The 144,179-nt window shown below is 44.5% G+C and overlaps 2 protein-coding genes across 2 annotated transcripts; one reads left to right on the top strand and one right to left on the bottom strand.

The window, feature by feature from the left end:
- Window positions 1-504: 504 nt before the first annotated feature.
- On the bottom strand, window positions 505-61,553 carry lrrc75a (leucine rich repeat containing 75A). The gene is made up of 4 exons (XM_060848274.1): window positions 60,707-61,553; window positions 29,915-30,043; window positions 12,033-12,145; window positions 505-3,144 (listed from the first exon to the last, which is right to left on the bottom strand). Exons 1-4 carry the CDS (start codon window positions 60,956-60,958, stop codon window positions 2,412-2,414), a joined length of 1,227 nt encoding a protein of 408 aa, XP_060704257.1. The 5' UTR covers window positions 60,959-61,553; the 3' UTR covers window positions 505-2,411.
- Window positions 61,554-80,379: 18,826 nt separating this feature from the next.
- Window positions 80,380-120,379, top strand: crk (v-crk avian sarcoma virus CT10 oncogene homolog). Its single transcript, XM_060848276.1, has 2 exons — window positions 80,380-81,553; window positions 112,386-120,379. The coding sequence occupies exons 1-2, from the start codon at window positions 80,771-80,773 to the stop codon at window positions 112,521-112,523; spliced, it is 921 nt and encodes a 306-aa protein (XP_060704259.1). The 5' UTR covers window positions 80,380-80,770; the 3' UTR covers window positions 112,524-120,379.
- The last annotated feature ends 23,800 nt before the right edge of the window (window positions 120,380-144,179 follow it).

A 144,179-nucleotide genomic window follows, 5' to 3' on the forward strand; every position in this document is an offset into this window, starting at 1 on the left:
CTGTGATTTGAGTAGAGGCGCAGTTAGTTTCTCATGAACAGAATTTGAAGTGGGTTCTGAAAATTGGCCATTTTTCCCAATATTTAATTGTAGGGCATTTACAAGCAGGCAGTCCTGGATATCGGATATGATTCTGGCAGTGGGGAAATGGTAAGGGACTCAACATGGCAGGTCTGGGGGTGAGCTGGGAGCTGGGGAATGAGCTGGGTGCTGGGGGTGAGCTGGGTGCTGGGGGGTGAGCTGTGAGCTGGGTGTGTGCTGGGTGCTGGGGGTGAGCTGGGTGCTGGGAATGAGCTGGGTGCTGGGGGGTGAGCTGTGAGCTGGGTGTGTGCTGGGTGCTGGGGGGTGAGCTGGGGGTGAGCTGGGTGCTGGGGGTGAGCTGGGTGCTGGGGGTGAGCTGGGTGCTGGGGGATGAGCTGGGTGATGGGGGATGAGCTGGGTGCTGGGGGATGAGCTGGGTGCTGGGGGATGAGCTGGGTGCTGGGGGTGAGCTGGGAGCTGGGGGTGAGCTGGGTGCTGGGGGATGAGCTGGGAGCTGGGGGTGAGCTGGGTGCTGGGGGTGAGCTGGGAGCTGGGGGTGAGCTGGGAGCTGGGGGTGAGCTGGGAGCTGGGGGTGAGCTGGGTGCTGGGGGTGAGCTGGGGGCTGGGAGTGAGCTGGGAGCTGGGGGATGAGCTGGGAGCTGGGGGTGAGCTAGGTGCTGGGGAATGAGCTGGGTGCTGGGGGTGAGCTGCGTGCTGGGGGTGTGAGCTGGGAGCTGTCTGTGCACGTGGGAAGACTAACAGTTTGCTTTCGGATGATGATGTTGCTGAGGTTCAGTGTAGATGGGAAACGGAACCAAGGAGAGATCCCTGGGGTGGGGACAGCAGAGAGAACGGGGTGGGAGCAGGAAGAGACGCAGCTGCAGGCTCCAGCTCTGACCAGATCGAGGAGGATGGACCTTCTCGCTGCCCAGGCCTGCATTCATTGTCCAGAAGGCAGTTAGGAGTCAGTCTCATTGCCGTTGGTCTGGAGTCACGTGTGGGCCAGACCAGGTAAGGATGGCAGCTTCCTTCCCTAAAGGACATTAGTGACCCAGATGGGTTTTTCCTGACAATTAACAACGGATTCACGGTCTTCATTAGATTCTTCCATCCACATTTTTTACTGAATTCATCTGCTGTGGTGGGATTCAAACCTGGGTCCCCAGAACATTAGCCGGGTCTCTGGTTTAATCGCCTGATGATAATACCATTACGCTGTCGCTTCCCCTAAGTTCTGCTAAGAGCCATTTCAGTGCAGTTGCAGGGACAGAAATCTGGATTAAAATATGGAATTCTGGGAAAGGTAAGTCCAAATTTGGGAGGTTTTGATATGGACTGAGGGGGAAAGATGGGGATGTTGGAGATGGAGCAGTAGTTTTTAAGGGTGGGGTTTGAAACGAACAGGGTCAGTACCTGAGGAGAGGGAATAGTCTATAACTCAGCGAACATTAAAAGACATTTCTACCGACTGAGGGGTCCGAACTGATAAAGCACAATTTGGGTAGTGTAAGTACCAAATCTGTAGAAGGAGGGGTAGAATTATCATTGTGTCAATTAACCAAAGGTTAGGAATTTAAATTGAAGGAGAAATGAATGAAGGGAAAAGGAAGGACACTGAACGACAACAGCTTAATAAAGAAAATCAGGAAATATTATGCTGGGTGAGAGATTTATTAAAAGCAGGGTCTCTCTCTGGTTTTGCAGTTTATTGAGGCTGTATGAAGCTCTATTCCCTATGTCACTGGTAACATCAACCAAGATGGATGCTTCTCTTCATCGTGCTGGGGATCTCACTGGGCTACATGCTGTAAGGAAGGCCCAGCTGGTGTTTTAATCCGAAAGTAGGTGTCAACATTGACTCAATGTCCTGGAAATGGGAGGCAGCTGAGGCAGAGTTTAGAGGGGGAGGTCCTGGGAGGGTTTGAGGCTGTCATAGCATTGACTGCCTCCTCAGTAACTGACACTCACCACTGTCAGGATCAGGACAGAGAGCATCCATTGGCTGGGAGACAGTGAAACACCACCCTCACCTGTTATCCACCAACCCTGGCCATTCTCGGCAGATTCAGTTCCAATGACAGTTCCTGGTGTCTGAGTTATTATTGATTACAGAGAGTGACCTGAAAGGAAGGCAAATATTTTTAAAAATGAAACAGAAATGTGCAGGTCTCTAATAGAAAAGCAGTAACTAACAGAAAGTAAGTCCTGCACTGGTTTCTGAGTGACAGCATGTTCCAACACATTGGCTTCATCTTGAACCGAATCCCATCACAGTTGCCTCCTCTCTGTCACCTTGCTCTGAATCTCCCAGTTCCGTATTTCTGGGCCTTACAGATGTTCTACCTGATGTGTCCTGGCCAATGAAACCACCCCATGTCTACAGCACGTTGTCAGGTTTGATTGGCCGGTGAGTCACCTTCAGTGTGGATGGTCTCTTCATTGCTCATGGCCGCACCGGCCTGGGCCTGAAGGGGAAGTGTAGGTCCCTGTGGTGACCCCATCCCAGCCTGGGCCTGAAGGGGAAGTGTAGGTCCCTGTGGTGACCCCATCCCAGCCTGGGCCTGAAGGGGAAGTGTAGGTCCCTGTGGTGACCCCATCCCAGCCTGGGCCTGAAGGGGAAGTGTAGGTCCCTGTGGTGATCCTGTTCTGTTGCCCGGACTTTCACAAGGGTCAGCGTCAGAGCTCTCCAGGTCACTGCCTTGGCTCTCCCCAAACTCCAAGATGGTAGGCAGGTTGCTGTGCTTGGGGCTTCGCCTCCGCAGGTTGACCAGGAAGGGCTGAGGCAGTGAGTAGATATCAACATTGTTACCCAGGTCAATCCAGGTGATACTTGGGAACTTCTCCAGGTCCTTCAGTGTTTCTGTTAGCTCCCTCAGTATGCCCCTGGTTAGCTTGTTCCCGTTCAAGGACAGGCTGTTGAGATTTGGGAGTGAACTGAGGGTTGGCAGTAGTTGTAGGAAACCTTCATCGGTCAGTTCAGTGAAACAGAGCTCCACGTTGCTGATCAGCTCCTGATTCTGCTGCAAGTACACAACCGCTCGGTCAATATCCCTGGGCGTCAGGGTAATTCCAGACAAGTCCATGGTCTCATTGGCTGGGCTCCTAGACAGGACAGCTTTCAGACTGGAAAAAAAAGATTGGCAATCAGGAAATGTGAGGGGAAACCATGCATCCTGTTCAAGGAGCCAATAACTAGGTCAATGGATTAAGTGAAAAACTATTGGGAAAGTATTGGGCCGCATCAGTAGGTGAATTGGCCATGCTAAATTGCCCATAGTGTTCAGGAATGGATAGGTTAGGTGTATCAGTCTGATGTAAATGTAGGGGAATGGGTCTGGATGGGTTACTCTTTGGAGGGTCGGTGTGGACTTGTTGGGCTGAAGGGCCTGTTTCCACACTGTAGGGATTATATATCTATGTCATGCACGTTGAGAGACAACAAAATGCAGACGCTGGAATCTGAAGTAGACAGGCAGAAGGCTGCAGGAACACAGCAAGCCAGGCTGCATCAGGAGGTGGAAAAATCAATGTTTCAGGTGTCAATCGTCCTGAAGAAGAGATACACCTGAAATGTCGACACCTCCACCTCCTGACGCTGCCTAGCTTGCTGGTTTTTTCCAGCATCAAGCACATCACCTAATCTTTCCTGTCACAGACTCTCCTCCCCCATTTGAATGTAACGTAACTGTAGTGGGGATAGCTACCAATCCTGATCCAAACAGCAAAACACTATGAAGCTTTCTCCTAATCACTACCACAACACCAACCCTTCAGATATTGGATCCCTTTGCATTACAACAAGACTGGTTCCCAATATGGAGGCAATGGAGTGTCAATGGGAAGTGATCATGTCTTATTGATGAAGGAGGGGGAAACCAACCACACTGAATCCACACTCAGTCCATCTGGAGGCCAGAGCCAGGTCAACTGACCTATCATTGGACAACAGAACACAGACCCAGACTTTAGATTAGAGTGGTGCTGGAAAAACAAACAGGTCAGGTAGCATCCGAGGAACAGGAAAAACGACGTTTCAGGCTAAAGCCCACTCTAATCTAGACTCTGATTTCCAGCATCTGCTGTCCTCACTTTTGCCTTGAACACAGACCCAGGAGCAGCTGAAAACATTATTCAGAACCAAATGGGATTTGAAGTGGAAAAGAATGCTGCTTATTCCCTACAATATCAGGCCAGGAGCAATCAGCCAGAAAAGGGTTTCTCTGGTGGGACAGAAAGTGAGGAGCGACTGCTTACTCCTGGTGACCAGATTATGTCTGATCTGTGTTGCATTTTTAATTCCACTGTTTTCCAGATATATTGATGAATCTGACTAGTTGGTTCACACAGACATACTGCTCCAGTGTTCCTCAGTGGACAGTTTCTTTCTTGTTAACTTAGTTTGGAAGTGTGCACTTTTGTTACTCAGCCATGGCCTGACTCACATATCCAAAACCCAAGGAACAAACAGCTCCTGTAGGAGCTTCCCACAGTGGCAACAATACCCAGGGTTCGAGAAAGAGAGAGAGAAAGAGAGGGAGAGAGAGAAAAGGAAAGAGGAAAAGAAAGAAAGAGAGACTTTGAACTGAGGCTGGATTGACAACTGAAAGAGGGTGAGTCAGTGAGTGAGGCTGTACATAGCAACTCTTAATGATATTCTCTCCAGACCCATACCTGAAGTTGTTTCTGAGTCAGGGTTCAAATCTCACTCCAAGGTTTGAGTGCATAAAAACCCCACAGTCCTCCAGGGCCATGTGGGGGGGGGAGCACTGCACTGGTTAAGGTGCTGGCTCTCAGGTGGACTCACCTGATCTCACCTGTGGGTGTAAACGGTCAGGTGGATGCACGAGATGCCTTGACTCTAAGCAGAAGATGAACAAAGAAGATCTTGGTTCTCTGTTCTCCGAGCCAATACTCAGCCCTTAATGAACATTACCAAGACATGGATTAATCTCACCATTATCACACTGTTAGTCACATTGAGAATTTCAATATGTTGGCAGAATTCATGTTAGTCTGAGAAACTGACAACCTGAAGCAGAGGTCCAGGGTGAGGGTATGGGTTTAGGGTGAGGCTGAGGGGTGGAGGGTGGGGATGAGGGGTGAAGGATGTGGTTTGGAGTGAGAGATGGGGATGAGGAATCGGGGGAGAAAGCCAGACCTAATGGAACCCACGATGAGGGAGCAGCTCAGGAGATATCACAGGAGTGAACTGGAAAGAGAAAGATGGACACTTGAGTGCATCATTGTTAACATTAAAACCTGTGTGAAACATATCCCATGAAATAAAAGTTAGCCCTCACCAACGGGAATGCACCAAGATTGAATTTTGGCACAAATTCAGATCAATAAAATGGTTAGGTTTTCTCTGTTGTGAGACACTCCTGCTCTCAGTGCCTGCTAACAGATACTGATGAAGGGCTTATGCTCGGAACATTGATTCTCCTGCCCCTCTGATGCTGCCTGACCTGCTGTGCTTTTCCAGCACCACACTCTTCAACTCTGATCTCCAACACCTGCAGTCCTCACTTTCTCCTGCTAACAGACACTGTCTAGAGTCATAGAGCCCTACAGCAGGGAGACCGGCCCTTTGGCCCTAACAGGTCCATGCTGACCAGAATCTCCATCCACTCAAACCCCATTTCCCTGCACTTGGCCCATATCCTTCCAATCCTTTCCTATCCATGTATTTGTCCAATTACTTTTTAAATGTTGTTAATGTACCCGCCTCAACCCCTTCCACTGGCAGCTCCTTCCATATACGTACCACCCTCTGGGTAAAAATGTTGCCCCTCAGGTTCCCTTTTATTCTTTCCCCTCTAACCTTAAACTGATACCCTCTAGTCCTTGATTCCCCAACCCTGGGAAAATGACTGAGTGCATTCACCCTATCCGTGCCTCTCATGATCTTACATATTTCTATAACAGCCCCCACTCAGTCTCCTACCCTCTCCAGCTTGTCCAACCTCTCCCTGTAACTCAGACCATTGAGTCCAGGCAACATCCTTGTAAATTTCATCTGCACTCTTTCCAGTTTAATAATATCCTTCCTATAGTAAGGTGACCAAAACTGAGCACAATACTCCAAGTGCGGCCTCACCAACATCCTGTATAACTGCAATATAACTTCCCAACTTCTATACTCAGTGCTTAAAGTCTGGTTGAAGATTTGTAGCTCGAGTGTCCGTTGTGGTTCTGTTCACCGAGCTGGAAGTTTTTGCTGCAAGCATTTCGTTCCCTGGCTAGGGAACATCATCAGTGCTATTGGAGCCTCCTGTGAAGCGCTGCTTTGATGTTTCTTCCGGTATTTGTAGTGGTTTGTTCTTGCCGCTTCCGGGTGTCAGTTTCAGCTGTAGTGGTTTGTATATGGGGTCCAGGTCTATGTGTCTGTTAATGGAGTTTGTGGATGAATGCCATGCCTCTAGGAATTCCCTGGCTGTTCTCTGTCTGGCTTGTCCTATGATGGTAGTGTTTTCCCAGTCAAATTCATGTTCCTGGTTGTCTGAGTGTATGGCTACTAGGGATAGCTGGTCATGTCGTTTTGTGGCTAGCTGATGTTCATGGATGCGGATTGTTAGCTGTCTTCCTGTTTGTCCTATATAGTGTTTTGTGCAGTCCTTGCATGGTATTTTGTAAACTACGTTAGTTTGGCTCGTGCTGGCTATTGGGTCCTTTGTTCTAGTGAGTTGTTGTCTGTGCCCATACTCAGTGCCCTGACTGATGAAGGCCAATGTACCAAAAGCCTTCCTCACTGTCCTGTCTACCTGGGCCTCCACAGAGAATCATGCACCTGAACTACAAGCTCCCTCTGTTCCACCACAATCCTAACGCCCTACCATTCATCATGGAACTCCTACTTTGATGTGATGCAAGACCTCCCAATTTGAGGGGTGTACTGATCGGACACTGATGTCACAGTGTAAAAAACTTGAAAGAACTGTGGATGTTGGAAATCGGAAACAAAACTAGAAATTGCTGGAAAAGCTCAGCAGGTCTGGCAGCGTCTGTGGCCAGAAATCAGAGTTAACATTTCAGGTCTGGTGACCCTTCCTCAGAACTGAGGGTGGCTTGGAAAATGTTGCTTTTTATGCAGAAGATGGGGTAGGGGAGGGGGGAAGGAGTAAATAATCGGGAGGGATAGTGTCCAAAAAGAGAGAAGAACAGTCGAACAGACAAAGGAGTGGGTAACAATCTGGTTGGGAGGGCGAGTAGCTGTTAATGGGGACTAGAGTCGAAAGTGTGGTGCTGGAAAAGCACAGCAGGTCAGGCAGCATCCGAGGAGGAGAATCGACGTTTTGGGCAAAAGCCCTTTCATCAGGAATGAGACTCGGAGCCTCAGGAGTGGAGAGAGTAACTGGGGAGGGGGGGTGGGGGGGTGTGCTGGGAGAAGGTAGTTGAGAGTGTGATAGGTGGATGGAGGGGAGGGTAAAGGTGATAGGTCGGAGGGGAGGGTGGAGTTGATAGGTGGGAAGGAAGATGGACAGGTAGCCCAGGTCATGAGGGCGGTGCCAAGTTGGAGGGTTGGAACTGGGTTAAAGTGGGGGAGGGAAAACGAGGAAACTGATGAAATCCACATTGATGCCCTGAGGTTGGAGGGTCCCGAGGTGGAAGATGAGGCATTCTTCCTCCAGGCATCGGGTGGTTAGGGAGTGGCGACGGAGGGGACTGTTAGTGACTAACGGTAGACAGTGTCACTATGTTGTTTGTCACTTTGAAGAAACCCCCCGACTTTTCTGGATGTATGGGATAATAAAAGGCCTGCTAACATTATCTACATTCAGAATTGTTTTGATGCTGCGTTGCAGTTTGAGACTGGTGGGTCTGTATGCTGCTAACCCTCTCCTGTTCCAGGGGACAGATTGCCCTCATTGTTTGATCAGTCAGGGGGGATATTCCCTGGATATTGAAGGGCAGCTTTCAGTTCAGCTTCTCTGGAACATCAGGGAAAGGGTGAACTGTGCAGATCCTGTTGTGTAAGTTGAAACTGGGTGTAATGATATAATCAGGTCTGAGTCCAATCTGGATGCAAGGTTGAGACTGAAATTGTTGGCACTTTTCTGTGTCAGGCTCTGAAATATATTTGCACTGAGGCTGGGGTCAGGGTGGTGAGACAGGAGAAGAGACTGGGGATGAGGGGAATGTGTTTATTAGAGCTGAGTTTACCCTCTCTGCCTGGGCATTGCAGCAGTTTCTAATGGAGTGCTGGAACACAGGGACCTCAGATACAAGGTGGCAGAATAAACCGAGGAAGGGGAGTGTACAGGATCCTGGCGTCATGAAAGAGGAACAGTGTGCAATAGGGAGGACAGGACAGTGTATCACGTTGTTTTAACAGCAGGATGGGATTTGGGAAACCACAGCCCATACCATACCCTACCCTTTAAAGATACTGAGCCCCTCTCACACTCCCTACCCCCCAGATGCTGGGCCCCTCTCCCACCCCATGGCCCCTCTTAGAGCCCAGACCCTTCTCACACTCCCTACACCTGGTACCCCGGGCCCCTCTCCCACCCTGTAACCCCCCCCCCCAGACCCATCTCCCACTCCCTACCCCCCCAGACCCCGGGCCCCTCTTACACTCTATTCCCCCCTGACCCCATATCCCCTCCCACCCGTACCTCCTCCAAGATACTGGGCTCCTCTCGCCCCCTGTACACCCCCCAGATCCCGGACTCCTCTCCCACCCCGTACTCCCCAGACCCTGGGTGATGACATTCCTTCCTCCCATGTGGGACACTGTTTCGGGTTGCAGGTGACACTAAGATTGGTGGATAGTGAAGGGGACTGTCAGAGAATGCAGCAGAATATGGGCAGATTGGAGAGTTGGGCAGAGAAATAGCAGACAGAGTTCAATCCAGACAAATGTGAGGTGATGCATTTTGGAAAATGCAATTCCAGAGTGAACTGTAGAGTAAATGGAAAAGTCCTGGAGAAAGTTGAAGTACAGAGAGATCTGGATGTTCAGGTCCATTGTTCCCTAAAGGCAGCAACACAGGTCAGCACAGTGGTCAAGAAGGTAGATGGCATGCTTTCCCTCATCAGGTCATGTTACAGTTGTATAGGATTTTAGTTTGGCCACATTTGGAATACTGTGTACAGTTCTGGTCGCTACATTTACCAAAAGGATGTGGATGCTTTGGAGAGGATGCAGAGGAGGTTCACCAGGATGTTGCCTGGTATGGAGGGTGCTAGCTATGAAGAGAGGTTGAGTAGATTAGGATTACTTTCATTAGAAAAATGGAAGTTAAGAAGGGACCTGATTGAGGCCTCCAAGATCATGTGAGGTATAGACAGGGTGGATAGCAAGAAGCTTTTTCCAAGGGTAGGGGGACTCAATTCCTGGAGTCAGGAGTTCTAGGTGAGGGGGAAAGGTTTAGGGGAGATATACGTGGGAAATTCTTTACGCAGAGGGTGGTGGGTGCCTGGAATACATTGCCAGTGGAGGTGGTGGAGGCAGGAACGATAGGGTTGTTTAAGATGTATCGGGACAGCTACATGAACGGGCAGGGAGCAGAGGGATACAGATCCTCAGAAAATAGGCGACAGGTTTAGATCGAGGATCTGGATTGGCACTGGCTGAAGGGCCTGTTCCTGTGCTGTAATATTCTTTGTTCTCTATGAAAGTCCGTCGCGGTTCCTGCTTCAGAGAGGTAGCTTTTCTGAGGGAGGGATTCTTGTGGGAGCAGGGAAAGAGGCTAGACCCTGGAGTGTCCTGGGGGAGGGACTTTAAAGGTGATTGTTATTGGTTAAACTGAGTTTATTACTTCTCCTGCAATATGGTATAATGACGGAGAGGCCCGTTTATAATTCCCAGACTCTGTATAACACAAAACAACCAGATTTTTATTTCCAAATTTGTCCTGATGAACCACCCGTTGTTGCAGTCTGGAGCTGAACCCAGGTTGAGAAAGAGGCCGCTCCAATGTCACCGCCTCCCCCCAGCCCTCAGGCAACAGGGATTTAGTAAAGACCTACTTTCACTCAAATCATTAAATGTTTTGTTGATGACGAGAGGATTGGGGAGCATTGGTCTGGCCACTAACTGGATCTCTGTGGAATTAATTCATCATTGAAATCAGAGTGAGTCACGCAGTTCCATCCACACACCAGCGAGTCGTGCTGGGAATGAGCTCTGTTATGCTGCTCCAGCCTTTTAATCATCACCAGCAGCAAAGGGGCCAGGCCTGGCTCTAACACAGGAACAAAGCTCCTTGTGGATCCAGCTCCCTCAATCATCTCCAGACCCTGCAATCCAATTCCATGGGAGTTCAGAGTCTGATCCAAGAAAATGTCTCTTTTCCTTTCCAATGTGTCGAAGAAGCTTAGAATTCAGAGTGGCTGTGTTCAAACTTGCTTTCATCATCCGGGTGTCGCTGCCAGGGATGGCTTTTAATACCAGTCTCAAGTTCTCGTTTTCCTCACTCAGGTATTTATTGTCTGGCCCTAGAGCCCAGTGAGAAGGTGATGATGAACTGTCTTCTTGAAATGTTGTCACCCTGGGGTACAGAAAACCCCACAGTGCTGCTATTAGGGAGGGAATTCAGGATTCTGGCCCAGTGACATTTTAATGGAACACTGCTCTGATTCCTAGTCAGGATGGCGATTGGCTTGGAGGGGAATTTGCAGGGACTGGTGTTCCCATGTACCTGCTGCCCTTGTCCTAGAGGGGGTGAGTTTGGAAGGAATCTCAGTGAGATGTTACAGTGTACCCTGAGGTGGAGGCAGAGGATTGAGTCCATTAGAAGATGGCTGTCCCACCTCAGAGAGCCTCCTCCCTCTCACAAACCTGGCAGCATCCTGCTATCAATGCCCCTGTCCCCTGGCAATGTTCTGTCTGTACCCACACCCCAAGGACCCAACATCCTCCACCTTCCAGAGAGAGCCTCACCACCACGCCTCCCCACCCCCAGCAGCCAGCTGCCCTCCACTCAGGAACACTGCTTACTGAAATGTTAATCTCACCAGATAAGATGATTAAATGAGCAGGTCAGCCGAACGACTGAGGATTAGTCTCAGAATGTTTCTCCTCGAGTCACAGACTCTCTGAGTTCCAGTAAATCCCAGTCAGGAGACAAGCTGGTCTGGCTCCAATTTGCTGTGATTCATTGGGCACAACGCTGCCAAAGCAGATTGGTCCGTAGGAGCCCTTAATCCCTTGGCAATAATCAACTCAAAAATATATCCTTCTCGAAACAAATGCAGTAAACAGTCAAGTTTATAAAACACTTCATTACATCCCAGAAACACCTCCATCCACATGACACACAATCCCCCAGCTACAGGGTTGAGGCTCCATCTTGGGGTTTATAATCCACACAAGCATCTCTCTGCCCATTACCAAATCCCTCTCCTCAACTGCAACAACAACCTGCATTTGCATAATGCCTTTTGCATGGCAATACTTCCTAGCTGCCCTCAGCTGTGTATCTCTCTTCAATTTAAATGTTTCTGCGCATGTAGCACCACACATTGAATTCTTACGTTGTAAACAAATGTGGTATCTACTTTGTACACAGTATGATCTACCAAAAGCAGACGAGGACCTTGCTAAGATTTTAAAATATTGACTCAGTAAAGATATTAATTATCGATGTTAACACTGAAAATGACCATAACTTTAGTTACAGCCCTGTTCCCTAGGATTGGAGTGTTACATACAGTGGTGGGTGGCATTGAGGGCTATGGGGGAAAAGGTGGGTGGGTGTGGATTTAGAGATTCAGGGAAATGGGGTGTGGATTGAAAGATTCGGGGAGGTGGGTGTGGATTGAGAGATTTGTGGAGGTGGGTGTGGATTGAGTAATTTAGGGAAGTGGGGTGTGGATTGAGGGATTCGGGGAAGTAGGTGTGGATTGAGGGATTCAGGGAGGGGGTTGGTTAGTGGGGATTGAGGGGTACATGGTCATTGAGGTTGTGGGGAGAGGGTGGGTGGGTTGGGTGATGGGCTATGTGGAGAAGGGTGTTTGGGTCAGACAGGACAGCAACACGGTGTTGTAACGCTCTGAGATTGAATTACCAGGCTTGGGGTTTCCGTTTCATGAGGCCCTGAGGTCTCCACTGCGAGTGGGGGCTGAGGTGGTAAGTCAGCTGTCTGCAAACCTTCTCCATGGCTCCAACAGCGTCTCCTTCCTGAAAACAATCACACGGTCGAATAGTCAACAAGGGAGCAACTCAACAACTGCCAATGTACAGGCCAGGGACTTGCTGGAAACAGAGAAAGAGAATCCCAGTGTGTCATCTGAACATCTCTCCCACTGAAGCCTGGTGATGCTGGAGTTAATTGGGCCTGTCAAGAATGAGGCCAGTATGTTGGTGAGACTATAGGATGCAGAGATGGGTAAACAGAGTTATGGATGGATCAACTGTAATCTTTGTAATACATGTATCTTCTTAGTTTTCTGTATTTTTGATGGTGGACTAAAATGGAAAATGATCAGTTTTAACAAGGCAACGATTGTTGAAAGATTACTTTTGTAAAAGCAAGTAGCTGTAAATGCTGTCCACACAGCTATTTGTCCAAGCAGCAGGCGACAGTCTCGTTTATCATAGAGTTAGAGAGCCACATAGTATTACAGCACAGTAACAGACCCTTTGGAACAACTTTCCAAAACTCAACTAGTCCCACTTGCTTGTATTTGGCCCATATCCCTCTAAACCTTTCCTGTTCATGTACCTGCCCAGGTGCCTTTTAAATGCTGTAATTGTACCAGCCTCCACCACATCCTCTGGCAGCTCATTCCATACACATAGCACCCTCTGTGTGAAAAAGTTGCCCCTCGGCTCCCTTTTATATCTTTCCCCTCTCAACTTAAAACTATGCCCTCCAGTTTTGGAATCCCCTACCTTGGGCAAAGACCTTGTCTGTTTACCATATTCATGCCCCTCATGATTTTATTCACCTCTATAAGGTCACCTCTCATCTGCCGACGCTCCAGGAAAAAAAGGCCCAGCCTATTCAACCTCTCCCTACAACTCAAACCATCCAGTTCTGGCAACATCCTGGTAAATTTTTCTGCATCTCCCAAATTTAACAATACCCTCCCAACTCCTATACTCAATGCTCTGACCAATAAACACAAGCATACTAAACGCCTTCTTCACTGCCCTGTCTATCTGTGATGCCACTTACAAGGAACTATGTACCTGAGCTCCTAGGTCCCTCTGTTTGACAACACTCCCCAGGGCCCGACCATCAACTGTGTAAGTCCCACGCTGGTTTGTTTTAACAAAATGCAGCACCTCACATTTATCTTAAATTAAACTCCATCTGCAACTCCACTCCTCAGCCCATCGGCTCATTTGATCAAAATCTTTTTGTACTGTTAGATCACCATCTTCACTGTCCACTTCACCATCTATTCTGGTGTCATCTGCAAACTTACTCACCATGCTTCCTATATTATCATCCAAATAGTTTATAGAAATGACAAACATCAGTGGGCCTTTGGCTGGCAAGAGGTATCTGTTCTAAGGGAAGGTGACAATGATACGGCCGGCTGACTGTGCTGGCTCACAGGGAGGTGTACGGACTGGGCGTGTGAATGTTCAGATCAGAGGAATTGGATGTCAAGAAGAGCAGGAGCTGTGTTTCTGCTCTGTAGTAAAACGTATCTCCAGCCTGAAGGCAGGTATTTATTTCCCCTCATCATTTGCTGTAAGCTGTGGCTCTTAATTAATAATTCATGGTCCATTACAAATGTGAACCAGTCACCCTGTGCCTCCTGCTAACAGGTGAAAGCATCTGGAGAGGGAAGATTGAGAAGCAGCAGCATCTGATCAACAAAACAACAACTTTTGAGTCATATAGATATACAACACAAAATCAGACCCATCGGTCCAACTCATCCATACTGACCAGATATCCTAAATTACTCTAGTCCCATTTGCCAACATTTGGCTCATATCCCTCCAAACCCTTCCTATTCATATACCCATCCAGATGCCTTTTAAATGTTGTATTTGTACCAGCCTCCACTACTTCCTCTGGCAGTTCATTCCAAACACGCACCACCCTCTGTGTGAGAAAGTTGCCTCTTAAGTCCCTTTTATATCTTTCCCATCTCACTTCAAACCTATGCCTTCTAGTTTTAGACTCCCCTACCCCAGGGAAAAGACTTTGTCTATTTATCCTATCAGTGCCCCTCATGATTTTATAAACCTCTATAAGGTCACCCCTCAACCTCCAACACTCCAGGGAAAACAGCCCCAGCTTGTTCAGCCTCTCCCTGTAGCTCAGATCCTCCAACCCTGGCAACATCCTTCTAAATCTTTTCTGAACTTCCGATAGGAAGGAGACCAGAATTGCACACAATATTCCAAAAGTGGCCTAACCAACCTTCTGTACAACATGACCTCCCAACTCCTGTACTCAATACTCTGACCAATAAAGGAAAGCATACCAAACGCCTTCTTCACTATCCTATCTACCTGAGACTCTACTTTCAAGAAACTATGAAACTACACTCTCTTTGTTCAGCAACACCTCCCCAGGACCTTACCATTAAGTGTATAAGTCCTGTTCTGATTTGCTTTCCCAAAATGCAGAACCTCACATTTATCTAAGTTAAATTCCATCTGCTGCACCTCAGCCCATTGGCCCACCTGATCATGATCCCATTGCAATCTGAGGTAACCTTCTTCACTGTCCACTAACCCTCCAATTTTGGTGTCATCTTCAAATGTACTATGTTCACATCCAAATCATTTCTATAAATGATGAAAAGCAGTGGACCCAGCACTGATCCTTGTGGCACTCCACTGGTCACAGGCCTCCAGTCTGAAAAACAACCCTCCATCACCACCCTCTGTCTTCTACCTTTGAGCCAATTCTGTATCCAAATGGCTAGTTCTCCCTGCATTCCATGAGATCTAACCTTGCTAATCAGTCTCCATGGGGAACCTTGTCGAACGTCTTACTGAAGTCCAAATAGATCACGGCTACCCTCATCAATCATCTTTGTTATTTCTTCAAAAAAACTTAGTCAGGTTTATGAGACATGATTTCCCACGCACAAAGCCATGTTGACTATCCCGAAATCAGTCCTTGCCTTTCCAAATACAAGTAAATCCTGTCCCTCAGGATTCCCTCCAACAACTTGCCCACCACCGAGGTCAGGCTCACCGGTCTATAGTTCCCTGGCTTGTCCTTACCACCCTTCTTAAAGAGTGGCACTAAGAAAGAAAAGGTCGAGGGGTGACCTAGTAGAGGTTTTTAAAGTGATGTGAGGGTTTGACACGGTAGATTTATACTGGAATTGAATGCCCTCCTGTTTGGAAGTGAGGGGTCACAGGTCAGAGAGGCCCAGAGGTAAACCTTGTTACCCTTCTCAGTGAGGGGAGTGGGGGTTTGTTTGAAGAACTCGATATTAGAAATGAGGAGGGGGGGTGGTAAACCTGCTGCAAGCAAACAGCATCCCCACATGTCCTTGCTGGTGTCCCCCCCCCCCCGGACCACCGCACCGTGACTCCCACTGTCCCCACCTGTCCTTACTGGTGTCCCCCACCCCCCCCCCCCGGACCACCACACCGTGACTCCCACTGCAGCCTGACTCACCTGTGGCCTGGGTCCCTGGCAGGAGCATTACTGGCAGCTGTGCCTAGACCTGCTGGCACAGTGAGCTGCCAGCCACTGGGGAGGAGGGGATATCGGCTATGGGCTCCCTGATCCCAGGGAATGGCCCCACTGCCCCACTGCAAGCCAACCCAGCAAGTGGGAGGGAGCAGTGAGATTTCTGTCTTTCATCCACCTTCCAGAGAGGAATTCTTTCCATGTGTGGGAAATGTGAGATCATCAATAGAAAATCGTCATCAATATATCTAGTTGGGAATTCAGGAGGAACCCCTTTCCCTAGACAGTGCCGAGAATGTGGAACTTGCTCTCACATGGTGGAGGTAAACAGCATCAACATATTTAAGGGGAAGCTGGATGAAGGAGAAGGCATTAGCAGGAGATGCTGATAGGCTGAGACAGAGAGGGTGGTCGGAGAAAGCCTATGTAAAGCAGAAACATCAGTCGGCAGCAGTTGTGCTGAACGGCCTGTTTCTGCGCTGGAGATGTTCTGTAAAGTTGAAGAACAGCACTCCCTCTGTGCCTCGGTTTCGGTCTAAGCTGTCATTTAATGGGTTAGCTCGAAGTCAAAAATCCCAGTCCCAAGACTCGAACATATAACAATCTCAGTACTACGCCAAGGGAGAGCTAAATTGTTGGAGCTAAATTGTTGGAGTTACTGTCTTTCACATGCGATGTTAAATTGAGACTCCAGCCAGTCTCAAAAGCAGAGCAGGACAGTTGTCCCTAGTGGTTTAGCCAGTATTTATTCCAAAATCAATCTCACTAAAACAAAACATATGATCTAATTGTGATGATATTGGTGTTTGTGGGAGTTTGCTGTATACAAGTTGGCTGTCACATTCCTTCATTGTAAAACAAGGGTACTTCTGAAGGATTTGCTATACACACAGACTGCCCGTAACTGATGAAACTGGGCAGTATTCACTTTGAACCTGACCCAATGAAGGGGGGACAAAGAGTGCTCCTGGGTTAGGAAGGCCTTTCCTGTCCCAGACAGCCTTACAAAGCCTAATCTGAGAGAGAGCTGTACAGTTTATACACTCCGACACCACAATAAGGAGGGATTCAGCCCATCCTGTTGTGCTGCTCCTGAAAGAGTTCTCTGTGATACTCCAATTCCCTTGCTTTTTTCCCATAACCCTATCAATTTCTTATTTTTAAGCGTTTATTGAATTCCCTTTTTAGTGATTCTGCACATTCCAAATCACCATGACTAGTTTCATAAAAAAATATAATCCCTACATCTCCATCTGGTCATTTGTCCTCAATCCTTATCCTCTGGTTCCTGACCCCCCACTGACTGGGATAAGATTCCTCCTTAAGTTCTCTGTCAAAAACCCTCACCCTTTTGAACACCTTGGTTAATTCTTCTCTTCTATCTGAAGGTGAATAATCCCAGCCCCTCCAGAGTCTCCAGGTGACTTTACACCCTCATCTCTGAGTGCCCTGAAAATATAAATTCATTCACAGAGTAAGCTCAGATCCATGAAACTGGGTGTGAGCTAATTGCAGGGGATTGCAATTGCTTTGGTCTATAGTTCAGAACAGAGAGCTGTCTTATCACAGCGACATGATAACATCAGCTGGTTTGGATCTCAAAATGACTCTTTGCTGCTAGGCTTTATGCAAATTATCCAGCTCTCACTGGTGGAGTTTAGAGTTCTGGAAAATAGGCAGCTTGCTCTGTTAAACCAGCTCTCCACAAATTAACCAAAATTTTATGTTTTCAAGAGTTTCACCTTGGGGAGTCTCTGCGACCACACTCACAGACCTGACTGCTCTCGGTTTTATTTAAGAAATCCTGCTGATAACTTTTGCAATGCCCTTAGGGTCTCACACAGACTCCAAGGAGTTGTGTTGCTCTGTTTGGCCTGAGTCTAAACAGACATTTTGATAAAATTCTTCAGATACTCAATGTTCCCCAGAGAGTTAACCATCTCTCCGACAACACTGCCTGCAATTCTGACCACATCATAAAACATTCACAAATGTAATTAACCTTTATTATGCTGAATAAATGTGACTCTGTACAGTTACATAAAGGGTGACTCTTACCATAAATAAACGGCACTACACAGACACACACAAAGACACAGACACACACACCCTTTCTCATACATAAGCTCTCTCTCATATGCTCACACTCACACCCACACATGTACCCTCTCACAGACTTATACCCCTTTCCAATCACACTCACACACACACTCTCTCACAGACACTCATAATACTTCCCCCACCCCCCACCCCACCCCCATCCTCCCAACTCACACAGCCAAATATAAGTTTGTGGGGTGAATTTGGACTTGCAGAATTACATTTTATTTTGCTCAAGAACTGCATGAATCCACGTAAGATTCTGTAAATCCCTTTTTTATATTAGAATCAGTCTGACCATTGGGGCACAGACAGCCTCACACAGGGAGCTCACACCTTCAACACATTATCTGGGCCAACATGGTATCTCTTGGTAAAGCTCACTGGAGAATGTAACTCTTTAAAAAAAAAGCTCTGGGATTTACGTATGAAAGAACTGAAACTAACAAAATCATTCTAAAAGATGAGAAACTTAACAAACAATCCAGGTCTTTTTTAAAATATAATTTCAGTTGCAACACACTGTAAACCTTTGCAATAAATTCTGTGTCTTACGATCTTATTCTCCACAACCACCTGATGAAGGAGCAGCGCTCCGAAAGCTAGTGCTTTCAAATAAACCTGTTGTTGTGTGATTTTTAACTTTGTCCACATATAGACAATGATGCTGTAAGGAATAAAGCAGCCCATCCATCAACTTTGACACTGCTCCCTTCATCACCAACACACAGTGGGAGCTGTTTTTGTCTATTCATTCCCGGGATGTGGCCGTCCACTGGCCAGGCCAGAATTTATTGCCCATCTGTAATTGAGCAAAGGGCAATTAAGAGTCAACTACATTGCTGGGGATCTGGAGTCACATGCAGGCCATAAGGTCAGCAGCTTCCTTTCCTTCAGTTTTTCTGACAATCAACAACAGTTTCTTGGTCATTAATTCCAGATTTTTGTTGAACCCAGGCCCCCAGAACGTTGCCTCAGTTTCTGGATTAATAGTTCTAGTCGTAAGCACTCGGACAATGCCTAGAGGAACAAAGGTACATGGGAACATCCACCATCTGCAAGTTCCCCTCTAAGCCACTCACCACCCTGACTTGGAAATATATCAGTGTGTCAAAATCCTGGAATGCCCTCCCTAATAACATTGTGGGTATCTACATACAATAAAGTCTGGGCAGCTCACCATCAGGGGCAATTAGGGACAGACAAAAACACTAGCCCATCCAGCGATGCCCACATCCCCTGAACATCATCATGAGGACAAGGAACCAAAAGCTTGGTCAATGAGATAGGTCTGAAGGAGCATCTTTAAGGACATAGAGGCTGAAGTTTCGAGGTGATATTCCAGAACTTAGGGCTGTGGCCAGGAAGGATGTTGGAGATAAATTCATTACTAGATGTCAGATACACAGTCCACCGATTCGAGACGGTGAAGGGATTTGGAGAGGTGACCTCAACCTGGAATGATTAAAATACAAACTGATGCTGTGGTTTCCAATAAAGCCTCTAATGTTAACCATTAATCTTCATGAAAGGGAAAATCATTGTCAACTTTGATAAGAAATTAATCTAGGGACTAAAAACAGTGAGTCGTGGTAAATGGTTGTCTTTGAGACTAGTATTCTCTATGGGTCAGTGGTACGGCCACTGCCTTTTCTCATGACTGACTTGGGTCTTGGGAAAAGTCAAGATTAGAGAGTGGTGCTGGAAAATCACAGCAGGTCTGGAAGCATCCGAAAGAGCAGGAAAATCGACATTTCGGGCATAAGCCCTTCATCAGGAATGAGGCTGGAGATATAAAGTCTTGGGAGACAGAGTAACATTTCAAAATATGTCAATGTAGCAAACTTGAAGGGGTGACACAGTGAGGGTGATACCAATTGACTGCACGATGCTGACAGAACGGACAGACAAGTGGCAGATGGCATTTAATATCGAGAAATGTGAGGTGACTTGTTTTGGAAGAAGGGATGGGAAGGTTTAGTAGTACAGGTCCACTGAGCATGCACGGGCAGGACTTTGGTTGCGTGTGTGTTAATTTTTAATGATGCTGTATTGAGAGAGAAGTTATCAATTATTGTAGGATTTTGGCTTCATCAATAGAAACATTGAGTATAGGAGTAGGGAAGTGATGCTGTTCCTTTATAAAGGTTTAGTTAGGCCACAACCAGAATGGTAAACAATGAACAAAGTATAGTACAGCACAGGAATTCACCCTTCAGCTCACCAGGACTACACCTAGACAGTACAAGATGCCTCTGTAAACTAAAAATCTTTTGCCTCTATGCAGTCCATATCTCTCTACTTCCTGTCTATTCATATACCTGTCAAGATGCCTCTTAAACATTACTATCAGGTCACCCCTCAGCCTCTGACATTCAAATGAAAACAAACCAAGTTTACCCAATCTCTCCTCTTGGCTAATATCCTCCAAACCAGGCCACACCCTGGTAAACCATTCTGTATCCTTTCAAAGTTTCTACATCCTCCTGGTAATGTGGCAGCCAGAACTGTACACAATATTCCAAATGTGGCTCAACTAAAGTTCTATACAAGCTGCAACATGACGTGCCAGTTTTTCGACTCTGTGCCCTGACTAATAAAAGCAAGCAAGCCATATGCTTTTTTAACCACCTTATCCACTTGCTTCCAGTTCTGGACACTACACTTTCAAGGATGTAATGATTCTTGAGAGTCTGCAGAGGAAATTTACCAGAATGATTCCTGACGTGGAGGGGTTGCGGGAAGATGACTTTAACTATAAAGTTAGGTTGTCCCTCTTTGCAGCCCAGGAGATTTAAGGGAGATTAGACAGAGGGGTCCAAGATTGACATGCTTTGGATAAAGTAGACAAGGAAGCTCTGTTCCCAGTCACTAACAGCACTAGGGCTGGGAATGTGGTTTATAAACTCGGTTCCCATTCACTAACAGCACTAGGGCTGGGAATGTGGTTTATAAACTTTAAATAACAAATGCAGGAGAACTACGAGAAACAAGTGTTAAAGCAGCAAGTGTTAACGACCTGAAACCTGGTTGGTGGAAACAGGGATGAGTGTTAGATTAGATTAGATTCCCTACAGTGTAGAAACAGGCCCTTCGGCCCAACAGGTCCACACCGACCCTCCGAAGAGTAACCCACCCAGACCCATTCCCCTACATTTACCTCTGACTAATGCACCTAACATTATGGGCAATTTAGCATGGCCAATTCACCTGAGCTGCACATCTTTGGATTGTGGGAGGAAACCGGAGCATCCAGAGGAAACCCACGCAGACACGGGGAGAATGTGCAAACTGCACACAGACAGTCACCGAGACTGGAATCCAAACCTGGGACCCTGGTGCTGTGAGGCAACAGTGCTAACCACTGAACCACCGTGAGTGTTGCTAAAAGACATGTTTCATCTTGTGCTCCTCAGGGCAACTTGCAAGAATACCAATTCACGGGGAAAGCAACATCTGTACTACAGGAGAGGAGATGTTACCAGTTGGCTCTGATGGGTTGCCATACAGAACGGATCAGTTAGGATTGACTGCTGAGGTTTGGTTAGATTGACTCTAGTCAAGGCATTGCCTCAACATGTGGACAAGCAAGCAGCTGCCACCCTGTTTTGTAGAGTGGCAGCTGATACGGTGCATGTACGTATTCTCTCTGGCTGTGAACAATGGGGCTCTGTTTGAACATGTGCCTTTAGTACAAAAAGGTGTGCCACACTGAAACCCCAGCTGGCAATCAAAATTTGGTTCCAGTGTAATTCGTAGCTTATGATTATTTAGCAAGTGCTGTCCAATCACAGAAACAAGTCAAATGTTGAACAGTGTTTTTGTGTTGTGTGAGTGTGGTATGGAGGTTAGTTACAAACAGCTGAAGAGGATATGATCTGCCAATCTTTGGGACGTATGGCCTACCTATCAGGCACCACACTGGCATGGAAATTCAAATGGGAGATTTGACGTTTCGGGCATAAGCCCTTCTTCGGCTTATGCCCGAAATGTCGAATCCCCTGTTCCTTGGATGCTGCCTGACCTGCTGAGCTTTTCCTGCAACACATTTTCAGCTCTGATCTCCAGCATCTGCAGTCCTCACTTTCTCCTGGAAATTCAAATACCATCTTATTGATCATGTGACAGGCAGAATGGCAGCATCTTACTAAAAGTGAGCACCAGTCCTGCTGCTGCATTGTACCAACATGAAACAGCTCGCTTCACCGTAATACACTGTAATAACTGAACAAAACAGGTGATAGGTATTTGTCAGGGCAGTATCTCAATCAATTAGTCAATCTGTCTGAAACAAAGCTTGACAGTTAACTGTCAGTCATTCCAAACCAGTGCATTCTCTATGGCAAAGCCTAAACTAATTTGCCAATCATTTTAAGGGCTATAGGGATGAAGCAGGGAAGTAGGACTGACTGGATTGTTCCACAGAGAATCAGCATACACTCAATGGGCTGAATGGCCTCTTTCTAAGCTGTAAATGACTCTATACCTCTGGGACACTGGATAGATGAGAAATTGGGGGACACCTGGGACAGGTGAGGGGGGATACCACAGGTAATGGTGTGGGAGCAGGAAGAGAGGCCATTGCATCTGACTGTTGGCTGTAATCAGATGGATATGAATGGATGAGTGTTAGATTAGATTAGATTCCCACCAGCTATAGACCAGTGAGTGGGGAGGTGGTGGAGAACGATGCTGTGGTCACTGCGTCAGGCAGGATGGTCAGCTGCAGTATTCACGCTGCAGTGATCAGATGTTTGCAGCAGCTGGAGATTTCTGACATTCCCTAGCCACTGATGTAGCTGTTCAGGAATGTGTCTTCATGTTTAATGCTGGGGATCAGTCTATTTCACAAACTCTCCCAGGGGCGTATGAAAGGAGGCCCAGTGTCTGCACGTTCCAGGAGATTACTCACACTCTCGGGGCGGGAAGGAATTACTAATCAGGGCCAAAGGAAGGTCACATTCATTACCAATCAACTCATCAGTGGACAGTTTAGTAGTTTATTTATGAAACTTAAATTGAGGACTGTGTGTGTGTTTGTATATGTATAATGGCATGTCTCTGACTGTGTCTGTGTACCTCTGTGTGTGTGTCTGTGTACCTCTGTGTGTGTGCACGTGTGTGCGTGTCTGTGTACCTGTGTGTACCTCTGTGTGCGTGTGCGTGTCTGTGTGTTTGTGTGTGTCTGTGTACCTGTGTGTATGTGTGTGTGTGTGTCTGTGTACCTCTGTGTGTGTGTACCTGTGTGTGTGTGTGTGTGTGTGTGTATGTCTGTGTACCTGTGTGTGTGTGTACCTGTGTGTGTGTGTGTCTGTGTACCTCTGTGTGTGTGTACCTGTGTGTGTGTGTACCTGTGTGTGTGTGTGTCTGTGTACCTCTGTGTGTGTGTACCTGTGTGTGTGTGTGTGTGTGTGTGTGTCTGTGTACCTGTGTGTGTGTGTACCTGTGTGTGTGTGTACCTGTGTGTGTGTGTGTCTGTGTACCTCTGTGTGTGTGTACCTGTGTGTGTGTGTGTGTGTGTGTGTGTGTCTGTGTACCTGTGTGTGTGTGTACCTGTGTGTGTGTGTGTCTGTGTACCTGTGTGTGTGTGTACCTGTGTGTGTGTCTGTGTACCTGTGTGTGTGTGTACCTGTGTGTGTGTGTACCTGTGTGTGTGTGTGTCTGTGTACCTGTGTGTGTGTGTACCTGTGTGTGTGTGTGTCTGTGTACCTCTGTGTGTGTGTACCTGTGTGTGTGTGTACCTGTGTACCTCTGTGTGTGTGTACCTGTGTGTGTGTGTGTCTGTGTACCTCTGTGTGTGTGTGTACCTGTGTGTGTGTGTACCTGTGTGTGTGTGTGTCTGTGTACCTCTGTGTGTGTGTACCTGTGTGTGTGTGTGTGTGTACCTCTGTGTGTGTGTACCTGTGTGTGTGTGTGTCTGTGTACCTCTGTGTGTGTGCGCAATAGAGGGGAAATCAGAGGGGGCTGATAATCAGTATCAATTGAACTGTGCCCTTAACTGAAAGAGCAGTCTGAGTGAAACCAGGGCCATCTTGGGAAGAGTGTATAAATGGGGGAAGGGAAGAAGCAGACATTGAGTTTCCTCTCTGTTCTGTCCATCTCTCTCTCTCTTTTCCCATTTGTCCGTCCATTTATCTGTCTGCCTGCCATGGAATCATAAAGCACAGGAGGCCCGTGCCAGCTCTCGGACAGAGTTACTGAGTTCACCCCATACTTCTTGATCTTTTCTCACAGCCCTGAACTCTGTCTTGTTCTCTTCCTCTCCACATCTCTCCCTCTCTAGTTGTGCATATCTCTCTCTCTCTCTCTCTCGCCAGATCTCTCCTTCAAGTGCAGAGCTGAGAGCTTCCACATGTATTACTTTATAACACAGCTGGCTATTGGCCAAGCATTGAGAAGCTCAAGTGCAGCACTTTACCCGATCAGTGGCCTCACAGTAATGAATAATATGAAGCCTGCAGCCAAAGACCATTCCAATGACAGCAGGCATCAACTCATTAACATAGAATTCAGAAAACAGCCAAATCAAAAGGAGATTTTATTCAGAAAGGTACTTTTAATATTTCTTCAGAAGCAAAAAGCTCAAACCCCCAGGTGAACATTACACTGCCTCACAATTGCAACAACCTCCTCTCCATATTTACTTTGATATTCAGCAGTTAATGTCATGATTGCAAATACACAGTAATATCCCACAGCATCGAGGTGATTTACTGCCTGTTCTTCAGTGTAGATTGCAGGAGGAATATTGGCCACACTGCGTCCCTTCAGTTATGTCAGGACAGGAGGAGGCCATTCCAAATCCACGAGAGCTGCTCCCACACAATTAAAGTTTACCCATGCCATAACTCCACTTCCCCATGTTGGGGTCATAGCTCTCAATACACTGAAGCAGAAAGATCCATCAATCTCACTCTTGAACAGTTGAGACAACTGCAGCTTTCCGAGGGGTTCACAGGTTCCTGTCCCCTGTGGGTGAAGCAGTGCTTCCTGACTTGTCCCTGAACAACCAGGTCCTCAGTTAGGTGTAGCCCTTTTTTTGTCACTCCCACTGCTTGCTGTAAGGTATTGCATCTAATCAGTTATTCAGAAACTGCACAATTATTGTGTCAACCTCCCTGTACCTTCAGCAAAGAACTGTAAGAATCTGGAGCAGAGGTAGGTACTGCAGATGCTGGAGATTATAGTCAACATTAGAGTGGTGCTGGAAAAGCACAGGCAGCATCAGGCAGCATCCGAGGAGCAGGAAATCGATGTTTCGGGCAAAACCCCTTCATCAGGAAACCCTTCCAAGAGTGGGCACTTTGGAGGAAGAATAGAGTTGTGGACTATTTTCTAAACAGGGAAGGCTTTAGAAATCTGAAATACAAGAGGAATCCTTGTTCAGGATTATCTTAAGGTTAACATGCAGGTTCAGATGGCAGTTAGGAAGTCCAATGGAATGTTAGCATTAATGTGAGAGGGCTAGAATAAACAGCAGGGATGTACCACCCAGGCTGCTCAAGTCTCTGGTTAGAGCATTTGGAATATTGTGAGCAGTGTTGGGCCCAACATGTGAGGAATGATGAGTTGATGTTGGAGGTGATCCAGAGCAGCTTTATGAAAATGATCACGGTGATGAAGGGCTTATCACATGAGGAGCAGTTAAAGGCTCTGGGTCTATACTTGATGGAGTTAAGAAGGATGGATGGGGGGGGTGGGAATCTAATCGAAACTTACTGAAAACTGAGAAACTTGGATACAGTGCATGCAGAGAAGATGCATTCACCAGTAGACATAAGCTGAAGAAGGGCTTATGCCCGAAACGTCGAATCTCCTGCTCCTTGGATGCTGCCTGACCTGCTGTGCTTTTCCAGCAACATGTTTTCAGCTCTGATCTCCAGCATCTGCAGACCTCACTTTCTCCTTCACCAGTAGACACCTCAGATTGAAGAGACAACTCTTTAGGGCGGAGATGAGGTGGAATTTCTTCAGAGAGGGGTGAATCTGTGAAGCTCATTGCTGCAGAGGGCTGTGAAGGCCGGGTCATTGAGTGTACTTAAGACAGAGACAGATAGATTCTTGATTAGTAAGGGGATCAGGGGTTACAGGGAGAAGGCAGGAGCATGGGATTGAGCAACATACTGAATGATTGAATGGCGGAGAAACTCGATGGGCCGAAAGGCCTAATTATATTCCTATGTCCCGTGGACTTATGATCTGACTAACATCTTTCTTTAAGACCCTAGGATCAGGACCACCAGGATCCTGGAGATTCATCAACACACACAGGAACACTTCCCTGGCAAGTGAAACTTTCTGGAGTTCTTCTCTCCCTTTCATTTCCTGATTTACAGTTAATTCCAGGATGTTACGTGTATCTTCTGTAGTGAAGACTGATGCAAAATCTCTGTTTCATCTGCCATCTCACTTTCCATTGCTAATGTCCGAGACTCACTTTCCATAAGTCCAGTGCTTGTTTTATTAACTTATTTAGAATATCTAGAAAACTTTATTTGTTTGCCATACTTCTAGCCAACTAGCTCTTGTACTCTATTTCTCCCCCCTCTTAATAACCTTAAATTTCATCCTATCGTAAATTTTTCTAGTTCATTTAAGTTTTAGCAGGTGCTAATCCTCCCCTTAGAATTTGGGGGCAGCTTTGGGGGTGGCACGGTGGCTCGGTGATTAGCATTGCTGCACTCTAGCGCCAGGCACCCAGGTTCGATTCCAGCCTCGGATTGTCTGTGTGGAGTTTGCACATTCTCCCCGTGTCTGTGTGAGTTTCCTCTGGGTGCTCTGGTTTCCTCCCACAGTCCAAAGATGTGCAGGTTAAGGTGGATTGGCCATGGGAACATCTCGTGTGAGGTTACAGGGATGGGGTGGGTATGGGGGGGAATGGTGTTTGGAGAGTTGGTGAAGAACTGATGGATCAAATGGCCACAATTTGCACTGTAGGGATTCTATCATTCTGTAAATGTTTTATCCTCATTGTAATGTATGTGTTCTATTCTGAAATACCCTCATAGCCTTTGAATCTAGTTAGCTTTCAATCTGATTTACCAGGTCATTTCAGATGGCTCTACTTTCATGCCCTTTCTTAAAGTTGAAAATACTAACCTTGGGCCCAGTCTTCTCTCCCTCAAACTGAATATAAAATTCAATCATATTACAATTGCTGCTACTAGGGTGCACTTTCATGATGGGGATGTAAAAGCAAACCTATCCCATTGCACAATACCAGCTCCAGTGTTTAGATTAGAGTGGTGCTGGAAAAGCACAGCAGTTCAGGCAGCATCCGAGGAATTCCTGACGAAGGGCTTTTGCCCGAAACATTAATTTTACTGCTCCTCGGATGCTGCCTGAACTGCTGTGCTTTTCCAGCACCACTCTAATCTCGACTCTGGTTTCCAGCATCTGCAGTCATTGTTTTTATCTAGTTGACAATACCAACTCCAGTCCAGCCTGTTTTCTGATTGGTTCCAGAGTTTGCTATTCCAAGTTCCTCACCTCAGCCACCTTTACCCACCTGATTGTTCCAGTCTATGTAGAACATAGAAAAGTACAGCACAGACAAGCCCTTCAGCCCTTGATGTTGTGCTGGCCTTTTATCCTACTCTAAGATCAGACTAACCCACATCCCCTTCATTGTACTATCTTCCATGTGCCTATCCAAGAGTCACTTAAATGTCCCTAATGTATCTGACTCGACTACCACTACTGGCAATACATTCCACACACCCACCACTCTCTGTGTAATGAACCTACCTCTGACATCTCCCCGAAACCTTCCTCCAATCACCTTAAAATTATACCCTCTCATCATTGACATTTATGCCATAGGAAAATGTCTCTGGCTATCCACCCTGTCTATGCCTCTCATCATCCTGTTCACCTCGATCAAGTCACCTCTCATCCTTCCTCACTCCAATGAGAAAAGCCCTAGCCCCCTCCACCTTTCTTCATAAGACATGTCCTCCAGTCCGGACAGCGTCCTGGTAAATCTCCTCTGCACCCTCTCTAAAGCTTCCACATCCTTCCTATAATGAGGTGACCAGAACTGAGCACAATATTCCTAGTGTGGGTCTAACCAGGGCTCTATAGAGCTGCAGTATAACCTCGCGGCTCTTAAACTCAACTCCTCTGCTAGTGAAAGTCAACGCACCATACACTTTCTTATCAACATTATCATCTTAGGTGACAACTTTGAGGGATCTATGGATATGGATCCCAAGATCCCTCTGTTCCTCCACACTGATAAGAATCCTGCCTTTAACCCTGTATTCTGTATTCAAATTTGACCTTCCAAAGTGAATGACCTTTTCCAGGTTGAACTCCACCTGCCACTTATCAGCCCAGCTCTGCATCCTGTCAATGTCTTGGTGCAACCTACAACAGCCCTCCACACTATCCACCACTCCACTAACCTTCCTGTCATCAGCAAACTTACTAACCCACCCTTCCACTTCCTTATCCAAGAAATTTATAAAAATCACAAAGAGCAGAGGTCCCGTACCAATCGCTGCTGAACACCACTGGTCACCGAGCTCCAGGCTGAATACTTTCCATCTACTACCACCCTCTGTCTTCTATGGGCCAGCTAATTATGTATCCAGACAGACAGACCTCCCTGAGAGTGGTGCTGGAAAAGCACAGCAGGTCAGGCAGCATTCGAGGAGCAGGAGAGTCGACGTTTTGGGCATAAGGCCTTCATCAGGTTCTTGATGAAGGGCTTATGCCCGAAATGTGGATTCTCCTGCTCCTCGGATGCTGCCTGACCTGCTATGTTTTTCCAGCACCGCACTCTCCTCTGATCTCCTGGACAGGTTTCCCTGTATCCCATGCCTCCTTACTTTCTGAATGAGCCTACCATGGGGAACCGTAACAAATGCTAAAATCCATGTACACCACATCCACTGTTCTATCTTCATCAATGTGCTTTGTCAAATCCTCAAAGAATTCAATAAGGTTTGTGAGGCATGACCTGCTTCTCACAAAGCCATGCTGACTATCTCAAATCAAACTATGGCTTTCCAAGTAATCATAAATCCTGTCTCTCAGAATTCTCTCCAATACTCTGCCCACCACTGATGTAAGACTGACTGGTCTGTAACTCCCAGGATTATCCTATTCCCTTTCTTGAACGAGGGAATAACATTTGCCACCCTCCAATCATCTGGTACTACTGCAGTAGACAGTGAGGAGGCAAAGATCATCGTCAAAGGTGCAGCAATCTCTTCCCTCGCTTCTTGTAGTAACTTTGGGTATATTCCATCTGGCTCAGGGGGTTTATCTGTCCTTATTTTTTATCCTATATATAGTTTCATATCTTCCATTCTCATTGATGTGCCTTTCTGACAATCTCAGGTTAGAGGAATGTCCCAGGGATTAGAATTCGACTGGATGGAGCTCTGAGTAAAACTAAATTAGTTTATGATGTTGGTCCCTCAAGATTAAGAATGCATTCCCTCGCCATGGGTCCCCAGACAGCACCTTCCAAACCCACAACCGTTGCCATCTAGAAGGACAAGGGCAGCAAGTACATGGGAACACCACCCTCTACAAGTTCCCCTCCAAGCCACTAACCATCCTGGCTTGGAAACAGAGCACCATTCCTTCAGTGCTGCTTGGTCAAAAACCTGCAATTCCCTCCCAGAGGGCATTGTGGGACCACTTTCTGAAGGTGGCCATTGCTGCTGAGAAAGCAAAAAACACAAAGTTTCAGACAAGAAACAAACAGAGAGAGAGAAAGAAACTGAGAGCGCGAGAGAGACTGAGACACAGAGAGGGAGGGAGGGAGGGGGAGGGGGAGAGAGAGAGAGAGAGAGAGAGAGATGAGAGACAGTGATTTGAGTTTGGCATGACTGTACAAAGAGAGACACAGAAACACAAACTGAGAGAAAGACAGAAAATGACATTAACACAGAGAAGTCCTTTTTTTTGATGTTGGTTCATAAGCTGATGTTTTAGCTCTTGGAAAGAAAGCAATGGAAGGTCTCTTGGCCTTAGCTCAGCTACTGACAATGCTAGATTGTAGGCAGCTCCCCCTCACCTCTCAAGGTGTGACTGACAAAAATCCCATCTTTATCAAAAGCCACATGTCCTGAGGTTCTGCAATGTGATGGTGAAGCAATCACAGCATTTCACCTCCTCCGCCCAAGGGATGACCCCTCAGTTCAGCTACAGGTTGACTGACAGCTGTGAACTCTGGGTCGTGTTACTCAGCAGTATGAAGAGGGGGAATCCCTTACCGGTTTGGGGCAGTGGATATATCGAGCGAGGCTGATGATCAGGTCGTGAGTGATGGGATCTACCAGATTCCGGAAACTGGCATATCTGCAGAGGACATCATCCAGTGAAGTTGACTCCATTCCTAAATCCTGTAGCAGAACAGACAAAGGAACAGTAAGAAGGGAGATACAGTTATATCATCTCATTCTCAAACTTTGGACATCACAATGAATTTACAGCCATACTTTCTGAAGCGTGTTCATTGTTGGAGATACAGTCATTGATACTGCACAGCGAGCTCCTGGAAACTACAGTCATAGGATCGCTGTGTGATTTCAGCTCAGAAAAAGGCCATTCACTCCATGATGTCTGTACTAGTTTAATGCAACAGCAACTCAGCCAATCCCGTTCCACTATCTTTCCCAGTAGTCAATGTCTTGATCATCCATTTTAATCAATGTTGCTCAGTCCTGTACCCCCCCTCTGACACGATAACTCTCCACGATCACTGGATTCCTTCAGTTCTGGCCTTTGTGTGTCGTTGCTTTTCCTTGCTCTAGTTTTGAAACATCCTCACAATAACTTTGGGTGGCACGTTGGCACAGTGGTTAGCACTGCTGCCTCACAGCGCCAGAAACCTGGGTTCAATTCCCGCCTCAGGCGACTGACTGTGTGGAGTTTGCACATTCTCCCCGTGTCTGTGTGAGTTTCCTCCGGGTGCTCCGGTTTCCTCCCACAGTCCAAAGATGTGCAGGTTAGGTGAATTGGCCATGCTAAATTGCCCTAGTGTTAGGTAAAAGGGGTAAATGTAGGGGAATGGGTGGGTTGCGCTTCGGCGGGTCAGTGTGGACTTGTTGGGCCGAAAGGCCTGTTTCCACACTGTAAGTAATCTAATCTAATCTAATCTAAAGAAAACTTTCTGAATCAGACTCTGATCTTCTAAGGCAAGTCTTTAAAACCTACTGAGGGAATGCTGCACTGTCAGAGCGTCAGTCCTGAAGGAGCGACAATACTGAGGGAATGCTGCAATGTTATAGCATCACTCCCGAAGGAGCGACAATACTGAGGGAACGCTGTACTGTCACAGCGTCAGTCCTGAAGGAGCGACAGTACTGAGGGAACGCTGCACTGTCACAGCGTCAGTCTTGAAGGAGTGATAATACTGAGGGAATGCTGCACTATTAGAATACAAGGACATAAGAAATAGGAGCAGGAATGAGGCATTCCTCTCAACATCTCCCCTTTCAAGCCCCCTCAGAATCTTGTATCTTCACTGAGGTCACCTTCATTGTTCAAAACTCCGGTGAATACAGGTTGAACCTGTTTAGCTGTTCCTGATAAATCAGCTCTTTCATCCCAGGAACCAGCTGAGTGAATCTCTTTGAACTGCCTTCAGTGTCAATCGATCCTTTCTTGAAAACTATATACGCTCCCGGCACAGCTCACCAACACCCTGTCTGTAATAGTGCTTCACCCATTTTAAAGTCCAACCCCTAGGAATAAAAGACAAAAGTCCACTTGCCTTCTCAATTACCGGCTGCACCTGCAAGCTTTGTGTTTGAGGTGTGAGAAAGCCCAGAGGCCTCGATGCTGCACCGTTTTGGAGTCTCTCTCCATTTACATAATAGTTTGCCTTTTGGTTCTTCTCACCAAGTGCTTTACCTCACACTTTCTGACATTTAACTCCACCTGCAACATTTTTTTTCCTTCTCACTCAACCCATCTATATCCCTCAACACCAGGTTATAGTCCGAGTAAAAAATTAGGTCTGCAGATGCTGGAGATCACAGCTGCAAATGTGTTGCTGGTCAAAGCACAGCAGGCCAGGCAGCATCATTTGGAAGCACTCACTTTCGGAGCGTTGCTCCTTCATCAGGTGGTTGTGGAGAATAAGATTGTAAGACAGAATTTATAGCAAAAGTTTACTGTGTGATGTAACTGAGATTACATATTGAAAAAGAATTCGTGGGGTGAATTTGTACTTGCAGAGTTACATTGTACTTTGCTCAAAAACTGCACGAATTTATGTAAAACTCTGTTATCTCACTTTTTAGATCAGAATCAATCTAAACATCATGGCATAGACAGAGAACACAGGGGGCCAACACCTTCAGCATATTGTCTCGCTATCACCGTTGTTAACAGCTAACCCGAGAATGCAACTTTTTAAAAAAGGTTTTGTGATTTACACATGAAAGAAGTGAAACCAACATGGTCATGCTAAAAGATGAGAGACGTAACAGATAATCAAGGTTTTTTCATTGTATAATCTCAGTTACATCACACTGTAAATCTTTGCTATAAATTGTGTCTTACAATCTTATTCTCCACAACCACCTGATGAAGGAGTGTCGCTCCTAAAGCTAGTGCCTCCAATTAAACCTGTTGGACTATAACCTGGTGTTGTGTGATCTTTAACTTTGTACATCCCAGTCCAACACAGACGACTCCAAATCATATCTATATCCCCTTGTACTTTACTTACATCCTCACCACAACATGCTCCCCACCTATTTTTTACATCATCAGCAAATTTACATACATTACACTCTGCCTCTCCTCTTGTGTTCGGAATACAGATAACACTAGTACGGATCCTCCTGGCTCTGCACAGAAAAAAGACCCATTAATCTGGATTCTCTGCCTTCTGTGTTAACGAATCCTCACTCCATGCTCATACTTACCCCCAATATCGTGAACTCCCACCTTGTGCAATAACTTCATATGGCACCTTATGGAAATGCCTTTTGGAAATTCAAATACATTATATCCACTTTATCAACTCAGCATGTATCTTTAAAGAACTTGTCTGGCAAATTTGTCAAACATGATTTCCCTTTCACAAAACAATATTGACTGTGTTTAATTGTTTTAAGTTTTTCTAAATGACCGCTATTTCTTCCTTACCAATGGATTCCAGCATTTTCCCAATGATAGATGTTAGACTAATTGGCCGAATGTTTCCTGCTTTCTCTCTCTCACTCTTCTTAAATAAGGCAGCACACCGCATTCGCAGTTTTCTAAGCTGCTTGTGTTAGGTACTTTACCTGGAGATTCTTAAACACTTGATGTAACTGCAACATGCCAACTTCTGTGAACAGCCAAAATTTTAAGTACAACTTGGAGAAACCCTTAACACACTTTGCAGTGCCAAGTGATTGCCCAGAACAAAAGAAATATCCTTCCTTTATGCAAGTCAGTAACGCTGACAAGATAACTCCCAGCCATTGCCCCACAGTCACATGGCACTCAAGCCACAATGCAGTGATCGCATCATTTCCAGAGATAATGTCATTAAATCATTCCTTAATGACAAGACCAAGTGTAAATTGTATTTTCTTGTAACTGTAGGGTGTGGGCAGAATTTTAACTGCAATGTTCTGACTGATTCTGAATGGGGAATGACGGCTCAGAATGGCAAAAGGTGGGAATGTAAATTCCTTACATTCTACCTGTAGACAGAGAAATACCACCCAACCCCTGGGACATCCAATCTTCTGCAGGCCAGTAGAGCAAATTAACCCTTTAATATCTCACTGGAACCATCCCAGAATCCAGTTAGGAATATTTTGACCAATGCCTCCACTCTCTCTGCAGCCACTTGATTTAAAACCCTTGGATGGAGGCCGTCAGATCCTGACAATTGTCTGTCATTAGTCCCATTATGTTTGTCAAATACACAGGAGCGCCGCACTGTTAGAGGGTCAGTACTGAGGGAGTGCCACACTGTTGGAGGGTCAGTACTGAGGGAGTGCCACACTGTTGGAGGGACAGTCCTGATGGAACGGTGCATTGTCGGAGGGTCAATATTGATGGAATACCGCACTGTCAAAGGGTCAATATTGAGGGAGTGCCACGCTGTTGGAGGGTCAGTGCTGAGGGAGCACCGCACCATCATACTGACAGTGGGGGGTGAAATCTCTGCTGAGCTTCTCTTTATATGTTAATAATTCAACAGTGTGGCTTCTAATTTCAAAGCCAGATCAGAACTGTTGCACAAACAGGAAATCAAAGGAGATGTGTAAGTACCCCAGCCGCTAATCGTTAGACTAATTGCTGGTCCTCAGGTGTGCAGTTTCCATCTTTTAATTTCCCAGGGGTTTTTGTACAGTGAGGAAAACGTGCAGCCACACCCCATGGATGTGAGGAAGGAAAGGATGGCCTTCAGCAGTGTACACCACACATTCAGGTAAAAACAATGACGGCAGATGCTGGAAACCAGATTCTGGATCAGTGGTGCTGGAAGAGCACAGCAGTTCAGGCAGCATCCGAGGAGCAGTGAAATCGACGTTTCGGGCAAAAGCCTTTAATCAGGAATAAAGGCAGTGAGCCTGAAGCGTGGAGAGATAAGCTAGAGGAGGGTGGGGCTGGGAGAAAGTAGCATAGAGTACAATGGGTGAGTGGGGGAGGGGATGAAGATGACAGGCCAGGGAGAAGAGGGTGGAGTGGATAGGTGGAAAAGGAGATAGACAGGTAGGACAAGTCCGGACAAGTCATGGGGACAGTGCTGAGCTGGAAGTTGATGAATTGCTCAACCTCCTCACGGGAGCACGAGGTGGCGCCAATGCAGTCATCAATGTAGCGGAGGAAGAGGTGGGGAGTGGTGTTTCCCTAGCTCCCAACGCCTCATCTTCACCATGGATATCCATTCCCTCTACACTCCATCCGCCATGACCAGGGCCTCCAAGCCCTCCGTTTTTTCCTCTCTAGACGTCCCCAACAGTACCCTTCCACCAACACTCTCATTCGTTTGGCCGAACTGGTCCTCACCCTTAATAATTTCCCCTTTGAATCCTCCCACTTCCTCCAGACCAAAGGGGTAGCCATGGGCACACGTATGGGCCCCAGCTATGCCTGACTCTTTGTTGGCTACGTAGAACAGTTGATCTTCCGTAATTACACCAGCACCACTCCCCACCTCTTCCTCCGCTACATTGATGACTGCATTGGCGCCACCTCATGCTCCTGCGAGGAGGTTGAGCAATTCATCAACTTCACCAACACATTCCACCCTGACCTTAAATTTACCTGGACCATCTCTGACACCTCCCTCCCCTTCCTGGACCTCTCCATCTCCATTAATGACGACCGACTTGACACTGACATTTTTTACAAACCCACCGACTCCCACAGCTACCTGGATTACACCTCTTCCCACCCTATCTCCTGTAAAAATGCCATCCCGTATTCCCAATTCCTCCGCCTCTGCCGTATCTGCTCCCAGGAGGACCAGTTCCACCATAGAACACACCAGATGGCCTCCTTCTTTAGAGATCGCAATTTCCCTTCCCACATAGTTAAAGATGCCCTCCAGCGCATCCAGTCCTCATCCCACACCTCCGCCCTCAGACCCCACCCCTCCAACCGTAACAAGGACAGAACCCCCCCGGTGCTCACATTCCACCCTACCAACCTACGCATAAACCAAATCATCCGCCGACATTTCCACCACCTCCAAACAGACCCCACCAGCAGGGATATATTTCCCTCCCCACCCCTTTCCACCTTCCGCAAAGACTGATCCTTCCGTGACTACCTGGTCAGGTCCACGCCCCCCTACAACCCACCCTCCCATCCTGGCACCTTCCCCTGCCACCGCAGGAACTATAAAACCTGTACCCACACCTCCTCCCTCACCTCCATCCAAGGCCCTAAAGGAGCCTTCCACATCCATCAAAGTTTTACCTGCACATCCACCAATATCATTTATTGTATCCGTTGCTCCCGATGCGGTCTCCTCTACATTGGGGAGACTGGACGCCTCCTAGCAGAGCGCTTTAGGGAACATCTCCGGGACACCCACACCAATCAACCACACCGCCCCGTGGCCAAACATTTCAACTCCCCCTCCCACTCTGCCGAGACATGGAGGTCCTGGGCCTCCTTTACCGCCGCTCCCTCACCACTGGACGCCTGGAGGAAGAACGCCTCATCTTCCGCCTCGGAACACTTCAACCCCAGGGCAACAGTTTCCTCATTTCCCCTTCCCCCACCTCACCCTAGTTCCAAACTTCCAGCTCAGCACTGTCCCCATGACTTGTCCGACCTGCCTATCTTCTTTTCCACCTATCCACTCCACCCTCCTCTCTGACCTATCACCTTCATCCCCTTCCCCACTCACCCATTGTACTCTATGCTACTTTCTCCCCACCTCCACCCCCCTCTAGCTTATCTCTCCACACTTCAGGCTCACTGCCTTTATTCCTGATAAAGGGCTTTTGCCCGAAACGTCGATTTCGCTGCTTGTTGGATGCTGCCTGAACTGCTGTGCTCTTCCAGCACCACTGATCCAGAATACACCACATATTCAGCCTGGGGTTAAACGGTTACATCCTAAGGATGGGTTCCATAACTTGTGAACCCTCAAATCACGAAGACCTGACTGTGGAATTTAAAACAATGTTTTCTGGGTCAGTAGGTATCCACAAGGAGGGAGAGAACCTTACCAGCTAAGCCAGGTCAGTCAGGGGGATGTCACAGAGCACTTTCTCACACAAAGAAAATATGAAGCACTGTCCCTGTTATAATCACCAAATTCCCCACTATTAACATCCTGCGGGTTACCATTGTCTAGACACTTAACTGGACTCGTCACATAAACACAGCGGCTACAAGAGCAGGTCAGAGGCTCGGAATACCGCGGCAAGTAACTCACCCCCTGATTCCCCAAAACATATCCCACCATCTACAAGGTTCCTGATGAAGGGCTTATGCTCGGAACGTCGAATTCCCTATTCCTGAGATGCTGCCTGACCTGCTGTGCTTTAACCGGCAACACATTTTCAGCTGTAATCTCCAGCATCTGCAGACCTCATTTTTTACCATCTACAAGGCACAAGTCAGGAGGGTGATGGAATACTCCCCACTTGCCCTGGATGGGGGCAGCTCCAACAACACTCAGGAAGCTCGACACCATCCAGGATAAAACAGCCGCTTGACTGGCACCACATCCACAACCATCCCCTCCCTCCCCCACCCACACTCAGTAGCAGCAGTGTGTACCATCTACAAGACGCACTGCACACCAAAGACCCTCACACAACACTTTCCAAACCCACCACAACTTCCATCTAGAAGGACAAGGGCTGCAGATGCATGGGAACACCACCCCTACAAGTTCCTCTCCAAGCCACTCACCATCCTGACTTGGAAATATATCACAGTTCCTTCAATGTCACTGGGTCAAAATCCTGGAATTTCCTCCCTCAGGGACATTGTGGTCAACCCACAGCACATAGACTGCAGCGGGTCAAGAAGGCAGCTCACCACCACCTTCTCAAGTTGCAACTAGGGACAGGCAATAAATGCTGGCCCAGCCAACAACATCTACATAGAGTCATAGTGATGTACAGCAAGGAAACAGCATCCCACAAATGCATTTAGAAAATGGATAATGGTGCTGGGAATCAATTAAACTGTTCAAGATGGAGATAGATACACTTTTGTTGGGCCAGGAAGTCAACAACATGAAGCAATTATGGCGAAAAGAGTTGAGATACAGATTAATTGATGACCCAACAGACTCAAGGGACTGAGTGGCCTCCTGTTCCTAGAATATTTATTCATAATGTTGCACACAGTTGGGAAATTAACCAACAGTCCATTAGCAATCTCAGTAAATAGTACAGCTGAAAGTTTTAGCCTGTTGGTCAAGATGCAGTATTTTCCTGCAATTAACTGTAAATGCTGAGCTGAGAGCCACAGCCCCAAGCCTGTCTGTGTGACATCTGCGCACAGAGGAGAGATGGATATTCCACCAGAGGCTAACAGACTGCATGAATTAATTTAATAAAATAACAGCTGTATAAACAGGAGCAAAAGATTCAATGGTATAGGAAAGGGAAAGACAGAGAGAGAATCCCATGTGCACATATACACTCTCACAGAGACACATACACACACACACACACACACTCTCTCTCGCACAGACACTCTCAAACACTCTCACAGAGACACCCACATACACTCTCGCACTGACACACAATCATACAGACACCCACTCACACAGAACACATCCACATTCACAGACACACACACAGAAACATACAGCCACACACACCCACACACTGGTGAAAGGATAAGACAAAGGGGTGAATGTATAATTTATTGGGTGAGACACTTGTTGTCTCTTTGTTATTTGCCAGGACTGGCTGCAGTCTCTGAAAATGTGGGATTTAAGACTAAGAAACCATACCTTACCGAAGCTGAGAGCAAACTGCTTGGGGATGATGCTGCCATGGCTCTTCAAGAGTAAATCTCTGTAATTATAATAAATGTGACTCTGATGAAGCATTACGAAGGAGTGTGACAGGAAGTGTGACATTTAACACCTTGTTATTATCTTTTAACAGCTTGTGTGATGAAGGGAAATTTCAGTTTCTATCATGCTGTAACATTCCCAGATAGCATCAAAGCTTTTTACAGCCTTTTTTTTCATTCATTCACAGGATGTGAGCTTCCCTGTTTGTTCCAGCATTTATCATCCATCCCTAGTTGCCCCTTGAGAAGGTGGGGGTGAGCTGCCTTCTTGAACCGCTGCAGTCCATGCGCTGTGGGTTGACCCACAATGCCCTTAGGAAGGGAAATCATGGATTTGGAGGGAAACTTGCAGGGGGGTGGTGTTCCCATGTATCTGCTGCCCTTGTTCTTCTAGATGGAAGTGGACGTGGTTTTGGAAGGAGTTGCCTGAGGATCTTTAGTGAATTTCTGCAGTGCATCTTGTAGATGGTACACACTGCTGCTACTGAGCGTTGGTGGGGGAGGAAGCAGATGTTTGTGGATGTGGTGCCAATCAAGTGGCTTCTTTGTCCTGGATGGTGTCAAACTTCTCAAGTGTTGTTGGAGCTGCCCCCATCCAGGTAAGTGGGGAGTATTCTATCACACCCCTGACCTGTCCTTTCTAATGGCCCAGAGACAAACAGTTGAACCAAATCAGCCTTTCCACCACTGTATTTTCAGTACACTAACACTGAACTGTTGATAGCTCCCAATAATTAACCCAATGGTTCCTAACCAGACCTCTGAATAATCAGACCCAGACTTTGTCAATAATTAATTCCGTACACTAGCTTTGGATCTCAAACTCAATACTTATGTTTATTAAAAACAAAATTGAAATTAAACAAGATAATCAGATTAATGTTTATGAGGTGACCAAGAAGATTGATAAAGGCAGAGGAGTTGATGTTGTCTATATGGACTTCCGCGAGGCATTCAAAAAGGTTCTGTATGGGAACTGGTTAGTAAGGTTAGACCACATGGTATTACTGCATGTAAAATTAGCTTGAAGGTAGAAGAGAGAGGGTGGTGGGAGGGGGCTGGAGGCCTGTGACCAGTGGAGTGCCACAAGGATCGGCACTGGGTCCACTGCATTTTGTCATTTATATAAATTATTTGGATGTGAGCATAAGGGGTGGAGTTAGTAAGTTTGCAGATGACACTAAATTAAGTGGTAAAGTGGACAGCAAAGAAGACTATCTCAAAATACAACAGGACCTTGATTTGATGGGCCAGTGGGCTGAAGAGTGGCAAATGGAGTTTAGTTTAGATAAATGTAAAGTGCTACATTTTGGAAAGGTAAATCAGGGTAGTACTTACACACTTAACAGTAGGGTACTGGACATTGTTGCTGAACAAAGAGACCTAGGGATGCAAGTGCATAACTCCTTGAAAGTGGAGCCTCAGTTAAACATAATAATGAAAGTGGTGTTCGATAAGATTGCCTTTATTGGTCAGAGCATTGAGTATAGGAGTTGGGAGGTTGCGTTGCGGCTGTACAGGACATTGGTTTGGCCACTTTGAATAATTGCATGCAATTCTGGTCTCCCTGCTGGAAGAAAGATGTTGTTAAACATGAGAGAGTTGATTTGATTACTTACAGTGTGGAAACAGGCCCTTCGGCCCAACAAGTCCACACCGACCCGCGAAAGCGCGATCCACCCAGACCCATTCCCCTAAGGGCAATTTAGCCTGGCCAATTCACCTAACCTGCATATTTTTGGATTGTGGGAGGAAACCGGAGCACCCGGAGGAAACCCACGCAGACACGGGGAGAATGTGCAAACTCCACACAGAGAGTCGCCTGAGGTGGGAATTGAACCCGGGTCTCTGGCGCTGTGAGGCAGCAGTGCTAACCATTGTGCCACCCATTTGCTAGGATGTTACCAGGGTTGGACGATTTGAGATAGGGGGAGAGGCTGAATAGGCTGGGGCTGTTTTCCCTGGAGCATCAAAGACTGAGGGGTGACCTTATAGTAGTTTATAAAATCATGAGGGTCATGGATAGGATAAATAGACAAGGTTTTTTCCCGGGGATGGGTGAATCCAGAACAGATGGTGTAGGTTCAAGGTGAGAGGGGAAAGATATAAAAAGGACTGAAGGGTAACTTTCACACAGAGGGTGGTACGTGTATGGAATGAGCTGCCAGAGGAAGTGGTGGAGGCTGGTACAATTACAGCATTTAAAAGGCATTTGGATGGGTATGTGAATAGGAAGAGTTTAGAGGGATGTGGGCCAAACGCTGGCAATAGAACTAGATTGATTTAGGATATCTGGTCAGCATGGACAAATTGGATCAAAAGGTCTGTTCCTATGCTGTACGTCTCTATGACTTTATCTGCCATCTGCTTGAACACAGGGTCTCATCCAGACTTGCCAGAACCAATTCTCAGGTACTGATCTCATCAACAGTCAACTCCTGTTATCTACTGAAACAGAATGTTATTCCTGGAGTCACAGCGTCTATATGAATCCTTTTAATCAAGAATTAGCCTGCAATTAGCTTCCAGGCCTGGTCTTATTCCTAAACAAAAGTGGGTTTGGTCTGTTCTCTTCCTTTTACCGTACTCTGCCCCAAGGTCCACAAGTATCCTTACACTATAACCCAAAGCTGAGAAAAGATTAAAAGTCATGAGAAACCAGCAAGGGTTCTAACACTTGTAGATGGTGGACAAACTTTGGGGAGGCAGGAGGTGGTTTAAGTGTGTTTGAGGTGTAGTCACTGTTGTAATATAGGAACCTCAGTGAGCATTTTGAGCATAGCAAGATCCCAAAACAGAACTTTGATAATGATTTTTTTTATATGTTGTTTGAGGGATAAATCTCTGGACCCTGACCAAGGGAGGTACTTCGAGGAGAAAGTGAGGACTGCAGATGCTGGAGATCAGAGCTGAAAATGTGTTGCTGGAAAAGCGCAGCAGGTCAGGCAGCATCCAAGGAACAGGAAATTCGACGTTTCAGGCATAAGCCCTTCTTCATTTGACCTGCTGCGCTTTTCCAGCAACACATTTTCAGCCCTGGGAGGTACTTGCATGGTCTCTATATAATGGCTGTGAGATCTTACATCCAAACTCTGGTGAAGCCAGGAATTGGTCCAAAGGTCAGTGCTACCAACTGAGCAGCATTCCTTCGGTGTCCATACTGGGATTGTGGCACATAATTCTGGAGGGGTTTGAATTCACAGCTTTAAAGGAAGGTGCCATGACTAAACCACTTCAATTCAAAATCACAACATAAAAAACCTGACATTCAGGATGACTGCAGAATTTTATGCGGAGCTGTGTCAAGAGATACAACCTTTCTTCTACAATACTTGGTAGAGATTATAAAATAGATTGGGACTGAGACAAGTGAGGCCAATCATTTTGCTGTAACATTAGCTGCAATGTTAAAATCTGTCCCTGAACATTGTCTGGGGAATGGCTGTATCCTGTAACTGGCTTCATTGCTGAGAGTCAGTGTGACCTGGAGATCTGCTTCACACAAGGACATCGATGGGAAGAAGGGGCCCGGAAAAGTACATTGTGACACTGCAGATACTGTGTGCAGTGTTCTATTAATACACAAACATCCTGGAGCATCTCATTGCAAGATCCCTGTAGACAGGGACAAAGTATTAACGTCATGAGCAAGCAGCATGAAGGCTGTGACGATTTGTCGCCACAGTATGAACACCCAGATGTGTCCTGGTCTATGTTCAGCAGCTGTGGGGTTCTATCCAGCCACAGCGGAGTTTTCTGTCATAAAGAGAAAGATATCCCCGCGAGACTGATGATGAAACTTGGTGATCTTAGACTAAGCCCCACTCTTTACATTTGGACCCTCAGTTTCCTGACCCACAGGCCACAATCAGTGAAGATTGGGGACAATATTTCATCCTCACTAACACTCAACACTGGAGCCCTCCAGGAGTGTGTACGCAGCCCCCTACTGTACTCACTGTATACCCATGACTGTGTCGCCAAATACTAGACTAATGCCATTTACAAGTTTGCTGATGACACCCACCATAGTCAGTTGAATCTCAGATGGTGATGAAACAGACTACAGACGGGAGGTGGCAGACCTGGAAAATGGGACACTGAGAACAACTCCCCTCTCAATGCCAGCAAAACCAAGGAACTCATTATTGATGTTACTCATGGCCCCCTACACATTAACAGCACAGAGTGGAACGAGTGGAGAATGTCAAGCTCCTGGGAGTGGTCATCCACAACAAGCTTTCTTGGACTCTTCATGTGGATGCACTGGTTACAAAGGCCCAACAATATCTCTTCTTCCTCAGGCAGCTGAGGAAATTTGGCATGACGGCGAATATCCTTGCCAACTTTTATAGGTGCACCCTCCAGAGCATTCTGTCTGGATGTATCACTACCTGGTACGGCAACTGTACCATTCAAGATCGGAGACGGTTACAGAGAGTGGGGAACTCGGCCTGGGCAATCACAAAGGCCAACCTCCCATCTACAGAATCCATCTACCAGGCCCCGCCGTCAAGGAAAGGCCACCAGCATTCTCAAAGATCCATCCCACCCTGGCAATGTTTTTCTACAACCTCTACCATCAGGGAGAAGGTACAGAAACCTGAAAACACACACACACACACGCGCTGGTTTTGAAACAGTTTCTGCCCTACTGTTATCAGAATACTGAATGGACTCACAAACTCTTTAACATTCACCTGTACCTGTGTTTTTGTTTTTGCCGCTGTTTCCCTAGTATTTACTATCTATGCTACTTAACTCTGTGACCTGCCTGTACTGCTCACAAGACAAAGCTTTTCACTGTGCCTCAGTACACGTGACAATCAATTCAATTCAATTCAATTCAATAAGAATACACAATTATTACAAAATCATTCATGGCCAATGTGAATTACATGGCATGCATCCCTATTTACATTACAGGGAATGACAATCTGTACATTTTACCGGGAAATATCAGCCCTCCTGTATATTATGGGAAAATACAATATTGTGTACACTACAGGAACAGCAATCTTGTTGTATATTGTACAGAAAGGAACAACTTCCATACATATGACAGAGTAACAGTCTCTATGTATAATACAAAGAGTAACAGTCCTTACCTCTATTATGAAGATTAACAGCACCTGTCTATATTATAGAGAATAAAAGTCTCTGTGTATATTACAGAGAATAGCAGTTCCTGTGCTGAAAATGTGTTGCTGGTTAAAGCACAGCAGGTCAGGCAGCATCCAAGGAACAGGAAATTCGACGTTTCAGGCCAGAGCCCTTCATCAGGAATGAGGGTTCTGGCCCGAAACGTCGAATTTCCTGTTCCTTGGATGCTGCCTGACCTTAGATTAGACTTACAGTGTGGAAACAGGCCCTTCGGCCCAACAAGTCCACACCCACCCGCCGAAGCGCAACCCACCTACATTTACCCCTTACCTAACACTACAGGCAATTTAGCATGGCCAATTCACCTGACCCGCACATCTTTGGACTGTGGGAGGAAACCGGAGCACCTGGAGGAAACCCACGCAGACACGGGGAGAACATACAAACTCCACACAGTCTGTCGCCTGAGTCGGGAATTGAACCCGGGTCTCAGGCACTGTGAGGCAGCACTGTGCCACCGACCTGCTGTGCTTTAACCAGCAACACATTTTCAGCTCTGATCTCCAGCATCTGCAGACCTCACTTTTTACCCTTATACTAATAGCAGTTCCTGTGTATATTATAAGAATCACAAGGCCTCTGTATATTATAGAGAAGAACAGTCTCTGTGCATGTTCTACAGGATATCAATGCCTGTGTATATTATACAGATTAGAAGTCAGTCAGTATATTAATAAAGAATAACAGTGTCTTTGTACCTTACATGGTATAACAAATATATCACTGTGTGTGTGGTAAACAGACAGTGCACATCGTGACACTGAAGTAGAGAGAGAATGTGAGAGTGACAGGGGCAAACGATGTGAAACATTTATTCACAACAGGACTGAGTCCCCTTGAACATTGCAGTGATGTTGCAGAGGTGTGCACACTACTTTCAATCCAGTCGAGTGTCGGCAATTAGTCCTTAGGGCCCTTTGCTTTCAGATAAACGCAAAATAATATGCTGATGTCCTCTGACCTTCCATTAGGCTGATTTAATGCAGCATTAATGGTTTAGCAATAAACCAAAGGCTCTAATTGAGGGAGCTCAGGGTTTGGAATGTCACTCTGACACTCCCCAGTCACATGACAGCTCTACGGCAGTAATTCCATCAATCAATCCAACACTAAACAGCTTCATTTCAAAATTAAATTGCAAATTTACTGACAATTTGTTCAAACTTGCATATATACAGAAATGCCATTTTTCTAGGAGGGAATTGGGAGCAGTCCCACTCTGAATCAGGTGTTCCCAGGTTTTGACAATCTGTCTGGATGTTACAGCTATGAGTCAGTATTCAGAAAAGGCACACGATGGAACCGAGAGACATGTGCTGGGCATGGTGCCCTGTGCCCTCGTAGTAACGCAAAATGCTCCACTTGTATTGAATAAACTCTCCGTATCAACTGGTAAATAGTCAGAAATATTGAAGGAGAATTCATGTTAAGGCTACTCAGACTGATAGCTGCTCACAAATCTTTCCATGACTTCACACTGTTCTCCAGGGATCCTGACAGGGTCAGTGCTGAGGGAGTGTCACACTGTCGGAGGGTCAGTGCTGAGGGAGTGCTGCACTGTCGGAGGGTCAGTGCTGAGGGAGCGCCGCACTGTTGGAGGGGGAGTGCTGAGGGAGTGCCGCACTGGCATACATAACTCTCCCTGAACTTCAATATAAGTCATTTTATCTTAAGATATTGCAGGTGTGGGATGTGGTGTTACTGTCCCCAAATTACCCAGAGGGCAGTTCAGACTCAACCACATTACAGAGGGTCTCGTGTCCTGTGTGGGCCAGACTGGGTAACGATGGCAGATTGCCTTCCCAGAAGGTTATTCATGAACCAGCTGAGGTTGTAACAATCCAATGTTAGTTTCATGGTTGCTGTGACTGAATTAAGCTTCCAATTTCAGTTTGATTAATTGAGTTGAAATTCCTGCAGTTGTCACAGTGAGATATGAACCTATGTCCCACCACATTAGTCTGGACTCCTGGATTACTGGTCCAATACATTACCACTACATCACTGTACCACCATAGGTGACATTTCATAAACAATTTAATTATCTTCACCAATGATACAGCTTTCGATGCTTGCACCACTAGGTTTGACAATCTTACACAGTTGATTCAGTAAGAACTATTCCCTGAAAGATTTCTTTGTAATGCGAAGGGATCAGTGAGTTGGTTGTCTCAGGCAGGGCTTTGTACTCCCACTGAACCTCTGATTCTAGAATAAAAAGGTAAATCAGACTCCCTGTTACTGACTCCCCACCACATACTCTAGCCATGAATACAGGTGCTGTGTAAGAATGGACAGCTGTGATGCCCCATTCATGGCACAACAATCAATGATTAAGCGTGTACACTTCCAGCAAGCAACTGGACCATATCCCAGTTCCATTCCTTCTCAGCATGTGCCCAGTCTCTGGCAAGGCCCAAGATGTCTTTTCAGAAACATTGAAAATAGGAGCAGGGGCAGCCCATTCGGCCCTTTGAGCCTGCTGTGCCAATTGTTATGATCATGGCTAATCATCCAACTCAATAACCTGTTCCTGCTTCCCCCCGATATCTTTTAATCCCTTTAGCCCCAAGGGCTAGATCCATCTCCTCCTTGAAATCCTCACGACAACGTTTCAGCCTCGACCACTTTCTGTGGCAGAGAATGCCACATGCTCCCCACTCTGTGGGTGGGAGAATTTCCCCTCACCTTAGTTAAAATGATTTAAACTGTTACTTTCCAATTTTCTTCGAAGGATTTGCTTTCTTTACCATATTGAAGTAACAGTATTGATGGTGAGAGACGAGAAGAAAAGAAGAAATTCTCATCCTTCACTTGGAGTTCTAATTTATATAATTTTGGTCAATTTTCAGAGTAAACAATACCTTGATGAAGGTAAAGCAGTGAATGTGTTGCACATGGATTTTAGCAATGCGTTCGATAAGATTCTCCATGGTAGCTTCATTCAGAAAATAAAGAGGCATGGGGTACAGGGAAGCCTGTCTGTCTGGATACAGAATTGGCGGCCCATAGAAGACAGAGGGTGGTGGTAGATGGAAAGTATTCAGCCTGGAGCTCGGTGACCAGTGGGTGTTCCACAGGGATCGGTTCTGGGACCTCTGCTCTTTGTGATTTGTATAAATGACTTGGATGAGGAAGTGGAAGGGTGGGTTAGTAAGTTTGCTGATGACAGGAAGGTTGGTGGAGTGGTGGATAGTGTGGAGGGCTGTTGTAGGTTGCACCAAGACATTGACAGGATGCAGAGCTGGGCTGATAAGTGGCAGGTGGAGTTCAACCTGGAAAAGGTCATTCACTTTGGAAGGTCAAATTTGAATACAGAATACAGGGTTAAAGGCAGGATTCTTGGCAGTGTGGAGGAACAGAGGGATCTTGGGATCCATATCCATAGATCCCTCAAAGTTGTCACCTAAGGTGATAATGTTGATAAGAAAGTGTATGGTGCATTGGCTTTCATTAGCAAGGGGGTTGAGTTTAAGACCGCGAGGTTATACTGCAGCTCTATAGAGCCCTGGTTAGACCCACACTAGGAATATTGTGCTCAGTTCTGGTCACCTCATTATAGGAAGGATGTGGAAGCTTTGGGGAGGGTGCACAGGAGATTTACAAGGATGCTATCTGGACTGGAGGACGTGTCTTCTAAAGAAAAGTTGAGGGAGCTCGGGCTTTTTTCATTGGAGTGAGGAAGGATGAGAGTTGATTTGATAGAGGTGGACAAGGTGATGAGAGGCAGAGATAGAGTGGATAGCCAGAGACTTTTTCCCATGGTGGAAATGGCTATCATTGCAGGTAATTGGAGGAAGGTTTAGGGGAGATAGAAGTGTGTCTCTTATGGTAATAGAGCCATTCAATGAGAAATTATTATGCCCAAGCAGAAGTTCTTCAGGTCAGAGACATCGAGACTCTCCACAGTTTCTCAGGATTGACATCAGTGTAACAAACACTGGAGGGTTGAGATAAGGCCAAACTTTAGGACCAATGGATCCTGTTACTCAATCCCAAACTCTAGCCAAGGGCGATTAGGATTGAATCTGAATTAAGAGATGTACGTGGTTCAGAATATTATTGTAACAGATTAAAATGGAGCACATGCAGGAGGCTGGCTGTATCTCGCCTTTTAACAAAACATGGGTTTGTGTCTAGTTGCAGTTGAAAAACACAGAATGATGTGAAAAGGGAATATTACGTACAGTTCTGTTTTTTAAATCATTAAGTAAATATAGAGATACTGAAGGAGATGTTTAAAGAAAGGGTTTACAAGGAGGGATTATAGCAATCAGGAAAGAGTGAATGAGCTGGTGTTGTTTTCTCCAAAAAAGAGAAGGCTAAGGCATCACCTGATCAAAGTTTTAAAGTTATGAAAAGGCTGGAGAATGGGACTAAATTATAATGCTCATTATGGACATCACTTAAAAAAATCAAATGATCTGTTGTTATTATATTGTAATGTGTGAGAGCTTGCTGTGTGAAAATTGGCTGTCATGTGTTTTTCTAATAGCTCACGGGACGGATTGCACATCTCTAATTCTCCTGGAGGGAGCTGCCTTCTTGAAGCGTTGCAGTCCATATGCTGGGCATGGTGGGAGCTCAGTTGCTCAGTGCTCAGGACTGAGGTGATTAGATTTTCGGACACTGAGTTAATGGGGGACAGGGGGCTAGACTGGAAGATGTAGCTGAGATAGAAGATCAACCATGATCTTATTAAATGGCTGAATGGCCTCATGTTCCTGCTTCTCATGTTCCAATGCTCACTTAGAATCATAGAGATGTACAGCATGGAAACAGACCCTTCGGTCCAACCTGACCAGATATCCCAATCCAATCTAGTCCCACCTGCCAGCACCCAGCCAATATGCCTCCAAACCCTTCCTAATCATATACCCATCCTAATATATGTTGCAATTATACCAGCCTCCACCACTTCCTCTGGCAGCTCATTCCATACACGTACCACGCTTTGTTGCCCCTTAGGTCTCTTTCCCCTCTCACCCTAAACCTGTGCCCTCTAGTTCGGGATTCCCTGACCCCAGGGAAAATGTTTTGTCTATTTACCCTATTCATGCCCCTCATAATTTTGTAAACCTCTATAAGGTCACCCCTCAACCTCTGACGCTCCGGGGAAAACAGCCCCAGCCTGTTCAGCCTTTCCCTGTAGCTCAAATCCTCCAACCCTGGCAACATCCTTGTAAATCTTTTCTGAACCCTTTCAAGTTTCACAACATCTTTCTGATAGGAAGGAGACCAGAATTCCATACAATATTTCAACAGAGGCCTAACCAATGTCCTGTACAGCCGCAACATGACCTCCCAACTCCTGTACTCAATACTCTGACCAATAAAGGAAAACATACCAAACGCCTTCTTCACTATCCTATCTACCTGCAACTCCACTTTCAAGGAGCTATGAACCTGCACTCCAAGGTCTCTCTGTTCAGCAACACTCCCTAGGACCTGACCATTAAGTGTATAAGTCCTGCTAAGATGTGCTTTCCCAAAATGCAGCACCTCACATTTATCTGAATTAAACTCCATCTGCCACTTCTCAGCCCATTGGCCCATCTGGTCCAGATCCTGTTGTAATCTGAGGTAACCCTCTTCACTGTCCACTACACCTCCAATTTTGGTGTCATCTACAAACTTACAAACTGTACCTCTTGACTTTGTTCAATTAAAATGCTGACCACCTAACATCCCTTCTAGGTTCTTATGTCTATTAGTATTAGTAACTTTGCCTTCTCCTGAGGTACTCTCTGTGCACTCCTTCAGATTTACTATTGTCACCCCAAATAACAAACTGGTGTCTAACTTTGCTGCATCTCCACATTTGAATCTTTCCCAAGGTCGTTCCAGCCTGGCACAGAATTAAAACTAATGATATCCAATGTGTCTCTGAGGAAGGTCTCCTTTAACATGGTTGCACACACCAATCTCCTCCAATATCTCTTAGCTATCGTCCAACTGAACAGGATGGCAGTGTCTGGCTCCCTACTAGACCATACAATCATCCAAACCCTAACCTCAATAGGAATAGCTGTGGGCCTGTCGTCTCTCTGAGCTTGCTCTATCATTCGGTAAGTTTATGGTGGATCGGATTATTCTGTATTCTCCTCAATAACCACACCATACCCCCCACCCTGGCCCTTCCTTATCAATAATTTATCGATCTCTGCCTTAAAGTTTGTCAAAAACTATCTTCAGTGCCTTTCGAGAAAGAGAGTTCCAAAGATTCAGACCCTCTTTGAAATAAAGTTCTTCTCATCTCGGTCTTAAATGACTGAGCCCTCTCCTCTTACTTTTAAACAGTCATCCCTTACTATCGCCAGGTATAACTTGCAAAATCTTCTCATCCTGCTCCCACACCATGACCTCACTCACCTATCCTTGGCTGCCCCCTATTTCTCACCATACCCTGGCCCTGAGTGACCTCATCTGAAATCACAGCATTAGGTTTTCATACCGATGACACCCAGCGCTACATCACCACCAACTCGCTCACCTCCTCCATAATTGTTCACATTGGTTGCTTAATATCTAGTATAGGGCAAACAGAAAGTTCATCAAATTAAATATGAACAGGACGAAAGCCATCATCTCTAGTCCTGTCACAAGCACTGCTCCCTCGCCACTATTTCTTTCCTTAGCAACTGTCTGTGTCTAAATCAGTTTGTTTCAAAGAATCGAGAATGAGAGGGCAGAGCTACACGGTAGATTGCAAAGGAAGTGAATATGATGTGAGGAAAAACTTCTTCACCCCGTAGGGAGTGGAATGCACTGCCTGGGAAATGTGAGGATACCATACATCAGGAGCGTTTCAGAACTGACAGCCAGACTACTGCGACCCTTAGGACTCATAACGGCACACAAACCAACAGCCACGCTCAGACAACAACTTACTAGAACAAAGGAGCCAATACCCAACATGAGCAAAACTAATGTAGTTTATAAAATGCCATGCAAGGACTGCACAAAACACTATATAGGACAAACAGGAAGACAGCTAACAATCCGCATACATGAACACCAACTAGCCACGAAACGACACGACCAGCTATCCCTAGTAGCCACACACTCAGACAACAAGCAACATGAATTTGACTGGGAAAACACTACTATCATAGGGCAAGCCAGACAGAGAACAGCCAGGGAATTCCTAGAGGCATGGCATTCATCCACAAACTCCATCAACAAACACATCGACCTGGACCCAATATACCAACCACTACAGCGGACAGCTGAAACTGACACCCGGAAGCGGCAAGGACAGACCACTATAAATACCGGAAGAAACATCAAAGAAGCGCTTCGCAGGAGGCTCCAGAGCACTGATGATATCTCCTAGCCAGGGGACGAAACGTTTGCAACAAAAACTTCCAGCTCGGCGAACAGGATAATTATATAAATAGAAACAATATTCAGGGATTATGGAGAATGGGACATGATGGGCTGAACAGCCTCCTTCTACACACTAACAATTCTGTGACTCTGTTTTGTCATAGTGGACTTGTTATCGGCTGTAAGATGAGGGTGTCGCTGCCTGAGCTAGTATTTATTACCCAGCCTTTGATAAGGCAGCAGTGATCAGGCTTCTTGAACCACTGCAGTCAAATGGGAGTACAGTGCTGTTAGGAACGGATGATGTACTGACCACATATTCTCTCCATCACCAAGACTGCCCTTTCCACTGGAATCTATCCCTTTTGGATGGAGCTGGTTTAGGAGAAAGAACATCTGAGGAACATGACCCTTCATTTTCTCAAGATAAGCAACTGCAGCAATGTATTGGATCTTTCCCAACTTAATTATACTTGATATAAGATTAGAGAATTATCAGATGGGCTTTGAATAAAAAGCTCCTGCAGTCCAATAGGGGTCATCATTCAAGAACATGCATTCCATCACCTTTGCTTTCAAACTGTTCCTCTGTGGACAGATTGTCAGATTGATTTGAAAGGTTGTAAGAGTTTGGTTCCACTCCCATTATCACATGTGGTTTTCACTGTAACAGCCAGACAGCCAGCAAGTGCTATCCACCCCAACAAATCTGTATACACTACCGTCAAGAAGTAACAGAGAAACCAGCACACACACACACACACACACACACACAACTCTCCTCCACCACACGCTGGCACCCCCCTCACCCGCCCCAATCCCAGCACTTCCAGTGTCTGTGCTAACACTTTGTCCACTGATAGCAGACAGTATAGCTCTGCATGAGTGATAGCAATCTCTGCCAGATGGTTGACACAATTGGTTAAATTGTTCAGAACTGATCAGGTGCTGCCAACATCTCACAGCGGGAGTAGATTCAAGCAAGGAGACAGATTCTAGACTTTTCCATCTGCTTCTCTACATGGAGTCCTGGAGCAAGTACACAGGCTGTAAACACAACCAGATGTTTGCAAAAGCGCAGTCCTTCCCTTTGATGCTGAAACTGAAAACAACAGGATCAAACCCAAGATCCATCATGAAGCCTCTGAGGCTGCACTCGAGTTTATATAAAGCAGTGGGACTTGTCTCAAGAGACAAGAGCTTGCTTAGATAGGAAGTGGTTTTGATCTCTCTCAGAGTATAGATTTGGGTACAGAGCCTAGCTCAGGCTGAGGAGGACCATACATTACCATCAAGAAAATTCAAAGAAAGGCCCTTATTAACATAACTCAGAGGGTGACTTCAAGGTATATTTGCAGCAAGGTCCCTTTTGATCACCAGCCTCACATCTGCAGGTTTACACTCACAGGTCAATGGCATAGCAACAGTACGTTATCGAGAAATAGACTTTTACAGCACCTTTCAGAACCACAGGACATTTCTGTGCTTTATAATCAATTAAATATTTTGAAGCCTAGTCTACTGTAATTTATTTTATTTACTCTTTCACAACATGAGCATTTATTGCCTGTCCCTAATTGCCCCGAGAAGGTGGGGGTGAGCTGTTTTCTTGAACCATAGCAGTCCAGGTGCCCGAGGTAGACCCACAAATGTCCTGAAGGTATGGATTCCAGAATTCTGACCCAGTGACAGTGAAGGAGCAGCGATATATTTCTCAGTCAGGACAGTGAGGGGCTCGGAGGGGAACTTGCGGGGGTGGTGTTCCCATGTCCTTCCTGATAGAAAGGGTCGTGCATTTGCAGTGCATCTTGTAGATGGTACACACTGCTGTTACTGAGCGTCAGTGATGAAGGGAGTGAATGCTTGTGAATATGGTGCTAATGAAGCAGGCTGCTTTGTCCTGGATGGTGTCAAGCTTCCTGAGTGTTGTTGGAGCTGCCCCCATCCAGGGCAAGTGGGGAGTATCCCATCACACTCCTGACTTGTGCCTTGTAGGTGGTGGGACAGGCTGTGGGGAGTCAGGAGGGGAGTTACTTGCTGCAGGATTCCCAGCCTCTGACCTGCTCTTGTAGCCTTGGTATTTATACTGTTGATCCAATCTCCTGCTCCTCGGGTGCTGCAGTCCTCACTTTGACCCATACTGTTGGTCCAGTTCAGTTTCTAGCTAAAGGTACCCCCAGAATGTTGACAATGGGTGATTCAATAATAATAATGCAATCGAGTGTCAAGGAGAGATGGTTGGTTACATTGTGTTAGAGATAGTTTTGTCTGGCACTATGTCACATAAGTGTTGCTGCTGAATGTGCTGACCTCATCCATCACTTTACTGATGATCAAGGGAAGACCCTTACAGCAATAACTAGCTAGGTTTGTGTACAGGACATACCAGGGCAATCACCCACATTGTCGGGCAGATGCCAGTGTTGTAACTGGACTGGAACAGCTTGGCGAGGGGAGCAGTAAGTTCTGCAGCACAAGTCTACAGTACTATTTCCGGAATGTTGTCAGGGCCCATAGCCTTTGCAACATCCAGTGTCTCCAAATGTTTCTTGATATCACATGGAATGAGTCAAATTGGCTGAATATTGATATCTGTGATGCTGGGGACCACTGGAAGAGGCTGAGATGGATCACCCACTCAGCACCTCTGGCTGAAGACTTTTGCAAATGTTTCAGCCTTATCTTTTGCACTGATCTGAGGATGGGGATATTTGTGGAGTCTCCTCCTCCAGTCCGTTGTTTAATTGCCCACCATCATTCACAACTGGATGTGGCAGGACTGCAGGGCTTAGGTCTGATCCACTGCTTGTGGCTTCGCTTAGCTCCATCAGACAGGACTACTTCCATGCCAAACAGCAAGTGATAGATGGCTTCACCACGTTGACACCTCATTTTCAGGTCTGCCTGGTGCTGCTCCTGGCAGACCCTCCTGCACTCTCCATTGAACCAGGGTTGACCCCCTGGCTTGATGGTAATGGTTGAATGGGGGATATGCCAGGCCATGAGGTTACAGATTGTGCTGGAGGACAATTCTGCTGCTGTTGATGGCCCACATGGATGCCCAGTCTTGAGGTGGTAGGTCTGTTCAAAGTCTGTCCCATTTAGCATAGTGATAGTGTCACACAACACGATGGAGATTATTCTCAATGTGAAGGCAAGACTTTGTCTCCACAAGGACTGTGCTGTGGTCACTTTTACTGATATGGTCATGAATAGACACATTTGCAGCCAGCAGGTTCGGGAGGATGAAGTCAAGTCTCTTTTTCCCTCGTGCTATCCCCTTCACCACCTGCCATGGCCCAGTTTAGCAAAACCTGCAGCAGGAAGTCTGCTCAGAAACACAACACAATCCCACAAACAGCAAAATGTGATCACCACAGAATCGGTTTTGCAATGTTCATTGAAAGATAAATACTGACCAGGACACTGGGAAAAAAAACCCTCCGCTTCCTCGAAAGAGAAGTCATGGAATCCATTATGTTCACCTGACAGGCTCTGGGCTAACCTCTACACTGTCCCCATCAAACCCTCCCCGGACAGGGACAGCATGGGGGTTAGATACAGAGTAAAGCTCTCTCTCCACTGTCCCCCATCAAACACTCCCAGGACAGGGACAGCACAGGGTAAGATACAGAGTAAAGCTCTCTCACACTGTCCCCATCAGACTCTCCAAGGACAAGAACAGCATGAGGTCAACCCTCTCAACATATTTCCAAAAATGTGCTTCTTCATTATTCCCAGCTTCCAAGAGGGAAAATAGGTTTTGATTCTGGAGGGTGGATTTAATAAACCCAGGCGCAGTGGGAAAAGGTGAGTGGGTCTATCAGTTCCTGTGTTCCAGTCTCAGTCCCCAGTCCCTGTTTGTCTTCCATCGATCTCTGGTAAAGCACTGACTGCAACTGTGGGTCAAACCGAGCTCCACTGTGAAATCCCAGCTCCTTCCTCAGGCCAGCGCCTCACTGACCTGCATCAGGTGAGCTTTCACAGAAACAGAGGGAACATTCAACTTCAACTGGACCTTTCCACAGAAGGCTGAGCTTTTCAGGGTGAGGAGGGCACAGCTGTTTGCTGCTCCTGATGCTGTCTGTTCTCAGCCTGGGAAACATCCAGCCACTCTCGATTTGAAAGGTATGTCTCTGACCCAGCTCCATCTGTCCACTGATGATCATCAGTGAGGTGATGGAAAGGGTCATCAACAGAGCTAACCAAGCAGCACCAACTCAAAAATAACCAGCTCACTGACACTCAGTCCAGTCCCACCAGGACCACACAGCTCCCTGACCCCATTAACTTCTTAAAGTTCATTCACTGACATCACCATAATGTCACTGCTACCCCATTGCAGAGTCTGAGCAATACTAGAGTCAAAGCAAATTAAAGAAAAAAAAAGACTTCTTTAATTTGTTGCGGTCATACCTGACACAGGAAGATGGTTGTGGTTGTTGGAGTCAGTAATTTCAGCTCCGGGAGATCACTGCAGGAGTTCCTCAGGGTAGTGTCCTAGGCCCAACCACCTTCAGCTGCCTCATCAATGACCTTCCCTCCATCATACAGTCTCCGATGACCGCATAAACTTCAGCACCATTCACAACTCGGGTACTGAAGCAGTCCATGTTCAAATGCAATAAGACCCAGACAATATCCAGGCTTGGGCTGACAAGTGGTAAATAACATTTGCACTGATCATGTACAAAGTAACTTGGTTTTCAATTGCATCATCATTGCTAAGCCATCGAGCCGTCGAGTTTTGAAGCATAGAAAGAGGCTCTTCAGCCCATCTCCTATTAAATGATGGGCCATGCTTGACTGGCTGAATGATTCCTAAACACTGCGGGTTCACACCACAACTACCAAAGTCACGGGGACATGCCTCAGAAAACCCCTCTCTGACATTTACCTGCAAAATCTCAAGCCCGCTATATAATCTGCAGAACAAGAACTAAGGAAAGCTGACAGTAGATTCCAAGAGCCATTTACAGTACAGTGTACAGCCATTAAGTCCATGCCATCCCTCAGTTGACCGATCCAATCAGTCTCAGTCCCCGTGCTCTATCCCCATTGACCTGTGACTTTATTCCCCTAAAAGGCCTTCGGTTTCCTTCAGAATTCTTTGATTGCCTTCGCTTTTACCACCACTGTGAGTGTGGTGACCAGAACTGGATGCAATATTCCAATTATGGCCAAACCAGAGCTTTGTAAAGGTTCAGCAGCGCTTTCCTGCTTTTATACTCAATGCAGCGGTTATTGAAGCCCAAGGTCTTTGCTAATTGCTCAACATATCCTTCCTCCTTCAAAGATCAATGTATATAGATCCCCAGATCCCTCTGTCCCTGCACACTCTTTATAATTGTGTCACTTAATCTATATTTCCTTTTCCTGTCTCATCTCTCAAAATACATCATCTCTTTGACAGGAGAACAGACAGTTAAATGGAAATCTATTATCTTCTTAATATGGTCTTGTGATGAGGGAGTTGCTGGGGAGGGCTGCATTTATCCCTGAGGAAGATAATGGTGAGCCACTTTCTTGAAGTACTTCTTTCTTAGCTCTGCTATTTCAGAGGGCAGTTAGGACTCACCCATAGAGAGAACATGCTGGAGAAATTCGGGGTGTCTGGCAGCAATTGTGGAATAAAGGAAATTAATATTTTGACTCCAATATCAGACACAGGACTTTATTTGGACTTGAAATGTTAACTCGTTTCTCTCTATATTGATGCTGCCAGACCTGCTGAGTTTCTCTAGTACTTTCCATTTTTGTTTCTGATTTCCAGCATTCACTGTAGGTCAGGACACACAGGTACTGTAGGAGTGGACACACAGGTACTGTAGGTGTGGACACACAGGTACTGTAGGTCAGGACACACTGGTACTGTAGGAGTGGACACACTGGTACTGTAGGTGTGGACACACAGGTACTGCAGGTGTGGACACACAGGTACTGTAGGTCTGGACACACAGGTACTGTAGGTCAGGACACACAGGTACAGGACACACAGGTACTGTAGGAATGGACACACAGGTACTGTAGGTCTGGACACACAGGTACAGGACACACGGGTACTGTAGGTCTGGACACACAGGTACAGGACACACGGGTACTGTAGGAATGGACACACAGGCACTGTAGGAATGGACACACAGGCACTGTAGGAATGGACACACAGGTGCTGTAGGATACCTGATTTTCTCCCTGAGGGCATTAGTGATCCAGATGGGATTTTTACTACAATCTGGCTGTTTTGTGAATATTAATAGAATTAGCATATTATTTCCAATTAATTAAATGGTTGAATTTAATCTCCCAGTTGTCACTGAGGGATTTGAACTTGTGCCTCTCATGCATTATTCTGGCCTAATGGATTTACTGGTCCAGTAACATTAACACTCCTCTCCTGTCCCCACTGGTCTGGTGTATTTGATTGAATTATCTACACTATTCGCCGTTCCTCCAAGTTTGGTATAATTGACAAGCTTCGAAAGTTTCACTGTATATTCTAGCATCCAAACCTCTATGTGTAATTAGGAAAAGCACCGGTCTTAACAATGACCCTCGGAAAACATTGAACCACCACCATGTTTGGGTTTTGCCTTCAGCAGACTCTATGACCCTGATGTAGCAACGCATGTGTTAACTTGAGTAACATACAGCACTGAAAGATTAGACCATGTTTATTTTAGCTCCTGGGATATGCATACATTACAGTCACAGACACTTCAGTGTCTGGGCTAATTCTAGGCTTTTCAGATAAAACTAGAGCACACTTTCATTAGCATGTCATGCTTCAAGTGGCCCCAGTAATGACGGAGTTTCAAGTATATGGTGACAATATCATGAAATGTCTCTTAAAGGTTTACTGTGAGACATCAAACACTGACTGAAAAATAACTAGTTACCATAACTCTCCTTAAGCCAAGTTTTTCTAAGCTTTCATCAACCATCCTTTGTCGAGACCCTCAGCTTTGTGATATATCATGGAATGTACAGCACAGATGAAGACCACTGAGTCCAGGCTAGTGTTCCTGCTCAACGCAAACCTCCTCCTACCATTTCCATTTCACCCTATCACCATCTCCTTCGCTTCCTTTCTCCCTTGTGTGTTTATCCAGCTTTCCCTTGAATGTAACAGTTTCCCTCAACCACTCCCTGTGGGAGTGAGCCCCACATTGCCCTCACTCTCTGGGGGAAAGAGGTTTCGTCTGCATTCCTAACTGGATTTATTAGGGATTATCTTAATCTCCTTGTGGACTCTCCCAAACACATTTTCTACAGTTTAAAAAAAAATGTACATTTCTGTAGTGAATTCACAAGCTGAGGATAATTAAGTACTTTCGGGGTGCACTCACTGTAGTTAGGTAGGAAATGTGGCAACCAATTTGTGCCAAGCTAGATCCCAACATCACTGTAGTAATTGACCATGCAACCTGTTGTTGGTATAACTTAGTAGAAAGTTATACACAGCCAAGCTCCAGAGAGAGGGGAGAGTTCCCTTAACCCTATTCAAATACTGCTATGCCATGTTTTACATTTACTTGAGAGGACAGAGGACACTCATGTGGAAAAATGAACCCGGAGACAGTGAGGATAAACCATGTACATCATAAACCAAATTAAACAGCAGATGAATGTACCATATTTAGATTAATCAAGTAATGATTCAAACAAGGATCAAAGCAATAGCTCTCTCAGTAGCTCTGTTGGTAAGTGCACCTGCTGGTTTAGCATTGACCTGTGAATGGAACAATCCAGGTTCTGTACTAACTGATTTCAACTGACACTGTGAATGGCCCCTGGGGCCGAAATGGAGAAAGTAAATAGTTAGGATTATCCCCTCAATCACTGTCCATGGCCCCAGCTGGAATCTGGAGAAGGACTGGATTGGATTTGAACTTGATGGCGTCCACAGTTGAATAGCCATTTGAAGCTCTACGTCTAGTATTATTTATGAAGACAGCCGAGGAAGCTGTGAGGGGGTCTTTCTCAAGCCCATCTCATGAAACGCATAACTTCAGTGCTGCTGAAGCAAGAGAGTAAAGGGGAGCAGTTTAAAGAATTGGGGAAAGGCCATTTGGCCCCTCTTAGCCAGGGTCATTGCTTAGGTTTATCAGTTCCTGGATCTGCCTCTACTGAACAACTGTGAGTCTCTAAATATAAAGGACAGAAAATAGTTCAAAATCAAACAGTGCAATTCCAAACTGAATTGAAAGTTCTGCCGAGGAATGAGTAAATCACACGTTGGCTGAGGATGGGTGGGAATGTCGAACAGCTACAGACGTTGTGTATCTGAAAATTAACTTTTCAACTCAGCAAACATTCAGTGGAACTATTAAACTCTGTGCGTTTTACTTTCCTCTCAGTTCAGAGGAACTTTTAAAAGGTAGAACAAGGATTGGTGAATCCCACTGTGAGACGGACATGGCACCCAGCACCAAGGTACTGGAATTATTGCTGTCTGGTTAACCAGTACACCTCCAGTGAGAACTCCTCACTCCTCTCAACCCATACTTATGAATCCATTCCAATTTAGCTCTGTCTGCAGTTACTGTGCAAGATAAACACGTACATTAACACAAATATAGAAAAATTAAAGAACATCATCACAAGTGTTTTCACACTTGGTTCTTGGAAAAGGTGTGAAGTTTAATTCAATCATAAAAATCAGGGAGGAGGCCACTCAGCCCATCATATCTTTGCTGGATTTTCAAAACAGCTTTCCAATTACTCCAACATCACTGCAGTAGAATGTGTAAAGTGCTGCCTGGTCTTCTGTTATGTGGGGTCATGATCTGGTCAACCCATTCTCAGCTGCTGATCTAAGCCTATGGATTCCTCAAATTAGCCTCCGTTCTCCTGTGCTAAGGGAAGAATGAGTGAAGAGATCGGCTTGTGTTTCCATTGAAGTGCTCCCTGCTGGCAGCTGTAGATATTTGTGACAACTGCTGAACATGAGACTGACCTTGGCTGTGAAGGCTTCCAAGGTTGAATAGCCCACAAATTAATTAGCCTCTCACATGGGAAACAGAAGCCTGGGTGGAAAAAGGGGGGACTGGTCATGTTGATTTCTGGGAAGGTGAATGCATTGGGAAGAATGTTGGGGGCGTGCTTGGGGGGGGGGGGGGGGGAGGGAGAAAGTGAGTGAGTTAAAGGGAAATAAATCTGCACCTGGAGCTGGTTCACTGGCCCACTGAGGGTGCCACGCAGAGCAGGAGTCAATCATTACCATTCTCACACTCCCTTCACCCTCTGTCTGACACTCCTCTGCCACCTCGAGGGTTATCCGGGCAAACTATGGCTGACTCTCACACTGTCAGGGCAGTTTGAGGAGAGTGGAAGTAGGCAAGGGAGGGAGAGAGGGACATGATACTGAGGAGAGAGTGGAGATGGACCCAGTGACCAGACAAGGGAGGAGAGAGGAGGGGTAAGTGGAGGAGAGGGAGAAAGGAGGGGGGCAGGGGGGGAAAGGAGGGGGGAGGGGCTGAGGGGGAAGGGGGAGGGGAGAAGGAGAGGGGAGGGGAGGGGCAAGGGATTGAGGGGTCAAGGGAGGAGGTCTACTCCTGATGAAGGACTTTTGCCTGAAACATAGATTCTCCTGCTCCTTGGATGCTGCCTGACCTGACCTGACCTGCTGCACTTTTCCAGCAACCCTCTAATCTAAACTAATGGAGGAGGTTGTTGTGGAGGAGGGATGGGGTGGTGTCAGGGGAGATGGGGAAGGGAATGGGGGGGGAGAAGGGGGGGAGAAGTGGGGGTGAATGAGTTCCAGCCTTTGGGAGTGATGTGGACCGAGAGAGGGAAAGTGAAAGGAGCTCACTGACACTGTCCCTGTCCCTGTCCCTGACACAGACACAGACACTGTCCCTGTCACTGACACTGTCCCTGTCCCTGTCCCTGTCCCTAACACTGTCCCTGACACTGTCCCTGTCCCTGTCACTAACACTGTCACTGACACTGTCCCTGTCCCTGTCACTAACACTGTCACTGACACAGACACAGACACAGACACTGTCCCTGACATTGTCCCTGACACAGACACTGTCCCTGACACAGACACAGACACTCACCTGCCGCAGGCTCCTCAGTAAGTTGGAGGCTTCCTCCTGCCGGCCTTGCTTGGCCAGGGTCGCCATGTCCTGAATCATAGCAATCCGCCTCTGGTACGGGGGTGCTCCCGGGCTCCTGGTGCACCTCTCCCCGGGCTTCAGCACCAAGCCCCGGAGGAAATCTGCTCTGTCCCGGCCTGGGGATTTCTTCCTGCCGCCCTGTGCTTCCCCTGAAGGCTGCTGCTGCCTCCCTCTGCTCTGCCTGCCTCCCATGGCCGAATTGCCTCTGCAGGAACTTCAGAGCAGCATTCCCGAGAGCAGGAGCGACCCGCATCCCTCCCGACTGGAGACTGGCATCCCGCACCATCACTGGGGGAGGGGGGACTCGCCCCCTCCCCAGGTATCGATTAGAATCGGGCTGGGCTCGGTGGAGCGGGCAGCGAGTCCCGAGTTTCCTGATTAATCGGTGGATGTTCCCAGGGACGTGCCGATGGAACAATCGGAATATCGATTAGAGTCAGCCCGGGGTGGGGAGGGTGTGCATCAGGGTCAGGGGCAGACCCCCAGCCGTGGGGGGGGGGAATAAACAAGAATCACATCGATTACAATCGGAAACAGAAATCAAATCAAACAGAGAGACACAGAGCTGCAGCTACACAAAGCCAACTCTCCAGTCCCCAAACCGATTCTAATCGGTTCTCAGAGAGGGGTGGGGGGTAGGGGGTGAGGGGGTGGGGTGTGTGTAATCCCGGGCTGGGATCCTCAACTCGGAGCCTCTTCACGAACGGCGAGTGCCCGCTTTCGGCAGCGATTTAAATTCACAACAACAACACCACCAGCAGCAGCAGCAGGAGGAGGCTGGGGCGGCGCTTCTCTCACCGCTGTCCTCTCCCCCACTGCACCCTCAGTCACAAGCGCACTGTCCAGCACCTCACACTTGCATTCGTGTGGCGCCTTTTCCCTGCCTGCAGGGTGTTCCAAATCAGCGAGGTAGGTCCGAAGAGGAACCGCTGGTCTAACCCGCGACAACACATTAGCGCACAGCAAGATCCCACAGTCAGGGCTGTGAAGATGTCAATCAGCCGCTTTTGTTAATGTGGACTGAGAAACTGGGAGTCACGCGGTTTGCCCTTCATCTGTCCACAAGGGTCACCTCTTCAGAGCTACGTCCTTTTTATTCATTCACACGATATGAGCTTCCCTGGTTGTTCCAGTGTTTATTACCCCGTCCCTAGTTGCCCCTTGAGAAGGTGGGGGTGAGCTGCCTTCTTGACCCGCTGCTGTCCATGGGCTGTGGGTTGACCCACAATGTCCCTTAGGGAGGGAATTTCAGGATCCGGACCCAGCGACGTCAGGATGGTGGGTGGCTTGGAGTGGCTTGCCAGGGCGTAGACTCTGCTGCCCTTCTGGATGGAAGTCGGTGTGGAATTGGAAAGTCCAGTCTAAATAGTCTTGGTAAATTTCTGCAGTACATCTTTTAGATAATACAGACTGCTGCTACTGAGCATCAGTTTTGAAGAATGGATTAGGGAATTAAAGAAATTAAGAGAATCCTGAAATAGGACTCCCAAGTTCTTTTTGCTTCAGATTTCCAAAGTCTTTGCCCATTTCGAAAAAGGTCTATGCCTCTATTCTTACTACTAAAGTGCATATCCTCATTTTCTCTCATTGTATTCCATCTGCCACTTGTTTGCCCACTCTCCTATCCTGTACCAGTCCATCTGCAGCCTCCCCACTTCCTCAGCATTAACTGTCCCTCCACCTCGCTTTGTGTCATCTGCAAACTTCTCAACAATGTCCTCCGTTCCTTCATCCAGATCATTAATCTATAATGTGAACAGTTGTGCTCCCAACATGGACGCCTGCGGAACTCCGCTCATCTCTGGCTGCCATCCTGAAAGTGATCCTTTATCCTTTCTCAAACAAACACAAAAACTGCTGGAAAATCTCATCTGGAGAGAAATAGAGTTAATGTTTCAGGTCAAGTGATGCTTCCTTGGAACCATTTATTCGGACTCTCTGCCTTCTGCCAGTAAGCCAATTCTCTACCCACGCCAACCTTCATGGACCCTCCCTGACTCTAGTGATTCCTGAAAGATCATCACAAATATCTCCACACTCTCCTCAGCTATCTCCTTCAGAACTCTGGGTTGGAGAGCTGGACAGTGTCGAGCCTCTTGAGTGTTGAGTGTTGCCCATCCAGGGCAAGTTGGGAGTATTCCATCACCCTCCTGATTTATGCCTTGTAGATGGTGGATGAGCTCTGGGGAGTCAGGTGGACAGTTACTAAAATCAGGATGCTTTGCCTCTTTCAATTGAGTGAGACCGGACACAGGGATGATAACTATCACTTAGAGTCATAGAGACATACAGCATGGAAACAGACCCTTCGGTCCAACCCATCCATGCCGACCAGATATCCCAACCCAATCTAGTCCCACCTGCCAGCACCCGGCCCATATCCCTTCAAACCCTTCCTATTCATATTCCCATCCAAATGCCTCTTAAATGTTGTAATTGTATCAGCCTCCACCACTTCCTCTGGCAGCTCATTCCATACACGTACCACCCTCTGTGTGAAAAAGTTGCCCCTTAGGTGTCTTTTATATCTTTCCCCTCTCACCCTAAACCTATGCCCTCTCGTTCTGGACACCCCAACCCCAGGGAAAAGACTTTGTCTATTTACCCTCTCCATGCCCCACATAATTTTGTAAACCTCTATAAGGTCACCCCTCAGCCTCCGATGCTCCAGGGAAAACAGCCCCAGCCAATTCAGACTCTCCCCATAGCTCAAATCCTCCAACCCTGGCAACATCCTTGTACAAAAATTTATATTTATGTGGCACCCTTAACATAATGAAACATTTTAACCCATTTCACAGGACGATTAGGAAACAAGTTATGACCCTTAGCCATGTAAAGGGATATCAGGTAGTGACTACACAAAGCTCCAACAAAGAAGGATATTGCAGAGGGTGGGAGAAAGAGGCAGAAGGGTTTACAGAGAGTATTCTACAGTTTGAGGTCAAGGAAAGACACACCAGTGGTGGAACCACTGAAGTCAGAAGTGTTTAGGAGGGTGGAATTGACAGAGCACAGGGACCCGAGGTAGTTGTGAGAGTAGAGGAGATTGCAGAGATTGGGAGAGGTGAGAGCAGTGAGTAATCTCGAAGCAAGGATCAGATGTTTTAAATTGAGATGTAGCTGGTTTGGGAGTCAGTGTGAACAATGTGAGGGGTGATGTATGGACAGGATGTGGTGAGAGTTGAAAATATATGCGGCAGTTTTTAGTTAAATTTTCAGTTTGTGGAAACCTTGAACATTTCCTAGAGATAAGAGGAGGCTGGTCTGGGAATAAATAATTCTCAAACTTTCAGACAATGGGCATAGACAGCTGGGTAGCTGCTGAGTGACAGCTGGGGATTGCTCCTCTACCAATCTAATTTTTCCCATGTGTTAAAATATTTACTTACATCCATGGCACTGTGAAATACAGACTACTTTTAAATTAAATCAAAATGGAAAAACAAAATCATTTATTATCTCCTCCCACACTGTGTGCTGCTGTGAAATGAATGAGCTGCTGTAACTGCTCAGCTCTGCTGGAAATTTCTCATTTCTATTTAATATTGTCCCTTGATATTTCTGGGCATTATCCCTCCTTGTTAATTAACAGTAAGAAAAATAGGATTTGAACTGAAGGAGTGCATGGGAGAAAAATGGACAGTGGGTGGATTGCGGGAAGCAGCACAGAGAAAGGTGGATAGGAGCAACAGGGGAGGGAGTGGGGGCATTGTGGGTGTGGGGGGAGCCGGGGGGAATGACTGCAAAGGAGGGAGTCAGTTTATGGCAACAGAAGTGAAGGTGGTTGGGAATGTGGGGGAGGGAAGTGTGGTGTGTGAGAAGTGAGGGGACAGGTTCAGAGTGGGTAGGGCAGTAGGTGAGGAAGGAGATATTTGATAGGAGTGAGGGAAAGTGGAAGGGAGGAAAGAGCAAAAGTAAGGATAGTAAGTAAGGATGGAGCCGGACAGAGAACAGAAAAGGAGGTGAGGGATGGGAGAGTGGTGGGTGAGGAAGAGGAGGAGCAATAGCAAGAGGTTTCAAGTACAGGAGCATAGATGACTTCCTACAATTCTACAGGGCCTTGGTGAGACCATACCTGCAGTAGTATGTGCAGCTTAGCTCTCCCTATCTGCGGGAGAATGTTGTTGCTATTGAGGAAGTGCAGTGAAAGTTTACCAAACTAATTCCTAGGATGGCAGGACTCACATACGAGGATATTGAGTTGGTTAGGATTATATTCACTTGAGTTCAGAAGAATGAGGCAGGGGGGTATCATAGAAAAATCTATAAAATTCTAACACACGAGACAGGGCAGATGCGGGAAGGATGTTCCTGATGGTGGGAGAGTTCAGAACCAGGGGTCAGAGTTTAAGGATAACGGTAAATGTTTTAGTACTGAAATGAGGAGAAATTTCTTTACCAGTGAGTGATGAGCAGTTAAGGCCAAAACATTGTGAATATTCAAGAAGGAAGTAGATAAAGCTCTTCTGACTCAAGGGATCAAGGGTTAAGAGGGAAGGGATGAGATTAGGGTATTGAACTGAATGATCAGACATGATCATATTGAATGGTGGAGCAGACTTGAGGGGTCAAATGGCCTACACCTGCTACTATTTCTTTGGACGTAGTGTTGAAATTAAAGGGGAAGATGATTCAACTGAGGTTCAATCGGTTTTGGTCCATGGATAAAACTTCACCTCCATCCTCTACAGCACAACACGATTCTCACAAATACTTTGTTTCTTTCTGAGTCAGTAGAGGAGTATATTCGGCCCATTAGGTCTCTGCCAGCTTTCCTGTTCAAGACAAGCCACCTTTGTATTACAGCACCATCAAGTGGCTGTAACGTGCACTACACCAGATTGATGCACTAATTCCATCAGTTTTGATAATTTTCAAATTTCTTATCAAAATTACTGTTCAGAACTTCAACCTGAAAATGGAATAGTCATCAAAATGTCATGTGCAACAGCAATGTCTCTTCAATGAAATGTTAAACTGATTTCCCATCTGGCCTCACAGAGGGACGAGAAAGATCACCTATCTGCCACTAGATTGAAATGTTGGGGTATTTACCATGGAGTCCAGATCAATATTTAACTGCACTCCGTATAGATGTGTGAGTATTTAAAGTTGAGTATATAAAGGCAAGTGTTTGTAATCCTACAATCAGTAGTTTGATCCGAACCTGATTTTTTATTTATTCATTCATGGGACAAGGGTGTCGCTGGCTAGGCCCAACATTTATTGCCCATCTCTAATTGCCCCAAGGGCAGTTGGGAGTCAGTCTCATTGCTGTGGGTCTGGAATCCCATGTAGGCCAGACCAGGTAGGGAGAGCAGTTTCCTTCCCTCAAGGATATTAGTGACCCAGATGGGTTTTTCCTGACAATCGATTCATGGTCATATTAGACTCCAGATTTATTTTAAATTCAATTTCCACCATCCGCCGTAGCAGGATTTGAACCCAGGTTCCCTGAACATTACCTGGGTCCCTGTGTTAACAGTCCAACATTAATACCCCCAGGCCATCACCTCCCCTGAAAAGTTTAAGAAGTAATGTCAGTTAATAGGTCAATGTTGTCCACACAACTAGGTGAACTTCCCTACAATTCTTCGAGTTACTTGTAACTGATCTGTGAGCCCAAGAGACAGCAGGCAAGGTCATGGTTTAACATTTCATCTAAAAATGTAGCATCTCCCTCAGCACTGACCCTTCGACAGTGCAGCCTTCCCTGAGCACTGACCCTCCAACAGTGCAGCAGTCCCTTAGTACTGACCCTCTGATAGTGCAGCACTCCCTCAGCACTGACCCTTCAACAGTGTGGCAGTCCCTCAGCACTGACCCTCTGACAATGCGGCACTCCCTCAGCACTGACCCTCCGACAGTATGAAACTCTGTCAGCACTGACCTTCCTAATGTTGCTGTACTCCCTCAGCATTGATCCTCTCATAGTGCGGCACTCCCTCAGCACTGACCCTCTGACAGTGCCCACTCCCTCAGCACTGACCCTCTGACAGTGAGGTGCTCCCTCAGCACTGACCCTCTGACAGTGCGGCACTCCCTCAGCACTGACCCTCTGACAGTGCCCACTCCCTCAGCACTGACCCTCTGACAGCGCAGCACTCCCTCAGCACTGACCCTCTGACAGTGCACACTCCCTCAGCACTGACCCTCTGACAGTGAGGTGCTCCCTCAGCACTGACCCTCTGACAGTGCGGCGCACACTCAGCACTGACCCTCCGACAGTGCTGCAGTCCCTCAGCACTGACCCTCCGACAGTGTGGGTCTCTGTCAGTACTGATTCTTTTACATTCTTTTGTTTACTCTAATTTATTGACTTTCTTCAATGAGTTTGTCAAAGGAACCACTTCACTGCGATATTCAAAAACCTCCAAGAAAATCTATCCATGTGATCATGTCACAGAATTCTGTCTTTTGTCTTATTCACAGGAGAATCCAGGAGGATCCTATGTTTCTGTACTTTATAACTTGATAAGATATAGCAGCAGAAATAGGCCATTTGGCCCATCAAGTCTGCTCCACCTTTCCATCATGGCTGAAATGCTTCTCACATTTTCCTGCCTTCTCCCCATTACCAATTAAAAATCTGTCTAACTCCTCCTTAAACTTACTCACTGTCCCAGCATCCACCACATGTTGGAATAGCGAAATCCACAGATTCAGAACCCTTTGGGAGAAATAGTTTTTGTTCAACTCTGTTTTAAATTTGCTGCCCCTTATCCTAAGACTACCAGCTCTTGTCCCAGAATGCCCCACAAGAGGAAGCATCTGCTCCCCATCTATTTTATCCATACCTTTTATCATCTTGAATACCTAAATTTGATCTTCTCTCATTTTCTAAATTCTACAGAGTATAGGCCTAAACTGTTCAATCTCTCTTCATATGACAAACCCCTCAACTCTGGGGTCAATCTAGTGAACCTCCTCTGAACTGCGTCCGATGCTACTACATCTTTCCTCAAATAAGGAGACCCAAAATCCACACAATACTCCAGGTGCAGTCTCACCAATACCGTTTCGTTGCAACAATATTTTCTTACCTTTATATTCTATTCCTTTAGCTATAAAAGCGTACATTCCATTGGCTGTCTTTATTATCTGCTATATCTGCATGCTAGTTTTCTGTGACTCCTGAACAAGTACACCTAGATCCCTCTGCACCAGAGCACCTTGAAGTCTCTCCATGTTTAGATAATACATCACCTTCCCATTTTTTCGATCAAAATGCATTACCTTACACTTATCCACATTAAACTCCATCTGCCACATTTTAACCCAGTCTTCTAACCTATCTATATCCAGTTGTAAGGTTCTTATTTTTTCTCCCATCTATTTCTGTGCTGTCCGCAAATTTGGCTCTAGAGCCTTCTATCCCTGTATCCAAGCCGTTAATGTAGTTGTAAATAGCTGGGACCCAAGGACTGAACACTGTGGCATTCCACTAGTTACAGCTTGCCATCCAGAAAAGAAAACTCATCTATCCCGAATCTCTGTTTTCTGTCCATCAGCCAGTCACCTATCCAAGCTAATAAATTACTGAATCCCATATGATCCAACCTTGTGAATTAACCTTATCAAATACCATCCAGAAGTCCAGATATATTACATCTACATTATTCACTTTACTTATTCTCAGTACTGCTTGACTTTGTCCTACAGTGTGGCCCAAATATGTCATCTTCAGTTTTGTCAATTCACTCTTCACCAGATTTATTACCAAAGTGATGCTTTGGATCCAAGCAAACAGTTTGTGTAGTTTTGTAACTCTTCTACACAACCAAGTCGCCAGTGTGAACCTCACAATCGTGTAATCCTTTTAAGACTTTGTTTGTTAATTAGCAAAAAGTTGACATGACTGGTGTAAGGATTGCATGACTTTATTTTGTGCTTTTTGAAAACTTGTGAACTTAATTAAGAACGACCCAGTGTTTGAAAGGGTGGCTATATGTCCTGATAGGCAACTAACCCGACAGCCATTTCGAGTGTTGTGAAAACGAGCAGTAACTGAACTGTACATTTCAGACAATTTGAGCCAAGGAGGTGGACACATGCTGCTCTTGTTGGCAACAAGAAGTTGACTAGTCTATGGACTTGTGACCAGTTATTAATGACAGAGATGCTTTTGCCTGCCTGTGTGATTGATTCTCAGGTGACTGAACAATGGGGAGCTGGGAACACGTTACAGAGAGTTCCGTTTACCACAGGCATGGTGTCTCTGATCTCTGTAATTGGAACTCTATAAATCTGAAGAAAACATTATCTCAAGTTTATCCGTCTGGTAATAGTTGTTGTTAGCTGTGATTTTTGGACAAAAAAAGTCAGCAGTTATAAGGGAACCAGCCACCTTGTGTCTCTTACCAACAGTGGAAGTATCCGGAGAAAGACAACTGATGCCACAGCTAGCCAGCAGCACACAAGTCATAAGATTTTCACAATAACTGAACTGAGGAACAAAGATGATTGAACTGTTTTTCTTGTGTTTCTCTTTTATAAATAACCTATTTTACCTTGTCTGTTTGTCTGTCTGTGTTTTTAAGCAGGGGTTTATAAGGGAATTAGATTTGAATTAGTCATGTTTTATCCTGATTGATATAATTGTTTATTTGTAGCTAGAGTCTAATTCCTTGTAATAAATATCATCCTTGTTCAGTACAGAAACTCAATCCATGCTTTCTATCAATCTAGGTCCGAAAGTCAAGTAAATTTGAGAACTTTGTATACTTTATAAAATCTTTAATGGTTGTGACATCACTGGGTTTAGTGAGATTCAATTTCCAGGGCACTACCCAAGTGAGTTGTGCATTTTACATTGATAAACTTCATCTGGTGTTAACAAAACCTGAAATGTGGTTGGAATTATCAATTAATGGAACTTGCCAATATCCTTTAAACATGTCAATTTTTGTAAAATAAAAAATGCTTGTCCAATCTTCTCAACACATTATTCCAATTGTGAAATCAGATATAAATCTGCCTTTTTTTTCACATTGATTTTGAATCAATGATCAATAATCTTTGCAACCAATCTGGGTTTTGCTCAATAGCTAAAATCAAGCTCCTACAATGCAGTTCATTGAAGATAGAACATGACAGCGTAGTATAGGCCCTTCCACCCTCGCTCAATAATATCATTGTCCATCATGAACTTAATTTCTTCCCTCATTTGAGCTAACTTCTTTGGGATGAATCTGTAAGGATGTTTGTTTAGAGGTAATGCAACCCCTATATTAACATCAGGTATAACTAATTGCATTTTGCTTGTTTATTCACACAAATTGATTCTTGAGTCTGGAATAACTTTCATCAGCCGCTTCAATGGTTTTCTGGAAGAGAATATAATATTAAATATAACTTTCAAGTGCATCTAGATTACCCAACTTTTAAAAAAAAATCATTCATGGGATTAGGGCATTGCTGGCTAAGCCAGCATTTATTGCCTGTCCCTAATTTTTTTAAATTAATTTGTGGGATTTGATTGTTGCTGGCTGGGCCAGCATTGATAGTCCATCCCTATTTGCCCTTGAGAAGGGGTTGGTGAGCTGCCTTCTTGAATCACTGCAATCCACTTGCTGTGGGTTGACCCACAGTGCCAAAAGGAAGGAAATTACAGGATTTTGATCCAATGACTGGGGAGGAAAGGCGGGATATTTCCAAATCAGGGTGGTGAGTGGCTTGGAGGGGAACTTGCAGGTGGTGGCGTTCCCAAGTACTGGTCCAGTGGGCAGTTGGGAGGCAACCACATTGCTGTGGGTCTGGAGTCACATGTAAACCAGACCAGGTAGGGACGGTAGTTTCCTTTCCTAAAGGACATGAGTCAACCAGATGGGTTTTTCCAACAATGGTTTCATGATCATCATTAGGGCGGCACAGTGGCACAGTGGTTAGCACTGCTGCCTCACAGCGCCAGGGACCTGGGTTCAATTCCCGCCTCAGGCGACTGACTGTGTGGAGTTTGCACGTTCTCCCCGTGTCTGCGTGGGTTCCCTCCGGGTGCTCCGGTTTCCTCCCACAGTCCAAAGATGTGCAGGTCAGGTGAATTGGCCATGCTAAATTGCCCGTAGTGTTAGGTAAGGGGTTGTGCTTCGGCAGGTCGGTGTGGACTTGTTGGGCCGAAGGGCCTGTTTCCATACTGTAAGTAATCTAATCTAATTTTTTTTACTGAATTCAAATTTCACCATCTACTGTGGTGGGATTTGAACCCGGGTTCCCAGAACATTATCTGGTCTCTAGATTGACAGTCCCGTGATTATACCATTAGGCCTCACCCCAATCTGATTAATAGAGGGGGTCAATGTTTCAATTTTCAATTTCAGATTCAGTCTGTATTTGTTCTAATATTTTTGTTTTATTCCTTACTTCATTTCACCACAGTAAATACAGTTATTTTTCCTAACTTTTCTTCCTGTTATAATAACTCTTGAAAATAGTAACATCATACCTTCGCTGGTTTATCTCCTGTCTGAAATACTCAGCACAGAATTCACATCATTGAGTTTAGTTTTGCTTTGATGAGGTTCAGTGAATCTCATTTCTAATGATATCCCAAAGATAGGTATTAATTGAAAGAGCTTGTCTACAGCAACAAAATTCCAAGCTTTGGTCATGATATCTGCTCTAGTTTTCATGGTTTGTTGAGCAATTTTCAAATCTTATTGGCCAACTCCCAAACTTAGTTTGGTTATCTCTGAAACATGAAACATAGACTGCATATGTAGCCTAGGTATTGGTTTATAATTTTAATTTTAATTTTATGAGTCCTTTCATCTCATGTCTGTACACCAATTCGAAAGGGCTATGTCCTGTGGACTCATTACAGGCATCACAAATGGTAAATAATAACATGGAAAATCCATTATCCGAATCATTTGGACATTACTAACAATAAGCTGGAATCATATTCTTTAACATTTGATGCCAGTATTCCAAGTCTCCTTGTGATTCTGAATGATAAGCTAAAGATGTAAGGTTTTATTATTCACAAAATATTCATTACTTCTTTGAACATTTATAAAAATAAATTTGAAACTTGATATTTTTTTCTTTGAGTAATCCATGTCTTGTAAGAAACTGAACTCTGACCCAAATCAGACTTGAAATGCAACTACAGTATGTCTGCAGACTCACCTGTATCCACAACAAATGTTACTCCTTCAAAAAAATCCAACACATTTATTAAATATATCACTTCAGTCCACCCTGTTGACGCACGACTGTGCAGTGGTGCACAGCTTGAATCACATCATCAAGTTCACTGGTGATATGAATGTAGTAGGTGTCATCAGCAGGAACGATGAGTCAGCACACAGAGACAGGGTGCAGTGGCTAACGGACTGGCGCAGAGCCAAAAACCTGTCTCTGAACATGGACAAAACAAAAGAGATGTTGACTTCAAGAGAGCATGGACTGACCACTCTAGACTGGATATGGACGGCTCCCCCGTTGAGATCGTGAAGAGCACCAAATTTCCTGGCGTTCACCAAATCTCACCTGGACCCTCAACCCCAGCTCCATAGCCAAGAATGCCCAGCAGCGCCTTTACCTTCTGCACAGACTGAGGAAAGCCCCCCACCCACCCCCCACCCCTACTCTCACCACATTCTACACAGGATTCATTGAGAGGACCCTGAGCTGCTGCATCATCACCTGGTTCGGGAATTACACCATCTTGGATTGTAAGACCCTACAACGGATAGTGAGGACAGCTGAGAAGGCCATCGGGCTCTCTCTCCCATATATTACAGATATTTACACCACACGCTGCAGCCGAAAGGCTAACAGCATTGTGGAAGACCCCACACATCCCTCACTCAAACTCTTCCCCCTCCCGCCATTCGGCAGAAGATACCGGAGCATTCAGTCTCTCACAGCCAGACTGTGCAACAGTTTCTTCCCCCAAGCCATCAGGCTCCATAGCATTGTATGATCGGACTCTTGCTGAAACCCTTTTCACAACTTCAAATTGCTACTACAAAAATGCCTATTATTTATCATTACTAGATTAGATTCCCTACAGTGTGGAAACAGGCCCTTCGGCCCAACAAGTCCACACTGACTCTCCGAAGGGTAACCCATCCAGACCCATTTCCTTCTGACTAATGCACCTAACACTACGGGCAATTTAGCATGGCCAATTCACCTGACCTGCACATTTTTGGACAGCGGGAGGAAGCCAGAGCACCCGGAGGAAACCCACGCAGACTCTGGGAGAATGTGCAAACTCCACACAGACAGTCACCCAAGGCTGGGATTGAAGCCTGATGCTGTGAAGTAGCAGTGCTAACCACTGAGCCACTGTGCCACCTGTATGCTTCTAGGACACTGTAACTTGCGTGTTTTGCACTTTTATGCACTTTATGCTGTGTATAATTGTGTAGTTTGTGCTGTCCAAGTAGCACCCTCCATCCTGGAGGAACGCTGTCTCGTTTTTAGTGTATCTGTTATTTTTGTTAGAAATGACAAATAAAGCTACTCTCTCTCTCTCTATAGATTTTCACAGAAACCAGACTGTCTCTTCCAATTAGCTTCAGTTTTCCTAAATGGACAGTTTTAACCTCCTTAATAATCAATTCTAACATATTCTCTACATAGATATCAAGCTAACCTGTATATAATGTCCTGCCTCCCTCTTTCTTAAATACAGTAGTTATATTTTCCAACACAAGAACAGAATTTGCTGGAGAAACTCAGCAGGTCTGGCAGCATCGGTACAGAGAAATCAAAGTTAACGTTTCGGGCACGGTGACCCTTCCTCAAAACTGACAAACCATTCTAAGGAAGGGTCACTGGACCCAAAATGTTAACTTTGATTCTTTTTTACAAATGCTGCCAGACCTGTTGAGCTTTTCCAGCAACTTCTGTTTTTGTTTCTGATTTACAGCATCCGCAGTTCTTTCGGGTTTTTTTAAAGTCATATTTTCTACTTTTCAGTCAAACGGAACCTTTCCAGAATCTATCTTACTTTGGCTAACTAACAACATACCTCTATCATCTCATTAGCCACAGTTTTTGAGATCACTGGATGAAGTCCATCAGGATTTGTCAGTCTGCAACCCTATCGGTTTGCTGAGTAGCACTCCCTCCCATCACGGTTATTATCAAAATGTTTTTGTCTCCTCTACAGTGATGACAAAAAGCAAAATATTTCTGAATTCTGAAGAAGAGTCATGCCAGATCGAAACGTTAACTGTTTCTCCCTCCACGTATTCTATCTGATCTGCAGAGTTTCTCCAGCAATTTGTTTTTATTTCAGATTTCCAAAACCACAGTATCTTACTTTTATTATTGAAGCAAAATATTTGTTAATTTAAACAATTTCCTTGTTGCTTGATATTAACTTCACATACTCACTCTCCTGATGAAGGGCTTTTGCCCGAAACATCGACTCTCCTGCTCCTCAGATGCTGACCTGCTGTGCTTTTCCGGCACCAAACTTTTTGATTCTGATCTCCAGCATCTGCAGTCCTCACTTTTTCCTCACTCTCTAGAGGACCAAATTGACATAATCTTTTCCTTTTTAAAAAGTCCACTTTCTGTTTTATATTTCTAGCTAACTTCCCCTCAGATTCTAATTTCTTTTTCCAGTTTAATCTTTTAGTTATTCTCTGCCATATTTTATATTCTGTTCAATGATCTAACTTGCCACTCACCTTTGTGTTTTTTTTCCTTAGGTTTGATGATTTCCTTAGTTTTTTTATTCAGTTAGCCATGGATAATGAGATCTCCCTTTAGAATTTGTCATTCTCGTATATATTCTGAGTATTTGATCTATCCTCTCACCTCCAATCACTTAAACTAGTTTAGCTTTCATGCCTAGATAGTTGCTCAATTTAGGTTTAGAACACTAGTCTTTATCCCAGTCTTCCCCCTTTCAAACTAAAATATAATTATATCATGATTGCTGCCACCTAGGAATACAAAGAACAAAGAACATTTACAGCACAGGAACAGGCTGTTTGGCTCTCCAAGTCTGCACGGATCCAGATCCTCTATCTAAACCTGTCGCCTATTTTCTTTGCTCCCTGCCCATTCATCTATCTGTCTAGGTACATCTTGAATGGTGCTATCATTCCTGCCTCTACCACCTCCGTTGGCAACGCATTCCAGGCAGCCACCATCCTCTGTGTGAAGAACTTTCCATATATATCTCCCCTAAACATTTCCCCTCTTACTTTGAACTCGTGACCCCTAGTAATTGAGTCCCCCACTCTGGGGAAAAAGCTTCTTGCTATCCACACTGTCTACACCTCTCATGATTTTGTAGGCCTCAATCAGGTTCCCCCCTCAACCACCTTCTTTCCAATGAAAGGAATCCTAATCCACTCAACCTCTCCTCATAGCTAGCACCGTCCATAACAGGCAACATCCTGGTGAACCTCCTCTGCACCCTCTCCAAAGCATCCACTTTCTTTTGGTAATGTGGCAACCAGAACTGTACGCAATATTCCAAATATGGCCAAACCAAAGTCTTATACAACTGTAACATGACCTGCCAACTCTTGTACTCAATACCCCATTCGATGAAGACAGGTATGCCATATGCCTTCTTGACCACTGTATTGACCTGAACTACGGACCTGAACACCCAGATCTCTCTGTATTTCAATTTTCCCCTGGACATTTCCATTGACTGTACAGTACTTTGCTGTGGAATTGCATTTTCCAAATTGCATCACCTCGCATTTGTCCGGATTGAACGCCATCTGCCATTTCTCTGTCAACTCTCCAATCTATCTATATTCTGCTGTATTCTCTGACAGTCCCCTTCAGTATCTGCTACTCCACCAATCTTAGTGTCATCTGCAAACTTGCTAATGAGGCAACCGACACCTTCCTCCAAATCATTTAGGTACATCACAAACAAGTGTCCCAGGATGGATCCCTGTGGGACAACACTGGGCACAGGTCTCCATTTTGAGAAGCTCCCTTCCACTACTACACTCTGTCTCCTGTTGCCCAACCAGTTCTCTATCCATCTAGCTAGAACACCCTGGACCCCATGTGACTTCACCTTCTTCATCAGCCTACTAAGGGGAACCTTATCAAATGCCTTACAAAAGTCCACGTATATGACATCTGCATCCCTTCCCTCATCAATCAACTTTGTCACCTCTTCAAAGAACTCTACTAAGTTTGTAAGACGTGACCTTACCCACACAAAACCATGTTGCCTATCACTAATAAGCCTGTTTTCTTCCAAATGGGTATATATTCTATTCCTTAGTATCTTAGCCAGTAGCTTTCCTACCACTGATAGAAAGTGTGGTACTGGAAAAGCACAGCAGGTCGGGCAGCATCCGAGGAGCAGGAGAATCGATGTTTTGGGCATAAGCCCTCCATCAGGAATGACTGATGAAGGGATTATGCCTGAAATGTCGATTCTTCTGCTTCTCGGATGCTGCCTGACTTGCTGTGCTTTTCCAGCATCACAATCTCAACTCTGATCTCCAGCATCTGCAGTCCTCACTGTTTACCTACCACTGATGTCGGGCTCACAGGTCTGTAATTATCTAGATTATCCCTGCTACCCTTCTTAAACAAGGGGACAACATTAGCAATTCTCCAGTCCTCTGGGACCTCCACCGTTTTCAAGGATGCTGCAAAGATATCTGTTAAAGCCCCAGCTATTTCTTCTCTCGCTTCCCTCAGCAACCTGGGATAGATCCCATCTGGTCCTGGGGACTTGTCCACCTTAATGCCTTTTAGAATATACAACACCTCCTCCCTCCGTATGCCAACTTGACCGAGAGTAATCAAAGATCTATCCCTAACCTCAACATCCACCATGTCCCTCTCCTCAGTGAATACCAATGCTAAGTATTCATTTTGTCTGACTCCATGCATATCTTTCCTCCTTTGTCCTTGAGTGGGCCAACCCTTATCCTAGTTACCCTCTTGCTCCTTATATATGAATAAAAGGCTTTGGGGTTTTCCTTAACCCTGCTCGCTAAGGATTTCTCATGACCCCTTGTAACCCTCTGAATTCCTCATTTCAGATTGGTCCTACATTTCCAATATTCTAACAAAGTTTTGTCTGTCTTCAGTTGCTTCGACCTTATGCACACATCCTTTTTCCTCTTAGCTAGTCTCACAATTTCACCTGTCATCCATGGTTCCCTAATCTTGCCATTTTTATCCTTCATTTTCACAGGAACATATCTCTCTTGAACTCGAATCAACCTCTCTTTGAAATGTGGATTTGCCTTCAAACAGCTGCTCCTAATCCATATTCCCCTGCTCCTGCTGAATTTTGCTATAGTTTGCCTTCCCCTAATTTAGTACTCTTCCTTGAGGACCACTCTCATCTTTGTCCATGAGTATTCTAAAACTTATGGAATTGTGATCACTATTCCCAAAGTATTCCACAACATCACCCACCTGGCCGGGCTCATTTCCTCACACCAGGTCCAGTGTGGCCTCTTCCCGAGTTGGATTACTTGCATATCTTTACTCTGAGGTCATGAATTATTACAGACAGATTGCATTATGTATTGACACACTGGATGAAGGAACTGAGGACATTGTTGCTAAGTTTGCAGATGACACAGAGAGGTGGCAGGTCAGTAGTGTTGAGGGAGTGGGGAGGTTGCAGAAGGATTTGGCAGTTGGAATACAATGTGAAAAAGTGTGCAGTTTTCCCATTTTGTACGAAGAATAGATGCATAGACTATTTTCTAAACAAGGAAAGGCTTTGGAAATCTGAAACAGAAAGACTTGGAACACCTAGTTCAGGATTCTCTTAAGGGTTAACATGCAGGTTCAGTTGACAGTTAGGAAGGAAAATGCAATGTTAGCATTCATTTCAGAGGGCTAGAATACAAGAGTAAGAGATGTGCTGCTAAGGCAGTATAGGGCTCTGGCCAGACCACATTTGAAATATTGTGAGCAGTTTTGTGTCCCATACCTAAGGAAGGAAATGCTGGCGTTAGAGGTGGTCCAGAGAAGGTTACCAGAATGATCTCGATGATGTAGGGCTTGACAGATGAAGAGCGGTTGAGGACTCTGGGTCTGTACTCAATGGAGTTTCGAAGAACAAGGAGGGGATCTGATTGAAACTTACAGAATACTAAGAGGCCTGGATAGAGTGTACGTAGAAAAGATGCTTCCACTAGGAGGAGAGACAAAGACTCAGGGGCACATCCTCAAAATGTAGGGGCGACCCTTTAGAACTGAGATGAGGAGGAATTTCTTCGTTCCAATGGTCATGACTCTGCAGAACGCATCGCTGCAGAGGGATGTGAAGGCCAAGTCATTTAAAACAGAGATAGGTTCGCAATTTTTGAGAAGATTTGTAGCTCAGGTTGATGATAAGTATGTACATTAGCTCACTGAGCTTGAAGGTTTATTTTCAGACATTTCATTACCATACTAAGTAACATCATCAGTGACAGTGTCTGATGAAGCAGTGGTGGTATGCCCTACATCTCTATTTGTAGTTCTTGGTTTCTTAAGATGGGTGGTGTCATTTCCACTTTGTGATTGGAAAGGGGATCAAGGGTTATGGGGAGAAGCCAGGAAAATGGGGTCGAGGAACATAGCAGCCATGAGCAAGCAGCAGAGCAACCTTGATGGGCCAAATGGCCTAATATATCTATGGTTGAAAAACAAGTCATTCTGATTTTTGAATTCCTCCAGGGAGAGATATTGTTCCTCCATATCTCCCAGATTCTCAGTTCTGTTGCTTGAACATCCCAATGTTAATTGATCCATCACTGGTAGTTTTGCTATCAGGTCTGTCTGGGCTGCATACCGTGGAATTGTCTTAGTCCAGCATATCTATATATTTATTAAGCCAACAAACAATCCAGGTCTTTTTCAATATATAATTTCAGTTACATCACACTGTAAACTCCTGTATAAATTCCGTGTCTTACAATCTTATTCTCCACAACCACCTGATGAAGGAACAGCGCTCCGAAAGCTAGTGCTTCCAAATAAACCTGTTGGTCTATAGCCTGGTGTTGTGTGATTTTTTAACTTAGCCAGCTATGAAGAAAGGCTGGATAAGCTCATGATTTGGAGATGCCGGTGTTGGACTGGGGTGTACAAAGTTATTCCTGATGAAGGGCTTATGCTCGAAACGTCGAATTCTCTATTCCTGAGATGCTGCCTAACCTGCTGTGCTTTGACCAGCAACACATTTGCAGCTGTACAAAGTTAAAAATCACACAACAGCAGGTTATGGTCCAACAGGTTTAATTGGAAGCACACTAGCTTTCGGAGTGACGCTCCTTCATCAGGTGATTATGGGGGACACAATTGTAAGACACAGAATTTACAGCAAAAGTTTACACAGTGTGATGTAACTGAAATTATACATTGAAAAATACCTTGATTGTTTGTTGGGTCTTTCATCTGTTCGAATACCATGATAGTTTCACTTCTTTCATGTGTAAATCACAAAACTTTTTTTTAGTTGCATTCTCAGGTTAGCTGTAACAATTTGTGTTAGCTGGACAATATGTTGAAGGTGTTAGCCACTTATGTTCTCTGTCTGTGCCATAATGTTTAGACTGATTCTAATCTAAATAGAACAAGGGGCCACAATTTTAAAGTGAAAGGCAAGAGGTTTATGGGGGAATTTGAGGAAATATTATTTTCGCTCAGAGGATTGTGGAAGTCTTCAGGGTAACTGAGGCAGAAAATCTCACAACCTTTAAAAGTACTTGGATGAACAACTGAAGTGTCATAACACTCAAGGCTGTGGGCCTTGATAATTCCAGATAATGGGACTGGTGCCTATTTTTGATGGTACAGACTCGATGGGCTGAAGCACCTCATCTGTACTGTATAGTTCTATGAATCAGTAACCTAAACTTCTCTACCATCCCTCAGGGCCTACCTGATTGTCGAACTAACATGACTTTAAGCGTTTCAGTAGCAAAAATCTTCCCTTAGATGTTTCAACATCAAATCTTGGTTTGATAGTGAAGCGTCACTGACTTTGTGTTCTCCTCACGGATGCTGCCGGACCTGCTCCGTTTCTCCAGCAATCTCTGTGTCTGTTTAGAACATAGAAAAATAAAGCGCAGTACAGGCCCTTCGGCCCTCGATGTTGCACTGATCCAAGCCCACCTAATCTACACTAGCCCACTTTCCTCCACACACCTATCCAATGCCCGTTTAAATGCCCATGAAGAGAGAGAGTTCACCACTGTTACTGGCAGGGCATTCCATGAACTCACGACTCGCTGAGTAAAGAATTTACCCCTAACATCTGTCCTATACCTACCACCCCTTAATTTAAAGCTATGCCCCCTCGTAATAGTGGACTCCATACGTGGAAAAAGGTTCTCATGTTCAACCCTATCTAAACCCCTAATCATCTTGTACACCTCTTTCAGATCTGCTATTTTTTTCTCTCTCTGTTTTAATTTTGTTTGATGATCTCCAACCCCCACCCACCCTGGAGCGCCCTGGCACTTTCCTCTTGGTTGACTGGGCTGTGGGCGCCATGGCCAGTGCAATTTGCCATTGAGCGACCTCACCAAGATGGCAGACTGGCATGACCCGTTCCCGGCCACCAACCGCCCTTCCGGGGAGGGGTGAGGTCATCGCGCGCCCGCTCTCGCTCTCTCCCTGTTCCCCCACCTCCCACCTCAAACCCGCTGCAGGGAGTGCGCGTGCGCAGCGGGGAAGGGGCGGCCCCTTTTAGAGAACAAACGCCCTCGTCAAAAGTCGGCGGATAGAAATCGGCTAAAAGGGTCGGGCGCAGTTAACGATCTCGCGCGCTATTTTCCAATAGATTTGCACAGAAAGAGGGAGAACATAAGTTTCACAAACAAGAGGTGTCCCAGCTGAGATTGACAGGGGAGGGGGCGGATTTTATGAAGTAAACCGGTATCCGTTTGCCGCCCCGGGGGCTTTTTTAATAAAAAAAATTATTTAGTGTGTTGTGAGGGGAGGCCTGAGGCCTAGGCGGTGAGTAGGCCGCTGCCGGCGCCGTTGGGCAGGCAGAGCAGAGCGGAGCCCGGCCTGGGCACAGCAGACCACTCGGAGGACATGGCGGCTAATTTCGACGTCCAGAAGCAGGAAAGCTGGTATTTCGGGCCGATGAGGCGGGACCAAGCCGTCTCTCTGCTGCAGGGCCAGAAGCACGGCACTTTCCTGGTGAGGGACAGTCGCACCATCCCGGGGGACTACGTGCTGAGTGTCAGCGAGAACTCCAAAGTGTCGCACTATATCATCAACAGCCGGCAGCAGCAAGGCCCAGGCCCCGGGCCCGGCCGTTACCGCATTGGCGACCAGGAGTTCGAGCACTTGCACGGCCTGCTGGAGTTCTACAAGATCCACTACCTGGACACTACCACCCTGCTGGAGCCTGTCCACAGGCCCAACGCCGCGTACATGCCTACCAACAGCGTCCCGCCCGAGGAGGCCCACTTCGTCCGAGCACTCTTCGACTTCCCCGGCAACGACGAGGAAGACCTGCCGTTCCGCAAGGGCGACGTGCTCCGCATCCTGGACAAGCCCGAGGATCAGTGGTGGAACGCGCAGAACAGCGAAGGCCGCTGCGGCATGATCCCCGTGCCTTACGTGGAGAAGTGCCGGCCCAGCTCGCTGCTCGGCCCGGCCAACAGCCCCGAGGGCGGCCAGGCGGCGGTGGGGCCGGCCCAGCACCAGCCGCCGTCGGGGGTTGGCGGAGTCGGGCAGCCCGAGTTCGGGCCCTATGCCCAGCCCAGTGTCAGCGCCTCGCTGCCCAACCTCCAGAACGGGCCGGTGTATGCCCGGGCCTTCCAGAAGCGAGTCCCCAATGCCTATGATAAGACAGCCCTGGCCCTGGAGGTAGGTATATCCTCGTTCATTCTGTTGCCTGGCCACAACACTCATGGAAGCAATGTCCTCTCGCTGAAGAGGCTGAATAAAATCAATGACGGGTACTATTAAGAATAAGGACTTTCAGTATTCTGCCCAAGTTTAAAAGAAAAGTCCAATTGGACTTGAAACAGAGGTTTTCTCCAGATGTTACCAGGCTTGTTGAGTTTCTCTAGCATTTTGTTTTTTATTTCCAGTTTCTAGCATCACGGTTTGTTTTTATTCTGCCTGAACATCTGACCTGGATTAGTATTGAGTTTTTACTTCATATTTGTGTTGGGTTCAGTGGTTAGCACTGCTGCCTCACAGCGTCAGGGTTCCAGATTCGATTCCAGCCTCGGGCGACTGTCTGTGGGGAGTTTGCACATTCTCCCAGAGTCTGCGTGGGTTCCCTCCGGGTGCTCCAGTTTCCTCTCGCAGTCCAAAGATGTGCAGGTTAAGTGGATTGGCTGTGCTAAATTGCCCGTGATGTTAGGTGTCTTAGTCAGAGGGAAACGGGTCTGGGTGGGTTACTCTTTGGAGGGTCAATGTGGATTTGTTGGGCTGAAAATCCTGTTCCCATACTGTAGGGAATCTAGTCTAATCATGTCAAGTAACTTGGGATGTTGAGGGGGCTACATCAATATTTGTGCAGTGTTGAAAAGAAGCTGAGATTGTTCTATTTACAGAATGAAAGTTATGGGGCATCTGGTGCCTTTGCTTAATACATCACAGGCTGTTATTAGATATGAGGTAAAAACAATGACTGCAGATTCTGGATTAGTGATGCTGGAAGAGCACAGCAGTTATTGGATATGGTTTGATATGTCACTTGAACTGATGTTAGAACAGGTGACTATTTTTGTTAGAAGTGAACTTTAAAAAGGACAATGTTTTGGGAGGGAAATGGATTCCAGAGTTTTAGGCATCAACTGCTGAGGGCACAGCCACCAGTAGTGGGCCAATTAAAACTAGGGCTAAGGGCTTATGCCCGAAATGTTGACTCTCCTGCTCCTTGGATGCTGCCTGATCTGCTGCGCTTTAACCAGCAACACATTTTCAGCTCTGATCTCCAGCATCTGCAGACCTCACTTTCTCCTCGAAGACAATTAAAACTAGGAACAAGCAAAATGCCAAAATTATGAATCTGGCTTGTTGAACTGGAGAAGCTTGTAGGAATTTGAGTGATGCTTTGAACAGATTTGAACACTAGGCTCAATTTTAAAATTAAAGCATAATCTAAAGAAACCTTTAGGACCTTTTTTTTTCTCATGCAGGGAAGATTTAAGGAGAAAAGCAAAGATTTTAAGGAGAGGTGTGACATCGTGTTTAAAACTGAAATAATTTGGACAGGCTAGACAAGGATGAAGCTATTTCCATTGTCAGAAAGATCTGGAACCAGAAAGTTTTTAAAAATCTCAACACCAAGTTATAGTCCAACAGGTTTATATGGAAGCACTAGCTTTTTGAACACTGCTCCTTCATCAGTTGGTTGTGGAGTATAAGATCATGCTCACAGAATTGGCTATAAATTCTGAGTGTGATCTTAACCTTCACATCACCTGATTAAGGAGTGGCACTCCGAAAGAGTGCTTCATAATAAGCCTGTTGGACCACAATCGGGTGTTGTAATTTTTAACTTCGTCCACCACAGTCCAATACCGGCATCCCCAAGTCACACAACCAGAAAGTACTAATTTGTAATTGTTGTCAGTGGACCAATGAGGGAGGTGAGATTTTTAATGGCAAATTATAATGTAGAATGTGAAAGAGTGGAAACAAAGACAATTTGGAATGATCAGCCATGATCATATTGAATGGTGGTGCAGGCTCGAAGGGCTGAATGGCCTACTCCTGTGTCTGTCTATTGTTTATTATCCATTTCCACTTTGGAATTAATAAATATCTGGAAATGAGGCAAGGAATGATGGTGTTGGCCTGGGGAGATGAATTGGATAGGTCTTTTAGACTGCTGGAAAGGGCCTAATGGCCATTTTCTGTTCAGGTGGTATTCTGTGTTATTGGGATGAGAGCCTTCAGTTGGGGAGATTGGAAGTATTGAAATTGCCCTCTTTGGAGCATGAAGGGTTAAGTGACAACTTTTAACCAATTTGTGTTTGTAGGTGATGAAAAGTTTCGTTTGTAACCAGAGGGCATAGATTGAAATAATTGGCATGCTAGCAAGTTATGTTCTGGAATGCAGTACCTAAGGCTATAGTGGAAATAGATTTTGCATTTTTATACTACTGTTTGTCAAGTTGCTAAGAAATAATTTTTGAGTAATTTTCCCTTTAACGTGGAAGTTGTGACCACCAGTTCGCACACCACATGATCCGCAAACAGCACTGAGACGAATAAGAAGATAATCTGTTGAGAATTAAGTATTGTTCCAAGGAAAGAACTTCATACTTTAAAGAGCAAGGTTGACCTAGATTTAGATTACTAAGTGTGGAAACAGGCCCTTCGGCCCAACAAGTCCGCACCAACCCTCCGAAGAGCAACCCGCCCAGACCCATTCCTCTACATTTACCTCTCTCACATATCTCTCTCTCTCTCTCTCTCTCTCTCTCTCTCTCTCTCTCTCTCTCTCTCTCTCTCTCTCTCTCTCTCTCTCTCTCTCTCCTCCCCCCCCAATCTAATCTGAGACAGCAGGGTTGGCTTAGGAAGAGGTTTACAGAAATAACATGTCTTCAGTGCATTGTGTAGGAGCTGGGATGTCATCATGTACCTGTACAGGACATTGGTCATGCCACTTTTAGAATACTATATGGAAAACTACAAGACACAGGTTTAAAGTGAGAGGGAAACTATTTTAAAAAGGAGCTGAAGGAGACTTTTTCATGTAAGGTTTGTGCATATATAGCATGAGCTGCCAGAGGAAGTGATGGAAGCTGGTACAATTTATAACATTTAAAAGGCATCTGGATGGGTATATGAATAGGAAGGGTTTGGAGTGACATGGGTCAAATGCTTGCAAGTAGGACTAGGTGAGATTGGGATGTTTGGTTGGCATGGATAAGTTGGACTAAAAGGTCTGTTTCTGTGATGTGTGTGCGTCTATCATGTAAAATGTCAAATTAATTGGCAAAAATCAATATACAAAGAAGTAGAGAGGAATGATGACTGAAAGCTTGGTTAAAGATGAATTTTAAGTAGCATTTTTAAAAAAGTGTCAAAGGAGCTTATGAATGGAGAAATTGAGTTTATGGCCTGGCAGCTGAAGGCACAGCTGTCAAGTTAGAACCGAGCGAGTGAGAGATAGGGGTGGGGGGGAACGGAAAGTTCTTGATTGGTCTGAGAGCTGGAGTAGTTACAAGGATAGAGAGACCAGTTTTGAACAACTTGGATAGACAATAAATGCGGATCTACTTCGTTGCCCACATTCAACTGCACCGTATAGCAGTGAGGCAAGCATTTCAGAACTGAGGTGTGGGTTACCAGTATAACTAAAGTGCCTCAATTTTCTGTGAAGAGATGAGAGAAGTGGAAATGCTGTCATCTATTGGAGGAATGTTAAACAAAAGTAACTGCCTGTCGTAAAGGAACACTTGGTGTTCTCTGCTCATGAAATGCCGTGGTGGACACTGTTATTTCACATTGTGGTAGCTGTAATGCAGATAAAATGGTAACTGTTTTGGGTACAGCATGTTCCTGTGAGCAGCTTTGATGAATGATCATTTCACTTAATTTGTTCCCTCAATATTGGAAAACAATGAAAGACTTGTGGCTCTATTTCTATATGCACAAAAATTGCAAGACTGGACTTATATTTGATTTGAATGTTCCTTCTGATTCCATTACAACTTAGGGTCAAAGTTCTTAGTGTCTTTGCCAGTATTCTTCCCTTAACCAACACGGAGAGGGGGAGTGGGATATGATTTCCATGGCTTAAGGTTGGCACTGAATAGTTTGTCTTAAGACATTTACTGGTATTGTAAGCAAAGTATTTGGCAAACCTGGTTTTTGCTCACATGAGGATACCAAAGAAGCAGCCTGTTAAGGGGCGCAAAAAGATGCGTTCTAATTGTTGAGAGTAATCAAGATGTACTTTGGTTTCCTGAAGCTTTCCTGTTTAGTTAATAATGTGACTCACAGAATTAAAATGCAAACTATTTGTATGTGACAGTTTGTCAAGATTGCAACCAAAATTTGTTCTTATTAAAATAGATATTGAAATGTTCAGAATAAAGTCCGGGTCTAAATCACACTTGTGCATTAGCAGCATTGGTACTGAGAAGAAGTCCCTGAACTTGTGGCATGGTATAGAATGACCATTTCAATGCAGATCTGCATAATTTGTGCAACTCCATTAAATTTTCACACAATCAGTTGAAACTCAAGCAGACTAGTGTTCTTAGAAATATTAAACCAAGGCCTATCTGCCAGATTAAAAATCTTGGGTCCCTATTTGAAGTGAGTAGAAGAAACTCCTGGCATGCTGTTCACATTCATTCTATAACCATTGCCATCAAAACACATTACTTACATTTTCAGTCGTTTTGGAACTTAATTATATTTGAAGTTTACTGTAATTAACTTGGACCAATGTTATACTTCAGAAGAAAATGTTTGTTATTTTGACCTGCCATTGCTTTAGATGCTCATTGAGTTTGAGCTGAATAAACCAGGATAATTCTGGTTAGGGTTGGAGGAGGGGGAAATTGACCAGTGATTCTGCTCCACTTTGTTAACTTATCCACCTGATTTTCTAGAAGTATCAGGTGAGTACAGGATTTGCATTGGCTGAACGACCATCACAAATCAATAGTCTGACAACATTCATCATCCAGCCTTTCATCAGCAATCTTATCGGAGAGGCGTAGCGTTGTTAATAACAATGTACTTGTACGTATTTAATTATAATTGCAAATAGAATATGCTGGTTGATGAAACAGCAGACTTCTCTGCGCGCAATGAAGGATTTGGGATGTTACAATCATGAATTTTCTTTTTTGATTTTATGTTTTAATTCATTTGAGTTTAGATTATCTTGTACATGCTTTGTAACTGACTATTGAAAAGTTTGTCTGCACTGTACTTGTTAATTGAAGGGTTGTTAATTATTTAGTCAGGAATCAAAACTTGGCACATGTTTCTGGAACAGTAACTTTAACTGCAAACAGCCCATTATCTTTATTTTAAAGTAGAAAGGCATGTAAATTTGGATGATGAAAGATTGTGCAATCGCATTTCATTCACAGATTAATAGTTTGCATGCCATCTCTCACACTTTCCTTTAAAGATTGCTGCAAAGTCTTTGATAACACAATCAAATCCCAAATTTAATTGAGTATGGCCTTTCTGTAATTCAAGTAAAATCATAAGGTGGCTAAACCAATAAATGTATTAGAACAGAAATGCTTTCGTATTTCATTTCTACTGAAATGGACTAACGTGAAAAAGAATCCAAAGTTTTAGTTGTTACATATTTTAGTTACTAAAACTTGAGTAATTATTAGATGTGGTGATTCAAGCGTGATAAAAGGTGATACATTGCCTGAGGTCTGATGGCTGGTAACTGGAAAATGACATCTGTTTATGAAACTAGCTAACAAAAAATTTTCCTTTTGTAGTAAATTCTGGCCCAAGGTTGTGTTTTCCTCTTGGAATGCTATGGAGTTCGCAATAAATGTCAGTTGAGTTTCTATAGATCTTGTGATCCTTTGAGAAATCAAGTATTTGTAATTTAGTTTCGGGTATTCTTAATTGAATTAGAAGTGAGGCTGTAGATTTCAATCTTATCACTGAGTAATTTTCAGCATTCGTTTTCAAGCAAGGGGTTTGAAATTTGAGGTAGAAATAAATAATATATTTATCTTTCAACATCCACGCATTCTTGTGTATATATACGGAAAGAACAAGATAAAACTTTATTGAGGAAAATGTAAAGGATTGGCTTCACAAATGTATTGATTTTGCTCTAAGCTTCCCAAGTTCTTGTGTGCTAACACTAAAATATGCAGGGCAGTGCATGCTTAAGTCAGTATGCTGTTGTTGCGATAACATTTTAGCTGAAATTGAGTTCCACTGGCAGATCTATAATCATCAATTTGCATTACAAAGTTCAGAATGTTCTTTTCAAGCATGACATAAAGTTGAAAAAACTGCATCCAACATTGGGTCTGTTTCACGGATTGGGTAGACATGCAGGAAGTGAATTTCAGTTGTCTTTGCTAAACTGTCTAGTTGTGATACTTGGTGTGATAAAGAGGGCTAAAGGAAATTCATGTGGTGGCATGGTCTAGTGTGATTTGAAAACAGGTCATTGAGCTCAGGAGTGATGGGTGAATGAAACTTGATGCATATTGGGACATAGGCAGCAGACTTTTGTATGACTTCAGGATTACAAAGAGTAGAATATAGAAGGCTCTCCAGGAATGCAGTTGCATAATGAGTTTAGGGATAGCAAAACATAGATGACAGTTTCAACAATATAAGAGCTGGGGCTGTGACAAATTTGCATGTTAATTTCCTGAAAATAGCTAGTCTGTATAACAGTGTAGATATAGATGAAAGCTTGTATTGCAATATCTGTAATCTGCAGCAAAATTGGTATGTGGGAGTCCCATTTTGAAGCAGGATGATCAAATTCAATTCCCGAATTGGAGTTGACCATTTATAGCTCCTATTTGGAATACTGGTCTCATCGGGGAGGCGATGACATAGTGATGTTATTATTGGATAGTTTGTTCAGAGACCCAGTTAATGTTCTGGGGACTTGGGTTCAAATCCATAGCAGGTGGTGGAATTTGAATTACGTAAAAATCTGGGCTGAATAATACATTGATGACTGTAAATCCATTGCTGGGAAAAACTCATTTGGTTCACTAGTGTCCTTTCAGGAAGGAAAGTGTCATCCTTTTCTGTTCAATCCTTTCTCCCCCCTCCAGGTACGAATGCTCATTGTCATGTTTTGAGACTAAAGTGTGTTTTCAACCACACACTCCTGCCATTGTTGGAACTGCTTATTTCAATAACAAAATGTTGTCTGACTTTTCTTCAGGTTTCGCTTTTTTACTTTCGAAGATCTCATCCACATTTAGTCATGCAGCATGGAAACAGACTTTTGGTTCAATCTGTCCACGCTGACCAGATATTCTAGATTAATCTAGTCCCATTTGGCCCATATCCCTCAACCCTTTCTATGTGTACACCATCCAGATACTTTTTTAAATGTTGTAATTGTACAAGCTTCCACAACTACCTCTGGCAGTTCATCCCATACATGCACCAACCTCCTGCTTGAAAAAATTGCCCTTTTAAGTCCCTTTTAAATCTTTCTCCTTTCACATTAAACCTAATGCCCTCTAGCTTTGGACCTCACTATCCGGAGGTAAAAACCCTGACTATTCATCATATTCATAGAGATGTATAGCACGGAAACGGACCCTTTGGTCTAACTCATCCATGTTGACTAAATGTCCTAATCTAATCTAATCCCATTTGCCAGTACTTGGCCCATATCCCACTAAACCTGTCAAGATTTCTTTTAAATATTGTAACTGCTGCTAGTTTCAGATTTGACTGGTGTAATGCATTTCTTTTTTATTTTTTCACTCATGGGCTGTGGGCATTGCTAGCCGGCCAGCATTTATTGCCCGTCCGTAGATGCCTTTGAGAAGGTGGTGGTGAGCTGTCTTGAATTGTTGCAGTTCATACTCAAATTCTGTCATCTATAAATGTGAGGTTGTGCAAAACTCTGTCCTTGTCCTAAATTAGACTGCACTTGCTAACCATGTTGGCTGCTTATAAAGCAATGCTGAAAATGTGTTGCTGGAAAAGCGCAGCAGGTCAGGCAGCATCCAAGAAGCAGGAGAGCCGACGTTTCGGGCATGAGCCCTTCTTCAGGAATGAGAAGAGTGTGCCAAACAGGCTAAGATAAAAGGTAGGGAGGAGGGACTTGGGGGAAGGCGTTGGAAATACGATAGGTGGAAGGAGGTTAAAGTGAGGGTGATAGGCTGGAGAGGGGGTAGGAGCGGAGAGGTCAGGAAGAAGATTGCAGGTTAGGAAGGTGGTGCTGAGTTAGAGGGTTGGGACTGAGACAAGGTGGGGGGAGGGGAAATGTACTGTAAGTAAAGTTGTTTTAAGATTGGTGTTGGATAATAGACAATAGGTGCAGGAGTAGGCCATTCTGCCCTTTTGAGCTTGCACCACCATTCATTCTGATCATGGTTGATCATCCTCAATCAGTATCCTGTTCCTGCCTTATTACCCTTGATTCCACTATCCTTGAGAGCTGTATCCAACTCTTTCTTCAACGAATCCAGAGACTGGGCCTCCACTGCCTTCTGGGGCAGAGCATTCCACACAGCCACCACTCTCTGGGTGAAGAAGTTTCTCCTCATCTCTGTCCTAAATGGCCTACCCTTTATTTTTAAGCTGTGCCCTCTGGTTCAGGACTCACCCATCAGTGGAAACATGTTTCCTGCCTCCAGAGTGTCCAATCCTTTAATAATCTTATGTCTCAATTAGATCCCCTCTCAGTCTTCGAAATGCAAGGGTAATCCAGCCCAGACGCTCCAATCTTTCAACATAAGATAGTCCTGCCATTCCAGGAATTGACCTCGTGAACCTACACTGCACTCCCTCAATTGCCAGAATGTCTTTCCTCAAATTTGGAGACCAGAACTGCGCGCAATATTCCATTTGCGGTCTCACCAGGGCCCTGTACAGCTGCAGAACAACTTCTTTGCTTCTCTACTCAATCCCTCTTGTTATGAAGGCCAGCATGCTATTAGCTTTCTTCACTGCCTGCTGTACCTGTATGCTTGCTTTCATTAATTGGTGTACAAGAACACCCAGATCTCTTTGTACTACCCCTTTACCTAACTTGACTTCATTTAGGTAGTAATCTGCCTTCCTGTTCTTGCCACCAAAGTGGATAACCATACATTTATCCACATTAAACTGTATCTGCCATGCATCTGACCACTCACCAAACTGTCTAGGTCACCCTGTAATCTCCTAACATCCTCCTCACATTTCACCCTGCCACCCAGCTTTGTATCATCAGCAAATTTACTAATGTTACTATTAATACCATCTTCTATATCATTAATATATACTGTAAAAAGCTGCGATCCCAGCACTGATCCCTGCAATACCCCACTGGTCACCGCCTGCCATTCCGAAAGGGAGCCGTTTATCACTACTCTTTGTTTCCTGTCAGCCAACCAATTTTCAATCCAAGTCAGTACTTTGCCCCCAATGCCATGTAGAGTATTAGCACGGTTAGAGGACTGCCTTTCAGTTCGACAGTTGGGATGAAGTTGATTTGATTTATTGTTGTCACATACCTAGGTACAGTGAAGTGTTTTGCTTTGCAAGCAGTACAAGCAGATCATAGCAAACAAGGACATACGGATCATATGGTGCTTAGAACGAGGCACACTAGGTTCTGGCTGCACAGGTGGTATACAAAGCAGGATCATCAGGGATCTGCTGGGGCCACATTCTACAATATAAATTAGTGAATTGGATGATGAAAGTACTGACGCTGCATTTGAAGATAACACAAAATAGGTAGGAAGACAAATGCTGACTATGACTGGATATAAACTGGTTGATTTTTGAGTTGACAGAAACTTGGCAGATGGAAAATAATGTGAGAAGATCTGAAGTTTTGTACTGAGGCAGAATGAATTGAGCTGAATCCCCTTCCAATGGGGGAAAGACTGCAGAAACTTCACAAATGGGTTTGGGGATCCTTCTGCTTGAATATCAAAAGTTTGTCATCTGAGTTCAACCGGTAGTAGTGATGGCATGCTGTTAGCCTTTTATTCCAAAGGGAATGGAATCTTAAACTTAGACTATTTTTGCTAAAATGAGACGAGGCATTTGTTAAACCACAGCTGGAATACAAAGAAGAGTAATGGGTCACTTATCTAAGGAAGTATACTGGCGTTGGAAGCAGTCCAGAGAAGATTCATTATTTTGATTGAGTGGTTGAATAGGTTGGGCCTGTGCTTATTGGAGTTTGAAGAATTGAGATGACATTAATGAAACATGCAAGAAATTTAGAGGGTTTGATTTGGTGAATTCAGAGAGGCGGATGCATGTTTGGAGAGTTGAGGGACAGAGACCTTGTTCTGAACAAGGTATCCATTTATGATAGATGAGGAAGATCTTTGGAATGTAGATGTTAATTATTCTGCCACCTTTTAACAATTATTTGCGTAATACTTGGTACTATTATAATGAGTTCATTTTTAATTTGCATGACTTGCTAATTGCACCCAAATTAATAGGCATGATTTACCCATTTAAAGTAGCTGTAAGAAGCAAGAGTCCCATTTGTAGCAATGAGTTATAAGGTTGGGGTGGTGTGGTGGTGCTAATGACATGCTGACTTCTGTATTTTGTAGAATTGGGAAAATAGTTGCTGTAAATGGGGGAAAATCAAACCATGACTTGGTTAAAGCCAATCTCTGCAATCTGGTAATTTCCTCCTGCCCGTTTTTATGATTCAGTAACTCAGACCCAGTTTCTGTTTCCTGTCCAGCTGCCCTTTTACAATCCAAGTAAAATAGCTGTTTGTAACAACACGGAAGAAGTACTGACTTCCGTATAAAAAGTTTACTGTATATGTTGCTTTTGTGTTATTGTGGCCCAGGTATATTTATAGTGGGGTGACTGCAACAGATACAAGACAACAGAGTGGATTTCCTTCCAAAGCAACTTATGAATACTGTTATATCAAATTAATAATTAATCAAATGCAGGACATCTCCTGTGCTCTATTTACTTCAAAAAAGGTACCACTGACATCAAGCATGCCATTGGAGGCACCCTGGTAACTTGTAATGTACTATAGCAGTGTTGAAGAAGTCCCTCCTGAACATATGAGTTTACTTGTTTTGTAATGAGGTGCTGTTACCAATGCCAATATGCTTTGTGTTGATTATGTATATCTTGTGCATCCCTCTGGTTGGAATTGAGGGTGGGGGAGGAGTGTGAATGCATTTCAGCAATACAACATAATAGTTTGGTATAAATAAATGGATATTATCCATTAGCAAATTTTCTTGTGCTCTGAAAGGATTGCCAATTGTGTCGTGAAAGCATACCATTCAGTAACTTAAGGTTGGTGGCAAAGTACCTTCTGTTCAATTACAACCTGACTCTGCTTTCCTTTACAGAAATAAATTCCCTAAGTATAGACCTCCACTCAAATCTCAGTTGTCTGCTATTCATAACTTTTTCATACATAGCAGACTCTAGTTTGTCTGAGTCAGAGTGAAGAATCTCTGTAGTATATATGAACTTCACCAAAACAATTTCTCCCTGCCTGAATTTTTTCTTGCATGGGGTGCCCTTTAACTCTTAACAGTTGGACATTTGATCAAATGATTTGTTGTCTGCTTTATGCAATGACTTCCATAATTAGCTGTGCAACAATATCTGTGATCTAATTTCCTGTGTAGCTTGATGTATAACAGTTCACAGATTCTTATTTATTCAGTGGAGGGGCTCAGTGAATGGGGAAGGGCCTATGGAAGTGTGTAGCATATTGTAACATAGCAAGGCATTATGAGCTCTAGTAAACTTGGAACCATTGGTTATCAGGTGGCAAATTCTCTCGTTGGAATCATACCTAGTACACAAATGGTCATGATTATTGGTCAGTCATCTCCACTCCAGGACATCTCTGCAGGAGTTCCTCATGGTCGTATCCTCGGCTCAACCACCTTCAGCCCCTTCATTGACCTTCTCTTTATCATAAGGTCAGAAATGGGGGTGTTTGCCAATGATTGTATAATATTCAGCATCATTTGTGACCTCTCAGACATTGAAGTAGTCCATGTTGAAATGCAGCAAGATCTGGACAATATCCAGGCTTGGGATGACCAGTGGCAAGTAACATATGCACCACAAATGCCAGACAATGACTACCACCAATATGAAACAATCTACCAACCACTCTTGACATTCACTAGTGTTGCTATCATTGAATCCCCACTAACAATGTCCTTGGGGTTACCATTGACCAAAATCTCAACTGGACTCACCATGTAAATGCAGTCACTGCAAAAGCAGGTCAGAGGCTAGGAAAACTGCAGTGAGTAACTCAACTCCAGACTTCCAAAGCCAGTCCACCATCTACAAGGCATACGTCAGGATGGGTGGCACATCAACACACAAGCTTGATACCATCCAGGCCAAAGTAGCTGCTTGATTTGTGCCACACCCACTCCCTCCACCCCAGACACTCAACAGCAGTGTGTGCCACCTATGAGATGCACTGCAGAAATTTTCCCAAGATCCTCTGATAGTATCTTTCAAACCCACTACCATTTCCACCTAGAAGGACAGGGCAGCAGATATATGGGAACACCACCCCCTGCAAGTTCCCTGCCAAGCCACTCACCATCCTGAGTTGGAAATATATTCTCATTCCTTCACTGTCTCTGGGTCAAAATCCTGGAATCTTCCCCCATAAACAGCATTGTGGGTTAACCCACAACAGGAGGACTATATTGGTTCAAGAAGTCAGCTCACCACTACTTAAAGAGCAGCTAAGGACAGGCAGTAGGTACTGGCCAGTCATCAATGTCCACATCCCATGAATGAATTAAGAGAAAAGTAATTTTTATCATGTGCAACGGTGTTACTTTATTATCTGCATCCAATTCTTTAAAGAAAAATTTCTGAAATAATTGAAGTTGATAATACTCAAATAATTATTATTGTGAAAATGTCAAATTACTTCAATCTAATGTTTGTATGTCATTGTGAAATGCAATCTTCTAGATTATTGACTCTGGGCTCTGGACTGCAGTTTGAACCCACAACCTTTTGACGCATTTGTAAGTGACCTCATTGGACCAAGCTGATTGTTCATTTCCCTATCGAACTTAATCTTGTTCAGTAAAAGTTTTAATTTCTCATGCTGCTCTTCATTATGTAATCTCTTTAAGGTTTGGATCTGAGACATAATATTGTGCTGCTTCAAGAGGCTGAAATCTGCTAATAAGATGTCCAAAGCTGCTTGCAGAACTCTAGCTTGGTTTGAAATAACAGTCTGTATTGCAGTACAGGTAGTAGCCTTGACCAAATGTATAAAACCCAGGATCTTTTTGAATATGCATTCTCAAGTCTGAAGTGTTTGCAGCCTCCTAACTACCTCCACTTGAAATATATTATTTCAAGTATAATTACTTTTTGTGTTTTATAAACCACTTTTACACATTGCTGTTCAATAAATTACATTCTCAAATATCTGCTAAATTCCACGAATCTGCCTTTGCTTTCCTGCAATCTTCACCCTACACTTTGATAATCCTAAAGGGCGTACAAACACTTGATATCCTGGGATGACAGCAGGCACAAAGTGCTTTTACAGCCAATAAGATATTTATTTGAAGACTGATCGAAGTATTGGAGGTTCAGGATCCAATTTGTGGACTCCTTTTTAAGTGATTCTATTTAAGATGTTTGGAAATTAATATTGACCAAGACACCAGGATAATTCCTTTTTTTTTTGAGTCTTCACACCAATCTTTGAAAACATGGGTTTCAATTTAACAACTACGAAGGTCAGGAGCCCCTTCTCTGCAGCAGTCCTCACTTAGTACACTAAGAATGTGTCAGGCCAAATTCATGCACATGCCTCTGAAGCAAAACTTAAACCCATGTAATTGTTCTAAATTGCAGGTATGATGTCACGATCATGATCTTAAACAGGAGTTAGTCAGCCATCCAGCATGTTGGCCTGCTCTGCCATTCTACAAAATCATAGCTGATCTAATCTTGGCCTCAACGCCACTTTTTGATTATTCCCCATAACCCTCCAATTCCTTTTCATAGAGCTGCAATCCCCTCATTTTATAGTCTTAGTTACAAAATACAGAAACAGACCCTTTAGTCCAACTAATCCACATCCACCATGTTCCCAAACTAAACTCATCCCACCTGCCTCTGCTTGACCTATATCCCTCCAAACATTCATGAAATTATCATAATTGATTTTTAAACATTGTAACTGTACCTGCATCCACAACTTCCTCTGGAAGTTCATTCCACACTCTGTAAAAACACTTTTAAAATAAAAAGTTGCCCCTTTATATCCTTTCTAAATCTTTCTCCTCGCTCCTTAAGATATGCTCCCTAATTTTGAACTCCCACTCCATGGGAAAGACCTTTATCATTCACCTTATCAATGCCCGTCATGATTTTATAAACCTCTACAAAGTCACCTCTCAACTTCCTATGCTCCAGTGAAAACAGTTCAAGCCTTTCCAGTCTATTTTTATATCTCAAACCCTTCATTTCTGGCAACATCCTGGTAAATAATTTCTGCAACTTGACTAGTTCAATAATGTCTTTGCTATAACAGGGTGACTAAAGTTTTGTCCTACATCCATGTTCAAATCAATGTATTTGCAATCGAAATATGCTGACTAAGTTCCCTCCTTGTCCCATCTGCAAACTAGATGCTTACCTAACCATTCTAAAGTTTGGTCAATGTTGTAACCAAGTCTAATTTTTAAGTCTTCCATAATTTATGTTCTAATCTGTCAAACCAACTGTTACGTATCTTCTGTAAAAATTTGTCTTAATTTCATTGACTTGTACTTCAAGTTTCATAACTTTAATTTTAAAAAATGCAATTTAGAGCTGTTTCTTGATAAAATTGCTGTGGGATTAGCACTGCGGAGCACAAATTTAATTTCTGATGGTTTTAAACAGAACTTTGGAAGTGTCACTTGGAGCCAAACTTTAATAGAATGATAATTTAGTAAGTGAATAGATTATGATTTAGAATGTGACACTAAAAGCCGTGCCATTAGGAGGGATGAAACTGGTAGCTAGTGCTATTCCTTTTGTTTTCCCCTGACCTCCATTATTAAAACATTGGATAACCTTTCCGGGTCTCTTCTGGAGTGTAGCCAGTCCACCTTCTGAAAATACGTAGTCCTTTCATCCTTTTACTTAGCAAGCTTCTGTTTACCTTTTTGAATACTTTTTTAAGGCAAGGACCCTGCTTCCAATCTTTTGAAAAAGAGTTCCAAAGAGTCAATCAACAGAGGAAAAATAAATTTTAAGAAAAAATGTTAGTCTTACATTGGTGATACTTTTTTTATTTTGGCACAATCCCTAATTCTAGATCTTTCCAACTGGGGTTTCCCCATCTACCCTGTCATGGCCATCGAGAATCTTGTATGATTTAATCAAGTTGCCTAATGCTATATTAAACTGCAACAGAAGTCTAGTTTCTACTTTCGTAGGACAACCTGTCAATTCTGGGTATCGGTTTATTGAAACTTTTACTTAGATGCATTTGGATTTTTCCTTTTAAGCAGGCAAGCAATATTGTGCTTATCATGTAGGATAGTTTTTGTGCATGTATGTGACTAAATGCAGTTGAAAATGTCACATTAGGGAATACGTCATGTGTTAATCTTTAACAATGTTTTTAAGCAGCAGTATCCATTCATCTGGTGTTGAGTAGATCTGAAGAATTTTGAGGTATCGAAATTCTTTTCAAATACTGAATTGTCAAGCTGTCTCATCCATTGTTTACACTATAAACTGAAGTTTTGCTGAGAAAAGGAAAAGTCTTTTTAATATTAGAACATGTTCCAAGTGAGTAAGCTCGTGATGATTCAAGATGACATCTGTTCTTTTACATGCATAGAAATTACATTGGTCTCTTCCAGCCATAAGTCTATTAAAAGTAGCACTATGTTTCTCTCTCATTTGATGCAGGAATGCAACTGCACGAATGCTAGCAAAATTGTACTTATTGCTAGGTGTTCTTTCTTGTGTGAATTATTGGGGTATTTATCCTGCTTCAATTATTTTCATCTTGAAGACAGGCACATTTTAGATTACTTATCTAGATTTATAAGCATGTTGAAGAGATTGTTCTGGTTTATACTCCATTTCCAAGAATTGTACAATCCAATATTTTGTTTTCCTCTGCCAATTTGTAACTGCTATGCTTTTTTTCAAAAAGTCAGCAGTGTTGTCATTTTATTGCTTTTTGCATGTTACTAATATTCCTGCAAAACTGAAGATTCCAAAGTAGAGAGTAATTTACTTGGACCTGAATTGAACTGCAGATTCTGAGGAAATGTGGATGGTATGGTAGTTCAGTGGTTAGCATTGCTGCCTCTCAGCACCAGGGACCTGGGGTCAATTTTAACCTATGGTGACTGTGTCTGTGGAGTTTGCACATTCTCCTTGTGTCTGCTTGGGTTTCTTCTTACAGTCCAAGATATGCAGGTTAGGTGGAATGACCATGCTAAATTGTCCAGGGATGTGCAGGCTAGGTGGATTAGCTATGGAAAATGCATGATTTCAGTGATAGGAGGGTGGGTCTGGGTGGGCTGCCCTTCAGAGGATTGTTGTGGATCAATGGGCTGAATGGCCAGCTTCCACACTAGGGATTCTGATTCTGTGCACAGTCACTTTTGAGGATTTTACCATTTTTTTTTAATCTAGTTGGTGTTTTTGGAGTTCCTCTATATTGGCTTAATTGGAGGCATCTCTTTTAATGTCTCAAAAGGTAACCAATTTAGTTGGTGTCCAAAATTTTAGGTCTGAGCTCCTGTAAGAATTAGCTTTTCTTGGGCTGCTGAAATTAGCAACATCTCCGATCTGCACGATTTGAGGGGTTGTAACTGTTTTCTATTCTTGACTCTGGCCCTCTTTTTAAATTTTACTGAAAGTAAAGCCTTTGCTTCTGCCCCTTGTTTAGAACACATTACTCGTGATTATAGTTGCAAAATGTCAAAGGTAGATGTGACTTGTGGTAGACAGAAGCACAATCATAAATAAATCCTTATTGCAATAATTTAAGCATCTAAGGGCCATCATTAAATACTGTGCATTGACTTAAAGCTCTGTGTGCCCAGTGCTAAACCAAGAATTTACTTTCCTCTTGTTTAAGTAAATAAACAAGTGGTTAAATAATTCCAAGATAATGGGCAGAGTACATGCTGAGCAGGAGCAGACATGGGACTGCTAAGTAAGTGAGGTAATATTTGGGCAATTGCTTTACCCGAAACACAACTGAGGTATTGTCTCTCACCCATCCTCCTCCTAACCAAAATAAAAGTTCTGTATGGCAATTTGGTAAGATTACCAGTTTTTTTTTGTAGTTTCTTTGGGAACTTACTGGAGAAAGCCATAATAGCCATATCTCTGGCACTGAGCCTGGCTCTGTGGCTCCGAAAGGAAGGGAAAGAGCTACCGATCAGGCGCAAGGGGAGTTGTTGAATGGGCAGGAATGGAATGCAGAGTGTATGTCAGGAAGGATACACAGTTGATGGGGCAAAGGGGTTGGGTTAAAGTGTGTCTGTTGCAATGCAAGGAGTGTCAGGATTAAGAGTGATGACCTTAGAGCATGGATCAGTATTTGAACTACGATGTGATGGCCATAACGGAGACATGGATTTCACAGGGCAGGAATGGTTGCTGGATGTTCCAGAGTTTAGATCTTTTTAAAAGAATGGAGGGGGGAGAGGTAAAAGAGGAGGGGGAGTAGCATTGTTAGAGAGGGCAATCACAGCTGCAGAAAAGGTGGTGGTTGAGGAGGGTTCATCTATTGAATCGGTATGGGTAGGAGTCGGTAACAGGAAAGGAATAGTCACTTTATTGGGTGTTTTCTATAGATGCCCCCAATAGCAGCAGAGATGAACAACAGATTGGACAGAAGACCTTGGAAAGGTGCAGATGTAACAGTTATTATGGTGACTTCAATATTCCCAATATTGATTGGGACCTCCATATGGTATGGTAGTCTGGATGGAACCAATTTTTGTCAGGCTTGTTCTTTCGGTGGTAGTGACCACAACTGCTTCACCTCTCCATGGCTATGGAGGTGATATTGGAGCAGACAGTATGAGGAGGGGGAATTATACTGTTATTAGACAGGAGCTGTGGAGTATAAATTGGGAACAGTTGTTCTATAGGAAAGGCATAACAGAAATGTGGAGGCAGTTTAAGAAGCACTTGTTGCAAGTGTTGGATAACTTTGTCCTATTGAGACAGGCAAGGGATGGTAAGATGAAGGAGCCTTGGATGATGAAAACAGAGGTGCTGCTTGTCAAAAGGAAGGAGGAAACTTAAGGTTGAGGAAGCAAGGATCTGGCACATCTTTAGCGGATTACAGAGTAGCTAGGAAAGAACTCCAAACTAGACTGAGGAGAGCTAGGAATGGGCTGGAAAAAAAAGCCTTGGCAGGAGGGATTATGGAAAACCCAAAGGCTTTCTATAAGTACATGAGGAAGAAGAAAATGATCAGAGAGAGGGTAGGGCCAATTGGGGATAGTGGAGGGAATTTATGCCTGAAGTCTGAAGAGGTAGGCAGAGGCCCTAAATGAGGTTTTTGCTTCAGTATTCACTGAGAGGGACCTTGTTAATAGTGAGATTCCAAGGACCAGGTTAATAGGCTGAAACAGCTTTATATTAAGCAAGTGGATGTGCTGGAAATTCTGGGAAACATAAAAATAGATAAGTCCCCAGGGCCAGGCCAAATATATCCAAGGTTATGGGAAGTGAGGGATAAGATTGCTGTGCCTCTGGCTATGATCTTTGCATCCTCACTGTCCATGGGAGTTGTACCAGATGATTGGAGGGAAGCGAATGTTCCTCTATTCAAGAAAGGGAATTGAGTAATCCCTGGGAATTACAGACCAATCAGCCTTGTGTCTGAGGTAAGCAAGGTACTGGAAAGGAATCTGAGAGTTAGGATTTGAATATTTGGAAAAACATAGTCAGCATGGCTTTGAGAGGGAGGTAATGCCTCACAAGTCTTTGAGTTCTTTGAGGATGTGATGGGACAAGTTGGTGAAAGTTGAGTAGTGGATGTAGTGTATATGGATTTCAGTAAGGCGTTTGATTAGGTTCCCCACGCTAGGTTCGTTCAGAAAGTTATATATGGGATACAGGGCAGTTTGGCTATATGGATGCAGAATTGGCTGGCCAAAAAAAGACAGCAAGTGGTAGTGGATGGAAAGTATTCTGTCTGGAGGTCAGTGACCAGTGGTGTCCTGCAGGGCTCTGTTCTTGAGCCTCTGCTCTTTTTAGTTCTTATAAATGACTTGGATGAAGAAGAGAAAGGGTGGGTTAATAAGTTGGCCGATGACTGAAGGGTCAGTGGTGTTGGTGTCTCAGGCTGTTGCAGACTACAACATGACATTGACAGGATGTGGAGCTGAGCTGAAAAGTAGCAGGCGGAGTTCAATCTGGCTAAATGTGAAGTGATTTTTTTTTGGAAGATTGAATTTGAATGCTGAATAGTATTAAAGGCAGGATTCTTGTCAGTGTGGAGGAACAGAGGGATCTTGGGGTGCACATACATGGTTGCCACCCAAATTGATAGGGTTGTTAAGAAGGCATATGGTGTTTTGGTTTTCATTAACGGAAGATTGAGGTTTGAGCTGTGAGATTTTGCTGCAACTGTATAAAACTCTGGTGAGACCACACTTGGAATATTATGTCCCATTCTGCTCGCCTCATGATAGGAAGGATGTAGATGCTTTACAGGGTGCAGAGGGGATTTGCCAGGATGCTGCCTGGATTTGGAGGGCTTGTCTTACGAAGTGAGGTTGAGTGAGCTCGGGCTTTTCACACAGGAGAGAAGAAGGAAGAGAGGTGTACAAGGTAATGAGAGGCATAGAGTGATAGATAGCCAACAACTTTTCCCCAGGGCAGAAATGGCTGTCACGAGGGGTCATAATTTTAAGGTGATTGGCGAAAGGTATAAGGGAGATAACAAAGGCAAGTTCTTTATGCAGAGAGTTGTGGGTGTGTGAAATTTGCTGCCAGTAGTGGCAGTAGAGTCCGAGACATTAGGGACCTTTGAACAAGCACATGGGCGACAGTAAATTGAGGAGTGTGTAGGTTAGGTTGATCTTAGATTAAGATAAATGCTCGGCACAACATTATGGGCCAAAGGGCACCTACTGTACTGCTCTAATGTTCTTCTTTGAAAGTTTAACAATAAAATTGCTGCACAAGTTGTTAAAGAAACTTTTTTTTAAATTATGGAACAATGCCTTAACATATAGCCTTCAATGTCAGTACAGTGAAAGGATTGACAAGCTTGCAACCATGTCAGTTGTAAAATTGGAACCTGGAGACCTCCAGTTATAAGTGGCAATGCACATCCTGAGAGTTTGTATGTGCCACAAAAATCTGTGTTTCAATTTTAATGTGATCTCGATTGTTGGTTTGATATCTAATTATTTTCTTACCATATTCAGCTAACAATAAAATGTTCCTGTAAGTTCCAATGCAGGAATGTGATGTGTTAACAGGATTGGAATGTTTCCTATTGCATTGTCTTTATAAACAGCACCAAATTTTCCTAGACTTACAAAGTGCGTCCATCAGAAATGTGGTTTACAATGTCAGCTTTTTGAAAATCTTTGCACTAGTTGCCTCCCTGTGCTAGAGATGTTGACTCTTTGCTGGAGTGGAGTTGCATAATAGACTTGAGAATAGAGAAATTTTCCAACTGGTAGAAAATGTCAAGAAGCATAAGGAAAAAGATTGGGATTTGATTTCCAGCAGGCTTCTCAAGTACACCCTTCTTTTCCTGGGGTCATCACAGAAGTTTATAAAGTGTGCAGAATTATCCAATTTGTCTTCTAGACCCACATTGATAGAATGGACCAGATTTCTGTACTTCATGAATTATGATTTATTACAAGTATTTGCACAGCTGCAGAAATAATTGTGAACTGTTAGCATATAACTAATTAAAACACTGATCATTTTTTATAGAATTCCTTGCTATACATACCTGTACATGCACAAACACTGGTGTTGTGGATGGATGGAAAATTTGTGAAGGCAATCAGTAGTTTCTGTTCATCACGATTGTTGAGAATTCTTGTGCTGGTCAGAATGTTGCATCTTGGTCAACTTCCAGATTTTTCCATTGGTTTGCAAGAAGCACAGCTGGTTCACTTGAAAGGTTTCTGGACTTAACAAGTAAAAGTCACCGATTACAGCAGCAACTGAAGGAATGGTAACCTGGTTTTATTCAAGCTTAAATGGCTTTTACTGTAGAGAATAGGGCTCCAGAGCCTTTATCTTGTTCTCAGCCCCAAAGTGCTCAGATGCCCGAGAACCACTTCACATGCTTGTTGGCAAGCACAGGTCTCTGTCATTGATTTGTGGACAAGTGACCAGTTATCAAAGTTACTTATTACCAGCTGATTTCTATTTGCGCACAACCCCCTCAGCTCTAGTTTGTCTGAAACTGCATTTTTTCATCACCTTTGAACAAGTAGCAGTGTAAAATTGCTTGCAATCATTCACCAGTCCTTGTTTTATAACAATTATTATTTGGTCCATAATTAAAAGTACATGAGAAATTAACAGATTTTACATCGGCCACAGGTAGCACAGTTAGAGTGTAACTTTATCTTTTTGTGATTGAGTGGCTCCTGCAATCAGTATTCTTATTTATTCACTAGTCATGTGAAACTGGTCCTCTTGTGCGGTTTCCTTGTTTATCGAAGATGTTTGTAGTGCTTGCTCTGGGACATGTTGAACAGATTGAGTTGGATTCTTGTTGATCCTCTGCATTTTAAGTCTCTGAAAGAATATTGACTTATTGACACGCTTGATATCAAGGAAGAAGTAATGTAATTCCAGATTCAGAAAGATCTCAGTTTTTGATTGCAAAGCTGTGCTGATCTGTGCCAGGACAGCAGAAGGAATGTGCCAGGACAGAAGGAATATGCCAGGAAAGAAGCAAACAGGATAGATCGGCTTGAAGGAAAACACAATGAACCTGCTTTTGGCACCTTGCTATTGATTTGAATAACTTTTTGTTTCTGAAATATAGACTTGAGGATTGGGCCAAAAGCTAGTAATAGGAAGCAGAAGAGATGAAAAGAGTGAGAATGCTCTGAGGGGACAAAGAAATAAAAATAAGGGCATCTGATCACCAATGCCTGGAATAAATGACTATAGGGTTTTATAGCCAACTCCTGACAAGTGAAATCCAGATGCAAAAATAATTAAACTTCATGCATGGATCAATTTAGAATCACATTCCAGTCACTCATAGAATTCCTGGTTAAGTCAGGATGCTTAAAGGGATGGTTTCATGTTAGAGTTGAAATATGATTGGTTAGACTCCTATTCATAGTAGTATTGCATCAAGAACTGTTTTTTTTTGTTGCTGTTGCAATGAATTATTTTTAAGTGCAATTGCCATCACGCTTGGAATGCTTACATGCAACATGTTTCAGTGTGATGCTTTTTTCATTGACTGAGGACATTTTGTTTAAGGAAGAGAAATTAATCTGAGCAGGTATTGAGGACTGGATGAAGAGAACTGACTGTGGGTGAAGTTGAAGAAATAGTTTATGGAAAATTTAGAGGAGGAAGATAACAGATCAAGCTTTGGATTCAAAACAATTTATCTGAGCCAGGGATGGCTGTCTCTACCATGTCAACTGAGAAGGAGATGTGTAGTTCATTAGAATTATGACTATTGTAGACCTTGAGGTTCGCAAGTGTGTTTTGGTAGATAAATTCAGACTTTGAAATAAAAACAGAAACTGCTAAAAAGGCTCAGCAGGCTGTGGAGCAATGTGCTATAGGAAAGGTTGGCCAGGGACTGCTGGTGAGTTTGACTAGGGTGTGGATCAGGGTGTTGCAGGTGGAATTGTCCCTTCAGAATGTTGAAAAGGGAGGGCATGGGAAGACGCACTTGCTGTTGAGCAGGATTCTGTCTTTTTTTTTCACTTTGCAAATGTTTTGGGGTCTGAGCAGCAGCTACTTCCAGCATTGGAAGTAATGCTGCTATCTGTGTAAGCTCACCAGTTGACACATGCAGGATGTCAGCCATCACGAGGCTTGGGGGTGGGGGAAAGACTAGGGAAGCTGCAGATGAAGGTGGGGTTGGGGGAATGGGTGGAATGGTGAGGTGATAAGTGAACACAGGTAGAGGGTATGGCCTGATTGATCGTTGGGAGGAATTAATCCGGTTGGTAGCTGGAAAGGTTGGTCAGAGGAATGGAGAGGAGGAGAAGGAGGGGCTCCAGTTCCAGTTTCAATCCTCTTCCATTCCTCTGACCAACCCTTCCTTCCAGCTACCAATCAGGCCGTACCTTCTATCTATATTCACCTATCGCTACCTCCCCCAACTCAAGCCCTGAAGAAGGGTTTCTCCCTGAAATATTGACTTCACCTCCTGATGCTGCCTGGCATGTTGTGTTCTTCCAGCCTCCTGCCTTGGATTCCAGCATCTACATTTTTTTTTGTCTCAACATCTATTCCATTTTGCTCTACCATGGTTAGAAACCTACTGGTACTAACTTTCCCTGCCCAAGCAATTACCCTCTAGCTGCCTCTTGAATGATTTAGGCCTATATATATCGACAGTTTGTTATTTTATTTAGCATAGCTCTTGGTAATGATTGCTGTCTTTATCTATTCTTGGATCATGTGCGCTATTTAGTGACAACGCAATCCAAAGTTCAGAGGTCAATAGTAGCAGCAAACTCAAAGCTTGCAAGATTCTGACAGACTAATGTTTCCTGGTTTTTGTTTCAAGTTAGCTTTGAGCTTTTGCTGTTTGCTGTCATTAGAAGACCTTTTATGGCTAAATTTGGTCTTGCAATATATAACCGTTTTAAGTGAATTGCTTGTAAACTCTGTTTATGAAATTTCACCTGTGAGGAATTTGTATTTTTCTCTTTGACTTTCAGGCCTTGGCCTTATTTGTCCTAGATGGCACAATATCTGGAATAAGGAATCCTATAATTGAGGGATGAGGAATTATTTATGTAGCTCTTTATCACAGAGGGCTGTCAAGGCTGGGTCATTAAGGATGTATCTTCATGGCTGACAGACTTTTAATCAGTAAGGTAATTAGGGGCTGTAGGGCAAAGGTAGGAAAATGGAGTTGAGGGTTATGTCTGTATTTTGGAAAAATAAATTTTGTCTTAAATGTGTTTTTTTTTGTCCTCCTCTTTGCCTGCTTTCCTTAAACATTTTTTACTTGACTTTGAGGTGAAAACGGAGCCCTGTTTGAAGTGTTACTGCAGGGAGACCTGCTCAGATCAAATGTGTAATAAAATACATCGTATTAACCACTGTAATTGCCATGTATTGATTGGGTTAAAAACCAGTCATATAGTTTCAGTTGTTTCAATTTTTTTTTTGAACTAGGAAAGTTTGTGACCGGATGCTCAAAGGAGAACTGGAACCAATCATCAAATGCTGGCATTTTATTCTGAAGAAGCCTCATCTTGGACTTGAAACATTAACTTCAATTCTCTGTCTGTCCACATGCTGCCAGACCTGAGCTTCTCAAACATGCTGTTTGTTTGTCTCATGTTAGATAGTGGTTTTAAACCTCTTTTTGGTTCTGGAATTTTTTTTCCAGATGAATATTTTGTGGCTTAACTGGTTCATGTCACGACTCTGAAATCATTTGGATAGTTTGTGTGTATTGAGAAAATACAAATGATTTTGCCTAGGTCATTACAGCTGTTCACTAGCTATTCTTGGCCCTTAATACAGCTGGGAGTTGGTGCCAACTTGTGTCTCGCATGATATTTTGATTTTGTGTGCAAATTGTTATTTTTGCAGATAAAAACCAATTTAACTGTAATTGACCATGCATTGTTTGAAAAAGAAAACAATGTTGGCTCTTCCTCTGTTATGGTCCCCGCTATATTACCATAACTGAAATTTGGCTTGATCACACTTATTTATGAATTAGCGTAGTGGGCATACACTGACACCTGGGGATGAGGCTGCAGATTTAGTTTACCATGGAAATGGAAGTTTAATTTTTAACTTTAATGAAATTCACTTATGGAATGTGGTTGTCGATGGCTGCATTTATTGTGCATCTATACCTTCTCTTGAAGGTGATGAGCTGCTTGAGCTACTGTCATGTATTTGGTAGACCCACTGTGTCATTGGGGATGGAGTTCTAGGCTTTTGACCCAGTGATACTGAAGGAGCGGTGATGTTTCTAAATCAAGATGCTGAGTAGCTAGGAGTGAATCTTGGGAGGGTAGTGCTTGTATTCATCTACTGTCCTTGTCTTTCCGATTGGTAGTGGTCATGAGTGCTGCAGATGCTATCAGGCAAGGCTTGATGAATTTCTGCACTGCATCTTTGCAGTTAGTAGTGTGCAGTGCTATTGAGCATCAGTGCTGCAGTGAAACGTTTTTATGTAAATTTATGGATTGGGTGTTGCTTTGTCCTGAATGGTATCAAGCTGCTTGTGTTGGAACTGCACTCATCTAGGCAAGTGAAGAGTACGGTGGATTCTCCTATGATGTCATGGTTGCGTTCCTGTGAAACCTTACTTAATGTAAATAATGGGACTTTTGGGTAGACCAAAAAAAACACGATCGCTCAAAAGACTGACACACAAAGTATAGCGCAGCCTGAATGAAAATTGAAATTATATTTATCAACGAAACAAAAGTAAATTTAACACCGTACATTTAAAAACTAGGAGAGCTGCTCTGTACAGTACCCCTTCACAGAAAGCTGCTTTGTCGACCGCTGATACAGACGCATACGCAGGACAGCTCAAAGACTGACACTGACATCACGCACGCGCAGCATGGCGTAGAAATTTTGGTGCATGTGTGGACCGAAGCACGTGAACGGATTCCACCCCCCCCCCCCCCAAACTCGCATTGCACGATTGAGAACAGATAATTCCTCAAAAATAATGTTCCCTAATTCTTCAGTGACATTAAATCCAAATCATGCTGCCGAAACGCACATTATCCCATACGTACATAACTGTATTCCAACACACTCCTGAGTTCACAAAATCCCAATTGTTTAACACACAAGGAGGCAATTCAGCCTCTTGCCCCTGCATTGTCTCTCCAATGAGCATTGTTACCTGTGCCGATCACTTTCTTGCTCCCCCATATTTTTGCACACCTTCTAACCAAGTAATTACATCAAAATACTCTTGAATGCCTAAGTTGAACCTGCCCCCACTGTTTCAGGCAGTGCATTCCAGTCCCTGACTAGTTTGTGTGTTTTATATCTTCCATCACGCTTGCTTCTTATGCCGTCTTGTCCTTTTTTTATGAGCAGGAACGTAGGGGGGTTGAGACTGGGGCTTGTCCTCTCTCATCCGCTTTCTTTCTCTTTTAAGACTGGAAATTGGTGGATGAAAGAGGAGGCTCTGTCAGCAGCCAGACACAGTTCAGCCCTATCATGGGATCTCCCGGCGAGCGAGGAACCAGTCTGGGCTTGCTGTCCCCTGCCTGGACTTGCAGACTAGGCCAAGGCTGTGGTTCCCTGAAGGTGGAGAAAGGTGGTCTTGGCCCTGAGTGGCAACCTTGTCCCCATGTGAGTTTCTTTGTCCACTTATTCCATCAGCCTAGCAGGTAGTCTCATCCAGGAGTGACAGTCACCTTTGGTGGAGGCTTCCAGTCTAGTTTTCAGTGGCCCAATGTGGCAGTCTTGTCCTAACTGCATCTTCAGGGTATTCTATCATTCCTAACTCCGGCTTTCCCCATACCCAGGAGTAATGAACTGAACTGTGATTAACTTTGTCTTGATTTTACTTTTGCTTTATTATGTATGAAATCTGTCATTGATGTAGGTGGTGGAGTGACTTATAAAGCTGATCACTATTTTTCATGTAAAAGTATATGTGACAAATTTCTAATGTATTCTGCTCGTCCTGCTTATGATTTTGAAACCCTCCTATCAAGTCTCCCCTCAGCCGCTTCCTCTAATCACTGCAGTTTCTCATCCCTTGAACCATCCTTGTAAATGCTTCTGCACTCTCTCTCTGATGGCTTCATAACCTTCCTCAAGTATTGTACCCACAACTGTACACACTGCTTCAACTCAGGGCTAACAAGCATCTTGTGCAAGTTCAACAATCTCCTGTGTGTTTTTATACTCTGTCTTTATCAATAAAGCTGAGGACATGGTATGTTTTGTGAACTGCTCTTTCTACCTGTACTGCCACCTTTTAATGGTCTGTCATATTGGAGATTATATTGTCAAGCAGTTGTAGGGCCCAAGTGTTACTTGCCACCTATCAGCCATTCAATGAAAAATGTATGAGGGCATGTAAGGACCAACACTGGGGACATCAACAAATGAGGGGTAAACCTGGTGAAGCTACATACAGAACTAAATGATTCCACAGCCAAAGGATCTGATCACATTCTGTTTTGCAGTCCTGCCACATTAAATTGTGAATGTTGGTAGAAAGCTCCAGCAATATCCCCATCTTCACAAATGGGGGAGCTAGCACATCAATGTAAAAGATAATACTGTTAGTGCTTCAGATTGCAATGCTGGGTGGGTGAGTCAAATTAGCTACTTCAGGAGGTAGCTAACCATGGAAGATGCCAGTCTTCCATCAATCCAAATGACTTCACATGTTATTGAGAAACAGCTGGAAGTACTGGATGCTGCAATGGCCATGGGGCCTGGCGTTCTAGTAATACCTGTAGTCCTAAAGACTTGTGCTCAAGAGTTTGCAACACTCCTAGTCAAGCTATTCCAGTACTGCTTCCATCTACCTGACAATGTGGAAAATTGTACAGTGTACACAAAGCAGAGCAAATCCAACCTAGCCAATTACCACCCCATCAATCTACTCTGCATCATCACTAAAGTGATAAGGTGTCATCAACAGTGCTGTCGAGCAGCATTTACTTACTAATCTGCTTGCTCATGCTCAGTTTGGGTTCTGCCAGTGCCACACCTTAATAACAGCCTTAGTTCAAACATGGACAAAAGAGCTGAATTCCAGAAATGAGGTGTGAGAGTGACCTTGACATCAAGGTTGCATTTGACTATAGCTTTGCGTAATACTTGTAAAATGAGTCAATGGGAATTAGGCATGGGGAGCACCAGACTCTTGTTAGTTTGACCTTGCACAAAGGCGGTTGTGGTTGTTGGAGGTCTGTCATCTTGGTGTCACAATATCACTGCAGGAATTAGTCAGGGTAGTGTCCTCAACCCAACCACCTTCAGCTGTTTCATCAATGACCTTCCCTCCATCGTAAGGTCAGAAGTGGGGGTGTTCATCAATTGATTTACATAACGTTCAGCACCATTAATGACTCCTCAGATACTGATGAAGTCCATGTTCAAATGCAACAAATCTAGACAATATGAAAGTTATCGCACAAAACTAAATACCAATATTGTCTAGCACCACCACTTTCCAAAAACCCAAATATTGAAAAATTTCCCTTTGTGTTTAACCTTTAGGTTTGACTTGAGTGCTGCTTCCCAGTCTGTCCTGTGAACTGAAGACTTGCATGAATACTACAAAAGCTGAACAATTAAGCTTTCTCAGTCCTTCAAAAACCTGCCAGTTTCTCATCAAACTCTGTTTTGGTCTGAAAGTTTCACAAGCTTACCTTTTACACAAAGGCAACTGAGCTTTCCCTGAACTGGCCTGTACTTGCTGACTACATTCACCTCTGATCCAAGTTTGGTCTCTTTCAAAAGAGCCTGCAAAGTTTTCAATCTTTTGGGATTTCTAAACTAAAATTAATCCTTGATTCTTTCTAAACCAAAGGCAATCTAATTTGTTGAAAATGTACATCCTGGGGTTCATAACAATCTTCAAACACCATTGCAGTGTTAGCTGAAGTCTCATGATCTCTGACACTGATATGGGCACTGTCCTGGAAAGGAGTCTGGCCTTAGTTACTTTTGTCAAGGGCTTAAATAAGCCATTACCCATGTACCACTAGTTTAAACTCCACACTTTTAAAATGATTTATATATAAAAATCTCACCACTTTTTGTCAAATCAATGGTGACCACTTCAGACTGAAGATTATCTATCTGCAGGTTTGATCTCCTGAAGTGGAATTGAGACGTTGAAACAAATTAGTGTAAAGAGGGAGGGAGTTCTTGTGATTGCCATGGGATGAAAAGTGTAATCTTTGTCAGTATTTGTTTTGTTGTATGTTAGGGATGTACTTAAGATTCCTTAATTTCCTCCTCCAACTTTGCCCCAACAAAATCAGTATTCCAACTTTCTCAACTTTGTTCAAATCAGCAGGGCGGTTTCTGTGATGGCTCCCTTGTTTGTAGAGTGACTCATCCCTTTACATCGTTGTGGCTGATAGGATTCAGCACTTCTCTGGGTGTGTAAGGGCATAGTAACAGCCAGGTGATATATCAGTCTGAACCTGCTGAATTTCAAATGAGTGACTTTGTTTGAAAGAATGTTACTAGATAGGATTGCTGTCTATATTAGATCTCTTGAGTTCTGCTTACTCAGATCGTTAGATATGAAGATTGTTGAATTCCGTTCATTGGTTCGAAGGGCTCTGACTAAAGTCGTGCAGCTTTCTCCTCCTGGCATTCACATGCTTGTTCTTCTCTAGGGAGTAACTAAATGGAACTCTGGTTTAAAAAAAAATCATTCTTCTCTCTTTCGATAAGGGGTGTAGACACCAAATGTAAAGCCCTTTTTTGTGGACTAACTTGGCTGAAGTTTTAGAAAACTTACTGCTGGCTGGGAATCAGACTTTGGATCATTTTGATCTGTGTAGTTCAGGCCCGTGTGTACCTGCAGACCTATGGGGAAAGTTGTATTTTGTACCTCATACAATTTACAAAACAACCTACTTTACTTTGTCTCCCTATGGATTCAGATTTATTTCAGATTTTTCCCTAGATTTGGTGTGAATCATTCTTGTAAACTCTATTTTTAAAAGCCTCAACCAATCTATCTTGTGACTAACAGTATTTTCTAAAGGGGCGAAACTTTGGAAATCTGAAGCACAAGGGGACTTGGGAGTTCTCGTTCAAGATTCTCTAGGTTAGTTTGCAAGTTAACTTGGCAGTTAGCAAGACAAATATAATGTTAGCATTCATTTTCAAGAGGGCTAGAATGCAACAGCAAAGATATACTGTTGAAGCTGAGTGTGTCTCTGGTCAGACTGCATTTGCAGGATACTAAGAGGCCTGGATAGAGCTGACATGGAGAAGATATTTCCACTTTGAGAAGAAACCAGGACCTGGGGCAACAGCCTCTGGGTGAATAGATGACCCTTTAAAACTGAGATGAGGATTTTCTTCAGTCAGATGGTGCTGTGGAACTCGGTGCTGAAGATGGCTGAGCTGGCCAGGTCCTTGAGCGGATTTAGGACCAGTTCTTGATTAGTAGGAGATCAAGGATTAAGGGGAGGTGGCAGGACAATGCGATTTAGAAGTATCAGCTGTGAACAAATAGCATGATAGACTCAATGGGTTGAATGGCCTAATTCTGTTCCTGTGTCTTATGGTATCTAAGTAAACTGAAGGCATCTGTCTGAAGTTTTGCAGTGATAGTTCAGGCTGTCCTTTTCCAAGAAACCTTTCTAAAACACTGTTGTGATTAGTGCTGGTTTTGGCATTGCTCCATAGTTGGTTGTATATGCGTTGCACGTTCCATTGATAATAATAAACTTTGTGTGTCGACAGTTTTGATGGATTTTAGGATGTGGGACTCAAACTCTGCTCAGGATTAAGCAGGCACCCTAAAATACCCCTGGGAATTGTCAATGTTTGAATCACAGCTGAACAGTGAGGGGGTGGGGAAGCACCATGTCACCCCCAGCTGTTACTGCTGTTTAACAGAGTGTGAAAACATTTTTGATATCATGCCTGTCATGCATGCCTCTTTCAGTTCTCCCCTATGATGACTTTACTGTGAAACCTCAAATTCACTGATTTTGTTGATGGCCATAACATTTGTGTTAAAGACTCTTGGGATAAGGGTAATATACACTCAGTCTTCTATGGAATTGTTGTGTTGCACCATATTGATAATGACTTGTTTAAGTTATATTAATATTGTCTGGTGTTGTGACCCTGTTTTGTTTCTCTCTAGGTTGGTGACCTAGTGAAGGTGACCAAGATCAATGTGAATGGCCAATGGGAAGGAGAATGCAATGGTAAACATGGTCACTTCCCTTTCACCCACGTTCGACTCCTGGATCAACAGAACCCTGAGGAGGACCTAAGCTGAGTGCGCTTGTTTTTAAAAACAATGATTTGAATTACAAATGGGAACAAGTTTTCTCTAGTTCATTTTCTCCCCTGAAGACTTTGGCCCTTTGACGTTTACAGTAACCCAGTAAGATCACAGCTGGCTCCGAGTCTGCAGCCTCCGGATCCCAGTGAAGAACTGTGCTGGTAGATATTTTAATGTCACTTCTCATCTGACTTAATGATTTTGTTCATCAGTGCTTGCGTTTATGGCACACAATGTGATGTACAGCTTTCTCCATATCTAGCCTGCTCCAGAGCAGCCAGTTAGAGAGCTGGTCTAACTCTAGTTGACACTAATTAATGTCCACACAAGTATTGGTTGGATACTGTGGTCAGATGTGTGTGAGAATATGTTTAAAAACAGCTCTCCTCAGTGGCCAAGTAAATAGCAACACCCTTTTTTTTGGCAGCACCAACCCATTCAGATCAGAGGCCTGGTTCCATCTTTGTTCTGCATTGAGTTAGCAGGAATTCTATTATAGTCCTGAACCAGAGGATTAGGTGTAAGAGATATGTAGCATATGTGGACTTGAACAAGGACAGGATTTACATCTGCTGTGATGCCATCTGTGGTTGAACAGCCTGCTCATGCTATACATGGCAAAAGCCCATTTTGGATGAATATTGAAGGTTGGGGATAGTTGCATTTAAAGCAGTTCCCTAACCTGCACCAATCAACAGCAGAAGAGGGGTTCAAGTTTATTCATTCTGTTTGTTACATGTCCTCACACATTATCTTTACTGTTTGTTGTTGTAAATACTAAACACTACTGATTGGGAATATATCTTACTAATTTTGGATGATTTCAGGTACTTTAATAAGCCAATGAATATGTTCTACAGTTTCAACACATGATAAATGTTTTTATGGTAACATGTTGAGAGAGACACTACACTTGTATGGGCAACTGACCTGCCTAGTCTACAAATGGACCATCAGCTGTACGATGCATGGAAACAGCTCTTGCCTTATTTGTTTTGGAGAACTCAAATCACAGAAGTGGTGCTTTTACAGTTTCATCATGAGGCCAAGTCCAATGTCAAATGAAATTCTACTTTCTCCAGTTGCAGCCTTCTCCCAGGCCTTGCAATTTGACAAAAATAAAATTCTGAAGAGGCCAGGTCTTTATAAGAAATGTAATCATGTATTTTAAGTGCTGTCATGCCTGGGAGAATGGCAAAATGAAACACTAAGTACATTAACACTAAATGAGGAGAGGGTCAACAAATTTCAGCCGTGGGTTTTCTCCAAATGATGTAGAAACTGTCCACCAAGGTGACCAAGAGCAGTGAATGTCAAGTTGATGTTTGAGTTCCCAGGTGGATCTGTGCCTAATGTTGAATATTTAGGTACGCTTGAACATTGACATTGTGGGACAGTTATTGAACAATGATAGTGCTCTGCAGATCTATAACTTAGACTGTTTAGGGACTAAATGCCTTGTCTTCCTATCTTTGTGAATAAAATTACTGTACTCTTCAAACAAGTACAATTTCTACATATGAAAAATCAACTTGATAGTGCAGAAAGATATAAAGAAAAGCTAAATATTGAGAAACATTCTTCTGAACTGACTGGGTGTTTATTGTTTTACTGATGTTAAGTTAACTTACATCATAGTCAAATATCACTTTGCAGTTGTGCCCTAATTTGCAAAATATGTTTCCCTAAGTCCAGTTCTTGTCTGCCTTTTAATTTTTGTTCTGATTTCAGATTGTAACTTTTTGTTTTGTGACTTGGAACTGTAGCAACATCAGGACATGGATGTTTCTGAAAGTACCATGGAGAAATAGCATGTGGGTGGGATCAGGGTTGGCTGCCTTCTGAGTTTGGTCCCCTGGGAAAGGCTTCAAGTGTTAATTGAGAGGGTGGGATCCTTTCAATGGCATCTAGCTAGCAACCATTGTAAAGTGTAACTTCAGTTATTGCCATTTGAATCCTATCCTGCTCGTATCCTTGAAGCACTGGATCTCTGTGCTATCCCTCAGGAAGATGTTTTGAATATGTTTGCAGCTGTAGTTTATCTGTGTCTTTGTCATCTGTGTCAGGAGTTAAATTTAATTCAAACCATCTGTGCAGATTGCTAATGAGAGAAGTTGAACAGAAATTTAACATGTACTTATCTCATGTCTACTATTAATTGCCTCCTGTCCTTTCACTTGTGCTTAGTAGAATTGAGAAATTTCAGTTTCCTCATTTCTAGAAGCCATACAGATGTGCGACAAAGCTTAAAACATCAGTCAGAAAAATTAGAGCTATGAAGAGGTGGCACTGATTTTTATTCTCAGTAATGAATCATCTTACCTAAAAAAAAATGTATTTGATTTGGATTTTGATTTTAAAACCGTTTTATCATGAAAGACTGGCAAATTTGGCTTGAGGGGAGTCGCTGGATGACATCTTGGTATTCTTCAAGTTCTCTAACCTCTATACACTCTGGTATTCAGCTTTCCTTTATATTCCAATGTGTTAACATGACTTTTTCTGAAGTCCTTGAGGCAATGCTAAAATTGAAGTTAGTTGGTGTTTAACAAGTGCAGTTACTTACCAATGTTCCTAAATTAAGTTGTTATGCTCTTATAAAAATCAATGGACAGTGGAACAATAGGAGTGGCCAGCACCTTTGGAGAAAAGTTGGCCATCAGGGAACAACTGTAACCGATCAACCAAGATCACATTTGCTGGATCAAACCTTACAGCAATGGAAGTAGACCCAAACACTAATCGCACTCTTTTTAATTGCTTGTCTCATGTCTAAGTAACTCTTTGCTCAACCATGTTGGTTAATGTGGACTTTGCTTCCTGATGGTCACACTGCTCATCCCAGCTGTAATAATGCACAGCCTGGCGCTCTAATGTATCTGTGCCAAATCAGTGTTTTAATCATTTATTAATTCATCATGGGCCTTTTGCACAGTCTCGGCCATGTCATGATTAAACCTTTACCCTAAATTAACACATTTGTTATGTAATGTTTGTGTGAATAGTATAGTATTTGATTAGTTGATTAAGGACATTGAAGCTTCCTCTGTAATGGGAGAGGTGGTGTTGATCACTCGAGCCAGGTCTCTGAGCTTGCTCGATAGTTTTCATTTTTCTGTGCCACTCCATTGTGTGCTACGATGTTGCTTCAGTTGCCGTTCAGCAATTTTTGTGCCAATTAAAGTTCCTCTGCCCAATCATCACTGCAATCTGGTTAACCCATCCTTCTGTGCTACTTTTAAATCACTATGTACTGAACTGTGCATCCATACACTAATTCAGCACAGACCAGGGATGGAACCTGCTCAACTCACTACATAAAGTTGCTGAACCTTTACAGCCTCAATTATTAACTTGTAAAAGAAAATAGATATTTTTAGTCCCTTCCTGGTGTGTTTAACATACTGTGGGGCAAAAAGGTAGCAAACGCACCTGGATTTCAGCTTTATAGAATATCTTGCTACTGTGAAGTCGCTAACACTCTCTCCCTGCTTTTTCCGGTTTACCGTTTAAGCTCAGTACATTTTCCTGCTACTTGTAATGGGTCATTTTGGGCCGATGGGGAAGATTCGGAATGATCCTGAGATTAATGAAGGTGAGAAGTTGATGTGCTGAGCTGCTCTTCACATTAGTCGCCATTACCCTAATAGTGCCTTTTGAAATGTCTTGTAATTACTCAATACAATTAACCCAATCCGTTGTAACTATTGAAGTTCTGGCTCTTGTATTAAACCAGCCACTGGCCTAATAACCCTCTGAGCTGATTTTTGTTTTTGGAAAAAAAATCTATATTCAGGATGATGTGAACAATTTTTCATGGGTCACCTCCAAGTCTTTAAGTTCAGGACTAAAGGCGAGCAGTAGTGTTTTGTACTTGGGGGCAGCTATCAAAGAATAGTACAATAGCTAGTCATTATACAAGGCATCCGGTTGTGTAGCAATAAAGATCCTCAACAACTTTTCATTTCTTCCACTGGTGGCTTTTCTACCATGACATCTGTTACATCAGACTTTCTAATGGTCAAGATTACTTTTTCAGGATTTTCTGCTTGCTTCTACTTGGCCTTCATGTTAAATAGACCTGAAACTCTGTCCTCGGGTCCAATGGGCTGCTGCAGGATTCTCATATCATCATGTTGAAATCTTTCAACTGATGAATATAATATCGTGCAAATTGGCCACAGACATGTAGCATGTGGAAAGTGAATTGGACAACTCTAGACTGCTACCTGCCTCCGTTTTGTTGCTATTTGCATTGTGGGATAGGGAACTGTCATTTTATCTTTCTGGACTACATAGTACCTACTCATCCAATAACTTGTCTGTATCCTAATCTTTAAATTAACTCTTGTAGTATTTAAGAAAATCTTCATTTTTCTGTCAATCTAGCATTTAAAAATTGTGAATTATGGGCTCTGAAAGTTTTGGATTTGTCCTGTCTGGTAGCCTCATCACTGCAAACTGGACTGTTTGGGAAATGGCACAGCTGTACATTGTTTAACTTTTTTTTCAGCCAGTAAAAGTGATTTTTGCAGCAACAGAACTTGATGCTTAAAGTTTTGAAATAACCAGCTAATGGCTACAAAAGTTTGTTTTCTAGCAGTGAGATTTTTAAATTCAAATCTCTGGTGCTAACAGTCAACAGTGCTATTGCAAGTGCAGCATTAACTGCTTATGTTCATCAGACTACGTGCTAGTTAATGGTAGTAAGCACTTTTTTTAACAAACACCAGTCAGTCCTGAATACTTAATATCAAACACCTTCCCAGTTGTAAAAACTTGAGTTTGCAGTGCAGATGGATATCTAAGAATAGTGCTTTGTTATAATATACCTAAAGTGAATCACTGTCAGCAGTCATTGCTCAGGCTAATCTACTTGGGCCTTTGTAACAGTATGATAATGTTGGAACACTTGTGCTGAAAGTTGGCAATATAACAGTGTAACTGAGTCAGTGGACCAGGAATGACTGCAGGTTGTGTATGCAAGTCCTCCCATTTACTGTTGAATGATTAAAATTCACTGGATTTTGCCTTTTAACAAAAGGCTGGATTTGCAAAGTTGAAATGATATGACATCTGTGGAGAAAAGATGAGTCGATGCTTTGGGTTAGGTGGTAATCAGCTGATTGGAATAGGAGGATGTCGCCTTCCTCTCAGCTGCTATTAACCATGGGATGTTATTGTGGATCAGTGCCCTTGTAACGCTATTTTCCTCCCCAGTATTTACAGTAACAGTCCTGTGTCTTTAGGACAAATATAATTTGATCACACTTTATAAGAACTGAACCTTCCCACAGGCTTACTTCGATAAGCTGATGCTCAGTTTGAATATAATTGGCTCCTTTTATGTTGAAGTAACAGTCTGTTCGACTCCAACTATTCCATTCTGGCATTCATTCATTCTATTGGCTTCATACAGCCCAATGAGACCAGTTTATTTACTGGAAAATGGCCTATGGCTGCCAGCGGCAATATCTGCGACAATATGCTGCAGATTAAGAAAAAAAACTACATTTCTGCTCATTGTAAGGTGAATGCTGCAAATACCGGAAATCCAAAATTACTTTTTAAAAGGAAAAGATTCTGCAGAAGCTTTAACTCAATATGTGCATAAGAGAAATGAGTCAAAGTTTCAGATCTGAAACTTGTTCGGAACATTTCTGATTAAGGGGTGCAGATCTTTCTCAAGAGGCTGCTAGAATTGTTGAGCTTTTTCCACCATTTTCTCTCATTATTTGAAAGTTCCTGATTGCGTAAACAGTGGAAGTTTGAGCAAGTGGATGTTAAGTGAGATCTAGATGATCCAATGCAACATCGCTCCCCAACCCCTGCCTCCAAAACACAAAGCAAGTACCAGTACCAAGGCTCCCATGGGATTGAGTGGTAACTAAGGACTGTAAATGAATTCACACCAAAGGATCTGCATTTTTGAGTGAGGGAGGTAGAGCAAATTCTGCAGCAGCAAGGAGTAATGGAATTTCTCTGCATTGCAGCAACATGTGGTTTCAGGTCACTTGACAAAGACATGCAGTGGGGAGCATTTCAAAACTTTGTACAAAAAAAGTCTTGCTTCTGGTAGATAATTGCTGAAGCTGTGTAGCTTATAATAGTTTGTAATAAGGTTTCAGGACTAGTGACTGGAACAGAATTGAGTTCTTCACACTGATTTTTAAATCATGGACATATGAGAGTAAAGCAGAGACTTAGCTGCTCTGTGAATTGGAGAATCCCTGGATAGTCAGTACAACAGTCAGGCAGCGAGCAGCGAAATCGACGTTTCGGGCAGAATCCCTTCATCAGGAACCTGATGAAGGGCTTTTGCCCGAAATGTCGATTTCACTGCTCGTTAGATGCTGCCTGAACTGCTGTGCTCTTCCAGCACCACTGATCCAGAATCTGGTTTCCAGCATCTGCAGTCATTGTTTTTACCTAGTACAACAGTCAGGTCATCCTATTGGAACACCTCCCAGTGATGAACTGTCACCCCATGTGAAATTATTTTGTTTTGGAGGGAGGATGGGAGAGAGGACTTGAACTGTACTATTTGGTCTCATATAGACCATGTCAATTTTTATAAATGGTGTATGGATTGAGAAGTATTAATGTTTTTAGTTGCACTGCAATACAAGTCTATCCTTGCATTTTGAAGTTTGACCAAGTGGCTGTGATCCATCAGTTTGAGAACTTGAGGATGCATACATCTTGGGCAAAGTAAACTAACTTTGCTGCTCCTGAATATGTTTATCTTGGTGAGGCTGGATGTCTACAGAAATTGAAATAAGTTTGAGATTACAAACTTAACCCCAACCCTCAAACATTTAAATAGCTAGCCAGCACATTTGGAAAATGCATGGAAAGTTGCCAGTATGTGGCAGTACCCCAGCTTGCTATCTGCAGTGCGATGAGAGAGTGAAAGCTGAAGTGATTGTAGGTAGTGACAGCTTTTTCTGATGGGCTGACATAATGTGGAATGTGAAAAATGCAATGTGATGGGTCAAGAAACACTAAAACCAAACCAGATATGCTGGTAATTTGACCACTTACTGTGGTTGCCTGACACTCTAAACCAGACCCTTTTAAGGTATATTTGATCCCCTTTTCACAGAAGGATAACTACAGACCTTGCCTGGTCTGGCTGCATGTGACTGCAGACTCTCAGCAACGTGGTTGACTCAATGCCCTCTGACATAAGAAGCCACTCGGTTCAAGGGCAACTTGGCTGCGCAACAAATGCTGTCATTGCCTACAATACCACAGCCCAAACAATAATAAAGGAAGTCCAGACGCCTTTTCTTTTTAAAGAAAAGGTAACCTCGGTTTTCTGTCCAGTTCTGTTCAGGGCTGACCCATGCATTGGGATTCTGACTGGTGCTGGGCCGTCAATCCAAGTGTGACTCTGAGTGGTTACAGGATACAGGAAGAAAAGCAACACATTTCAACTTGAGATATTTCTGCTTAAAGGCAGAGATTGAAAGTGAGGGGCTCTAGATACTTTCTGGGAAAAAGATTTGGTTTCTGATTGATTTTAGACCTTTTTTTTCCCCCAATATATTTTTTCAAAAATGGGAAAGCTGAATCCATACCCACTGTTTTAACACTGCTCTCCCTCAGTAAGTGTCAACCAATGTTTTAAAATTCTTATTTTTGTATCTGTATTTGTACCCTTGTTAATCAATTCGGGATAATTCTGGGTTGTTACTGTGGAGATCTTAATGCATTGTGTTAATATGAAAAGGTGTCATCTACAACACTATATCCTCCATGACAATTAAAATCCAGCTTTATTTTCTGTAGCATGTTCTGTATTGTATGTTTATTATACCTAGCGAATAAAATCACTTGAGAAATGAGTCTGTGTTAACTGTTTGTTTTATGGAGAAATTATTCATATTATAAAGCATTGCACTTAATGGACTGTCCACTCATTTCCAGTCGTGTTGTTTCAAGCACATTTAGGATGAGCTCTGGAATGCAATGGTAGTCTATTTGACCATTCCACTTCTTCCTTTGTAACTAATCTATATCTTTGATCCATTTACCCAACCTTGATCAATCTGACTGCCAGCATCCTCCACCTGTTTTGATGGAGGGAGTTCTAGATTGCCATGACCCTTCAGAAATCAGGAGTACTTTTTGATATTTTGCACAGTGTAGCTTTAATTGTGAAATTATTCTCCCTGATTTGGGTTTCTCTTCGTTTATAGAGTCATAGAGATGCACAACACGGAAAATACCCTTCGGTCCAACTCGTCCATGCTGACCAGATATCCCAACCCAAACTAGTCCCACCTGCCAGCACCCATCCCAAATCCCTGCAAACCCTTCCTATTCACATACCCGTCCAGATGCCTTTTAAATGTTGTAATTGTACCAGCCTCCACCATTTCCTCTGGCAGCTCATTCCATACACATATACCACCCTCTATGTGAAAAAGTTGCCCCTTGATCTCTTTTATATCTTTTCTCCTCCCCCACCACCACCACCTCCCCCTCACCCTATACCCTCTAGTTCTGGACTGCCCATCCCAGGGAAAATACCTTTGTCTATTTATCCTATTCATGCCTCTCATGATTTTGTAAACCTCTAAGGTCACCCCCCAGCTTCTGCTGCTCCAGGGAAAACAGCCCCAGCCTATTCAGCCTCTCCCTGTAGCTCAAGTCCTCCAACCCTGGCAACATCCTTGTCAATCTTTCCTGAACCCTTTCAAGTTTCACAACATCCTCCCGATCGTCAGAGAGAAAATGGTTTCTTCTGACCTGAAAAACATTTTCTTTTTAAACACCTTGATCATACAACCTTTTGACCTCCTGAATTTGGGGTATAACCAATGTTTGTGATCTGTTTCCATGTATGTTATTCCTTTTAACTGGCCTTCAATTGTATGTTGGAGTACCTGCCTTCTCCCCCCAATTGTCATCTACAAAGTTGATGATCGTACGTTCAGTTTCCTCGTCCCAGTCATTGGTGTATGTTGTCAATATTATTAGCTCGAGCACTCATCCCTTTGGCACTCCACTAATTGCAGTTTGCCATCCTGAAAATGCCCCATATCTCAGCTCTCTGACTCAGACAGTTTTGTCTCTATGCTAATGAAGTACCTTAATACCATGTTCTCATCTTAAGAGCTATGAGAACAGTACTTTTATTAGGCACCTTATGCAAACCCAAATATGTTGCATCTTATGGTTGCTTCCTGCTTGTTATCACCACAGAATTCCAGTAAGCTTTTGGGCATGATTTTCCCTTGAAGTCATGTTAACATATTAAAATCTAAAAACTGCTATTATATTCTCTCAATGGATGTTAACGTTTTTCCAATAACATGTAAGCCAACAATTACCTTTTTTGTTTCTCTCCCTTATGATCCTAACTACCACAACAGAAGGTGTGTGTGTGTGTGTGTGTGTGTGTGTGTGTGTGTGTGTGTGTGTGTGGGTGTGTGTGTGTGTGTGTGTGTGTGTGTGACACTTGGGTCCATTATGTCACATGGATACCCCCAAGTTATCCGAGGCGGTGGAATGAAATCTTTCAGGATATTTTATTAATGAAACCTTTTTTTTCCCCACTATGCCCCTCCCAGTGGAATCTGCAATACAGTTGAAGGTAGGGATTGGCTGTTATGGAATTGTGGTATGTCGCTAGCTTCAAAAACCTGCCCACCAATGTGTATCCGTATCAAATGGGGCACAGAATTCCAGGCAACTGGCCTCCAATCCAAAACCATATTTATCAGTTTGTCTTGGGGCTTGTTTTGGCATGAAGCCATATGTCGGAGAAGGAGGGGTTTGTTCTACATCACCCTCCCCCAATATACATTGAGTTGAGATTGCTTTATTTTGTTTTTAATTCTCCTTTTAATATCACTGATATGGGGGAGATGGGAATCCGCTTCTGTGAGCATTCTACCCATATTCAGTGATTTATGTTGGGTCTTACACTCTATAAGGTTGAGACTGGATGATATCCAAGTTGTAGTGACATGTGCATATTTGACTGAGGTGCCAGCATGTGGAATATCTGCACCAAGTGTGGAGCTTCTCTGGGTTGTTGGTGGGAGTGTACTGTGTAATTCAGCAGGATGGGATTCATGCATTGGGAGACATTTCTACAGGACAAATGAAACGGAGTTTCCAATTTGGGTGTTGAGACAAGAGAGAACCTAGTTATACTCTAAATATACTGCTGACTTGGTCTTGACTGACTGCTGTATCTTCGATGATTTTCCAGTCTCTCTAATGGATTCACTGGCATTGGCAATAAATAATAGCAATCTTTAATTGTCTTGGAGTTGGTGTTGGGTCACCTGCAACATGAGTCTGAACCTGTCAGCCATAACTCGCTGACAACACTTTCTCTCGTCAGAGTTGATGAATTCTAGTCTCACTTCAATATAAGCCCAGCATCTCAACTTATTTTTGGTACATTGCTGAGCAAACTCTGCACAGTCAGGACTGAGGAAGTTTTGCACTTGGAGGGTCAGTGCTGAGGACACTTTTCTGTGAGAGTCCATATTTAAGGTGAGAAATGAAATCTTCCAAATCCGCGTCCACTTCCATTTAAAACATCAAGAATTGCAGGTATGTAGGAACACTGCTCCCTGCAAGTTCCCCTCCGTACCACACATCGGACTTGGACTGTGGCGTTAAAGGAACGGCAATAGGTTTCCAAGGCCCGGGACTCTGGCCCTGACATTATTGTGGGTCTACCCACAGCATGTAGACTGCAGTGGTTCCAGAAGCTGGTTCACCACCACCCTCTAGGGCAACTATGGACAAATGATAAATGCTGGCCTAGCCAGTAATGCCTACATGATAAGAAACAGGAAGAGGCCATTTGGCCCCTCGAGCATACTCTGCCGTTGAACAGGATGTCACATTCTTCACATCCACTTTTACTGGCCTTGCCCCATGGCCTTTGCCTTTTTCCCCATCTTCCCCCCTCCTCCCCCCAACTGATCAAGAATTTATTGCTGCCATGAATGTATATAAGGACTCTGCCCCTCAGAAGAAATTCCTTCTCATCTTGGTCTTAAATGGTACCCCTTTCTTCTGAGACTATGCCCTCTTACCATGATGGGTAAACATTCTGCATTTATCCTGTTAAGCCCCTTAACAATTCTGTATGTTTCTGTGAAATCACACCACCTTCTTTGAAACTCTAATAAGTTGACTCTCCACTTGTTCAGCGTTTACTCCTTCCATGCCAGGGATCATCCTTGTGAAGCTTCTCTGAACTGCAACTATTGAAATAATATCTTTGCTTAAATGAGAGGACCAAAACTGCTCAGTGTGCTCCAGGTGGTGGCCTCACCTTGTACACCTGCAGTAAGACTCCCTTACCCTCTACCCCAACCCCCTTGAAATGAGGGCTGACATTCCATTAGCCTTTCTGATTACCTGCTGCACCTGGGTACTAATTTTGTGTTTCGTGCCAAGTATCCCCTAGTCTCTTTTGTGTTGTAGCTTCCTGCAGTTTTTCACCACTTAAATGATACTTTTTTTTAATCTCCTTCCAAAATGAACTTCATTTTCCCACATTATACTCCATTTGCTAACTTTTTGCCCACTTTATGTATCAATATCATGAATTTTTAAAAACCAGGCACTGTGAATGATCTCAGGATCTGATTTATTATGAAGATTAGCGTAATTCCCACTGTACTCATTTATCCCTCAATTAATGCCACTAGAAGCAGATTATCTAGTTGTGATGACATTCAGCTTGCGTGATAGTTATAGAGATGTACAGCACAGAAACAAACCTTGGACTCCTCCATCGCCAGACCACAGCAACACGACGGTTGGAGGAAGATCGCCTCATCTTCTGCCTAGGAACCCTCTAACCACAAGGGATGAACTCCGATTTCTCCAGTTTCCTCATTTTTCCCCTCTTCTCCTCCCCCCCCCCCCCCCCCCCACCTTGTCTCCGTCCCAACCCTCAAACTCAGTACCACCTTCCTAACCTGCAATCTTCTTCCTGACCTCTCCGCCCCCACCCCCTCTCTGGCCTATCACCCTCATCCACCACCTTCCAACGCCCCTCCCCCAAGTCCCTCCTCCCTACCTTTTATCTTAGCCTGCTTGGCACACTTTCCTCATTCCTGAAGAAGGGCTCATGCCCGAAACATCGATTCTTCTGCTCCTTGGATGCTGCCTGACCTGCTGTGCTTTTCCAGCAACACATTTTCAACTATTATAAGACAAGCCAAACAGAGAACAGCCAGGGAATTCCTAGAGGCATGGCAATCATCCACACATTCAATCAATAAGCACATCGACCTGGACGCAATATACTGACCACTGCAACGGACAGCTGAAACTGACCACCGGAAGCGGCAGATTCAAACCACTATAAATGCCAGAGGAAAGATCACAGAAGCGCTTCACAGGAGGCTCCCAAGCACTGAGGATGTCACCTAGACAGGGGACGAAATGTCTGCAACACAAATTCCCAGCTCGGTGAATAAAACCACAACAATTTGCTTTTCCAATTTGCAGCACCTCGCATTTATCTAAATTAAACTCCATCTGCCACTCCTCAGCCCATTGGCCCATATGGTCAAGATCATGTACTCTGAGGAACCATCTTTGCCTCCAATTTTGGTGCCATCTGCAAACTTACTAACTATATCTCCTATGACCATAAACAAATTATTTCTATAAATGATGTAAAGTAGTGGACCCATCACCGATCCTTGTGGCACTCCACTGGTCACAGGCCTCCAGTCTGAAAAGAAACCCTCCACCACCACCCTCTCTTCTACATTCCAGTCAGTTCAATATCCCAAATGGCTAATTCTCCCTGTATTCTGTGAGATCTGACCTTGCTAGCCAGTGTCCCATGGGGAACCTTGTCGAATGCCTTAATGAAACCCATATCGATCACATCTACTGCTCTGTCCTCATCAATCCTCTTTGAACTTGCTGAGTATAAATTTGTCGCCACATTTTCTAACTATAGTTCTAATCAACAGGTTCAGAGGTTAGTATACCTCTGGAACAGATTCGGGCTTAAACCTTAATCTTCTGGCTCAAAGATAGAGGTGCTACCCTGTACCCCGAGTCGTCTTTGCCATATTTTCTATGTTTCAGTTGCAGAAACATTTCAAATGTGCTTCGCAAGTTGTGAATATTAGTTTTTCTTTCATGGGTGTATTAATGGGGAGCTGGTTAAGGGACTTCTTACTAGACATACCTAAATGGGTTGAAAATGTGTTGCTAGAAAAGCGCAACAGGTCAGGCAGCATCCAAGGAGCAGGAGAATCGACGTTTCGGGCATGAACAACTTCTCCTTCCAATCCTCCCACTTCCTCCAAACCAAAGGAGAAGCCATGGGCACCTGCATGGGCCCCAGCTATGCCTGCCTCTTCATAGGATATGTGGAACAGTCCATCTTCTGCAGCTACACTGGCACCACCCCCCACCTTTTCCTCCGCTACATCGATGACTATTGGCACTGCCTCGTGTTACCACGAGGAGGTTGAATTGTTCATCCACTTTATTAAAACCTTCCATCCTGACCTCAAATTTACCTGGACCGTCTCAGACTCCTCCCTCCCCTTCCTAGACCTTTCCATTTCTATCTCGGACGACCATATCAACATGGACATTTGCTATAAACCAACCTCCTCCCACCCTGCCCCTGTAAAAACGCCATCCCATACTCCCAATTCCTTCGTCTCCACCGCATCTGCTCCCAGGAGGACCAATTCCAATACCATACAACCCAGATGGCCTCTTTCTTCAAAGACCGCAATTTCCCCCCAGACGTGATCGACGATGCCCTCCACCGCATCTCCTCCACTTCCCGCTCCTCCGCCCTTGAGCCCCGCCCCTCCAAACGCTACCAGGACAGAACCCCACTGGTTCTCACCTACCACCCCACCAACCTCCATATACAGCATATCATCCATCTTCATTTCCGCCACCTCCAAATGGACCCCACCACCAGGGATATATTTCCCTCCCCTTCCCTATCAGCGTTCCAAAAAGACCACTCCCTCTGTGACTCCGTCAGGTCCACACCCCCCACCAACCCAACCTCCACTCCCGGCACCTTCCCCTGCAACCGCAGGAAATGTAAAACTTCCGCACACACCTCCCCCCCTTACTTCCCTCCAAGGCCCCAAGGGATCCTTCCATATCCGCCACAAATTCACCTGCACCTCCACACACATCATTTACTGCATCCACTGCACCCGATGTGGCCTCCTCTATATTGGGGAGACAGGCCGCCTACTTGCGGAACGTTTCAGAGAACACCTCTGGGACACCCGCACCAACCAACTCAACCACCCCGTGGCTCATCACTTTAACTCTCCCTCCCACTCCACCGAGGACATGCAGGTCCTTGGACTCCTCCATCGCCAGACCATAGCAACACAACGGTTGGAGGAAGAGCGCCTCATCTTCCACCTAGGAACCTTCCAACCACAAGGGATGAACTCAGATTTCTCCAGTTGCCTCATTTCCCCTCCCCCCACCTTGTCTCAGTCAAATCCCTTGAACTCAGCACTGCCTTCCTAACCTGCAATCTCTTCCTGACCTCTCCGCCCCCACCCCACTCCGGCCTATCACCCTCACCTTGACCTCCTTCCACCTATCACATTTCCAATGCCCCTCCCCCAAGTCCCTCCTCCCTACCTTTTATCTTAGCCTGCCCGGCACACCCTCCTCATTCCTGATGAAGGGCTCATGCCCGAAACGTCGATTCTCCTGCTCCTTGGCTGCTGCCTGACCTGCTGCACTTTTCCAGCATCACATTTCCAGCTCTGATCCCCAGTATCTGCAGTCCTCACTGTCTCCGTACATACATGGGGTGTTCAGTCTGAGTCAGGAACGAATGCTGAGGGGAAGGGAGCAGAGCACAGTTACTCCTGCCATCCCCTCTTGTTCCATTCTGGTTGGAAAAGATACAAGATCCTTTCTGCTACCTAGGCTGCTCAGAAACTTAACACAGGAACAGGACAATGGTTCATTCCTTAACCTTGTAATTTCTTGAATCGTGGAACATTATCCTGTCTCTGGAAACCCTCCTTTTCCTGATTACGGTGAAATGTTCCCTTTCTGCTGCAGCATTTCTGGACTGCAGTGCCCTCTGCTGGCATATCAGATTGAGGGATGTTGTTTACAATATAGTTTTCTTAAACCAGCTGGCCAGGGATAGTCAGAGCAGGTCTGCATGTCAAGCTCTGCTGAATATAAAGTCATAGAGCTCTATAACATAGAATCAGACCCTTTGGTCCAACTCGTCCGTGCTGACCACATATCCTAAGTTAATCTAGTCCCATTTGCCAGCTCTTGGTCCATATCCCTCTCAACCCTTCCTATTCATATACCCATCCAGATACCTCTTAAATATTGTAATTGTACCAGCCTTCACCACTTCCTCTGGCGACTCATTTCATATGTGGACAACACTCGATAGCTGGCCCCTCAGCTGCTGACGCTGAGGAAATTTGGCATGACGGCAAATATCCTTGCCAACCTTTATAGGTGCGCCATCGAGAGCATTCTGTCTGGATGTAAGACTACCTGGTATGGGAACTGTACCATTCAAGATTGGAGACGGTAACATCTACCCAGCCCACTGTCAAGGAAAGGCTGCCACCATTTCACCCACCCTGGCAATATTTTTCTACGACCTCTACCATTGGCGAGAAGGTATAAAAGCCTGAACACCAACCAATTTCGAAACCATTTCTACCCTGTTGTTGTCAGAATACTGAATGGATCACAAACTCTTAACATTTGCCTGTACCTGTGTTTCTGTTTTTGCTGTTGTTTACCTATTATTTACTTATCTATGCTACTTAACTCTGTGATCTGCCTGTATTGCCTGCAAGACAAAGTTTTTCACTGTGCCTCAGTATATGTGACAATCAATTCAAATCGATAAACACCATGCCTACAAGACCAGGTCAGAGGTTAGGAATTCGGCAGCGAGTAACTACCTCCTGACTCCCCAAATCCTGTCCACCATCTACGCGGCACAATTCCGGAATGTGATGGAATATTCCCCACGTGTCTGGATGCATGTAACTCTGACAACCCTCAAGAAACCCGACACCATCCAGGATAGAGCAATCCCCTTGGTTAGCACCTGATCCACAAACATCCATTTCCCCCCACCCCCCCACTGATGTTCAGTGACAGTGGTGTTTCCCATCTCCACTTGTCCAATTGCTGACCTACTGGGAAGTCCTTTCTGACACCCTCCCCAACTGCAGCATGTGAACTGCAATGGTTCAAGAAGCAACATCAGCACCACCTTCTGAAGGGAGATTAGGGAGAGGCAATAAAGATGCTGATCCAATTGCCCACCCCTCTTCCATGGTTATGTCAGAGCCCAGGTGTCCCTGGAGAAGGAGCACGTGATGTCCACCAACATCCTTGAGTTGTTCAGGGAGAGGTGGGCGCCGTAGGGAGTGCATTATTTCCCCTTCCAACTCTATTTGGATTTAATCCCTGCCCTCCCCTTCACTGTTTTGATCACACAGCATTGTCCTCTGAGATGGCCACTCGGGTGTTTCCTTTCTTCCTGGTGGTGGGAATTGAATAAAGATTTGTGCACCTTGTGTCTCTCACTGTGTCTCACACCTGCACACACACACCATGGCTGCTGGGGGAAAAATAAGCACTACCGCAGTTAGGCGGGAGTGTGGGGGAAGGAAAAAAATATATATAACCAGGCGATTTCGAGTCTGTGCCGGCTGGTGCTACAGAAAAAAAGTAAAAATGCCAGCCCAGCCAGCAATGCCCATGTCCCACAAGTGAAAATAAAACAACAAAACAATGAGCGGCTATGGAACCGCTGCAGTCCATGTGCTGTGGGTTGACCCACAATGCCCTTAGGGAGGAAATTCCAGGATTCTAGCCCAGCGACAGTGTAGGAACGGTGATATATTTCCAAGTCAGGATGGGGAGGGGCTTGGAGGGGACCTTGCAGGGGGCTGGTGTTCCCAAGTATCTGCTGCCCTTGACCTTCTAGATGAAGTGGTCTTGGGTTTGGAAGGTGCTCTCCGAGGATCTTTGGTGAACTTCTGCAGTGCATCTTGTAAGTAGCACATACTGCTGCTACCGAGTGGAGGGAGCGGATGTTTATGATGTGCTGCTCCCCCTATTCAGACTCCTCAGGACCTTGTATGTTTCAGTCGTCACCTCTTACTATTCTAAACTTCAGCCGATACGATCCTAGCTTGTCTAACCTTTTCTCAGAAGACAATCCTCCTCACTTTATTCCAGATATTAGTCTAAATTTCCAGCACATTTAAACTTTGTCTTCAAGGAGATGACTATAACTGTATACAGTAGTCCAGATGTGGTCTCACCAATGCTCTGATTAAGTAATGAGTAACCTTCCTGGACCAGATATCCTAAATTAATCCAGTCCCATTTGAGAGCATTTGGCCCATATCCCTTTAAACCCTTCCTATTCAAATACCCATCCAGGTGTTTTTTAAATGTTGTAATTGTACCAGCCTCCACCACATCCTCTAGCAGTTCGTTCCAGATATGCACCACCTTCTGCATGAAAACGTTGCCCCTTAGTTCCCTTTTAGATCTCTCCCCTCTCACCTTCTGGACTCTTTGTTTGAGTGAGGGGCATAGTTAGGCAGGGAGGGGCATTGCCCTTACTCCTCCCCTGACATTCTGTTCCTGTGAACCAATAACCCAACTCTACCCCAAATCCCAGCCCGATGGGCAGGAAATGCTGGCCCAGGTGGTGATGGGCACATCCCGTGAATAATATTTTTTTAAAAGTCCGGGATCTTTGATTAAGTCGCTGTCTGCCAAATCTGTGCTCATCTTTCCCAGAATTCCCTAAATGAAACCCTTCAATCCACCGTTACACAGGACCAAGACCTAACCACAGCCACAATGACATTGTGACCATGATGGGTTCTCCTCTCATAATCTCACCGATGGGGTGGATCACACATTCGAGTAAAAAATGAGGTCTGCAGATGCTGGAGATCACAGCTGCAAATGTGTTGCTGGTCAAAGCACAGCAGGCCAGGCAGCATCTTAGGAATAGAGAATTCGACGTTTCGAGCATAAGCCCTTCATCAGGAATAAGAGAGAGAGCCAAGCAGGCTAAGATAAAAGGTAGGGAGGAGGGACTAGGGGGAGGGGCGATGGAGGTGGGATAGGTGGAAGGAGGTCAAGGTGAGGGTGATAGGCCGGCATTCATCCAGTGTCTCTGAGAGTGTCTGAGCTGGCTCCTGTCTGATCCAGGTTTATCCAGGGAATCACACCCTTTGAGCTCCTATCCCTGCTCCATTGAACGTATATTCTGCTGAAGGTTTATCTTTAAGCCATTGCTGACACCTGGCAACATACATTCAGTTCTGTGCTGGAGCACTCCAGCCACTGTCTTGACCGCGATTATTCTCACTTTATCAAATTGTGTGTTTCGTATCTAGAGACAATGAGCCATGGCCAACTCCAGGTAAATTTTTGCAAGGTTGAAGCTAATGTCTTCAAGTCATTGACAGCATTCCCCCTTCCAGTCTCAGCTTAAACAAAACTATTGTCAAATTATTGTTTACTCCTGCCCACTCTCCCCAGCCCATCTTCAGCATTATACCAACCTCTTCTGAGCTACAATCAGTTCTACAGAAGGAACACTGGACCCAATTTTCATGCAGAGGGTGGTATGTGTATGGAATGAGCTGACAGAGGATGTGGCAGAGGCTGGTAATATTACAACATTTAAGAGATGTTGGGACAGGTACATGTACAGGAAAGATATGGGCCAAGTGTAGGCAAATGGGACAGGTTCAGTTTCGGATATCTGCTCAGCATGGACAAGTTGTGCCGAAGGATCTGTTTCCATGTTGTACAACTTTATGACTCAGCTTTCTCTCCACAGATGCTGACAGACCAGCTGAGTTTCTCAAGCAATTTCTGTTTTGTTTTGGATTTCCACAAACCTCAGTTATTTGGTTTTTCTATTCTCAAACTTAGTGGCTTCTTTATCCCTGATCTTAGCTTCTGACCTCACACAGTATCCTCTCCAAAAACTCTATTCCCACTTCTTTAATTTGCTTTTCTCCATCCCTCCCTCAATTTATCTGCGGCTAAAACCCATCCACTACGTGTTTGTCACCTCTGGGGCTGAGTAATGGGTGAAAATGGCTAACACCAGAGAGGTGGAAGTGGGCACTCTCTGTGCGGAGAAGGTATAGGATCAACTAGAACTCTGAAATCAGGGTGGTTCATTCTGAGACCAGGACCAGACAGAACGTGAGCATCTGCAGTAAGAAATGTACCAATGACAATGGGTTTAGTCCTCCCAGCGTTCAACATTCAATCCAGGACTGGAGGCAACGGAAATATCCTGATTATGTCAATATGTTGGAAGAATCAACTGAGCTGGTTCAGAGCTCAAGTTAGTTCTGGACTGAGTTGGGAGCTGAGGGTGAGCTGGGAGCTGAGGGTGAGCTGGGAGCTGAGGGTGAGCTGGGAGCTGGGGGTGAGCTGGGAGCTGAGGGTGACCTAGGAGCTGGGGGTGAGCTGAGAGCTGAGGGTGTGCTGGGTGCTGGGGGTGGGCTGGGTGCTGGGGGTGTGCTGGGTGCTGGGGTGGACTGAGGCTGAGCTGGGAGCTGAGGATGAGCTGGGAGCTGAGGGTGAGCTGGGAGCTGAGGGTGAGCTGGGTGCTGGGGGTGTGCTGGGAGCTGAGGGTGAGCTGGGAGCTGAGGGTGAGCTGGGTGCTGGGGGTGTGCTGGGAGCTGAGGGTGAGCTGGGGGTGAGCTGGGAGTGAGCAGGGAGCAGAGGGGGGTGAGATGGAGCTGAGCTGGGGGCTGTCTGTGCACGTGGGAAGACTAACAGTTTGCTTTCGGATGATGATGTTGCTGAGGTTCAGTGTAGATGGGAAACGGGAGGGACCAAGGAGAGATCCCTGGGGGTGGGGACAGCAGAGAGAACGGGGTGGGAGCAGGAAGAGACGCAGCTGCAGGCTCCAGCTCTGACCAGATCGAGGAGGATGGACCCAGGGCTGAGAGTCTCCCAGCAGCTGGAGGGGAGTAGAGGCCGGGCCAAGGGGTTGAAGATATTTGTTGGTGACGGAGATGTTGGGTCTTGTCTCAATGTTATTGGTTGATCCTGAAATAGCAGCCTCAGCAGTGAGTGAGAGCTGTCAGTCATTGCTGGGATACTGTCTGATCTGAAGTGTTTGTCTGCCACGTCTGTCTGAGTTTGTGTTAGCCAGTCTCACGGGATGGAATTTGAGGGAGTGCCAGGGGACAAACCAGGGAAGGAGCGAGTAAACGTTTTGACAGCGACCAGATCACAAAGGCAATATTCCTCTTGTGAATCCTTCAATACACCATTGGAAAGGAAGGGACCTCCACCACTAAACATTTACCCATTATCCAGACACCCAAGGAGCAGTGCCATTACCATTCACCAAATCAGTTACTGGGGGATTAAAAATACTGTTCCCAGACATTACATCAAAGTCTGGGATTCAATAGGTCACTCTCACTAGCACAAACCTGACAGGCTGAATGGCACCCCTCAGTCACCACAATTTTGTGAAGAATGTTCCAATGTTGGTACAGTCCCTGAGAGTCAATGTACGGCTGATTTAACATGTAGTTCCTAACCTAACCGAATCTGAACAGGAACTGGCTTTCCTCAGCAGCAGCTTTTCCTGGTTTCGAAATATAAAACCTGCAGATTTTGAAGCTGACCCCAGCCACCGGAAAGAAGAATAAATAAAAGTTGCAGCAAATATTGGGCTAAGCAGCTTCGGGATTGAACAGCTCGTGGCTCACTCCGATACCTGCCCTGGCCTGCCCCTCCCTGACCCAGAGCCAACACTAAACACATGGGACACACTGAAACACATGGGGAAGTCTCAAAACATGAGCAAAAAATCCTCACAAACAGAAACTCACACAGACTTTAAAGTACCCTGCCCGTTAACCAAGGGCACTCAGTAATTTTAGACAAGACGGAAGAAATCAAACCGTGTTTTGTGTTCAAAGAAAGGAGAAACTGTGCAACAACAACAAGAGGAACTTGCATTTATATAACGCCCTTCAAAGTAGAAATTGCCACAGGATTAATTTGGAAATATGGTAAAATGTTGCAATATTTAGTGAGACCATAAGCTGAGCACTGTTGTGGCACACTGGTTGTGTCCCTACCTCTGGCCTAGGTTCAAGTCCTGAATCTAGATGCTTTGCAGATGTGCCAAAACAGGTCTTAACACTGACTAAAATAGCAGGAAACAAATTATTTGGCCCTCTGCTGTCCCCTTACTAGTGTCTTGTACAGTGTCTTTAACAGTAACTTGTCACACACTTTCTGTATTCCTCTGCAAATATTCACATTTTCAACACTGTCTTCAAGTCCTGTTTGAAAGTTCTGGTTGAACTTGTTCCCTCCGCCCTTTCACGGCATTGCATTCCAGATCAGAACAACTCATTGCCAAAAAAAAGCAGAATCCAATAAATACTGTGGATGCTGGAAATTTTTAAAAAAGACGGTGTTTGAAAAGCTCTGCAGGCCAGGCAGTATCTGTGGACAGAAACTATGTTAATATTTCAAGTCCAGTATGAGTTCTTCAGAACCCAGTTCTGTCTCAAGGACTACTGCAGTTCAAGAAAGCAGCTCACCAACCACCCTCTGAAGGGCAATTAAGGATGGGCAATACACAGTGGACCAGCCAGTGATGCCCAAACCCCACGAATGATTTTTAAAAATGTTAATAGGTGGAAGCAGTCAACAGAAAGAGCAACGTGATCTCATGTTCAAAGAATAACATCAAAACTCTGTCGTCCTGCCACATCCAGTTGTGGAAGGTGGTGGACAATTCTTTCTCTTTCCATTTCTTTGCAGATGAAGATTTTAGAAAAGGTTTTATTCATTACTGCAAGCTCACAGCTCAGGCCCATCAGTGACTGTCCCACAACTCAGGCCCATCAGTGACTGTCCCACAGCTCAGGCCCATCAGTGACTGTCCCACAGCCCAGGCCCATCAGTGACTGTCCCACAGCCCAGGCCTATCAGTGACTGTCCCACAGCTCAGGCCCATCAGTGACTGTCCCACAGCCCAGGCCTATCAGTGACTGTCCCACAGCCCAGGCCCATCAGTGACTGTCCCACAGCTCAGGCCCATTAATGACTCTCCCACAGCTCAGGCCCATCAGTGACTGTCCCACAGCCCAGGCCCATCAGTGACTGTCCCACAGCTCAGGCCCATCAGTGACTGTCCCACAGCTCACAGGTCAATCAGTGACGGTCCCACAGCTCAGGCCCATCAGTGACTCTCCCACAGCTCAGGCCCATCAGTGACTCTCCCACAGCTCAGGCCCATAGTGACTCTCCCACAGCTCAGGCCCATCAGTGACTCTCCCACAGCTCAGGCCCATCAGTGACTCTCCCACAGCTCAGGCCCATAGTGACTGTCCCACAGCTCAGGCTCATCAGTGACTGTCCCACAGCTCAGGCCCATCAGTGACTGTCCCACAGCTCAGGCTCATCAGTGACTGTCCCACAGCTCAGGCTCATCAGTGACTGTCCCACAGCTCAGGCCCATCAGTGACTGTCCCACAGCTCAGGCCCATCAGTGACTCTCCCACAGCTCAGGCCCAGTAGTGACTCTCCCACTGCAGCTACTGCTGGTGCCAATTGGATGACTTCTTCTCCTGTGTTTGTCATCCATGCTAACTCTTGACCTACTCTCAAAGGTGTCTGTAGCACTCTCAATCTCCTGCCTCTAGGCAATGTAATCTCTGCCTGGACTTCCCACTGTAGCACGTTTGCAGCTGAACGGACGGCTAGAAAATGGGAAGCCTTCAGAAATGAGATAACCAGAGTCCGGAGAAAGTATATTCCTGTCAGGGTGAAAGGGAAGGCTGGTAGGTATAGGGAATGCTGGATGACTAAAGAAGTTGAGGTTTTGGTTAAGAAAACGAAGGAAACATATGTCAGGTACAGACAGGATAGATCGAGTGAATCCTCGGAAGAGTATAAAGGCAGTAGGAGTATACTTAGGAGGGAAATCAGAAGGGCAAAATGGGACATGAGATAGCGTTGGCAAATAGAATTAAGGAGATTCCAAAGGGGTTTTACAAATACATTAAGGACAAAACTAGGGAGAGACTAGGGCCCCTCAAAGTTCAGCAAGGTGCCATTGTGTGGAGCTGCAGGAGATGGGGGAGATACTAAATGAATATTTTGCATCAGTATTTACTGTGGAAAAGGATATGGAAGATAAAGACTGCAGGGAAATAGATGGTGACATCTTGCAAAATGTCCAGATTACAGAGGAGGAAGTGCTGGATGTCTTGAAACGCATAAAGGTGGATAAATCCCCAGGACCTGATCAGGTGTACCCGAGAACTCTGTTGGAAGCTAGAGAAGTGATTGCTGGACCCTTTGCTGAGATATTTGTATCATCGATAGTCACAGGTGAGGTGCTGGAAGACTGGAGGTTGGCAAACATGGTACCACTATTTAAGAAGGGTGGTAAGGACAAACCAGGGAACTATAGACCAGTGCGCCTGACCTTGGTGGTGGGCAAGTTGTTGGAGGGAATCCTGAGGAACAGGATGTACATGTATTTGGAAAGGCAAGGACTGATTCAGGATAGTCAACATGGCTTTGTTCATGGGAAATCATGTCTCACAAACTTGATTGTGTTTTTTGAAGAAGTAACAAAGAAGATTGATGAGGGCAGAGCGGTAGATGTGATCTATATGGACTTCAGTAAGGCATTCGACAAGGTTCCCCATGGGAGACTGATTAGCAAGGTTAGATCTCATGGAATACAGGGAGAACTAGCCATTTGGATACAGAACTGGCTCAAAGGTAGAAGACAGAGAGTGGTGGTGGAGGGTTGTTTTTCAGACTGGAGGCCTGTGACCAGTGGAGTGCTATAAGGATCGGTGCTGGGTCCTCTACTTTTCATCATTTACATAAATGATTTGGATGCGAGCATAAAAGGTATAGTTAGTAAGTTTGCAGGTGACACCAAAATTGGAGGTGTGGTGGACAGTGAAGAAGGTTACCTCAGATTACAACGGGATCTTGATCAGATGGGCCAATGGGCTGAGAAGTGGCAGATGGAGTTTAATTCAGATAAATGTGAGATTCTGCATTTTGGGAAAGCAAATCTTAGCAGGACTTATACACTTAATGGTAAGGTCCTGGGGAGTGTTGCTGAACAGAGAGACCTTGGAGTGCAGGTTCATAGCTCCTTGAAAGTGGAGTCGCAGGTAGATAGGATAGTGAAGAAGGCGCTTGGTATGCTTTCCTTTATTGGTCAGAGTATTGAGTACAGGAGTTGGGAGGTCATGTTGCGGCTGTACAGGACATTGGTTCAGCCACTGTTGGAATATTGTGTGCAATTCTGGTCTCCTTCCTATCAGAAAGATGTTGTGAAACTTGAAAGGGTTCAGAAAAGATTTACAATGATGTTGCCAGGGTTGGAGGATTTGAGCTACAGGGAGAGGCTGAACAGGCTAGGGCTGTTTTCCCTGGAGGCTGAGAGATGAGCATATAGTGGCTTATAAAAGCATGAGGGGCATGGATAGGGTAAATAGGCAAAGTCTTTTCCCTGGGTGGGGGAGTCCAGAACTAGAGGGCATAGGTTTAGGGTGAAAGGGGAAAGATTATAAAAGAGACCTAAGGGGCAACTTTTTCACGCAGAAGGTGCTATGTGTATGGAATGAGCTGCCAGAGGAAGTGGTGGAGGCTGGTACAATTACAGCATTTAAAAGGCATCAGGATGGGTATATGAATAGGAAGGGTTTGGAGGGACATGGGTCGGGTGGTGGCAGGTGGGACTAGATTGGGTTGGGATATCTGGTCGGCATGGATGGGTTGGACCGAAGGGTCTGTTTCCATGCTGTACATCTCTATGACTCTCTATGACTCCCAATCTCGTGTCTCTCGACATTGTCATCTCCACCTGGCCTTCCCACTGTTTTCCAAGAGCATAATGCTTATGATCTTTTTCCTGTCAGCAGATGTCAAGGATGCTGTGATGATGGAGCCGATGGAAGCTCTGTAGAAGTTGTACACATTGGTGTTACAGAATGCATGCCTGAGTGCCATACAGAAAGTGGTGAGGACAATTGCTCTGTGCATTTTATGTTCGCTCTGTGCCGTGGCTGCTCCACATTGTCTGTAGAGTTTGCTTAAGAACTCAATTGTCCATTTCTTTGTTCATGGTGACATCGAATGAGATGACAATCCCCCAGTAGGAGAACGTCTTGGCAGCGCTCAGCTCAGTTCACTTGCTGGCAGTTCCCTGATGCTCTGCTTTCCTCTTGAGGTGCAGGTTGATGAAGGGCTTCTGTTTTCTTTAAACTGATTTTTATCCAGTGTCAGACAAACAAGAGAGCGAAGTCATCAGCAAAATGTCATTTACAATGAGCTTTCCCTTTATGTTTGCATGGAACCTCCTTTCTTAAGGTCTCCCATTGCCAGCAGCAGCATCTGAGTTGCTCTTTCTCTGCATCTCCTCTGTCGCTGTCTCACCACATTCTGCTTTATGTTCTATTACCCTGATGTACGTCTGTAAGGTATAATTTGTCTGATTGGCACACAAAATGATATTTTCACTGTATCTCGGTACATGTGACAAGAATAAATCAAATCAAGTCAGATCATGTGAAAGAAGTTGGTGAATATGATCAGAACCCATATCCCTGCTTCACGACGCAGGATTTTAAAATGTTGATGTTATGGTTAACTTGTCCAAACCAATCATCATGAAACTGCTTCACCATGGCCAGAAGCCTGGGTGGACATCAAACATTATCAAGGATTTTCCAAAGTCCATCCTTCTCACAGAGTTGATGGCCTTGGTACGACAGTGATGTCCACATAGGGCCAGGTGCTTGGGACCTTGCTGTTTCTGTACATTAATGATTTGGACTTAAATGTAGCAGGAATGGTCAAGAAGTTTGTGAGTTGGTTGAGAAGTAAATAGTGAAGAGAGTAGCTATAAACTGTAAGAAATAGTAACAAACCAGTCAGCTGGGCTGAGCAGCGGCAAAAGGCATTCAGCCTAAAAAGGTGTGAGGTAATACACTTGAGGAGGGCCAACAAGGATTACACAATGCATGTTAGGATCCTGAAGATCAGAGGGACCTTGATGTGTGCATCCACAGATCCTTAATGGTAGCAGAACAGGTAGATAAGGTGGTCATGAAGTTCGACGAGATATTTCTCTTCATTAGCCAAGGCATAGAACACAAGAGGAAAGAGATTATGCCGAAACTGTATAAAATGCTGATTAGGCCAATGCTGCAGTATTGTATGTAGTTCTGCTCACCACATTACCGTAAGGATGTGACTGAAGTGGAGAGGTTGCAGAGGAGATTCACCAGGATACTCCCTGGGCTGGAGGTTCTGAGCTTTGAGGTGAGATTGAAGAGACTGGGGTTGTTTTCATGGGAACAGAGGTGTGTAAGAATGTTAGGGGTGTAGATAGAGTGGATAGGAAGGCATTTTTCCATTAGTAGAGGGACTTATGATTGGGAGCACAGATTGAAGGTCAGAGGTAGAAGGCTAAGAGGGGAGTTGAACAGAATTGTTTTCACCCAGAAGTCTAAGAAGTGGTGGAAGTCGAGAACTCTAATTTAAGCAGAATTTAGATGTTCACATGTTGACATAGCTTCCAGAGTTATAGGTCAAGAGCTGGAAAATGGGATTAGTACGGTCAGGTCTTTGTTAACCAGTGCAGATATGAGATGACTGGCTTCCTTCTTGTTATCTATGAGTATAGCGGTTCTGAAAGATTTTAGCCAGGAACACCCCAACAATAGATGGATGGTTAACCCATGCTAGTTAGATCAATCGGGCTTTTCTACTTTGTTTTTGTACAAGGTTATGATAATGATCCTGGGGACTCAGGAACTGTTCCCAGCAAACCATGTAAACTCATAGATCTTAATATGTAGGGCACAGCCACCAAGCTCCAAGGATTTACCCTTAAATACTACAGAGGAACCTCCATTATCCAAACGACATGGGCAGGGAGTATTTTGTTTGGAGAATCAAATATTTGGATAATTCAATGTTCGGATAATTGAACAGTTTAGCCAAGCGCTGGGACATTGAGATCTTGTCCAGATAATCCGAAATTCGGATAATCAAATGCTGGATAATTGAGGTTCCTCTTATATCTAACTCCTTCTCAAAACCATTCAATGTTTTGATCTTAACTGCCTATTGTGGGAGTAAATTCCACAAGCTCACCAATCTCTGGGTGAAAAGAATTCTCCTCATCTCAGTCCTAAATGGCCTATCCAATATCTTTAAGCTGTGACCCCTGGTCATCAGGAACACCCGTCCTGCATTTATCCTGGCTAGTCCTGTTAGAATTTTACAGGTTTCTATGAAATGCCCCCTACTATTCTTCTAAACTCCCATGAATCTAGTTATTCCAATCTCTCCTCGTATCTCCTGCCAAACCAGGAATCAGTCTGGGAAACCAGTAGAGCACTCCCTCCACATCCAGAATGTGCTTCCTCAGATAAGGAAACCAAAACTGCTCAAAGTACACAAGTTGTGGTCTCACTGAGACCCTGCAGAATTACAGTATGACACCCGTACTCCTGTACGCAAATCCTCCGGCCCTTCGAGACTGCTCCACCACTCAATCCTCCGGCCCTTCGAGACTGCTCCACCACTCAATCATCGGGCCCTTCGAGACTGCTCCACCACTCAATCCTCCGGCCCTTCGAGACTGCTCCACCACTCAATCCTCCGGCCCTTCGAGACTGCTCCACCACTCAATCCTCCGGCCCTTCGAGACTGCTCCACCACTCAATCCTCCGGCCCTTCGAGACTGCTCCACCACTCAATCATCGGGCCCTTCGAGACTGCTCCACCACTCAATCCTCCGGCCCTTCGAGACTGCTCCACCACTCAATCCTCCGGCCCTTCGAGACTGCTCCACCACTCAATCCTCCGGCCCTTCGAGACTGCTCCACCACTCAATCCTCCGGCCCTTCGAGACTGCTCCACCACACAATCATCAGGCCCTTCGAGACTGCTCCACCACTCAATCCTCCGGCCCTTCGAGACTGCTCCACCACTCAATCATCGGGCCCTTCGAGACTGCTCCACCACTCAATAAGATCATGGCTAACTTTTTCGTGGACTCAGCTCCACTTACCCGTATTTTCACCATATCCCTAAATTCCTTTATTTTTCAAACAAGTATCTACCTTTAAAACGATTACTGAAATAGCGTCAACTACTTCCCTGGGTAAGGAATTCCATAGATTAACAACCCTCTGGGTGAAGAAGTTCCTTTTCAATTCAGTTCTAAACTTGCTTCCTCTAATCTTGCGGCCATGCCCTTTTGTCCTAGTTTCACCTAGCAGTGGAAACATCCTATCTATTTCTATTTTATCAATGCATTTCATAATTTTATATGTTTCTATAAGATACCCCCTCATCCTTCTGCATTCCAACAAATGTAATCCCCATCTACCCAGCCTCTCCTCATGAGCCAACCCCCTCAACTCCAGAATCAACCTAGTGAACCTCCTCTGCACCCTCTCCAATGCCAGTACATCCTTTCTTAAGTAAGGAGACCAAATCTGCATACTGTACTCCAGGTATGGCCTCCCCAGCACCTTGTACAGCTGTAACATTACCTCTCTGATTTTAAACTCAACCCCCTTTAGCAATGAAGGTCAAAATTCCATTTGCCTTCCTAATTACTTGTACCTGCAGTTCAACCTTCTGCAATTCACGCACAAGGACACCCAGGTCCCTCTGCCAATCAGCATGCTGCAATTATTTACCATTCAAGTAATAATCAATTTTGCTGTTACTCCTACCAAAATGTATGACTTCACACTTACTAATATTGTTTTCCATCTGCCAGATCTTTGCCCACTCACTCAATGTATCTATGTTCTTCTGCAAAGTTTCACAGTCCTCTGCACATTTTGCTCTGCCACTCATCGTAGTGCCAGGGGCAAATTTTGACACCGTACACGTGGTCCCTAATTCCAAATCATCTATATAAATTGTAAATAATTGTGGTCCCAACACCAATCCATGAGGCACACCACTAGTCACTGATTGCCAGCCAGAATAGCACTCATTTATCCCCATTCTTTGTTTCCTGTCAGTCAACCAATCCTCTACCCACTCTAATACTCTACCCCTAACACTATGCATCCTTATCTTATGCAACAGCCTCATGTGCAGCACTTTGTCAAAAGCCTTTTGGAAATCTAGGTACACCACATTCACTGGGCCCGTTGTCTACCTTGCTTGAAATGTCTTCATAGAATTCCAAAAGATTTGTGAAGCATGACCTGTCCTTTATGAACCCCATGCTGCGTCTATACAATGGGACAATTTCTTTCTTGATAATAGACTCAAGCATCTTCCCTACTAACGAGGTTAAGCTCAATGGTCTATGACTCCCCATCTTTTGTCTACTTCCCTTTTTAAACAGTGGCGTCACATTTGCTATTTTCCAATCTGCTGGGACTGCTCCAGAGTCCAGCAAAGTTTGGAAAATTACTGCCAATCCACCTACTATTTCTCCCGCCATCTCTTTTAGTACCCTGGGATGCATTCCATCAGGGCCAGGAAACTATCTATCCTTAGCTCCATTTGGGGCGGCACGGTGGCACAGTGGTTAGCACTGCTGCCTCACAGCGCCAGGGACCTGGGTTCAATTCCTGCCTCAGGCGACTGACTGTGTGGAGTTTGCACGTTCTCCCCGTGTCTGCGTGGGTTTCCTCCGGGTGCTCCGGTTTCCTCCCACAGTCCAAAGATGTGCGGGTCAGGTGAATTGGCCATGCTAAATTGCCCGTAGTGTTAGGTAAGGGGTAAATGTAGGGGTATGGGTGGGCTTCGCTTCGGCGGGTCGGTGTGGACTTGTTGGGCCGAAGGGCCTGTTTCCACACTGTAAGTCTAATCTAATCTAGCTTACCCAACACTAGCTCTTCTATAATAATAATTGTTTCCAAGTCCTCACCTACCTTTATCTCTTCGTCACTTACTGGCATGTTATTAGTGTCCTCCATTGTGAAGACTGATGCAAAATAGCTGTTCAATGCCTTGGCCATTTCGTCCTATCCCATAACTAACTGCTCCTTCTCACCCTCACTACCATTTTTTTTAAACAGTGAGATTTTACTAACAACTCTTGAATCCACAGTAACTATTCCAGAGTCTTTAGCATCTTTAAACATGACCACCAATGCATCCACTATTTCTAGAGCCATTTCCTTATGTACTCTGGGATGTAGACTATCAGGCCCTGGGGATTTATTGGCCTTTATTTCCATTAATTTCCCCAGTGCTCGCTTCTCCACTTTTGGGACATTATTTGTGAGCTGCCTCGTAAAGACAGAACCAATGTATTCAAATTCAATAAATCATTCTGGAACTGAAGGCTAGTCTTGATAATGGTCACGATGTAATTACCATTGATTTTTGTAAAAAACCAATCTGGTTCACTAATGCTCGTTAGGGTAGAAAATCTGCTATCCTTTCCTGGTCTGACCTACATGACTCCAGACCCACGACCGTGGAATTAAACCTTAACTGTTCTCAGAACTCACCCAGTAACCCATTCATTCCAAAGCAATTAGGGATGGACAACAATTGCTGACCTTGCTACACTCCAGGTGAAAGGTGAGAGCAAATGCCCTTGAAATCAGGGTAGTATCTGCCCAAATGTGCCATCAAGGAGTCTTAGAGTTAATGGGAATCAGGAGCAAAACTCTCCGCTGGTTACAGTCATACCTGACACATAGGAAGATGGTTGTGGTTGTTGGAGGGTCAGTCATCTCAGCTCCAGGACATCTCTGCAAGAGTTCCTCAGGGCAGTGTCCTAGGCCCAACCATCTTCAGCTGCTTCATCAATGACCTTCCCTCCATCATAAGGTCCGAAGGGGGGATGTTCGCTGATGGTTACACAATGTTCAGCACCATTCGCCACTCCTCAGATACTGAAACAGGCCATGTTTAAATGCAACAAATTTGGACAATAGCCAGACATGGGCTGACAAGTGGCAAGTAATATTCATGCCACACAAATGCCAGACTGTGACCACCTCCAGTTAGAGACAATCTAACCAGACTCTCTTTACACTTGGCAAGGTGGACCAAGAAGGTTATATGTCAGCAACTCGAAGCAGCCTCTCCCAACCAAGGGCTGTTCAATTCCAGGAGAAACAGGTAACTCAGTGTCTGCAAACACCGTTACAGTCCAGGAACCGGCTGAAAACGTACCTGAATGGAGCTGCTGAAGGAGTTATGCGATCTTAGCTTGCTGCTGAGGCCAGGCCTCCAGTCCTCTGCCTCACCTGATGCCGGTGGCTGGGTGTTGTGATATCGGAAGCGGTGTGTGAGGGGGCAGAAGCGCAGTAAGTGTGCAGGAGTCTGTGCCAGACTAAAAACAAACCCTAGCCGGTCAGCTCTCCTGTCCATTCTGCTCTCCAGCGTCTGCTCCCTGGACAATAAACTGGACTGCATCCGACTGTGTCAGGTGCCTCAGTGTGGGTTCAGAGAGTGCTGAGGCCTTGATTGCACAGAAACACGGCTCAGTGAGACAGTTCCAGACACCGGCACCTAGCAAGACGGGCCCACCTTGTTTCACATGAACAGAATTGCAGCTCTATGCTGTAAGGCTTCGGGTGTAAGTCT

This window comes from Hemiscyllium ocellatum, chromosome 31 (genome assembly GCF_020745735.1).
Source record: "Hemiscyllium ocellatum isolate sHemOce1 chromosome 31, sHemOce1.pat.X.cur, whole genome shotgun sequence".
NCBI classification, from domain to species: Eukaryota; Metazoa; Chordata; class Chondrichthyes; order Orectolobiformes; family Hemiscylliidae; genus Hemiscyllium; species Hemiscyllium ocellatum.

What these genes read in the sequence shown, in the direction of transcription:
- lrrc75a (XM_060848274.1), bottom strand. Translation starts at nt 60,958, where the DNA reads ATGGGAGGCAGGCAGAGCAGAGGGAGGCAGCAGCAGCCTTCAGGGGAA. An exon ending in ATATCCACTGCCCCAAACCG is followed by an intron (nt 12,146 to 29,914) that starts GTAAGGGATTCC and finishes GATTGTTTTCAG; the next exon opens with GAAGGAGACGCTGTTGGAGC. An exon ending in AAACGGAAACCCCAAGCCTG is followed by an intron (nt 3,145 to 12,032) that starts GTAATTCAATCT and finishes TTTTTTTTCCAG; the next exon opens with TCTGAAAGCTGTCCTGTCTA.
- crk (XM_060848276.1), top strand. Translation starts at nt 80,771, where the DNA reads ATGGCGGCTAATTTCGACGTCCAGAAGCAGGAAAGCTGGTATTTCGGG. An exon ending in AGACAGCCCTGGCCCTGGAG is followed by an intron (nt 81,554 to 112,385) that starts GTAGGTATATCC and finishes GTTTCTCTCTAG; the next exon opens with GTTGGTGACCTAGTGAAGGT.